At 43.9% G+C, this 144,179-nt stretch overlaps 1 protein-coding gene and 1 pseudogene across 2 annotated transcripts; both read right to left on the reverse strand.

Annotated features, from left to right (window-relative positions):
• Positions 1-24,347: 24,347 nt before the first annotated feature.
• Positions 24,348-114,890, reverse strand: FAM81A (family with sequence similarity 81 member A). 2 transcript variants are annotated; one of them, XM_070421681.1, is made up of 9 exons: positions 114,690-114,890; positions 77,944-78,042; positions 76,209-76,479; positions 51,507-51,625; positions 41,031-41,160; positions 38,895-39,001; positions 31,925-32,060; positions 30,222-30,417; positions 24,348-24,878 (listed from the first exon to the last, which is right to left on the reverse strand). In XM_070421681.1, the coding sequence occupies exons 2-9, from the start codon at positions 77,961-77,963 to the stop codon at positions 24,754-24,756; spliced, it is 1,104 nt and encodes a 367-aa protein (XP_070277782.1). In that variant the 5' UTR covers positions 77,964-78,042; positions 114,690-114,890; the 3' UTR covers positions 24,348-24,753. The 2 variants fall into 2 exon arrangements, with proteins under 2 accessions (XP_070277782.1, XP_070277792.1); XM_070421691.1 differs by lacking the exon at positions 114,690-114,890 and adding an exon at positions 92,259-92,355.
• Positions 114,891-135,432: 20,542 nt separating this feature from the next.
• On the reverse strand, positions 135,433-135,533 carry LOC139000553 (U6 spliceosomal RNA; annotated as a pseudogene).
• Positions 135,534-144,179: the final 8,646 nt, after the last annotated feature.

A 144,179-nucleotide genomic window follows, 5' to 3' on the forward strand; every position in this document is an offset into this window, starting at 1 on the left:
AGTGTTATCGCAATGCAAATTTACAAACATACACACATACCTTTAACCTATTGCACAAGCCACAGAACAGGCATTGGGTTATATGAATTCCCAACTCTGCCCTCAACTTCCAGGACTGCACAGCCTTCTGATCAAGTCAAATCTAAATTCCTTTGCTTGACACTCAAGATCCTACTACCACCAATCTGCCTTTCTAATTTTATCACCAACTCACCTGAACCTCTTAGCCCACTGTGCTCCTCACTGTTCCCAAATATTCCTGCCACCTTCCCATCTGTCTGTGCTTTTGTCAATGCTGTTTTGGAAGTTGCCATTCTTTCCCCGTTATTATCAACACCCTGCCTGTCTTTGGGGTGGGAGGATGGTGGGAAGGATCCCATTCTTCCAGCCTACCCCGTGCACATGCCACGTCACCAGGAGTGAGCCGCTGTAGGGGACAAGGTACAGGATCTGCTTTCTCTGTGTCACCACAGTGCTGAGATGTGACCTCTGTAAACTCAGCAAGGGCTCCCCCACCAATGCTTCTACTTCTGAGTATATTTTAAAGTTGTTTGTTTGTTTGTTTTTATGGTTGGGAAAAAAGGGTCCAGAGATGAAGGGCTTTGCTAACACCTCACAGAGGAGCAAGAACACATCTAAGACAGCAGAGCTAGAAAGCAAGCCTGGCTCCCCTGACTTCTAGCCCTTGCCTCCCACAATTGATGAGTTGAATAATTGGGCATTTGTAAAGTGTGCAGGTGTGTTTACTGGGATTCTATTTTTAAGAGTGAAAAATTGAAAACCACCAAAATAACCATGAATGCATTAGGATACTTCCAGACTATGAAAGATTATGAAGTCATTAAAGTATTTTAATGGAGTCCTTTGGAGTCTTTAAAGAGCGGGGCATCATGGGAAAATAGCCATGACAACTGTCAACCAACGAAGACAGGTGTATGGGAATATGAATGACATAATTCATCTTTATAAAAAGGAAGCACACACATACAAAGCTAGCAAAGACAGACCTAAACCATTAATAGTGCTTCACTGCACTGGGAGAATTATGTGGAAAACTTTCTTTCATTTTCTGTTTTATACACAGGTATTGTGTATGCATGGATGTGCTATGGACATGCACTATTTTTATAATTAGAAAAAAGTTAGGATTCAATATTCAACTAGGGTAGTGTTTTAAAGTTAAATAAAGAATAAACTCAAATATAAAAGCTCTAGGGAAAAAGGGGGTTAAGATCCATCCATTTGAAGACATAAAACATCAAAAAAGAAAGACCTTCTTTGTCAGGTACTCCCTCTGCTTCTACGAAGGACGGAAGGCCACCTGGGCCAGCACATGGCACCTGCCTGAAGTCATGACACAAATGCAAACAGGTGAGTGGCTCAGGGTTGTGACTGTTGCAATCACTGCGCTGGGTGGGATCAGACCTACAACTTATTTGCTTCCCTGGTTTAAGAGTTTCTAGGATTAGACCTTGAGCAAGTGCTTAAGATAGGACATTGTTTACTTACAGAAACCAGACGAGACTTTCCTGCCTGGCCCTTGGATGGTCTGAGGGCGTCTCCCACACCACTTTACACAGGTGAACTGCTTCCTGTCCCTGTCCCTCCTAATGCATTCTTGGTTACGACAGAAATTATAAGGAACCAGGCGTCCAAAGTCCTGGGCTGTAAATCTTTCACCAATGGCAAAACATGGAGCCAGTTACTTTCTCTCTGAACCAGAGTTACCGCATGTATAAAATGACACTAACTCAGCCTACCTCCCAAGATTTTCATGCCATGTTTAGAATATTATACAGCCGTGCCTTGGAATTATACGCAGGAATTAAAAGGACTGGGGATAGGGTCTCTGTATGAATATGGAAAGAGCACCAACATGGATTAGTAAGTGTGAAAACACCGGGCACAGAATAGAATGTACTGAGTGATCTCGTCTGAGTGGGCCTAGAACTTACAGGTTTTAGGTGCTGGATGATTCATCCCTGGACTCTTGAGAAACCTAAATGGTCTCGGAGTGAGATAGGGATGAGAGGAGGAAGCAGTTTTCTAGCTTTCATTTTGGTACCATTTGGTCTATCTTGTGTGTACTCCTTTTCTTAAAACATAATTTAAATAAAAATGGATAATGCTCCCTACCTCATGGACAGGTTGAAAAGGCTCAGGGAAGCATTCTGCATAAGAAGCATCTCTGTAAAGGGTAACACAGTTCACCAATATTACTTCATCCTCCTAAACAGAATCAAATATCTGTTTCTTGAACTCTGTTCTAAAACAGCTAAGAACCACCCAGTTGAAAACTTCCATCTTTAAAATTCTTAATGGCTTGAAACATGAGACGAGTGATTACCTGAGGATGCTGTGCAAGCCCCCCGAGAGCTTTGCCCACCCCTCCACATCACTGGTGTGAGGCCATGCCACCATCTAACTGTACTCCCTGCTCCTTTCTGGCCGTGTCCCTGGCAGTTCTCTACACAGTAGCTACAGGGAACAAGTAAAAATATAAGCCAGATTATGTCACTGCTCATGACCTTCCAATGGCTCTCAACTCAGGCAAAGTGAAATTCCTTATACAGCCCTAGCTAACCTTTGCCCCTGCCAATTCTCAACCTCTCCTCCTTCCCCCTCTCCATGGCTCCTGCCATGGTTCTCTTGGCTGTTCCTGGCATACCAGCTCCTACTTCCTCAGGGCCTCTGTACTCCACCATGTTCATTACTCAAATGTCACCTTCTCAGAAGAACCTTCTCCGATCATCTTTTTCCCCCTCACCTGAGGATATGTTTTTATTGATTTGAGGGGAGAGAGAGAGAGAGAGAGAGAGATACATCAATTTGAGAGAAACATCAATTGGTTGCCTCCCGTATGTGCCCCAACCAGAGATGAAACCCTCAACCTAGGTATGTGCCCTGACCTGAAATCGAACCCACAACCTTTTGGTGTATGGGACAATGCTCCAACCCATTGAGTCACCCAGCCAGGGCTGATCACCTACTTTCAAATTACAGCCCTTGACACATATGCTCATCCTGTTCCCTTTTCCTGGTTTATTTACCTCCATAGCACTTATCACCATATATTTTTCTTATTGACTAGAGGCCCAGTGCACAAAATTCATGCATGGGGGGTGGGGGGCTCTCAGCCCAACCTGCACCTTTTCTAATGCTTCTCACAATCTAGGGCTGCTGGCTCCTAACTGCTCGCCTGCCTGCCTCCCTGCCTGATTGTCCCTAGCTACTCGCCTGCCTGCCTGGTTGTCCCTCAACTACCCCCCCTGCCAGCCTGATCACCCCCAACTGTCCCCCCCACCACCACCGCTGGCCTGATCACCTCCAACTGCCCTCCCCTGCCAGCCCGATCTCCCTAACTGCTCTTCCCTGTTGGCCTGATTGCCCCTAAACACCTCTGCCTCGACCCCGCCACCATGGCTTTGTCCAGAAGGACGTCCGGAAGGTCTCCAGAACGTCTCCTGGTCTAATTAGCATATTACTCTTTTATTAGTATAAATTCTGTTTGTTGCCCATCTTCCCCACTGTCGAGTGTGCTCATGAGAGTGGGGAGAGTTGGTTTTGTTGATTGCTACATCCCTAGTCCCTAGGATGGTGCATGATAGCAGGCGCTTGACCCATATGGTTTTGACTGAATTCCATAGGGAGATGGAATAACAAGTTGAATTAGTTTACTTAGCTACCTGGCAAAAGAAAAGACAAGAAAAACTTGAGTAGGTAGGTGGGCCACCCACCTTTTTGGGGTGCAGTGTTAAAATGGGAAGGGTGTGTGCTGAAAGCAGGAAAGAAACCAGAGCAAAGAGACCATTTGGACAAGAGTTATGGGTAGACATGAATCATGCAGCTATCGATTGTCATAAAGGGCTTCCAGCTGTCAGGCAATGTTCATGCTAAAGCCTTCCGGAGCACAGGGGGAACATTCTTGCAACAAGGGAACACAGAATCAATACAGCTATTAGAATAAATACAAATATTAATGGTGATAAAGCAGGCAGATTAAATATTTACTCCATGCTTGGGATAAATGAATTAGCCAATCCTGGAGCCTGGGGAGCACGGGGCGTTTCCTGGGCAGATGGAGTCAGATCAGAGGAACAATTTCCTCCTCCCATAATCCCGTGACCCCGCTGGGGCTGGAACCCTGGTGATGGGGCACTGTCAGTTTTCCAGCTATGCTTCCCCAACTCATATGGCTCAGGCATGTGGCTGACTCTTTACCACAAATCTGAAGTCCTTAAGAATGAATCATGGGAGGGCTTATAAGAACAAACAATGAGTGACTGTCCTACTCGTCAGTCCACTGGGTGGACTCCCATTCTCGTCTGTGCGTCATGAGGAAACCAGAACCTGTACGTGAGAAAGGCCTATGTAGACACTCCCAGTCCACCCAGTGAGAGGTACTCTATTTCCTTCAACACACCTATCCATAGCTCCGATGGCTAGCCAGGCTACTGGAGCATGTTCTTTGAATTGTCTGAGGTCTGATCTTCCACAATAAGAGGGTGTATCTAATTCTTGGAGAAGAGCAATGTCATTCTGCTTTGGGGAAAGCTCTGCCCCTCTCTCACCAACTATTTCCACCTTCCTGTTCAGCCTCATCCCTCTCCTTTCCTTCTGTCTGTCCCTCTTAGATCCCACTTCTATTTCTCTCACCATTTCCAGCGACTATCACAGTGCATTGAGTTAGAGGGTGTTAGTGGGCGGGGGGGGTGGGAAGGCACACACACTATTTCTTCTGGATGTTTTTCATTCCTGGAAGTCTGGGCAAGTTAGTATTTGGTTCACTTATTTCCTTACACCCATGCTTAACCTTAAAAAAAAAGATTTAATTAAAATATAAAGAAATATGAAGAAATAAAAAATTAGGAATCAGAAAGATAAGGCAAAGGGACAAGACATAAAATGGAATTAGGAACAGAATACGGCTAATATAAAATGCATGCCAGCAAGTCTTATGCCTTTAATTAGAAGGACTGCAAATTCAATTCTAAATTTTCTAGCTGGGAAAAGTACATCAGTAACATGAATCCTAGGGTCTATCTGATTCAAAGAAATAAAACGGTTTGAGAAACACACACCTGACCCAATACCAACAGGACAAAGAAGTTTCTTCTGTTGAGGCAATGTAATGAATGATGACTCAACAATGTCTTTAGAATGGGCACAGTGACAGTGTCATAGATCTAGTTCTTAGAAACCACCCCCCCCCCCCCAGGAAAATCCTGGGCATCTCTGCACAGCACCATTTAGTGAAAGCAATTCTAGGGAAGTCCAGGCCACAGACATCTGCTGGTCTGACACACCCAGTCCCAAACTGCAGCTCACAGGTGGGCTTGGGTAGGTGGGACTGTCTTGTGATAGTCACTGCTGTGGTTGCAAAGTTAATGCCTCTAGGAGGAGCATGCGTGTTCCACTTCTCCACCCTAGTGCTTTAATCCAGTCACTTCATACATTCATGTTGCTTTGGAGACCCCATTGATTTATCTACTCATTCGGCAGGTGTTTCTAAGCACTTTTTATTGCCAAGCACTGTTCTCTGCAAGCAAGCAAACAAAACACATTCTTCCTCAGGAAACTTAAACCCTAGTGGAAAACAACAGGCAATAGACAATTAAGTGAAAATATGTGGTATATCAGATAGCTAAGTTTTATAGAAAACAATAAATAAGAAAGGGAGAGGGAGTGCTAGAGGGAGAAACATTTTATAGAGCAGCCTCACCGCCAAGGCTGCTTTTGAGTAATGACCGTAAAGAAGTGGGGCACCTCTGTGGATACCAGAAGGAGCAGCAAGTGCAAAGGCCCTGAGGTAGGAAGGGGCTTGCGTTGTTGGAGGAACAGCCCACAAGCTACTGTGATCAGATCAAACAGCAAAGGTGGGCCACAAAAATTAAAGGGAAGAAGAAACGGTAGACGGGCAGGTAGCAAAAGACCTAGTAGATCATTGTGGGTGCTTCAGGGAAGCCATTGGAAGGTTTTGAGTGGAGAATTGACATCATCTTACTTAGGATTAGGACTGCTCTGATTTCGGGATGCAGTAGGAGATCAGCTGACAGGTTATTCCAATCATCCAGATTTAGAAAAACGGAGTGATGTACATTCTTCAAGTTCCCCATAAGTATGGTTTCTGGCAGACTTTCAGTGGTGTCCCTGGCAAGAAGCAGGCATGTAGCCCATTCTAGGGAGAGCTACAGGTTTTAACTGTCAGCAGAGTTGAGAGCATGAACCAAAGAGCGAGACTAAGACCAGCACCTGAGGAGACAACCCCTCCTCCCCTTTGCAGAGGTGAGCTGAGAGAGTCCTCAGACCTCCATCTTCCGCTCTAAGACACAGGTGGCTCACACCCCCGGAGCAGGGCTACACCTTCGGCCTGGAGAATAGTCAAGCAGCAGGAACAAAGGGACTTTCATCTCAGCCACTACAGAAAAGGGGGCCTATGGAAAGCTTTGGTTTGAGAAAGTCCCTTTGTGAGGCCTCTAAGTCAAACCAATGGGAAAACAAACAGAAAGGTAACAAATCAAAGACTGGCTTCCTGGGATTATAATAATCAGCTGAAAAGTAATTAAAACCCCGGGGGGGGGGGGGGCCTGATCCTGGCTGATGGCCTCGTTATAGAGAACAATAGCCCTTTCTTCTGGTCTGAAGGTCAGTGTTTCCATGTGTCCTAGCAGTTAAGGCACCTGAGCAGGAAGTGCCCTCCATGGTGGCCCAAGCCTCCGAGACAGCAGCCACGTGGAGTGGGAGAGGGTGCCCAGGGCCCTCTGCAGCTCACTGCGTGGTAACAAGTCATGCCTCCTCTGCGAGCCAGTTTCTCATCTGGAGATGAGAGTTTTGTGAGGACTAAATGGGATTATAAACATAAGAACATGGCACAGTTCATAACAGGGACTTGTTCTGTTCCTATTGCTTCCCTCTGCCTTTCCCCTGCCCCCACCCAGGCTGACCAAGGCCAGGCCTCAGGCAAGTCCCCCACCATTGCTCCAGCACATTTGACTGCTTTTCCATCCCACTGGCCTTTCCCGGGTGCAGGCTAAGGAAGTCTGAAGCTCCCTGTCCTCGAGGAAGGCCCGTGAAACCCACCCTGAGACTTGAGCAGTTTGTTCCTAAGGAAGGCCAGCAGGTCCCTGGCACATTCCTCCAGCTCTCTCAGACCCCACACTCATCCATGCACTGCCCTGGCCCATGCACACCCGCCCTAGGGAAGACTCCACGAGGGAAGCAGGAAAAGTTCCAGAGAGGCCCCGTGAGATCCCATGAGGACTCGGGCTCCTGCAAACTTGGTGCGTATTTCCCTGACTTTCTCTTTCTACCAAATAAAGAAAATGCAAGGTTGCAAACAGGGCTTCATGTTTCAAGGCAGACAGAAAAGAGGATGTTCCTTTGTGGAAGAGAAGAATTTTTCTGGGTTTTAATGTGTAAGCAAACTCTGTTCAGGTTGAAAGAACATGACCCGCCTAGGGTCTCCATCTAGTCTAGGAGAACCAGGGATTAGGCCACAGAGGATCCCAACTCTCTGTGGCCAGGTGTCCTTGCCAGCTCCCCAGCCTCTGTCCCGGCCACCTCCCGGGACTGTGGAAGCTGCAAAGAGGCTGGGAGCCAAGTGGCAGACACAAGAGTTACACAGAGGTAAAGAGGGGGACTGAGCCGTGCAAAAGATGAAGCCCAAGAGGGTAGATGTCGAAAGTCACGTTGCCAACATCTGGAGCCACTGGAGGCCCAGACCTCTCCATCACAGCCCTTCCCTGGGAGAGGGTGCTCAGCTTCTCCTCATCCACGGGCACGTGTCCTCACGGTGACTCATAGCGCTTGAAATAATTTAACTCCAGTCCTTCCACCCAAGGAAGCCACGGTGCTACTGCTCCCCGCCCTTCCTAGAGTTGCTTCCGTCTGAAGACACTAGGCCGCCCGAATCCGAGCCCCTCTTCTCTGGCCAGATTTGGGGGCTTCCAGATTTCCTCCCGCACATGCTCGTGTCAGATACCTGTCTCCCTCTGTGGGCACCTTTCCACGGGAGGTTGGTTTTCATCAGCCTCAATCCAAGACTCTCCACTCATCCTGACTTCCAATCCAAGTTTCCGCATGTCTCACCTCAGCTCCATAGGCGTGGACTGTTCCCAGGTGATGGGACGATCTTGCCACTTCAACCGTATAGACCAGCGGTTCTCTACCTGTGGGTCTCGACCCCTTCGGCGGTCGAACGACCCTTTCACAGGAGTCGCCTAAGACCATCCTGCATATCAGATATTTACATTATAATTCATAACAGTAGCAACATTACAGTTATGAAGTAGCAACGAAAATAATTTTATGGTTGGGTCACAACATGAGGGACTGTATTTAAAGGGCCAGAAGGTTGAGAACCACTGGTATAGACTCAGAACTTCAGAGTAGCCAGGGAGCTTAAAAGTCATCCCGTCCTTACAATGCTTGAATCCCTTTTGCCCTGATTAGTGGGGAGTGTCCTCCTTGATGAGATAAGAACTGTCACCCTCACAGCCCCAGGGAACCAGCCACCACTGCTGGACAGATGCCCTCCTGACCTCCTAGTGCACATAAAATCCCCTTCCTCCTTGCAGGCCAAGGCACTGACCTACCTTCTTTGGTTCTTTCTTTTCTCCTGGCTAAACATCTTCTATTCCTTCTGCGCCTGCCCAGACGCTTCCGTCCTGCATTTCCTCACCAGCCCAACTGCTCTTCTTTAAATACGCTCTGGGCCCACCATAAGGGCTTCTCTCACCTTAATGTGCATACAAATCACCTGGGCTCTTCTGTCGCCGTTCCCTATGGATTCCAGGTCTAGGTGGGGACAGGGACGCTGAGTTTCCCACGAGCTCCAGGCAATGCCGATGCCAGTGGTCACCACTTTGAGTAGGAGGACTTCCACTCAGGGTGTTGTTTCTATTTGGAATCACCTGGATTTTGTTAGAAAGCGACTCTGGGGCTTTCCCCATCCAAACCTCCTGAATCAGAATCTGTAGTTTAAGAAGATCCACAGGTGTATACATAGCATGCCCTTTAAAGCAGTGGTTCTCAACCTTGGCTGCACATTAGAATCACCTGGGAATCTTGTTAAAATCCTGATTTCTGGGCCTCATCCTCCGGAAATTCTGTTTCTTTGTTATGGGGTGGGGCCACAACATTAGTAACAAAGAAACAGAATTTCCGGAGGATGAGGCCCAGAAATCAGGATTTTAAAAAGATTCCCAGGTGATTCTAATGTGCAGCCAAGGTTGAGAACCACTGCTTTAAAGTTTGAGAAAACAGAGGTTGACAACCATGGCTGCTTATTAGAATCACCTGGGAAAGTGGAAAACAACCCCATGGCCCAGACCCATTACATCAGAGGGTGGGATCCAGGCTTCAGTGGTTTTAAAACTCCCCGGTGATTCCAATGTGCAGGGTTGGGAACTGGGTCTCAGAGCACCTTAAAGTGCATGCCCTGTGTCTGAGACCACAGCCCAGGAAGGGCAGGACATGCTGTGTTACCTTGAACTTCTCAGGTCACAGCTTGAGGTCCCATGAGCTCCTGGCAGCCATCCACAATGCCGAGTTTTGAGGCAGTACAGAGCTGTGGTTAGGAGCTCTCTCCCAAAGTCAGGTAGACCTAGATTCCCATCCTGACTCCAGCATTTATCGGCTGCATGACCTCAGAAAATGTACCTAATTTCCCTGTGTTCATTCCCTCGTGTGTAAAATACAAGCAAGATAGTACCTACCTCTTACAGCCACTTTGAGGGTTGAATTGAATGAGAAAAGCAGATACAGTTCTCCACACCAGCCCCACAGAAATGCTTAATATTGGTTAGTTGCCGCTAGGAACACTGATGCTAAAATTCCTGGATGTTTTGCAAGTGCTCCTACAATTAAGTCATTGTGTCAGCTGAGGTTTCCCTTTGCAAGCAACTCCTGCTTAACCGATTCTCGCTAACCTGTGCAGAACAGAAGACTGTTAGAAGTATTAGAAGACTGTGCCCAAAACTTAGCGCAGGAAGGGGCCAGCTCCAGCGATGTCAGTCAGCTGGAAACTTTCGAGTGCTATCCTGGGAATGACTCGGTCCTAATAGCTTCCACTCAGCTTAACATTCAAGTTTCCAAGCAGAGTCTGACATTGCTCAGCTAGGACCACTCACCCCCTTTGTGGAGTGGGAAGGGGTCCCATGAATAATGCTTCCAACAGGACCACTGGAAGGAAGCTAGTTCTCCAGAGAAACCAGAGGCTGTCACCTAAAAAAAGGTGGAGCCAAACTGGTTTGGCTCAATGGATAGAGCATTGGCCTGCGGACTGAAATGTCCCAGGTTCGATTCTGGTCAAGGGCATGTACCTTGGTTGCAGGCACATCCCCAGTAGGAGGTGTGCAGGAGGCAGCTGATGGATGTTTCTCTCTCATCGATGTTTCTAACTCTCTATCCCTCTCCCTTCCTCTCTGTAAAAAATCAATTAAAAAAATATATTTTTTAAAAAAAGGTGGAGGCTGGCCAGACGAAAGGAGATATCCACCTCTACCCTATTGTATTTAAACTCAAAGGCACACACACACACACACAGAAAAGGCAGGAACATGCATTTATTCTTACTAATTTTTTAATGGAGGTTGTTATTTTTTCAAGTGTTATTTTTAAAAATATGGTTTTATTGATTTTTAGAGAGAGAGGAAGGGAAAGGGACAGAGAGCTAAAAACATCAATCACTGCCTCCTGCACACCTAGTGGGGATCAAACCAACAACCCTGGCATGTGCCCTGGCTGGGAATCGAACTTGCAACCTCTTGGTTCATGAGTTGATGCTCAACCACTGAGCCACACTGGCCAGCTTCGAGTGTTTTTTTTAATGACAGCTTTATTGAGATATAAAGCACATACCAAAAAAGTTCACCTTTTTAAAATAATTCAGTGGGTTTTAACATATTTACAGAGTATCACTATCATCTAATTCTAGGACATTAAAAAAAATTTTTTAATTGATTTCAGAGAGAAAGGGAAAGGGAGAAAGAGATAGAAACATAATGATGAGAGAGAATCATTGATTGGCTGCCTCCTGCACGCCCCCCACTGGAGATTAAGCCCGCAACCAGAGTATGTGTCCTCTACCAGAATCGAACCTGGGACAGTCTGTAGGGCCGATGCTCTATCCACTGAGCCAAACTGGCTAGGGCTGTTATAGCACTTTCTTAATAGTAGAATTCAGGTACTAATGATTGACAAGACAAAGGGACAAAGAATGTAGTACTCACACATCTGGACCCTGCTCTTATCTTTACAATTCTTTCAGTTCATGGTCAACTGCAAATATCAGACCACATCCATGGAGCAGAAACCATGTCTGGTTTCTCAAGAAATACTCAACACCTCCCTTCTGTTTGGTTGGCTTACTCCTTCCTAGGTTCATTCTTCCCACCGAGGTACAATGCTCAGGAAAGCGAGAAGACCCATCCTGACTCCAGTCTGGTGTTTGCTCCTAAGTAGCCTGGGCTCCCAAAGATGTAGTCTCCTGCACCCTATAGTGTGGCCATGGTCTGACTGAGCATCCAGAAGGAGGCCTATCAACCAGGATGGATTTCTCTCCTGTTTTTAGTTCCTTCATCCAGAGCAGGGATTTTCAAGATGTGGTCCACGGACTGCCTGAGCCAGATTCACCTGGCGGGAGTGGGTGGGGGGTTACAACCCCTGAACTACTAAAGCAGAATCTCCGGAGGGTGGATCCTGAAAAGCCTACATTTGGAACAAGCTCCTTAAGGATTCTTACATGCACTCAGGTATGAGAAACAGACATCGGAAAGTATTAATGTTTTAGGTAAAAGTGATTTGTGAATGGCAAAGTGCTATACTTGTATCAGGTCATCATTATTTAAGAAAGTTGAAAGTTGGGGTGAGGTGGGGTGTAGGATTTTCTTCATTGTTTCTTTTTTTAAAAATATATTTTATTGATTTTTTACAGAGAGGAAGGGAGAGGGATAGAGTGTTAGAAACATCGATGAGAGAGAAACATCAATTCAGCTGCATCCTGCACACTCCCTACTGGGGATGTGCCCGCAACCAAGGTACATGCCCTTGATCGAAGTCGAATCTGGGACCTTTCAGTCCGCAGGCTGAAGCTCTATCCACTGAGCCAAACTGGTTAGGGCTTCTTCATTGTTTCTTAACAAATCTAGCTTATTGCTCCATCTAGGGATAGACTTGATAGTCCCATAGTTTCTATAGTTTAGAAAAAGCCCAAATGAGGTTAAGCTGAAATGATTTCTTCTTGCTGAATCTTACAAAGCCAGAGAAATCTACATTGCCCAGCTCTCAGAACACTTGTTAAGAGAGGTCTTCAATAAAACTTATTTCTCACACTGTCCAGAAATAACATGGAAATGAGACAATGTGCATAAAAGCACCTGGCATGGATAGTCGCAATATTTTTAGTCCCCTTCCTTTAGGAATTTCCCCCAAACACAGGCCCTTTAGAAAGATTTGTTTTTTAAAATGCATTAACTAAACAACAACTAATTCATTTTACTGTTCATTAATCCAGGCCGAAACCCACCTGGAACGATGGACTGGCGCTTCTCATTAGTATGTGGCAGGAAGCTGCCCTACCAGGAGCTGTTATCCGCGAGTCCACGTAAGGAAACCAGAAACTTGAGTCCATCTGCAAGTCTCTTCATGACGAACACCTCACTTCTCTCAGATTTGAACTGTCTGGGGAAGTGTGACTCTCCCTCCGGGGGAGAGTGCATGCGCGTGTGTGTAACCGGACAGTGTCACTGAAACACACTAATTTTCTCGTGCTGTTTGCATGTCCTTGCCCCACCGCCTGCCCCTTCTGCAGAAGCACCCATTTGTCCCAGAGGGAACTCGGAGGGTGACAGCAGGAATGCAAAGAGTTCAAACTCAGTTTTGACCCTCAGAAGAGATCACTTGAAAGCACAGGAAGACACATTTTAAAAGCCAGGTTTTGTCATGAGACCAAATTTTCTAAATCCCTTCAACTCCTAGTACTGGCAAGGGCCATGGACTCCGGGCCAAGTCCTAAGCAAAGCTGCCTCCGTGGTGCCAGGAACACCCCTTCCACCATCAGGGGCCAAGGCTCCCCCACCAGGAATGAGGAGGGTGTGGCTGAGGGGAAGGAGCCCAGGTCTCTCTTTCACCCCAGGGCGGTGTGAGGAGGAGAGAGGAAAGCTGACAGGCATGTCCTCCCTTTCCTTCCTCTTGGGATGAAAACTGGTGAAAATGCACAGGGCGGTTTGAGGCAGCTGAGAACAGAGTGGGCAGAGGGAGAGGGCTGCTGTCTTCCTTATGAAACTTAGCATGTGGTCCTGCCCAGCGTGCTCTGGGCAGCGGCACAGCCTCTGGCAGACAGGTGAGTTCCTGACCAGGTTGGAGGCCTGGGGTTGGTGCACCCGCAGGGGCCTGGGGCGAGGGCAGGGGCCTGCTCTGTCCTGGACTTCTGGGCCAATACAGAGATGCCCACCCTCTGCCCCTGCTTTCCTTTCCTTGAAAGCCCTGACCATCAACTAACATCGTGGTATTTATTTGCTTGTTTCTTTTCTCTCACTAGAATTTAAACTTCAGACTTTTAAATATATATATATATATATATATATATATATATATATATTGATTTCAGAGAGGAAGGGAGAGGGAGAGAGAGAGAGAGAAACATCAGTGATGAGAGAGAACCATTGATTGGCTGCCTCTTGCACACTCTCTACTGGAAATAAGCCTGCAACCCGGGCATGTGCCCCTGACTGGAATCAAACCCGGGACCCTTCAGTCCGCAGGCCGATGTTCTATCCACTCAGCCAAACCGGCTAGAACAAGGCAGACATGCTGGTCTGTTTTGTTCACTGCCACATCCCAGCCAATGCAAGGATAATAACTCACTATTATGGGTACAACTGGTCTATGGTACTCACCTGCAAAGCCCCCCTTGAACTTCTCTGGGACTCTGTTTCCTGTTCTAGAAAAATGGTAAAGTTGGGTTCAGTGATCTCCAAGGGACCTTCCATTCCTTGGTTCTGGGAAACAGATTCCCTAGGCGTTTCGATTCCCTCCACGTGGGGGCAGCAAGGGACAGTGAATGGCAGAGGGCTGGCAGGTAGCGCGCAGCTCACACTTCCGTGTTGACAAGTGAGGGGACCTTGCCAAGGTCTTCACTGCTTCCATTCCACTCCCCCTGCCCTCCCTTTCCCTCACCCCCGCCCCTCACCCCTGCCCTCTCTCCAGTCTCAGAGAGGAGTCTGAGCTCTGCTTTCTGTGTGTGCCAACCCAGTTCCAAGCATTAAGTCACAAGCTTGAAAATTAAACAAGGCATGTCAATTGGGGCTAAAAACAGACCAGAGACCAAAGCAATCAGACACGCCTGGGATAGGCAAATTACTACAATAGCTGAGCCCTGAACTTAGCTCCAAATTCCTGGACATTGAGCAGGGCCAGCATCAGGGTGAGGTGAGTGAGGCATCGCTCAAATATGAATGTAAGATGGGGAACGGCCCAGATCCTGTCATCAAGGTAAAATAATATTTTACTGCAATATTTCCAAAAATCCAAATTAAATATATATATATAGTGAATGAAATGTCAAAAATTTGAATGAAATTACATAAAAAATTGTATATAGGGCAGCGGTTCTCAACCTGTGGGTCTCGACCCCTTTGGCGGTTGAACGACCCTTTCACAGGGGTCGCCTAAGACCATCCTGCATATCAGATATTTACATTATGATTCATAACAGTAGCAACATTACAGTTATGAAGTAGCAACGAAAATAATTTTATGGTTGGGTCGCAACATGAGGAACTGTATTTAAAGGGCCAGAAGGTTGAGAACCACTGATGGGGGCACACTTTTTTGTTTGTTTGTTTTAGTAACAATATGGCTACGCACAGCACAGTCGGGTCTTATTTAGGGTTTGGTATTTTGTTCATTGTGTTTTATTGCTTCTTAAAAATTGCATTATTGCATCCAAATATTATTTATCTTACAGAGATTTCAGTTTTCCAAAGTGAGTGTTTCCCTTCACACACCCCGCCCCACCTAGTCCCAGGCCTGCCAGGTCCCTCTTACCAGGAAACATCGGATTCACTCAAGAGTCTCCTGGCCAACAACCCCTGGCCAGGCAGCCTACAGGCCTGAATGTCCTCGGGTGAACCTGACAGACACACAGCACGCAGGCAGCCCAACCTTGGCTGATACACTTCTCCCACACCAGCACCAGCATCCCCAGCCTTCTCAATACAGTGCTCCAGGTAGCAGTATCTCCTGATCAGAGCTGGCAGATGAGACAAAATCTTATAAATAAGGAGCTGGGAACTCATCTCGAATAGGAACAACTGGCATAACGTTGTAGAGATGAGGCTGAAGAAAGTTACAGGCCCAAAGCTCCGTCTAGGCCGACAGATGGAAGCACAAAACTGGGGACAGAGCTGCAAGGGTGAGGACACTGCTGCTCCTGGCCAGCGCTGTCCAACAGGACTTCCTGCAATCACAGAAAAGCTCTACGTTTGGCCATATGTAGCCACCAGACACATGGGGCTATTGGGCACTTGAAATGTGCCCAAGGAACTGAATTTTTAAATTTATTTAATTCAGGTTAATGTATATTTAAATTTAAGTGGCCACCTGTGAGTACTGGCCACGGTATGACAGTGCAGCTCCAGGTCAGCGGTTCTCGGGTTTAACTTGCATTAGAATCATGTGCAGGGTGTACTAAAGCAGAATGCTGAGCTCACCTCAGTTTCTGGTTCAGTGAGTCTGGCCTGGGACCTGAGAATCCACATTTCTAACAACTTCCCAGGTGAGGCTGCTGCTGGCTGGGGACCCTGAGAGCCATTGATCCCGACGGTGTCCTGATTCCGAACAGCTGTGGGATATTGAACACATCACTGTCTTGGGCGTTGGCTGCTTGAAGCAAAGCGGCAGCCTGGGCTTTGGAGATAGATATGGATTCAATCCCTGCTCCTCCATTACTTAGCAACATGACCATCCATAATCTATTCCATCACAAAATGGAAATAATAGTACATACTAAGCAGGGTAATTACAAAGATAAAATGTGATAAAGTATATATATATATATATATATATATATATATATATATGCCATTAAATATATATATAATTATCAATGTGTTGGTCATTATTTATTCATGCAACAAAAATTTAATGAGGACCTACTATGTGCCACACATGATATGGCTTCAACAATAACTTACATTGCAGCAGTTGCCTCCCCAAGGGAAACTGGGCAATGTCTGAAGACATGTATGGTTGCCACGGCTCAGGGATGGTCCTGGCATTGAGTGGGTGGAGCCAGGGATGCTACTCAGCACCCAAAGTGTCCAGGATGGCCCCCACAGAGAATGACCGGACCCCAATGTCAGCAGTGCCAAGGTAGTGAGACCCTGTGTTACAGTAACTTTCCCTTCTGGATGCTGGTGTCATTATCTTGTCCTTGGACCCCAGATCTTATTTCCTTTTTAATCCCTCAGGAGTAGGTCCTTAAGAGGTTTGTTTGGCTTGGCTTTAGTGATCCAGTCATAACATTTCCTCAGCCTTCCCTGTGCTGGCGCTGCACCGGGAAAGTCATGGCAGGTCTACCAGGAGCTGTGCCCGGGCAGTCATGGCAGGTGAACCAGGTGGGTGAAATCTGACTTCCAGGCTTCTCTCTGCCTCCCTTGCACCACCATTCATGACTCTCAGGAGCCCCGGTTCCCTTGAGATAGAATTCTTCTTCCTCCTCGTATGAAATCCTTGAGAGAGAAATCTGCACATACCCATCTGATCTTGCCAAGCCAAGGAGATTTTCAGTTGCCCCTACTCAAGCTCTTCACCCCACTGCTGCTTTCTCACCTTGCCTTCACCTGCACCCCCACCGCTCCACACTACCCAGCACCCCCTCCATATACATTTTAAGATCATTTTCTGCTCAGAAAATATGTATGTTAAATGAGATTATATATGGTGTATACTAGTGACCCAGTGCACAGATTCATGCACATTGAAAGGAAATTAATTAGAAGGTGGCCGGTGGGGCGGGACTGGGTGAAACGGGCTGGACACATCTTGGAACCAACCTTCCATGGTCCCTCCCCTGCCAGCCGCACCTGGGGTGGTGCCGTGGCTCAAAGGGCATCTGTGGAGTGAGCAGGGTCCCTCCAGCAGGTGGGGTCCCTCAGCCTGGCCTGTGGGGATTGGCCAAAATCGGCTCTCCAACATCCCCTGAGGGGTCCCAGAGTGCGAGAGGGCACTCTGCAATGTTGCTGTCATATAGGGTGTGGAACGCAAACACAAGTGTTCAGTAAACCAGATTCGGGGCCGACAGTGCCCCAGCAATAATATAACCCATGGTCAAAGGTGGAATCATGCGGCCCTGCAAGGAATCAGGCTCCCTCCTCTCTGGTTTTGGGGTGTGTCATCCAAGAATCACCACTGCCAAGTCACTACAGCTAGGCAGCTCCTGCATTGAGTGTCTGTCCCCTGGTGGTCACTGCACATCATAGCTACCAGTCAGACAAACACTTAGCATATTAGCCTTTTATATAGAGAGACTAGAGGCCCGGTGCACAAAAATTTGTGCACTCTAGGGGGAGGGGGATCCCCTCAGCCCGGCCTGTGCCCTCTCGCAGTCTGGGACCCCTCAGCAGATGACCACCTGCTGGCTTAGGCCCGCTCCCCGGGGGACTGGGCCTAAGATGGCAATCAGACATCCCTCTGGCAGCCCGGCAGCCCTCGGGGGATGTCCACTTGCCAGCGGGGAGCAGACCTAAGCTGTAGTTGGACATCCTTAGTGCTGCTGAGGAGGCAGGAGAGGCTCCCACCACCACCGCTGTACTGGCAGCCATCAGCCTGGCTTGTGGCTGAGCAGAGCTCCTCCCATGTGAGAGCGCCCTGACCACCAGAGGGCAGTTCCTGCATTGAGCGTCTGCCCCCTGGTGGTCAGTGTGTGTCATAGTGACCAGTCATTCCCAGTCATTCTGCTGTTAGGGTCAGTTTGCATATTACCCTTTTACTATATAGGATAGAGGCCCGGTGCACGGGTGGGGGCCGGCTGGTTTGCCCTGAAGGGTGTCCCAGATCAGGGTGGGGGTCCCGCTTGGGTGCCTGGCCAGCCTGAATGAGGGGATAATGGCTGTTTGCAGCTGGTCACACCCCCTTCAGGGTGGGGGTCCCCACTGGGGTGCCTGGCCAGTCTGGGTGAGGGGCTGAGGGCCGTTTTCAAGCTGGCAGGTGACTGAAGCTCCAACCTCTCCTTTTTTTCTTCTTTTTTTTTTTATTCTGGGATTTATTTATCTTCTATTGCTGTCACTGGAGCTGAGAGCCGGCTTTAGCTCTGAGGCTTGGCTCCAGCTCTGAGGCCTCGGCTGCTGAAAGCAGGTATCTGGGTTTGTTTGGGTTCTATAATCGAAACACTGTTTCAGCTCCAGCTCTGAGGCCCGGCTGGCTGAAAGCAGGTTTCTGGGGTTTGTTTAGCTTCTATAATTGCAACATTGTTTCTTAGAGTGCAGCTCAGAGGCCAGCAGCGTCAGGCGGGGAACCTTGGCTTCCTCCATCACTGGAGCAAGCAAGCCTCCTGTTCGCTTCAGCTGCCTGGCTGCCGGCCGCCATCTTGGTTGGCAGTTAATTTGCATATCGCCCTGATTTGCCAATGGGAAGCATGTCGGAGGTACGGTTAATTACCATGTTTGTCTATTATTAGATAGGACTAGAGGCCCAGTGCACGAATTCGTGCATGGGTGGGGACTCTCAGCCTGGCCGGCAATCGGGGCTGATCAGGGCTGTCTTGCCCAGTCCCGACTGGGGCCGATCAGGGCCAGCTGGTCAGGGGGGAGGGACCATGGAAGGTTGGCCGGCTACAGAAGGTTGGCTGTGGGAGTGCACTGACCATCAGGGGGCAGCTCCTGCATTGAGCATCTGCCCCCTGGTAGTCAGTGTGCATCATAGCTACCAGCCAGTTGTCCAGTCGTCTGGTCGTAATGGTCACTTAGGCTTTTATATATAGAGAGGCCCGGTGCACAAATTAGTGCATGGGTGGGGTCCCTCGGCCTGGCTGGTGATTGAGGCCTATTCGGGGGGCTGGCCAGCTGGGGGGAGGGACTGCAGGACGTTGGCCATTGGGGGGGGGCAGGAGAGGCCACGGGAGGTTGGCCGATCCCAGGGGGTGAGGGAGCCGCTGGGGGGAGGGGTCACGGGAGATTGGCTGTGGGAGTGCACTGACCATCAGGGGGCAGCTCCTGCATTGTGTGTCTGCCCCCTGGTGGTCAGTGCGCGTCATAGTGACGGGTCGACTGGTTGTTCCAGTCGTTCAGTCATAACGGTCACTTAGGCTTTTATATATATAGATGTATGAACATGTAATTTGTAGCACAACAAAAAATAAGCATTTCCACAAAAGAATTCTGTCAAGATTCCCCAGGGCCAGTGTATTAGTTATCTACTGCTGCACATAACAAACCAACGCAAAATGCAGTGATTTGAAACCACACATATCCATGATCTCAGTTTCTGTGGATCAGGTGTGGGCGTGGCTGAGCTGGTGTCTCTGACTCTCTCGTGATGTTACAGTGAAGCACCAGACTGCAGTCTCCTACAAAAACTTGACTTTGCGGTCAGGGAACCCACTTTTTTTGCTCCTTTTTCGTGTGTGTGTGGTAAGATATACATAAAATTTACCATCGTAACCATTTCTAAGTGTACACTTCAGTGGCATTATGTGCATTCCCCTTGTTGTGCAACCATCACCAGAAAGCTTTCATCTTCCCAGCTGCAACCATACCTGTTAAACACTAACTCCTGTCCTGCCCCTCCCCGCTATCCTCCCCTTACCGCCCCCCCTCCCCAGTCCCAGGCAGCCATCACACTCCTATCTCTGTGGATTTGATTATTCTCATTACCTCATGCAAGTGGAATTATACAGTATTTGTCCTTTGGTGATCGGCTTATTTCACTTAGCATAATGTTCATGCTATAGCATGTGTCAGAGCTTCCTTCGTTTTTATGGCTGAAGAGTCTTCCACTGTAGGCATATTCCACACTTCTTATCCGTGCTTCCACAAATGGACACTGAGAGGCTTCCACCTTTGGCTGTTGTAATGAACATGGGTATATGTGTGTGTCAGTTCGTTTCAGGCTACTGGACTGAGGGTCTCAATTCCTTGCCACACCACATGGTCCCTCCATAACACTGCTTCCATGGCAGCTTGCCTCCCCAGCATGAGAGAGGGAGGGGGAGAGAGAGAGAGAGAGAGAGAGGGAGAGAGAGAGAGACCAAGACCTAGAAGGAAGCCAGTCCTTTTATACATAATCTCAGAAGTAACAAGCCATTACTCCTGTCATTCTGTTAATAAGAAGCCCATTATTAAACCCGGCCCACACTCCAGGGAGGGGAGTGCACAGTGAGGTGAATACCAGGAGATGGGAAGGGTTGGGAAACACTGTTAAAACTGCCTATCATAACCAGGTAAGTGCATGTCTATCAACTGAATCTAAAAATCAAAATAAATGAACAAGGAGTCTAATGATCAAATTACACTGATGAATAAAGTAGAACCAGAGGCATAGACACATGGAACAGACTGATGAATCTCAGAGGGAATGGGGTCGGGATGGGGGTGGGTGGGAAGAGATTAACCAAAGAACTTATATGCATACTAGAGGCCCGGTGAACAAATTCATGTAAGGGTGTGGTCCAGCCAGCCCACACTGATGGGGGCCAGACCAGCGGGAGGGGGGGAGGGGGGGCCTGATCGGGACCCGGATCAGGCTGGTTGGCTGCCCCAGTGCTCATCATAGCCACCGGTCATTCTGGTCGTTCCACCATTCTGGTTGCTGGGCTTTTATATAGAGAGCTATGTATTACCTATGGACACAGACAACAGGGTGGTGAAGGCCTGGGGCAGGGCAGGAACTGGGTAGAGGAGGACAATGGGGGGAGGAAAGGGAGCAGCTGTAATACTCTCAACAATACAGGTTTAAAGAAAAAAAAAAAAGCAAAGGGACTCAGATGTTGGAACGGTAAGGTCATACAGAGAGGGGCTAGAGTCAGTGGCCCAGCAGTCAGTTATGTGGGAAGCAAGGATGCATCTTAGAGGTAGAGTATGCCCTGGTTAAGAGCCCAGGCTTGGGAAGCAGGCTGCCTGGTTGAATCCTGGCTCCCACTTACTAGCTGCAGGATTCGGGGCAAGTTGCTTAACCTTTAGGTGACCCAGTTTTCTCATCTGTAAAATGGGGAACGAATAGTACCCAACTCACTGTTATTATCAAAAGTGAGTTAACGCACACCAAGGTGCAGCATGAGCTCACAGCTCACACCGGGACCTGCTGGCTGGCATTATTCCAGAGGCGTGGCGCCTGCAAGACCCACAGATGGAGCAGCTCCCGTGACTTTCCAGCTCCCGACAGGTCTGCCAGGACTCACGGCGCTTTATATCCATCATCACATGGTTTTCACAGGAAGGTAGGAGGAGCACTTCCTTTTTCAAAAAGAAAAAAATGTTTTTATTGATTTTTAGAGAGAGGACGGGAGAGAGATAGAGAGATAGAAACATCAATGAGAGAGGAACATCATAGATCGGCTGCCTCCTGCACGCCCCTTACTGGGGATCGAGCCCACAACCCGGGAATGTGCCCTGACCAGCAATAGAACCCGCGACCTCTTGGTTTCTGGGTCAATGCTCAATCCCTGAGCTACACCAGCCGGGCTAGAAGGAGCACGTCTATGGCATTTTGACCGTATTAAATGTTTACCTCCCACTGAAAGACTTTTAAAAATCATACACCACATTTATTTGGGTTTTTTTTTATTGCAAATTTCTGGTAAAGGAAAGAACACAGAAGCTGATTCTCTTTTAAACTTTGGTGATAAGAGTAGGCTCACAACCTCCCCAGCGCATGAGTCACTGGGGGCCTTTGATACAGACTGATGCCTGCGCCCACCTCCCAGAGGCTCTGACGTCATGGGTCAGGGCAGCCCAGGCACCAGTAGCTTTGCGGACTCCCCAGGTGATCACAACATACAGCCACGGACAAGAACCACTGCCCGAGCTCAGGACATGTAACGGCAGCATCAGAAGCACCTGAGCAACTCAGCGGACAGCCAAGCATCACCCGCTCACCGCACCCTTCTCCCTGTTCCAGCTGGAATCCCGTGCCCCTCTCCCCAGGGGTCACTGGGCTGATCTTACTTTTCAGAGACCCCAGAGGAGACAGATGAGGAGGGGCCGTGACTCTCTGTGCTGAGGCTTGTGCTTAAAACTCGGAGAACTGAACTAAACAAGGTTACTCTGCCACAGAAAGAAATCTACTTTCTGATTGCAAAAGAGCATTAAACGTTTTCATTGTCACATGGAAATGGTCTGTCTATACTGAGAGGCAGAAATTGTTGTCAAAATAAGGAAATATGTGTTGGATGACATATTTTTTATATGACTTCTCTGGTCCGAATTAAAAATTTCTTTTTGTCAAGCCATTGAGGGGAGAATATTATATACTTTAGCAGCATATTTTATATGAATAAACAGTAATAGACAGATGTTTCATTTATGATTTATCCTAAAAATAGAAAACACTTTGATTTTCCTGAGTCCTCAGCAAAAAAAAAGATTTAAAATTTTTTAAAGTATTCCTGTTTCCTTTCTCCTGGGCACCCTCACAGTTTAGGACGGTGTGTGTCTTATGACCAATTTTTACATCCACAGGTGAACAGACAGCACTGAGCCAATATTCAACAACTGAGCCAATATGGCAGCTGAAAAGAAATACCCATCATCTATAAAGTTGCTCAAACTTAAAGTTTCCTGACAGTGTTATAAATGCAATATCAATTTGATTCTCTGTTCATACAAAAGTATGAATTTCTATTTCATTAATAATATTGATTGGTTAATGTCATGACAGTGATAAAATTCAGAATTTAAAAAATACATAGGATCCCATTTTTACATCATAATTCTGATATATTATCATGCCTTCTACTTTGTCTGCAAAACTTTTGTGGGGTACAGTGCATTGACATGATAAAACCAAGGCACAGAATACAGTAAGTGTTTATAAACAGAAGCACTTTGTGCCAATTTTGGAAACATTTAGAGAGGAGATCATAAAGCCTGAAAAATGCTCACATCCTATTATAATTAATGAACAATTAATTGTGCAATAAACAGACTATTAACCACCATTTCATTATTAAATATATGGCTATCACTATACAGACTGTGGATAATTGAAAAACATTTTTCAATATTAAAACCTGGTATAACTGTGTGGTCAATGTAGATATTGTGTCTTGCATTATCTACATAATTGTCTCAAGTTTCCATTTTAATTTGCAATCTATATGGCAGTTATCAATTTTTAAACTGTTCTCATTATGTAAGTGGTGTTTTTTTCCCAAATGTTAAGTCCCTTCCCCCTACAAAAGACAGAAGATTTACAAGAAGTGTGGTGAAGGCTTGAGTGGGGGATGGGTGTGGGGTGGAGGGGATCAACAATGGGGGGTAGGGAAGGGGATACCTGTAATACTTTCAACAATAAAGATAAATTTTTAAAAAAGAAATGCATAGACAACAATAATAAAATCCAAATATGGACTACAAGGTTAAATTCTAATCTATCAGGACATTCTCTTAATTTAGGGTGAGGAGCAATACATTTCTGTGACAATTCATTCGTTTTTTAATTTTAAAAAATCACCATGACATTTTTAAAATAGCAAGGTCTTGGCCAGAGCATCAAGCATTGAAGGAAAATTAAATCTTTTCACTCATAAAATGAAGGGGATAACGCCTTTCCAAATCAGGGAGGGAGGGAAGGATATCCTATTGAATTTAGAGAAGTGAAATAAAGTGGTAAAAATTATATTTAATACTAGAGGCCCGGTGCATGAAATTTGTGCATGGGGGGGGGGGGGTCCCCTCAGCCCAGCCTGCACCCTTTCCAATCCGGGACCCCTCGGGGGATGTCCAACTGCCGGTTTAGGCCCAGGATTGGGCCTAAACCGGCAGTTGGACATCCCTCTCAAAATCTGGGACAGCTAGCTCCTAACTGCTCACCTGCCTGCCTGCCTGATGCCCCTAACTGCCCCCCCTGCCAGCCTTATCACCCTTAACTGCCCCCCCCTGCCAGCCTGGTCACCTCCAACTGTCCCCCCCTGCCAGCCTGGTTGCCCCTAACTGCTTCTCCTGCCAGCCTGGTCTCCCCTTACTGCACCCCTGTCAGCCTGGTCGCTCCCAACTGCCCCCTCTGCTGACCTGGTAGCCCCTAACTGCCCCCCCACCAACCTGGTCACCCCTTACTGCCCCCCTGCTGGCCTGGTCCCCCCCCCCCAATTCCCCCCCTGCTGGCCTGGTTGCTGGCCTGGTTGCCCCCAACTGCCCTCCCCTGCCGGCCTGGTTGCCCCTAACTTCCCCCATGCCGGCCTAGGGCCCCCAACTTCCCTCCCTGCCGGCCTGGTCACCCCACGCAGCCTGCTGTTCAGTTGTTTGGTCGTCCCTCACTAACCCTGCTGCTGGCCTTGTCGCCCTAAGCAGCCTGCTGTTCAGTCGTTACTATGATGGAGTCCCGGATAATTTGCATATTCCTCTATTATTAGTATAGGTTTTTAAAGATAGAGTGTTTTCAAGACTCAAGGTAAACATTTAGACCCATGAAAACACATTTCTTGGCACATGCACGCCATGAATAGAACAATCCCAAATGCCACAACACCCTGACAGAGGTCTTGAGCTCCCAGACCCACTGGCAAAACCACCTTTGAGGTCCTTGTCCCAACTCCCTTCACATGGGAGCTTCCGGCTTCTGCATCTGTTGGATTTGCTTCTGTAGCTGGTCCTTGTCCAGTTTCATCTTGGCTTCAAGAACTTGCCTGAGGGATCCTATGCTTTCATAGATGGCTGTAAACCCTTTAGGAGGTAAATTCACAAGAGTTAATATTTAAAAACAATGCTGTATCAAATTCTATAGCATACTAGTATAGTCATAGTTGATTTGGGCAAAAATTATCAGTAGATGCTAAAACTACTGGAGTAAAACTTGGATGGGAAACAGGATAGTTACATAGTTTCACAGTATCTCCCTACAGATTACTTTTTAAAAATATATTTTTATTGATTTTAGAGCAGGAGAGATAGAAACATCAATGATGAGAGAGAATCACTGATTGGCTGCCTCTTGCACACCCCACACCAGGGATCGAGCCCGCAACCAGATCATGTGACCTGACTGGAATCAAACCGTATCCTCCTGGTTCATAGGATGACACTCAACTACTGTGCCACACCAGCCAGGACAGATTACTTTTTAATTATCAAGGGGGAAGGAATTATTACAATGGAGAAATCTGGCAGCTAGACTTTAACCAAGTGATCAAAGCTAACTTCACTGATACTGGGAGAAACCAACATCTTGTACCCCTGGTAAGGTACCCTGGGAAGGACACATCCCTTCTGTGACACTTCTCTCCAAAACCTACAACCTGAATATAATTGAGAGGAAGAAAACAGACCCAAACTGTGGGACATTCCACAAAATATTGGCCTGTGCCCTTTAATGTCAGCATCACCGAGGAAGTGATCCATATCAAATGAGAGTAAATAAAGAAGCATGATAACTAAATGTGATGTGTGATTCTGAATTAGAACCAAGACCAGGGAAGGTTTGCTATAAAGCCAACAATGGTTAAAGTTGAAAACATATTTAATCAATATTATGTTGTACTATAGTTATTTAAGAGAATGTCTTTGTTCTTATGGTATATAGCTTAACATAATAAAGGAATAACAAAGCATCATAACTTCTGCAATGTACTCCCAAATAATTTAGAAAAAAATTATGTTCACACACACACATACACACACCCAGAAAGATATTAAGCAAATTTCCAAAATATTAACAATTGGTTAATCCAGATGAAAGGTATATAGAGGTTTTTTAACAGTTCTTACAGTTTTTCTAAATTTGAAATTATTTCAAAACAAAAAGATAGAAAATGAAAAATTTCCCCATTGAAAGAGCATTTCATATTATTCTGTATTCCTATTGATTTTTAAAATAAATGTTTTAAAGATCTTGTCTTCATTACTAAATTTAGAATTTTCTCTCAGAACATTTTCTTTATATAGCAATTCATGAAAGGTAAAAATATTACTTATTAAAAATTCTGTTCTTATTGACTGGAAAGAATACATTACAAATTAAAAGAGTAGGTTATAAATCAGCATGTATAGCATGAGCTTTCATATGAAACAGTACATTTATGTATATCCTATATATATAGAAAAATATTCATAAAATGACCTCTGTGTAAAAGAAGGTAAAGTATTTTTAAAAATGTTTTGTGCTTTATGAGTTTCCATTAAGAAATGTATTGATTTTGTAAGAAAAAATTTAAATATTTTTAATCTTAAAAAGGTTCATATGCATTTCTTATTAGGTACTAAATATTAAAAACCTCAATGGTATGTTGATTAAATTATAATAAATTTACTCAGGAAATGACGCAAAGTTAAACACAGATGAAAAATTCAAATACCATATTCTAATAGCCCAAAAGACCAAGAGAGAAACTTCATTTTTATATTTATAAGTTCCTCGGCTCATAAATTTAATTGTGGCTTCTACTTAAATAAAACAATATACTTTGGTGGTAACAACAAACTTTTTCTTGGGGTATCTAAGTACTTTTATCTCCTTGTGGCCAAAATACAACAATTCCATAGAAGGAAATTATAGAATCATGGAATTGGAAGGAGCTAGAAGAAAACTTAGTCCGCCTTCTCACATTACAAGGCTGTTTTCTCTTTGCTGACCAGATCAGCAGCTTCCACTTGAATACCTTCAGTGACAAAGAGCCTTCAAGCTCACCAAGCCACCAGTGTCATTTTAGGACCCGTTAACTGAGGGTATAGTTGGTCCTCACTTAAACAATAGGTTCTGTGACTTTAAGCAGAATGACAATAATGAAACTGACTTTTCCATAGGCTAATTGACATAAACGGGAGTTAACTTCCTAGGGTATCTCATGAACGTTTTAACAAAATGACATTGAACAAAATGACCTTATTCCAGGACCTGCTGTACTTCTGTCTCAGGTTGAGTTAAAATCTGTCTTCAGGGAGAACCAAGATGGCAGCGTAGGTAACCGCCTATATTCGCCACCTCCCACAACCACATCGAAATCACAACTAAAATACGGAACAACCATCACCCAGAACCACCTAAAAGCTGGCTGAATGGAAGTCCTACAACTAGAGAAGTAAAGAAGAAAGCACATTGAGACTGGCAGGAGGGGCAGAGGCGCAGAACTGGCTGGACCAGTACCCACGTGTGCTGCTTTTTTAATTGGGAGGGAGATCGTCTCTGCAGAGGCCACCCATGAGGAGTAAGGGGTCCCAGCCCCACACCGGACCCCCAGCCCAGTCTCCCAGAGCTTGGAAATGAAGTCCCCATAACTATGGGCTGTAAAAACCAGTGGGGATTGGGGCTCAGTGGCATGGAGGCTGCTGGAGACCCAGCTGTTCCTCTTAAAGGGCTGGCCACATGGAGGAATTTAGAAAGTCCACTTTCTCTGAGCTCTAGGGTGAGGCTCTGGGGGACACAGACACATACAAGAAGAAACTGGATTGTCTGGCATCGGAGCTGGAACTCAGGGCGACTTTCTCCCAGACGGAGGTGCTTGCAAGGGTCATTGTTCCTACACTGGGACCTCCCTGGTGGCAGGGCTGACTGGCAGCCATTTCTGTTTGCTCCACCCAGGTGATTCCCTGAGACCCTGCTCCATCCAATTTGCAGCCTCACTCAACCTGTGGGAAGTGGCTTTTGCTATGAATGGCCTGTCCTTGCTCAGACTTCAGACTTCACTAAAATCTCTCAAAAAAGCTGCAGCTGGGTCAGGGAGCCCCAAACCTATCAATAAGAGGCCCAAGACCCACACTAGCACCAGCCTGCCTTGTTTCATAGCTGGGCCTTGCTTGGACACGTCTAAACCCGATACAAATAGGAGGAATTTGCAGATCTCTCTGTAGCTCCTGCTGGGTGGCCCCAGGCAGTGGCTGACTTTGTACCTTCCTGGAGACCCAAGAGCCAGTACACCCAGTGGTTAGTGTCAGACCATACTAGATTACAACTCTACACATCCATAAGTGACACACTCAAGGGGCAGACTCAGTGAACACCAAAGCCCCACTGAAGCAAGCCCTGCTCCATAGGGGTGTCTCTTGCATAGCAGCTCTCCCCCTGTAGTTGCAGCTGGTCCCCACAGCCAATTTGGACTGAAGATCAACTCCTTCCAATGATACCAACAGCAATCAAGTCTGAACTACAACATGACTGTGCACACAGCTCACAAAAGGGCGCACCTAAAGTGCCCAGCTCAGGTGACTGGGGAGGCTAAGCCAGTGGGTCCTATAGGACACCTACCACACAAGTCCACTCTACCAACTCAAGGATACATAGAAGCTCTACCCAATACATAGAAACAAACACAGGGAAGTAGTCAAAATGCAGAGACAAAGAAACATTCCACAAATGAAAGAAATGGAAGAAAGCAAGCTCCTGGATATAGAGTTAAACCACAGTTATAGGTTACTCAAGAATCTTCTTGAGGCCTCCAAGGGACTTAGTGAGACCTTCAAGGATCTTAGTGAGAATGCCAAAATAATGGAAAAGGATCAGTCAGAAATTAAGCATACATTGATGAAATAAAGAATAATATACAGGATTCAAGAGTAGAATAGAAGATGCTGAGAATCAAATCAAGTATTTGAAATATGAGGAAGCAAAAAGAATAAAAAAGTATGAAGATAGTGTAAGGAGCCTCTGGGACAACTTCAAGTGTACCAACATTCTCATTATGGGTTGCCAGAAGAAGAGAGAGAGAAAGATACTAAAAACCTATTTGAAAAAATAATGACAGAAAACTTCCCCTACCCGGTGAAAGAAATAGACTTACAAGTATGGGAAGCACAAAGTCTCAAAGAAGAGGAACCCAAAGAGGACCACACCAAGAAACATCATAATTAAAATGCCAAGGGCTAAAGACAAAGAGAATATCTTAAAGCAGCAAGAGAAAAGCAGTTAGTTACCTACAAGGGAGTGCCAATATGACTGTCAGCTGATTTCTCAACAGAAACTATGCAGGTCAGAAGGAAGTGGCAAGAAATATTCAACATGATAAATAGCAAGGACCTACAACCAAGATTATTCTACCCAGCAAAGTCATCATTTAGAATTAAATGTCATATAAAGAGCTTCACAGACAAAAAAAAAAAGCTAAAGGAGTTCATCACCACCAAACCAGTATTACATGAAATGTTGAAGGGTATTCTTTAAGAAGAGGAAGAAGAAGAAAAATATAAAAAAAGATAAATAATAAAAAGGCAATAAACACATATCTATCAACAATTGAACCTAAAAACCAAAATAAATGAATAAGAAATCTAATGAACACAATAAACTGGCGAATAAAATGGAATCAGAGGCATGGAAATGGAACAGACTGATGATTCTCAGAGGGAAGGGTAGTGGAAGGACGGGAAGAGATTAATCAAAGATCTTATATGCATGTATGCATTACCTAAGGACACAGACAATAGGGTGGTGAAGGCCTGGGACAGGGCGGGAACTGAGTGGAGGGAGGCGACAGAGGGGGAAAGAAGAGGGACATGCTCTCAACAGTAAAGATTTTAAAAATAAAATAAATAAATAAAATCTGTCTTCGGGTCACTTCCACTTTACTGGTTCCAGTTCTGTATTCCTGACTCAGCATGTAAATCTAATTCCTCCTTTTATGACAGACCAAACTTGAAATCAGCTCTAACATTTTCTCCTAAACAAGTGTGAATTAATGGGCCCTGTTGACTTCCGAGTAGAGGAAAACCACTCGTTACCATGATGGTCCTACTAGCAGTATACAATAAAGCCTTCAAAAACCCCTCACAGACATGTGCTTATCTATGAGACCTAGTCACCTTGGCTCTGAACAGAAAGGAATCTGTACACAGCACTAAAGAAAGCACACATCAATTGCAAGCTAAACAATTTTCATTTTGTTTGCTTGTCCGTTATGGTGGCTCTTGGAATTAAAATGTTTTAGTTGAATACAGCATAGCTACTTAGAAAATCACCTAAGGCCATTTCACTGTTCTTGCCATTAGCCAGGTTCATGGGCAGTTGTAGGGAATACTAATTAATTGGTTTCTAGATCAAATAAAAAATAAAACATAGGAGCTGCTTTCTTTTCAGCCTACCAGCATCAACTTCTGCTTTCATTTCCTTCATGTCCTCCGTCATCTGCAACTCCAGCTTGCTGATTCGCCCATGCACCTTCTCTTCTTCTTGTTTTGTTCTCTGCCCTTCCATATGCTTCTTCTGACTCTCTTCTATTTTGTCGAGTCTGGCTGACATCTGGCTGAGCTTCTTCTCCATGTCCCTTTCACTGGCTCCCTGAGATCCATAAGAATTGCACCTCATTACTCCAAAAAGAAAGTCTGTATGGCATTTGCATCAGCTATAATGTCTTTTAACAACAGTCTGCAGGGAACGGAATCGCAAAGGTTGCTCGTTGCTCACCCTAATATCCATGATCCTTTCCTCTTTAACAGATCCCCAATCTACAGCTGGGTATAAGGTCACCCAGAATAAAGATGACATTTTCTACTGTCTCCTGAGTTTTGGGTAGCCATACGATTAAGTTGTGGCCAATGAGATGCAAGTTCAAGTGTATATGGCAGTTTCCAGGAAAGGTTAAAAGACAGCTGAGGCATGTCCTTCTTTCCCCTCTTCCTGGAATTCAGACAATGACTGGAGCTCCAGCAACCTTCCTGAACTACGAGGGAAGAGGTCACTCTCTAGGATTGGCAATTATGCCAGGAGGATCCTGAGACTCTGAAGACTGACAAGCTACCACATCAGCCCAGACATCTTCTATGTGAAAGAGAAATAAGCATCTATCTTATTAAACCTCATTATCCTGGGGTTTACTGTTAGTTATTCGACCAATCTTCATGTAAAAATAAGAGATATGGTAAATATATTCCTCCCTACCCTTCTCTTTCCTTCCCTTCCCTTCCCTACCTTTTTCTTCCCTTTCCACCATGCTTCATTTTTATGGGAATCTGTGTCTGCAGGCAAGCTCTGGAGGCCAGAACCACAAACTCCAAGCTAAAAGTGGGTGGGCTATGGCATGACAAAGCTCTCACAATGCTGTCTGGTGCAGAGTCTGCAATTCAACAGCTGGGCTTTCAGAGAGCAGAGCTAGAGATGCAAACTGCACCAATCACTTCTGCTCCATCAAAGTTCGACAGGAGGAAGCAGTGCAAGAAAAGAGAAGGGAGAGGGAGGTGCTTGGGCTGAATGACCAAACCCAAAAAGCTGCCTGCCAAGCACCGGTTTCAGAGGTCACTGGTTTTGAATCCTATCTATGCAAGGCTTTCTCAATACGGTGTTGAGCAGTTCTGCACACCTCAGTCCTCTGAAAGAGTGGGGTAAAAGGGCAAGGAAGCTGGAAAAGAAGACAGTGGATTCTCTTTACATGTTGCACCATGACATCTCATACTGTGGTTACAGTGTGACAGAGGGGCCTGGAAGGAGAAGTCGAGTTAAGACTGGTTATACCAGGTCATGAAATTAAAACAAACTCGGTTGAAGTCTGTAATTGTTTGATCTAGAAAAGCAGATGGACAACTTGGTTCATTAAGGTCTTCACTTAAATTCATCTTAGCTGAAGCTATTAAAATTTTCTACTGAGCCTTTGTTAACCAAAACAAATCAGAGTGCTCCATCTCTTTATGACAAGGAACCAGTATGAACCATGGAAATGGATTCTAAGGCAAGCAATGGAACCGCTTAATATGGTTGGTGCTAAATAAAGCGATGATAAATTACTAGGTATTACTCAAACATTGCAGACCCTCACCAAATGACCATGTTATTGCTAAACATCAATACCTACACTGTTTTCCTTAACAACCAAGGAGAGCTGATCGATTTTCTGTAAAAGTTCTTTTTCTATCCGTTCCTGTTCCTGCTGCAACCATTTCCGAGCAGATAAAATCTGGTTACTGAGTTCCTCAATTGTACCTTTAAATCTAAAATAAAAGAGCCAGCGAGTTAGAGGTAAAACAATTCAAAAATCACCATCAAACAATCTCAGTCTCCAATTATCAAATTTCTCATAAATATGTCAGCATTAAACTGAGCCCGCTCAGAATTACATGCTTACCTTCTCTTAGACTTGCATTTCGCACTATTTTGGGGAGGGGGTTGAGGAAGATGATATAACAGAAAAGCACCTGCAATACTTCCTACTCATGACGAGCTGACAGTGTGGGCACGGAGGTGTCAGTCACACAAAGCCACACCAGCTGCTAATCTTTGCAGTTCAGAGGGTCCCCTAGGGCTCCCGGCTCAGAGGACACTGCCCTAGAACCCCTTCTGGCTCCCCTATTTTTCTGGGCTTTCCTCCTTCTCCCTTTTATCTCCCAGAACTGGAGCCTGGCTCCCTTTTTCTTTAATATTCTCCAAATTTCTCTTGCCCCCACACAGATATTTTCTAATTTAAATAAAAAAGAAAACTGAAATAAAAACCATAACCCAATCCTCTATTCCTCTAGTCCTCCCCCTTTCCAAATACCTTAAAATAACACTTCATACTTGCTGCTTTCCTTAATTACTTTTTTATTATTTTTATTATGAAATGTAATGAAAATATAAAAGAATATATGTGACAAAAGAATATAAATGATAACAACAAAATAAACACCCATTGTGATAAAAAAAAACAAACACCCTAATTATATGCAGTCTGTTTGCTGCTTCTTCCCTATTAAGAAACCCTCAAATGTAAACTGGTTACATGGCTGCCTAGCCAGAGACTACATTTCCCAGCCTTCTTTGCAGTTAGGTATGGTCATATGACTAAGGTGGACAATTGGACACATGTAGAAGTGATAAGTACAACTTCCTGGTCATTAAAAACAAAGCTCTTTGGCCTTATCTGGGCAGGAAGCCAAGCCAGCAGCTCCACCTAACTGACCAGGAAGACTGACCAAAGAACATAGCAGCTTTACAGAATTTATTTATTCTAACAGTTTTCTGGTGTAGTCTTTAGACTTTTCTATATATAAGATCATGTCATCTGTAAATAGGGATAACTTTACTTCTTTTTCTCTAATTTGAATGTCTTTTGTTTCTTTTTCTTGCCTAATTTCTCTGGCTAGGACTTCCAGTACCATGATAAACAGAAGTGGTGAGAGTGGGCACCTGTGTCTTGTTTTTGATCTTAGAGGAAACACTTTCAGATTTTCATCATTGAGTATGATGTTAGCTGTGGCCTTGGGATATATGGCCTTTATTATGTTGAAGTACATTCCTTCTATACCCCATCTGTTAAGAGTCTTTATTATGAAAAGATGTTGAAATGCTTCTTCTGCATCTATTGAGATGATCATGATTTTTATCCAACATAATGTGGTATATCATGTTGATTGATTAGTGTATATTGAACCATCCTTGCATACCAGGGATACATCCTATTTAATCATAGTATATGATCCTTTTTATGTACTCTTGAATTTGGTTTGCTAGTATTTTGTTGAGAATTTTTGCATTTATGTTTATCAGAGATATTTTATATGTGGCTTTGGCATCAGGGTAATGCTGGCCTCATAAAATGAGTTTGGAAGTGTTCCCTCCTCTTCAATTTTTTGAATGAGTTTGAAAATGGTTGCCATTAATCATTCTTTAAATATTTGGCAGAGTTTACCCATGAAGCCATTTGGTTCTAGGCTTTTATTTGTAAGGAGGTTTTTGATTACTGATTCAATTTTCTTCCTTATTACTGGTCTGTTCAGATTTTCTATTTCTTCATAATTCTGTCTTGGTAGGTTGTATGCTTCCAGAAATTCAGATTCCTCCCCCCGCCCCTAGGATATCCAGTTTGTTGGCATATAATATTTCATAGTAGTTTCTTATGATCCTTTGCATTTCTGTGGTATCAGCTGTAATGACTCCTCTTTCATTTATAATTTTATTTGAGTCCTCTTTCTTTTTTTCTTGGTTAGCCTAGCTAAAGTTTTATCTATTTGGTTTATCTTTCAAACAAACCAACTATTAATTTTGCTTATTTTTCCCATTGTTTTTCTGTTCTATATTTCATTTATTTCTAGTTTAAGCTTTATTATTCCTTTCCTTCTACTATCTTTGAGATTAGTTTGTTATTCTAATTCCTTGAAGTGTAAAGTATGGTTGTTTATTTGAGATCTTTCCTTTCTCACAATGCAGACATTTACCTCTGTAAATTTTCCTCACAGAATTGCTTTTGCTGCACCCCTACATTTTAGTATGTTGTGTTTCTATTTTTATCTTTTTCAAGATTTTAAAATTTCCCTTTTGATCTTCTTTGATACATTGATTTTTCAGGAATGGGTAGTTTAACTTCCAATGTTCCTCCTATTATTGATGTCTAATTTTACACTATTATGGTAAAAAAAAATAGATACTTGGTTTTATTTCAATATTTAATTTAAAGCTTCTTTTGTGGCCTAATATATGCCTCTATCCTAGAGAATGTTGTATGCACTTAAGAAGAACGTGTATTCTGCAGCTGTTGGATAGAATGTTCTGTATGTCTATTAGGTCTCTAGTTGGGCAGAACTGCTGTCCATGCTCTGAAGAAGTGGGGACCACTGGCTGGGCTCCCTGTCCAGGTAGGGCTACTTGATGGGCTGCATAGTCCTGTGGAGCCACTAACTGAGCTCTGCAGTTACCTCTGGTTGGGTGGGGTTGCAGGCTGTGTTCCCTGTCAGGGTGGTGCTGCTGGCTGGACTCTATGATCGGGCAGAGCTGCAGGCTGGGCTCCACAACTATACCTGATCAGGTGGGGCACCAAGCTGTGCTCCCCAGCTCCACGTTCAGGCACGGCTACAGGCTGAGATACATGCTCAGACAGGGCCTCAGGCTACGCTCCACAATTTAGCAGGCTGCTGGCTGTGCCCCACAGTTGACTGAGGTCACTAGCCAGGCTCCCTGGTCAGGCGCGGCCACCAGCTGTACCTAGCAGTTGTGTAGAGCTGGAAACTGTGCTCTGGGGTCAGGAGGAGTTGTTGTCTGGGCTCCCCAGTCAGGTAGAGCCGCAGGCCATGTTCTGCTTTTGGGAAGGACTGTTGACTGGGTTCCCGGCCTGGGCAAGGCTGTGCTCAACAATCAGGTGGGGCCATAAGCTGGGTTCCAAAGCTGCCTAGGGTCACTGTTCAGGCTCCCTGGTCAGGTGTGGTTCCAGGTTATAGCAATTATTATATTTTGTAGAAGTTCTAATTGGTTGTTTAAATTCTGATTGATCAGTTTTGATCATCTCTCATCCCTTAATCATACTTTCAAAATATGTGTGTGAAACTCACATATACACATATACACATGAATTCTTATTCTATCCAATAATCACTGTACATGCAGTATTCAGAAGCCTGATTCTGGTTCTTTTGTTGTTTCTTCTGATTCAATCAGTTGTGTGGCTTTTCCCTTGTGTTGTTCCACAATATTTGATTGTAAATTCATGTTTCTTGGGACTTCCTTTGTCTGTGGGAAGATTTGAAGACTGAAGATTTGCATTTGCTTCTGCCAGGAACCTCAGGGTCATTCTAAGACAGTTACAGAGGCATATGTGATGATACCACAGTTCCTGTGGTTTTCTTCAAGCCCTCTGGGTAATGGCAACTACCGTTCTAAGTCTATATAAAGCTTGTGTTAGGATCCTGATACTCAAGACTAGCTTTTACTCCTCTATCCAGAGGCAAGATTAGACAGTAAGTTTCCTTGTGATCTCTGTGGCTTTTTCCTAGTTCATCCAGCAGGGGTTCACCGTTTGGGTCTCCAATACATCCCCCACCCCACAGAGGCCCCAGGCTGTGCCTGCTGGCCTCCGTGACCAGCCTTGTGTGTACACTTCTAGACTGCAAGCTGTAGGAAGAAAAATAAAGATGTTCATGTCTGCTGACTAGTAAAATACTAAAAGGTTTCTTTTGTTCCTGTGTGATCAAAGAAAGAGGATTGGAGAGATCTTTCTGTGCCTGGACAGCTTCTAGGATCTATGAGAAATGCTGACATAACTCAACAATTATATAAATACAGGCAATGAGAGGAAAGAAAATGTGTTTTTCACAGGTAAATTCCTGTTAAATTGGCAACAATCCTGAAATAGCATTAACCGTTTGCGCTGCTTGGTATTTCTCGACATAAAATAAAACAAGCGCTATCAAGCTGTTTGGGTCTTTTCGTACTCATTTAGAGAAAGCGCGGTTGCGCTGTTTGGGATTCTTCGACAGTGTTTTTTCAAAACCCCCTGGGACTCAAACGAATCGTATGTTTTCTCGACATAAAATCTCAGCAGCGAGATCTTGCTGCTTGGGACTCAAACGGTTAAACATGGAGGCACTGAGATGTAAAGATCCAGAGAATGTTTGATTTAAATTTCCATAAGCCTCTAACCAAGTTCTATACTGCAGTCATCTTTTAAAAATGTATTGTCAAATATACACATATGTACACACACACACACGGACACACACATGCATATACAGTCAATGCTGGCTCTGCTTTGGCAGGAAAATGGGAGGTCATGAAGCTTCATGATGGGAGAAGGTGTATGGTTTTGTGATTGAGAAAATGAGCTTCGCTGCAGACAAGTGCAGTTGAAAGGGTCACTATAACTAAAGGGTCACTATAACTAAAGGGCCACTATAACTAAAGGGCCACTATAACTAAAGGGTCACTATAACTAAAGGGCCACTATAACTAAAGGGTCACTATAACTAAAGGGTGACTATAACTAAAGGGTCACTATAACTAAAGGGCCACTATAACTAAAGGGTCACTATAACTAAAGGGTCACTATAACTAAAGGGCCACTATAACTAAAGGGCCACTATAACTAAAGGGCCACTATAACTAAAGGGCCACTATAGTGACCCTTTAGTTATAGTGACCCTTTCAACTGCACTTGTCTGCAGCGAAGCTCATTTTCTCAATCACAAAACCATACACCTTCTCCCATCATGAAGCTTCATGACCTCCCATTTTCCTGCCAAAGCAGAGCCAAGCAGCAAGCAGCAAGATCTCTATAACTAAAGGGCCACTGTAACTAAAGGGTCACTATAACAAAATGTGGAAGTGTAACAAATCACAGGACACCAACTAGATAGCTCAGGATCACCCTGGTGCAGGCCTCTCCCACCTGGACTGCCGAAACGGTGCCCCTAACTGATGTCTCCATCTCTGCTTTGGCCCCTTGTGATCCATTTCCAACTGCAATCAAGGCCATTGAAAAAATTATGTATGTATCACTTTATCTGCTTAAAATCTTCCAGTGGCTCCTTGTTGCTCGCGATGGAAAGTGCCGGCCAAGGTCTACACGGCCCGGCCAGCTGGCCCGCCTCCTCTCCAGCCTCGAGTCTCTGTTCCAGCCACCTTGGCCATCTTGCAGTTTCTATATGCCACACTTCTCCCAAGATAGGCTCTCCCATCCTGTATGTTCTCACCTCTCTTTACCCAGTGAATTCCACTCATTCTTCATCTCTTACTCCAAACATCGCCTCCTCAGGAAGGCTCACACCCAGGCCTCTGCCTTGCACTCTCACAGCACCACTGTATTAGCTCGCGGCGGCTGCTGTGACAAGTGCCCACAAACCTGGTGGCTAAAAACAACACATTCATTTTCTTATAGTTCTGAAGGCCAGAGGTCTGAAATCAGCTTCACCGGACTGAGGTCGAGGTGTGAGCAGAGGTGGTTCCTTCTGGAGGCTCTGGGCGGGGGAGAATCATTTTCTTGCCTTTTTCAGCTTCCATTGCGTGTGGCCCCTTCCTCCACCGTCAAGGCACATAACTCCAATCTTGGCTTCCATATCACGTGGTCTTCTCTCTGACTCTGACCTTCCTGCCCCCTCTCATAGGGACTCTAAGGGTGACATCGGGTTCACCCAAATAGTTTTCCCATTTTAAAATCTTAATCGCATATCAAAGTCCCTTTTTGCCATGCAAGGTGCCCTATTCACAAGGGTTACGTACGTGGTGACATTTGGGGGACCATTAGTCAGCCTACCACACCGTGCCCCTTTCCTCCAAAGCACTCATCACTGTTAGTAATGACATAGCAAGTGCTTGCTGCAGTCATTATGTAATCCATGCTCATCAACACCCTAGACCAGGGGTGGGCAAACTTTTTGACTCGAGGGCCACAATGGGTTCTGAAACTGGACCGGAGGGCCGGAACAAAAGCATGGATGGAGTGTTTGTGTGAACTAATATAAATTCAAACTAAACATCATTACATGAAAGGGTACGGTCTTTTTTTTTTTTAGTTTTATTCATTTCAAACGGGCCGGATCCGGCCTGCGGGCCATAGTTTGCCCACAGCTGCCCTAGACCAATGGTCGGCAAACTGCGGCTCGGCAAACTGCGGCTTGCGAGCCACATGTGGCTCTTTGGCCCCTTGAGTGTGGCTCTTCCACAAAATACCGACTTCTGTGCATGGGCCACGAAGTTTCAATCATATTTTGTGGAAGAGCCACCCTCAAGGGGCCAAAGAGCCGCATGCGGCTCGCGAGCCGCAGTTTGCTGACCACGGCCCTAGACTATCAGCTACACAAGGACTAGAACAGTCTGTTTCTCTTCATTACTGATCCTCAGCACCTTGGCCAGTGCTCAACTATTTATCGAATGAATGGATGGATGATTATCCAACCAAGAAAAACAAAAATGAGGAAGGTGAAGCGACAGCATGCTGCACAGATACTTTTCCTTTCAACTTCCAGTACAGTTGTCACTTTGTTTATGCAATAAATAAATAAGAGGGGGAAATTGTAGTACTGAATAAGTTCATAAAGAACTCCTACCATTAGAAATAAAATGTTTATAAGTTGATGACTTACTTAGTATCCAAGAGCTGAAGCTGGTGGTTACTATCTCTGTGGGACATCTTCAGTTTGGTGCTTTGCTCGGATATTGACAAGTCCACTCTGTTCAAAAGCTGAGAAATCTGGAAAAGAGACTTTGTGTGGAATATCACATTGAACCTTTTCAGAGGTCATTTAAGAAAACATTTTGTAAGTTATATTCTAGACAAATGGCATGAAGATTCAGTCTAATTTAACACAATCATTTAAGGCTTCACCTCATCCCTCCACTTCCATTTTCTTTCACAGGCCCCATCAAAAACCAAGACCAGCAGCGCTGCCAAAATGTTCCCTGTGCGCTGAGCACTGAGCTACCGATCTCTGATGAGTAAGCCCAGTTTCTGCCCAGGTACACTACTGCCACCTGCTGGCACAAAATATAGTCACTTTTATCCTGAAATTTCTACCAGGAATGTAGCTGCTAGTCACAGAGAATGGAATTCTTATCACTTACAAAATCCATTAAGGTCCCCAGATTTACCTCTGTATTGTTTAGTTCCCAGAAAACATAATTTGTAACTATGCTTCCCTCCTATTCCTTTCTCCCTCCCACTGCCTACCCATTTCCCTTGTCTTTTTACTACCATGTAACATAAAACTAGTGCTATATGAAATGTCTTAATTTTCTGCAATGTTCCTTAAAGATTCATGAAACAAGTATTTTTCAGATCCAGAACAAAGAAAAAATATATCTCCTTTTATGGATTTTTATATGTATTACACTTGGCTTGGCTATCAGAAAGCTTAATATTTCCTTCGCATTTATTTTCTGATGTAATAATTTTATCCTCACTCATTCTGTGATAAAAAGTATTGGACTTGTCATTTTATTCTTCTTTTCATGGTTTTATAATGTCTGTGCTTTTCACATAAGCAGATTTACCTACTTATTGGATGTAGTTAGGACACAACTCTTTTTATTCCAGTGGTTCTCAACCTTCCTAATGCCGAGACCCTTTAATACAGTTCCTCATGTTGTGGTGACCCCCAACCATAAAATTATTTTTGTTGCTACTTCATAACTGTAATTTTGCTACTGTTATGAATCGTAATGTAAATATCTGATATGCAGGATTTATTTTCATTGTTACAAATTGAACAAAATTAAAGCATAGTGATTAATCACAAAAACAATAGGTAATTATATATGTGTTTTCCAATGGTCTTAGGCGACCCCTGTAAAAGGGTCATTTGACCCCCAAAGGGGTCACGACCCACAGGTTGAGAACCGCTGTTTTATTCCAGTAAGTTGACCAGATGCCCCACTTTCCTGGCATAATCCCCCTTAAAGTGAAGAAGAGCAAGCAGAGCACACACTGTGGGGAAATCCCAGAAAGACAGGCCCCGTTATGGCAAAGGGAAAGTTGTAAGTGACCAAAAAGCAAACGTTAAATGCCAAGAATTTTGCTTTTTGAAATTAACCTGTGAATTTCAAGGTGGAATACTGAAAATCCACTAGCCGGCCTATCCTCCAGCTTTGCCCTAATTTCTTCCCACATACAGACTAGTCCCGGTGAATATAGCAACCTTTTCCCAAACCCCAAACTGGGATGACTGGCGTGTGAAAGAATGCTGCTCGCTTACCTGTGCGAGGGGTAGTTTTGGAGTTACAATTTGGAATGTCGTAATTGTTTTCAGAATGAAGGGAAAGGATCTTTGGAATTAGGACTGTACCGAAAAATCTCGGTGATGTGGTTGCCTTATTAATGAAGCGCCACTCCAGTGACGCAAAGGAAGGAAGAAGCAGAGAAAAGAGATAGTGCTTATGCCGGGTGCCTGAACTAGTCTCCCCTGTAAAAGATGGGCCGCACCATGGTACTCTTAGCTGAGAACAATGACCACTTTTATTTTTATTTTTTTAGAAGGAAAAAGCTGGGGCCGGGTGGGACAGCTGTCCTCTGATGGAGAGACAGTGATTCAGAGCCCATACAGCACGTTTATTGTTGGGATCCAGCCCCAGCAGGTCCAGGGGTTCCCGAAGGTGTGGACGGAGTCGGTGAGGAAGGAATGACACGGAGGCAGCAGTGTTCAGATCATCAGCATAGGTGGGTTCTCTAACCAGGTTCGGTCTACAATGACCACTTTTAAACAGCTCCCTGAAACGGGTCATACCTGGCCCTCTGCGTCCTTGATCTTCGTTTCCAAGATAAGTTTGGCAGCTTGCTGTTCTTTGTTCAAGTGCTGAAGGCCCTCGTAGGTGGATTTGTGCTCCGCGGAGAGTCTGGCTATGCTGGCGTCACACCTGTCCAGGCAAACAACAAAGCTCATTCTCATTCACGTTTCCAAACAAGTGCCCGGCTCCCTTGCGTGCTCTACAGTGCATGACCCCCCTCAAAGAAACTGCGTGACCAGCCACTCTTTTTAACAGAGGCTCAGATGAATTCAGAGAGCTGCCCTCACTATGGTTTTTACGTTAAACCACAGGGGTGTGCTTAAAAAGACTCGAGATGTAACCATCAAAGGGCCTCAGACTTACAATGATCATGACTACAAAACCGTATCTGCAGTGAGGGCCCAGTTACAAAACACTACAGAGTGTGCGGATGTGGTCTGTCGTCTTCAGAATCACCTCCGCCTTTTCATGGGTGTGTGTGGGGGGCGGAGGGAGGGGGGATGTTGCATTTTGGAGGCAATTTCCACCACATTAGAAATGCTCCTCTTAACCTCTTACCAAACCACCTAGCAGGCTGTCTGCTCTGAGGGGTCCAGGGCCAGGGAAGGCCCTGCAGCTGGCCCACGCTGCCAGGGAAGTGGCTCTGCCCCTTGGGCCTTACACCCCTTGGCGGTTCCGGTGGTGCTCCAAGTATCGGTGGCAGATACGCTGTGTACCAGCCTCTGTCCACGGGTGACAGACCTAACAGGAGGGTCACAGGATAGATCCCGAGGGGTTTAGAGCAAAGTCATCCCGTCCCAACACGATCGGTCCTGCCTGGAGAAGTAGCTGCTGGCTTGCCACTGGGCGCTGGGGGAGACTGCATACAGGTGGGCGTGAGCAGCACCCCATCCTCGAGGGGAGGGGTACATACAGACCTTAAGCCCGAACAGATCGCCAAGGCTACGCAAACTGCATGAGCCCAGACTCCCGTGGCATCCCGCTCTGCTACTGGACCAACTTCCTTCAACTCACACCTGTGGCCTCTTAAGGAGTTGCTTTTTTTTTTTTTTAAATATATTTTATTGATTTTTTACAGAGAGAAAGAGAGAGGGATAGAGAGTTAGAAACATCGATCAGCTGCCTCCTGCACACTCCCCACTGGGGATGTGCCCGCAACCAAGGTATATGCCCTTGACTGGAATCGAACCCGGGACCTTGAGTCTGTAGGCCGACGCTCTATCCACTGAACCAAACCGGTCAGGGTGTCTTGAGGAGTTTTTTGATGCCCAAGTGGACTGAGGGAGAAAAGGTCAGGCCTGATTTACAGATGGTCACACCCAATAGGCCGGCACCTTCTAGAAGGCTGCTGACACTGAAAAGCCCGCTCAGGAGTGGTCCTAAGGCTATTACAGAAGGGAAACCCTCACAGTGGGCAGAGCTTCAAACAGTATATCTGGGGGTTCACTTTGCCTAGAATAAGAGGTGGCCAGACATTCACGGAAATAACTCCTGGTGAGAGACTTAGAAAACAGAATTTGGAAGACTACTGACAAGAGAAAGCAATCACATGAGGGGGCCACTCAGAGCCGCCACAGCCTGTTTGCTCCTTGGGAAAGCTCTCTGTATCTCCTCGGGGCAGGAGCCCCCAAACTGCACTTCCCGGATTCCCTCACTGGCGTGGTCTGATTTAGATGCACCAGTGGGAGGCACTTCTGCAGGAGGTGGAAGGTGGAGGAGAAGGGGAAGCCCTATTCCGCTCTGCAGCAGTGGGCGGGCAGGCGCCTGGGGACCCTGCCGGGTGGGTGTGCAGCCGCTTCCAGGCACACTCCTGAAACCCCTGACTTCGTGCTGGGGCAGCCGAGTCCCTTTCTGTGATTCTCGTGCTGCCTATTTTCCCGAAAGCCAGTTAAGTTTCCTACCCTTTGCCTCCCCACAGCTCCCACTGCTTTTGCAAGCTGTGATTTTCTATGTGAAAGCCCTTCCTGCTAAAATGGAGTGTTTTCTGTTTGCTTGCGTGAACCTTGATGCAGATAATCATTAAGCTATCACATGAAAGCTTACAAAATACTAACCAACTATCTCTGGATCGTGTGTGGTTATTGTATTTTTCATTCTTTTCTGACGTGCAGAACTTTCCTGCAATAAGTACATATAATTTCTATAATCAAAAAACAATTCCATAAGGAAAATGTTTTGATCAATAGCCATGTACAAAGAATATGTTATAATTTTATGGAATAAGCACGATCCCACCATCGTTGCCTGGGCCCCCATGAAGCAGAAATGGGGCTGGAGTATAAGGAAGCCAGAGCCAGAGACATGTGGGCTTAGGTCCCTGTCATGAAAGGCAGGTCAGGTTCAAGGTAACATACAGTCAAGTGAAGAGGCTGTGGTTGGAACCCCAGGCCACAATCCATTCATTCACTCAGGATGTAGCTGTAGAATGTCTGCTATACCAAACACAGTATCGTGAGAACTACATCTCTCCAGCACACACACTATAACAATCTAGATTTTTAAACTATTATGCCACTACTCCCAAATGCGATGCAGTCTATACCTCTATTTTCCTATTATTGATGGGGATTACATTTGACATCTGCTCACTATCCCCCTGATTCAGACAAATAAGCTCAGAAGATTGGGAACTTGCCGAATAAGTCATAAATACTCATGAAGAACAACCTATGGCCAGTCACACGTTCAGTAAGTCAGCCGTCTACAATCATCCTACAAGCGTTGAGGATGTGTTCTTTAAGATGTACATCCGCACTGAGGCCTGAACAAGGTTTATGGACTATTCCCTAAAAGATGTAGATACCGAAAAGAGTCTCACGTTCTAAATCACATCGAGTATTTGCAATCAACAGCAAACTAATTAACAAAAGTTAAATTATATCCCTCCAGAAGCCGGAGAAAATAAAATATTACAGGTTTATGCTTTATAAGCCATAAATGAAAATTAGAGAGCATGCCAGTGCTTGGTAGGCTTTCTAATAAGCTATAATATTTAACCAATTTACTAATCACTTTGTATTAAAATGTTGCAAACAGGAACTACTACCTGGTATTTCAGTTAAACGTGGTGGACAACACACATGCCCTCATCTTGGCTCCCTCCTGAATATCTATCAAGATGACACCAAATGAATGTTATAAAAAAGGTTTAAAGCCAAAGGGTAAAAGGAATGGGAGAAAGTGGAAAGCAGAGAGATGGTGCAGAAGATAGAGCACAGCAAATGCTTTGCTGGTGTCAGAGGCTTGCTGGGGCTCTGTGTCTGAAAACCAATAGTAGTAAGAAGAAAGTTTAGTTCCTACAGGGCAAGAAGGACAAGAACTGGCTCCACTTGTGGCCAGGGTAACTGAAACCAGAGACTTGAGTGGGGCTCCACCAGCTATGGAAAGCACAACTGGGATCAAATAAATATATTTGATATATTTATTAAAATAAATTTATTAAAATAAATATATTTAAGATACTACAAAATAACAAAGATAGATTAACACCCATCAAGAGCAGTGGTTCTCAACCTGTGGGTCGCGACCCCTTTGGTGGCTGAACGTCCCTTTCACAGGGGTCGCCTAAGACCATCCTGCATATCAGATATTTACATTATGATTCATAACAGTAGCAACATTACAGTTATGAAGTAGCAACGAAAATAATTTTATGGTTGGGTCACAACATGAGGAACTGTATCTAAAGGACCAGAAGGTTGAGAATCACTGATCAAGAGGATGCTAAAGTAGTAAACAAAAACAGGCAGAGATGAAAGGAGAACGAGTATGTAAGGGAAAAAATTAGAAATCCTGGGAATAGACTACAGAGTTGTCTTGATAGACCAGTCAAACTCTAGATTAGACATGATTGAGGATAAAATCAGTGAATTAGAAGACAGTGGCAAGGAGCTCACTCAGAATGCAGTAAAGGTAGACAGAGATTCAAAACATGAAAAATAGTTATAAAACAAGGAGGATGGATAAAGAAATGCTAACATAAGTCCAGGAGAAGTTGAGTTTCAAAAGAAGGAAATGGCCCTGGTCAGTGTGGCTCAGCTGGCCACATTGTTCCATGAGCAGAGAGGTCACCAAGTCAATTCGGGCAGGGCACATGCAGGTGGCAGGCTCTGACCCCAGTAGGGGGCGTACAGGAGGCAGCCAATGATGTTTCTCTCTCCATCTCCCTTCCTTTCTCTCTAAAATAAAAAACATATTTAACAAAGAAGAAGAAGAAGGAGGAGGAGGAGAAGATGTAGAGAATGACAGATATGCAATATTTGAGGTGTGAGTGCTGGCAATTTCATTAAACTGAAGACAGACATGAATTTTAAAGTATTTAATGAATACAAAGTGGGATAAGTAAAAATAAATGGAGCATGGTGAGATTCAGATAGCCCACAGTAAAGATAAAATCTTAAAAGCTACCAGAGACTAAAGACTGGTAAACTGCCAAAGACTGAGTGTAAGAGCACACAACACATATCAGAAGACAAGAGATATCACAAGATGGTGGAGAAATACCTTTAAGAATTTAAGAAAAATAAACTATCATCCAAGAATAAGTGCAAAATAAAGATAAAGACAGTTTCAGACATACAAAGATTAAGAAATGTATCGCCCACAGCCTATATGGAAGGAGTCTCTAAAAATCTACTTCAGTAAAATTAAAATCACACTGTTAGGTAATTGCTTTGCTGCAAATCATTATATTACTACAATGATAATTATTTTACAACAATGTATAAGAAAAGTCTAAGAGGACAGACACCAGATTGTTAACATTAGTTACCTCTAAGGAGTAAAACAGAGATGGAGGTGGTGAGCCTTCATTCTCCATTTCATATATTTCATAGTATGCCTGATTATTTATTACCAGCATAAATCACTTATGTACTTTTATAAATAAAGGGGTAGGGAGGGCAGGGAAAGTAGAGAGACTCACAGTGAGTGATACCAAAGCCTCTCATCAGAAAACATACACAGTGAAATCAACTTGTGTTTCTAATGTCAAAAACAATGTTATTCTTACTCTCAGATGTTTCAGAAATAAATTTTATATATGAAAGAATAATAGAGTAAATGGGACAAAATGTTAACAAATGATGAATCTTGCATATTTTTATGTTTGAAATTATATACATAAATATGTATTTATATATATAAAAATTATTATCCTAAATAATAAAAGCCTAATATGCTAAGTGTCTGGTCATCCAGTCGACCATTCAACCAATCAAAGCATAATATGCTAATGATATGCTAAGGCAACTCAACCTCTCACAATGACATGCACTGACCACCAGGGGGCAGACGCTCCTACCGGTAGGTTAGCTTGCTGCTGGGGTCAGGCTGATCCGGACTGAGTGAGATGGGCTGGACAAGCCTCGGAGCCCTCCCACGGCCCCTCCCTGGCTGGCCAACTTGCCACGTCTCTCCTGGCCCTGATCATGCACCGGTGGGGTCCCTTGGCCTGGTGTGCATCTTCTCGCCATCAGAGCTGAGGGACCTACGCCCCCACGAGTGCACAAATTTCATGCACCGGGCCTCTAGTGTGTGTGTGTGTGTGTGTGTGTGTTAGGGGGAAAGCAATATTGCTATTTCAGCTAGTATTGAAGCAAAGACATCATTCTTGTCTTGTCTTTTCAAAAAAACACTCATAAAAGACAGCTTCAGCACTCTAACATAGCTGTGTGCATGCTCAATAACTTTAGCTAAACAAGAATTCGCAATGAATCTGATCAGTTGTCCTATTTCATCCTTGATGTTTTCTATTACAGATTCCAAATTTTCCTTTTCCAGTCTTTTGGCAGCTATCTCCCGGCTACACTTCCTAATTGTGGCCATCAGGTGGCAGAATGACTCTACCATTTGGCCAACAGGGTCCCAAAGTCTAGCAACAGGTATGACGGACAACATGCTTACGCAGAACTTCTCTTATAGCTTGTGACATGGTGGCACAGCAACCAAAAGCAATGACATTTAAAACATTTTCTCATCTTCCATATTATAATAATATATATGTATGTATGTGTAATAATTAACATATATGTATGTAACTAGTGTATATATACATCATTAAACCTGTAAGTGCTGGCAATAATTTAATTGAGTCAGATCACAGAGCAATGTATGTTCTAGGGCACTTCAAAAACAGTAGAGCAATATGCCAGCAATTAGAGCTAAAATTTGGGTGTGGTTCCAACAGAGGCAGACGGCTTAATACCGATCAGGGAAAGAGACAGAGAGCCTTGCTGAAACCACTATAACTGCAAGGTGACTTTGTACCTTCTGAGGGGTGACATCTGAGGCTCCATACTGTAGGGGAGATAGACATCACTAACACAGTCCAGCCAAGTCATTGAACAAACAACAACAGACCCAAGGGTGTGTGTCAGTATACCAGATTGCAACAACATATTACCTGAAACGCCCAGTTGTTAACAAAAAGCCTGAGCCATGCAAAGAACCAGGAAAATGTGACCTATACATGGGGAAGGAGCAGACAGAAGCTGCCTGTGAAAGAGCAGACGTCAAATTTAAAAGACAAAACTCAAGGCAGCCATTATAAATGTAGTCAAAGAAACATGCTTTAAAAAGTGAAGTCTAATGACAATGTCTCATTAAATAGAGAATAGCAATAAAGAGGCAGAATTTTTTTTTAAAAAATAGACCCAAATGGACCCCATTAAGGAAATGAAAAGAAAACAGAATGGGGAAACTTTTTTCAAATATCTGATCAGAGAATTGTATCTGGAATACACAAAGTGCTCCTACAATAATAAAGAGACAAATAACCGAATTTAAAAATGGGCACAGGATCTGAGTAAGTTCTACAAAGCAGAGAAATCACCAATGAGCACATTAAGTGATGTTCAATACCATTAGTCATTAAGGGAAATGAAAACCAAAACCACAGAATGCCACTTCACACCCCCTAGGTTGGCTGTAACAAAAAAGACAGATAAGTGTTGAATGTAGAGAAATGGGAGCCCTCATACACTGCTGCTGGCAGTAAAATGGTGTGGCCACTTTGGAAAACAGTCTGACTGTTCTGTTCTTCAAAAGTTAGAGCTACCACATTACTCAACAATTACACTCGTAGGTATATATATGCAAGAGAAATGAAAACATATGACCACACAAAAACTATGTGAATGTTCAAAACAGCATTACACATCATCCCCAAAAGTCTTTAACCTGATGATGTCCAATTTATCTGTTTTCTTCTTTGCACCCGGGCTTGTGTACCTTGCGGGAATTTGCACATCTGACTTAGTATACCGATAATTCTCTAAGGCTCTAACATCATGCAAACAGACTTCATAGAGGAAAGTGGATGTGGCCGTTGAGTCTTGGAAAAATGAAGTAGACAGGGCAAAAATGGACCAAATATTCCATTAAGAACAGGAAAGCCCTGAGCTCTGCTTTAGAGAGAAATGGGAACCTCTGAGAAAGTCTTTTTTAGGGTGTGCTATGCTTAGTGGGGGTAAGTGTCTCTCACCTCCATGGCAAATTTGCCTTTGTCCCTCCCAGCTGGATCTACGTGGGAGGTATCAGGGTCTGTTTCCTATCAATTACATCACCAATGGATCCAAAACACTATGAAATAAATCTGAAATAATATAGCAGCCCAGCCCAACTGGTGTGGCTCAGTGGTTGAGCATCAACCTATGAACCAGGAGGTCATGATTCAATTCCCGTTCAGGGCTCATCCCCCGGTTTCGGGCTCAATCCCTGGAGTGGGGCGTGCAGGAGGCAGGCGATCAATCATTCTCATTCTCATATTCTCTCTCTCTCTCTCTCTCTCTCTCTCTCTCTCTCCCCCTTTCTCTCTGAAATCAATAAAAATATTTTTAAAAATATATATATAGCAGCCCAGTAATTTAAAAATATCATTTTAAAAGTTCATTCAGATTCCTTCAATACAATAACATAACCAATTCAGGAAAGCCAAAACTCTGCCAAGGAATTTTTACTTCACATGAGTTTATTTCAACAATTAAAGGCTCATTAACATTATACGGGAAAGACAAATATAAAAGCAAAGACATGTGGTATTCCTAATACACTTCCAATTGTTGCAGGATGAAAGTATTTGTTACAGAGAAGGAACAAGCTGGGTAGGGCAGCTAATAAGAAATTGCAGGGGGGGAAAACGTAAAATTTCTGAAAGTATTTCAAAATAACTTCTCCATTTTATAATTAGAACCAGGATAATTTCACATGCCATCCCATGCACTGCACTAGGCCTCTTACATATATTGCTTCGCTTACTCTTCATCTGCCTAAAAGTGAGCAAGAAAATCCTCAAAGTTCTCCTGAGGTCTCTACTCTGTCCTGCCACTCTGAAGCTCTTCTAACTTCTCACTGTTCTGAGAGCTATAACAGAGCTGTAGTTTCCTTTAAGCCAATCTCCACAAAAAGAATTCAAGTTTTCTGTCCTATTACAGTGATTTTCTAGATCTACTGTTTTCCAGGGACTATTCCCAGATGCTTGAGCTACAAAAATAAAAGATGGTACTCCACTCCAAGACAGTGAAGACAATAGAGATACTCAATAGAACAAAGAATGCTAGGGGAGCGCAGGAGCATGTGCTATCTGGGAAGACTTCCTGGAGGAGGTGACATTTGAGCAGTATTTTAAAGGCTGACCAGAAGTTAGAAAAAGAGGAAAGGCATGCTGGGTATAAGAACAGCATATGCAAAGGCTCTGAAATGGGAAGCATGGCTCATTCAGGACATAACAAGCAGTTAGTTGATCACTGCTAAAAGGTATAGTGCTAAGATAAAGAGAGGTGAGGAAGTCAGCAAGGTCATACTAAGGAGATTGGAGTTCACTCAGATGTGGATAGAAAACCACACAAGAGGAGTCAACGAGTCCTCCATTCAATCTCTGCTCTTAGACTGCTGTTCACCCAGCAGATGCAAATGCACATGCCCAGCATGCAAGGCCCTTCAGGTGTTGTCTGCAAAAACACCTCCCGCCACTAGTGCTCTCTGCTCCAAAGAATCCTTGGTTCCTGAGTCCCTTTTTGTCCTTTGCAAACCACTCTCAACTTCACCTCAGGCTGACTCAAATTGCCTATGAGCTCCACAACTCCTGTGCATGACTCTTTTTTTTAATTAATATATTTTATTGATTTTTTACAGATAGGAAGGGAGAGGGATAGAGAGGGAAACATCGATGAGAGAGAAACATTGATCAGCTGCCTCCTACACACCCCCAACTGGGGATGTGCCTGCAACCAAGGTACATGCCCTTAATCGGAATCGAACCTGGGACCCTTGAGTCCGCAGGCCTACGCTCTATCCACTGAGCCAAACCGGTCACGGCCTGTGCGTGACTCTTAACAGCAGCAGAGGGCAGAAGAGGCCCGGGAATACTTAGGGACTGCTGGCGTTTCTAACAGGGTCCCAGGTGATGTGATGCTGCGGGTCCAGCGAGAGGTGAAGGGCTAGAACACTTTCCAACTATCTGAGATGAAAGAGCTCTTTTAAAAATTTTCAATCTACCATGGACCCATACTTTCAGAAAATAAAATAAAAATACAGTCAATAATATTGTAATAACTGTATATAGTTTCAGGTGGGTACTAAACTTATTGGGGTATATAAATGTCTAATCACTATATTGTACAGATGAAACTAATATAATATTGTATGTTGACTGTAATTGAAAAATAATTTACTAATAAGTGAATTATAAGAAAAAATGAAATTAAAAAAAAGACATGGAAGAATGTCGAATCTCAGAGGGAATGGGGGGTGGGGTGGGAAGAAATTAACCAAAGAACTTGTATGCATATATGCATAACCCATGGACACAGACCAGTGTGGTGAAGGCCTGTGAGCGGGGGGGAGGGGGACGGGGGTGGGGAGGGAAGGGGATTGTCTATAAGAGGACAATGGGGAGAAAAAAGGAGATGTCTGTAATACTTTCAACAATAAAGATTTAAAAAATATTCTGAAGAAGTTAATTCTAATGCTAGACATCAGCACTTGACAAGGACCCAATGGTGCAAGAGTTGGCAAAATGTTATGCTATAATAATTAAAAAGATTCTTTTCCATGTTAAACACAGATCATTTTCAGAAAAGGCGGAGAAGTATTTGTTTAGAATTCTAATAAAAATTAAAGAAAATAGAATTATAGTTTATAAATAAATAAATAAGACGTGGAAAGATGTAAGTCCCAACTTTGTATATTATTGGATTCAATAAACAAAATAATCTTCATCTGCCAGATGGCACTGGCCAGCTGAGCTCTCCCCCCACTTGCTCCCACGCACCAATTCCCGTTGCAGACGCACAAGAAGTCATGGCACGCTCATACCCAGGTCAATGTCCACTGTTAAATTTTGTGGGCAAAGGAGGTGATGTACGAGAAGAAGGCCAACACTTTGCTTTGGGGCTTCATGAATATACCCCCCACTAAAACGAAGCGTATGAAAAACAGCTTTGGAGGAGTGGAGGCCCAGACATCTGACCACCTACCTTGCCACTCTCCCTCGAAGATCCCCCAAGCCGGACAGCTGACGCATCTCCAGAGTCTTTAAGGCAGAATTAGTTCCGTAGCTAATGTTGTCCCGGGCACGGATCTGCTCCTGGAGTACCTGGGCAACACAGAAGACCACAGGAGAGTCATTGGAGAATTTGCATGATTCCACAAAACCATTTTAAGCAAGGATGTTGAACTCTTTTCAGAAGAGGCTCCTTTTTAACAGACACCTGGTATGTACAGAGAGCCAGGGGCTTAGACAGAGAGAAAGAGAGAGACCTTAGCGATCACACCCACACCAAGTCCCTTACTTTACCGATAAAAACACCGAGGCTCTGGTGTCAGGTGACATGATAGAGGTCCAGACCGGGACCCTGGCCCCTTGGTGTGTATTTCTATCACTCCATGATGTTTTGTGTTTTTATTTGTTGTTGTTGTTTTTTTTTTATGTTTTTTGATAGTCACTGTTTTAGGTGAACAATCCTTACATTTATTAAAAAGTAATAAATCAAGAGCAAGGAGGGGAACAGGGCATCGGACAAGGGCTCCAAATTTTGGTTCCTCCAGATTCTGGGCAAATGTGTAAGGTTCTCTGAGCTTCCTTTCTCTCATCTGTTAACAGGAGTGGTGACTATACTTTTAAAAAAATATTTTTTTTTTATTGATTTCAGAGAGAGATAGAAATATCAATGATGGAATCATTGGTTGGCTGCCTCTTGCACGCCCCCTACTGGGGATCGAGCCTACAACCTGGGCATGTGCCCTGACCGGGAATCAAACTGTGACCTCCTGGTCATAAGCCGAGGCCAAACCATTGCGCCACACCAGCCAGGCTGGTGACTAGACTTTTAAGGCCACTGTGACTATTACATAAGATGCACATAAAGCACTTAGCACAATGCCTGGTACACAGTAAACACAGCAAATATTCTCTTGAGTATTCGGTGACAATACTTCTACTGGAACGGCCGAATGGTGTCCCATAGGAAAGACATGAAATGAAAGCAGAACTGCCTGAAGGGTAAGTGACCCCACCTAAGAGCATGGTCTCATGGAGCGTCCACCCTGGGAATCCCTCAGAGGAATGACGGAGGCGATGAGGACATCATCTGAGCATGTACTGGGAAGTGCTGACATGCACCAAATCCTCACAGGTCCTCGGTGAGGGGGCACTCAGGATGCCCATGTTCCCCTCCAGGACATGAGGCACAGACAGTGGCTCACCAGGACTGCCGTGCTGCCTGCCACAAACAGGCAGGAAAGAAGCTGAGGCTGAGGCGCTCTGACAGAGACAGACAGACTAGAAATCCTGAGTGCTGAGTAGTGGGAGCAAAAGGTTACATCTGATGTTTCTTTTGAGCATTTCCTCATTCTTTGGCACATCTTTCCTCCCACCCGCCTTCCTCTACTATATTCTGTTCTTCACACTCCCCCTCACCACACCACCTTCTCGCTCCTTTCAAAGAGAAAGCTTTTGGTTTCTTGGATCCTTTCCCTTTTAACCACTTTTTAAAAGCATTTTCTATTTGCTTGATGTCAGCTTAAATATTTGTTAATTCTTTCTTTTGCTTTATCCCCTTTTTTTGGTAATTTTAAAAGATGAATACTCTGTTGCTTTATTTTTATTATTTCTTTCTTAATAATGAAGACTTTTTTCAGTGCCATATTTTCTGTGTCCATAAGTTGGGCGTGACGTGTTTTCTTTTTCACTGTTTTAATTTCAGTTTTGAATTCCTCTTTGTTCTAAGGATTACTTAAAATTGTGTTTCTTCATTTTCAAGCTAAGTGGTTTTCATCATTTTTATTATCTATTTCTAACTGTATTGGATTATGATTAAAATATGGTCTGTAATATGCTTCATGTTTTGAAGGTATTATGGCTTGTTTTCTGGCACATGATTGATTTTTTAAAAATATATTTTTATTGGTTTCAGAGAGGAAGGGAGAGGGAAAGAGAGATAGAAACATCAATGGTGAGAGAATCATTGATTGGCTGCCTCCTGCACACCCCCTACTGGGGATCGAGCCCGCAACCCAGGCATGTGCCCTTGACTGGAATTGAACCCAGGACCCTTCGGTCCACAGGCCAACACTCTATCCACTCAGCCAAACCAGCTAGGGCCAAATGTTCCATGCAAAAAACTATTTGAGGAACAAAAGGTTCAAAATTGTCTATTAGATTGAGTTTTCTGATTCTATTATTCATTTTTGTCTAGATTTTATTTATTTTGGTCTATTGGATCTCTCAGCTTAAAAGAGATATGATGAATTATCCCACTTTAAAGTATTTTCATTAAGTCCTTACACTTTTCATACTTTTTAATATATATTTAGCTGCCATCAGGCACATATAGATTTACAAAAAGTGGCCATAACCATTACTTAATAACCTTTTTAATATGATTTAGTGCTTTTAGTAATAAGTGTCATCTTACTAAATATTAACATTGCTACTATGCTTTCTAAAAAATAAGGCAAACACTGGCTTGATCTAACTGTTCACCAGACACTGATCTAAGTGCTTTGGGTACGTTAACTCACTTAACCCTCACCGCATCCCATGAAGGAGGCACTGTCATCATCCCCATTTCCCAGGAACTGTTAAGTAACTTGCCCAAAGCCACAGTCATAAAGTGACAGAGATGGGAGAAAAGAAAGCTGGGGTGGCAATACTCATATCTGATAAAATAAACTTCAAAATGAAAGCTATCACAACAGACAATAAAGGTCATTACATAATACTAAAGAGATGGATCCAACAAGAGGATATAACCTTGGTAAACATATATGTGGGAAACTGATATAGGGTTAAGCCTCGGACTGACCTGTTGGCAAAGTCACAAACAAGTCCCAGCTTAGAGGGCACAGTCCTCTTAGCATAATTAGGCTTGACCTTATGACACTCCCTAGATCTTATCTGGGAAGCTAATGGGCTGAGGAAGTGCAGGAAGTGTAACCATGGTCAAAACAAGTGAAACTCACAAGAACTGTGTAACTATCGTAACCACTACCTTGTTTACCTCTCACTATAAAAAGCTTGGTGAGGCCTGAGCACAGTGGAAGTCCTTCTCCTTGAGTTGGACTTGCCCGCCTGGTCCCCTAATATTCCCAAATTATCTCGTGTCTTTTCTTTTTCATTTGTGTGCGGCTCCTCTTCCAGACCTGAACCCTGAACCACGCAGGACGTGGAGGGAAACACTTACGACACACATATGCACCCAATATAGGAGCACCTAAATATATATGAAAAAAACTTCTGGAGGATTTTAAAGGAGAGATCAACAGCAATACAGTCATAGTAAGGGACTTTAACACCCCACTGACTTCACCAGATAGATCTTCCAGAAAAAAAAAATTAACAAGGAAACAGTGACTCTAAATGACACACTTGATCAGATAGATTTAATTGACATTTACAGAACCTTTCACCCCAAAAGCTGCAGAATATACATTCTTCTCAAGTGCACATGGGTCATTTTTAAAGATAGACCACGTTAGGATACAAAACAAGTCTCTACAAATTTAAGAAGATTGAAATCATATCAAGCATCTTCTCAGATCATAATGGAATGAAATTAGAAATCAACTACAGTAAAAACACTCAAAAATATTCAAACATTTGGAGGCTAAACACATGTTATTAAACAATGAATGGGTTATCAATGAGGTAAAAAAAAAAAAAAAAAAAGAAGTAAAAAACTTCCTGGAAACAAATGAAAATGAATGCACAACAACCCAAAATCTCTGGGACACAGAAAAAGCAGTCCTGAGAGGGAAGTTCATAGCATTACAGGCCTACCTCAAAAAACAAGAAAAATGAATAATAAACTATTTAACCCTACAACTTAAAGAATTAGAAAGAGAACAACAAGAAAAGCCCAGAATAAGTAGAAGGAAGGAAATAATGAAGATGAGAGCAAAAATAACTTACATAGAGACTAAAAAAACAATATAAAAAAAAGATCAATGAAACCAACAGATAGTTCTTTGAAAAGATAAGCAAGACTGATGAACCTTTAGTCAGACTCATCAAGAAACAAAGAGAGAGAGGACCCAAATAATTAAAATCAGAAATGAAAGTGGTAAAGTAACAACTGACATCACAGAAATACAAAAGAGTGTAAGAAAATGCAATGAGAAACTACATGCCAACAAGCTGGACAAGGTGGATAAAATGGACAAATTTCTAGAAAAATACAATCTTCCAAAACTGAATCAGAAAGAATCAGAAACCCTGAATAGACCAATAATAATTGAGGAAATTGAAGCAGTAACAAAACAAAAAAAAACTCCCAGCAAACAAAAACCCTGGTCCAGACAGCTTCACAGGAGAGTTTCAATAAATATTCAAAGAAGAACGAACACCTATCCTCCTCAAACTATTCCCAAAAATCCAAGAGGAAGGAACATTTTTTATGAGGCCAGCATTATCCTAATTCCAAAACCAGATAAAGACACTACAAAGAAAGAGGATTATAGGCCCATATCCCTGATGAACATAGATGCTAAAAATCCTCAACAAAATATTAGCAAATCGCATCCAGCAATATATTAAAAAGATCATACACCATGACCAAATAGGATTTATTTCAGGGATGCAAGGCTGGTACAATATTCAAAAACCAATAAATGTGATACATCATATAAACAAATTGAAAGACAAAAATCACATGATCATATCAGTAGATGCAGAAAAAGCATTCGACAAAATCCAACACCCTTTTTTGATAAAAACTCTGAGCAGAGTGAAAATAGAGAGATCATACTTCAACATAATAAAAGCCATATATGACAAACCTCCAGCCAACATCAAACTTAGTGGGAAAAAATTAAAATCATTTCCCTTAAGTACAGGAACAAGATAAGGATGTCCGTTTTCACCACTCTTATTCAACATAGTACTGGAAGTCCTAGCCACAGCAACCAGACAAGAAGAAATAAAAGGTATCCAAATTGGAAAGGAGGAAGAAAAACTTTCATTATTCATTCATCCAAACAAATATTAAGTATTTACTGTTTGACATGATATTGTACATAGAAAACCCTAAAGACTCCACCAAAAAACTATTAGAGTTAATAAAGGAATTCAGCAATATAGCAGGATACAAAATTAACACCCAGAAATTGAAGGCATTTTTATATACCAATAATGAATTCTCAGAAAGAGAAACTAAACAAACAATCCTATTTACCACTGCAACAAAAAATTTAAGATACCTAAGAATAAACTTAACCAAGGAGGTAAAAGACTTGTACTCAGAAAACTACAGGACATTGAAAAAAGAGACAGAGGAAGATATAAACAAGTGGAAGAATATACCATGTTCATGGATTGGTAGAATTAACATCATTAAAATGTCCATACTATCCAAAGCAATCTATAGATTCAATGCAATCCCTATTAAATTACCAACGGTATATTTCACAGATCTAGAACAAATACTCCAAAAATTTATATGGAATAAAAAAAAAAAAAAACCCAAATAGCTGCAGCAATTTTGAGAAAGAAGAAAAAAGTTGGAGGAATCACAATACCAGATATCAAGTTATACTACAAAGCCACTGTAATCAAAATAGCCTGGTACTGGCACAAGAACAGACATTAGATCAATGGAACATAACAGAGACCCCAGAAATCAACCCACGCCATTATGCTCAATTAATATTTGACTAAGGAGGCAAGAGCATACAATGGAGTCAAGACAGTCTCTTTAATAAATGGTGTAGGGAAAATTGGACAGATATATGCAAAAAATGAAACTAGACCACCAACTTACACCATACACAGGAATAAACTCAAAATGGATAAAAGACTTAAATGTAAGTCATAAAAATCCTAGAAGAAACCATAGGCAGCAAAATCTCAGGCATCTCTCATAGCAATCTGTTTACAGAACCTCTCTTAGGGGAAAGGAAACTAAGGAGAAAATAAATAAATGGGACTACATGAAAATAAAAAACACTTCTGCACAGCAAACGAAACCATCAACAAAATGAAAAGGGAGCCCACTGTATGGGAGAACATATTTGGCAATGATACATCTGATAAAAGGTTACTATCCAAAAAGTATAAGAAACTCATACAATTTAACAAAAGGAAGACAAACAATCCAATTAAAAAATGAGCAAAGGACCTAAATAGACACTTCTCCAAAGTGGGCATACAGTTGACCAAGAGACATATGAAAATGCTTAAAGTCACTGATCATCAGAGAGATGCAAATTAAAACAACAATGAAGTATCACCTCACACCTGTGAGAATGGCTACCATCAACAAATCAAGTGACAAGATGTGGAGAAAGGGAATCCTAGTACAGTGCTGGTGGGAATGCAGACTGGTGCAGCCATTATGGAAAACAGTATGGAGTTTCCTCAAAAAAGTAAATATGGAACTGCCATTTAACCCAGTGATCCTAAGAGACCTGAAACACCAATCAGAAGGAATATATGCACCCCTATGTTAACAGTAGCACAATTTACAATAGTTAAGATCTGGAAACAGCCCAAAGGCCCATTAGTAGTGAGAGGATAAAAAAGCTGTGGTACATTTACACTATGGAATACTATGCAGCTGTAAAGAAGGCTTTCTTACCCTTTGAAACAGCATGGAGGGACCTGGAGAGTATTATGCTAAGCAAAATAAGCCAGTCAGAGAAAGACAAGTATCACATGATCTCGCTCATACATGGAATATACTGAACAAAATAAATTGATGAGTAAAATAGATCCAGAGACATAGAAGCATAGAACACATTGTCAAATCTCAGAGGGAAGGTGCGGGTGGGTGGGAAGAGATCAACCAAAGACCTTATATGCATACATGCATAACCCATGGACACAGACAACAGGGTGGTGGTGGACAGGGGCAGGCTATAAGGGGTCAATGGGAGGGGAAAAAAGAGACATATGTAATACTTTCAAGAATAAAGATTTTTTTAAGAGATTTTTAAAGAAAGAACTTGTCTTCTTCCCTATTACTAAAACAATAGATATTCATATTTAAAAAAAAGTAACAGATCTGGGATTTGAACGAAGAAGTCTGGCTCCATGAACTATACTCTCCATGACCCCAGGCTGCTTTGTTTGTGTTTTCATTCGTCCCTTCATCTCACTTTGTTACAATTTATGTTGTTTTTAGTTCTTGTTGCCTTTCTCCTTTTCCTTACTTTGATTGGTTTAATCAGGTCACCACTGATGGCCTTTCCTCCCCTTGTTAACTAGGAAATATCCCCGATTCCAACACGAGACACTCGGCATACCTTCACGTCCACCATCCTTCGGCCTCTGTCACCCACTATCTCAGCTGGCTTATTTAGAAGGATTTTCCCTTTTCCCCCCTCTTGCCCTTCCCCCACCCCAACCAGGCTTTGTTAGAAAAACCCGATACTTCCAGTTGGGCTATAATTAGGATTTTGCCTATAGAGTACAGTGTCTCTTCTATTTCAAACATTTTTTACCACTTCTGTTCCCCAGTCCCAGGCATTTCTCAATATCCATTTACATGGAATGATGTAGGGATCACTAGCTACCTTTGTGCTTCTCCTCTCCATTTTCCCGTCTTAGGGTCTCTGTGCAGAATCACAATGTTTGGGTTAGAGTCCTTTCTCCAGCATTTTCCTCAGATCAGACCCTTGGACAAAAGATTCTGAATCCCTGCCATGTCAAGAACCATCCTTCTCTCACCCTAAAGAATGAGTGATAAGTTGAAAGGGTATATTGCCGAAGCCGGTTTGGCTCAGTGGATGGAGCGTCGGCCTGCAGACTGAAGGGTCCCAGGTTCGATTCCGGTCAAGGGCATGTACCTGGGTTGCGGGCACATCCCCAGTAGGAGATGTGCAGGAGGCAGCTGGTCGATGTTTCTCTCTCATCAATGTTTCTAACTATCTATCTCTCTCTCCCTTCCTCTCTGTAAAAAATCAATAAAATATATTTAAAAAAAAAAAGTTGAAAGGGTATAGAATTCTTCACTTAAAGGCCTTTCCTCCCAGGGAATGTCAAGGCTACAAAAAATCTGATGCTTCAACCTCTGTAAGTACCTTGGCTCCTTATACCTAGAAGTTTGTAAGATTTTTTTCTTCATCTTTGGAGTTCGGGAGTTTTATCAGAATGTACCTAATTGTGGCTCGCTCTCTCTCTCTCTCTCTCTCTCTTTTTAATCAATTCTACCCAGAATTCAGTGAACTTTTCAATCTGTAGTCACAGATATTTTTTTCAATTTTGGTAAATTTTCTTCTGTGTAACTATTGCTTCTTCTCCATCTATTTCTTTGTCTCCTTCTGAAGCTCCCCTTATCCATAGGTATCCTGGGTCTGTCCTCCAAGTCTTGTATCTTTTCCCTTCTGGTTTCTCTCTCTTTGTGTTTGGCTCTGATGTTTCACCATTTATCCTACTTTGTTTCGTGGGCAACTAATTCAATTCTTAGAAGTAACTATACTTGTTTCTAGTTCATCTACAGACTGTTAAAAGTTTAAGTTTGCAGAAGAAATTTAATTCTGTACCCGGATGTACTTGCCTTAGTCCCCTGGAGATGCTTGAGCAAAATACCAGACTAGGTGGTTATAAACAACACACATTTACTTCTCGTAGTTCTGAAGGCTGGGGGGCCGAGATCAGGAAGCCAGCACTGTGGCCTTCTAAAGGAGGGCCCTCTTCCTGACTTGCAGACAGCTGCTTCCTGCTGTGTCCTCACGTGGTAGAGACTGAAACTCTGGTCTCTCTTCCTCTTCTTATAAGAGCACTAATCTCATCACGGGAGCTCCACCCTTATGACCTCATCTACACCTAATTACCACCCAAGGCCCCACCTCCAGACGCCATTGCATTGGGGGTGAGGGTTTCAACATGCAAACTGGGGGAGGGACACATTCAGCCCATAACATGCCCTAATTAGCTCTCATTCAAGGCCCACCTGTTTCCTATTTTATTCGGGCTTGTTCTAAGGCAGTGGTTCTCAACCTTGGCTGCACATTAGAATCACTTGGGAATCTTGTTAAAATCCTGATTTCTGGGCCTCATCCTCCGGAAATTCTGTTTCTTTGTTATGGGGTGGGGCCACAACATTAGTAACAAAGTAGCAGAATTTCCAGAGGATGAGACCCAGAAATCAGGATTTTAAGAAGATTCCCAGGTGATTCTAATGTGCAGCCAAGGTTGAGAACCACTGCTCTAAGGGCTGTGCTTACACATCCTCCCTCTGGCTGGTGGGCTCCCTCAGGGTTGATGTTTCTTTTTGTTCTACAATCAGTGGAGTGAGACCAAGTAGGTGGTCCTCCATGCGGTGGAAGGAACTTATGAACTAGAGGTGTAGCCAGTGAGAGCACAGAGCCTGTTCCAGGTGAGGTGCCAGGAGGAAGCCTCTCCGTTTCCTGCCCTCCGCAGCCCTCCCAGGCTGGAGGCACGGGGACACAGCCCACCTCTGCATCCCTCCTCCTCTTCACCTCCACCTCCAGGGAAGTGCAGAAGACTGGCTCGGTCACCCGGTGCAAAGCAGTGAGACTGGCCTACCTCTCTGACTCCTAAAGCACAGTGTCCAGAACCTCACTTCCAGGCTTTCCCCGGCCATGTCTCTGCTGGCTCCCCCAGGCCGTCCCCCCTGTTTGGCCCAGCTGTTGGGGAAGGTGGCCCTGAGAACAGTGGAGGAAGGCACACTAAGTCACCGCCTTCCCATTACCTCCTACACCAGCCTAGGGGTTTCTTCAGGCTACAGTCGTGTGTATATACTTGTGACTATTTATTTCTAGGAATTTGATGATTTCTCATATACTGGCAGTCCAATTTGCAAATGAGCAGGAAGGCCCTGTTAGACGATATAATTATGCTTGTGTAAACTGTGTTTGTGCTCCCTTTTAAGTATAACGGATACGCAGAAAAATGCACATACCGTACCTACATCTTTAGAAATTTCAAACTTCCTGGTAAAAAGCAGAAATTAAGAATGTGAGGATTCTGTGTTTTCCTTATTGGAAACTTGCGTTGAGCCACTTTCGATGGAGTGACAGTGATAGTGACAATAAAGAAAATATTCCACTGAAAAGAATTTGGAACTGCTAGACCTATCTACTTGCTGTAGTTTCCAGCTTTTTCTGAATGAACCTGCTCTATTAAGAAGAATGCAAGCCAGTTACAATCACCTGTGAATGACTAAACGTTAGTCATCCCAACATATTCTTACAAAAAATCCTTCAGATGTGACTAATCTGGTCCTGACGCTCTCCCACTGAGGAAAAGGCGCTATTGTGCACTCTCTTTTAATAGGAAGCAACACTCATTAACTATAGTTGATAAAAAGGAATCCTTATTTTTTTCGTTTGTAATGCTTCCAACCTTTGTTTATAATAAGGCTTAAGACCAGTGGTTCTCAGAAGGATCCCTAGGTGGCTTGTTAAACACACAAATTCCCAGGCCCGACTCCCAGAGAACCACAGCTAGGAAATGGGCCCAGACATGAAGTTAGGGTCCACGGACCACTCCTGGAGAAACGCTGCATTAGACACTGTAGAGATGGCAAAGGCTCGAACCAATCATTTCATTTGAGTTGTTTCTCAATCAAAAAAATCACTAAGCAAAGAAAACAAACAGCACTTTCCAAAACAAAAGCAAAAAGCCATGAAACAACACATTTTTTTTTTTTAAGTTCTACCTTTTTAATAAGCAAAGAAACAGGAAATAAAAACCAGGCCACAGAATGCACCTCTGCGGTGTGATGTTGCTGGGGGCAGGCTGCATATGTGGGGACAGGGGGCTCGTGCGACTCTGCTTTCTGCTCAGTTCTGCTGTGAACCTAACACTGTTCTAAAAATAAAGTCTATTTAAAATTTTAAAATCATACCATTTTCATCTATTAAAGAAGCAAATATTTTAAACCTATAATACCAAAATGTCTATCAAAAATTAAAAATGCACTTCCGATACAACTTTTCCACAGTGTGACCCATTAAAAAATATTCATAATGTTCATAACCTTTGACCCAGCAATACTAGTTCTTGGAATCTTAAAAGAAATAATAAAAATGACAAAATATAGGCACAAAAAATGCCTGCAGAGTGTGCTCCACATACCAAGCATTTTACAAGGTTATCTACACAACACATTATTATGCAATTGGTCCGTGGAGGGCTTTTAAAAACAAGAGAAACATGTACCATTTAATATTAAGCAAAAAGATGCAGCAACTGGTTTGGCTCACTGGATAGAGTGTTGCCCTCGGACTGAAAGGTCCTGGGTTCAATTCTGGTCATCGATGTTTTTCCCTCCTTTCCACTCTCTCTAAAAATCAATGGGAAAATATCCTCAGGTGAGGATTAACTATATATATATATAGTTATATATATATATATATGTAACTATAGGATTAGATATATATATATATATCTCCCCTATCTAATAAAAGACAAAAAGGGTAATTGACCATACCTTCGCTACGCTTCCCATTGTCTAATCAGGGCGATATGCAAATTAACCGGCAACCAAGATGGTGGCCAGCAGCAACACAGCTGAAGCGAGCAGGAAGCATGCTTGCTCCGTGATGGAGGAAGCCAAGGTCCCCCGCCTGCTGTGACCCGGCTCTGAGCTCCTAAAGCAACAGCTCCAAAAGCAACAAAGTTTCAATTATAGAAGGTAAATAAATCCCAGAATAAAAAAAAAAAAAGAAAAAAAGGAGAGGCTGAGAGCTTCATTTGCCAGCCAGCCTGAAAACGGCCCTCAGCCCCTCACCCAGACTGGCCAAGCATCCCAGTGGGGACCCCCACCCTAAAGGGGGTGTGGCCAGCCTGAAAACAGCCATCAGCCTCTCATCCAGGCTGGCCAGGCACCCCAGTGGGGACCCCCACCCTGAAGGGGGTGCGACCAGATGCAAACAGCCATCAGCCCCTCACCCAGGCTGGCCAGGCACCCAAGTGGGACCCCCACCCTGATCCAGGACACCCTTCAGGGCAAATCAGCCAGCCCACACCCGTGCACCAGGCCTCTATCCTATATAATAAAAGGATAATATGCAAATTGACCCTAACAGCAGAAAGACTGGGAATGACTGGTCACTATGACACACACTGACCACCAGGGGGCAGATGCTCAATGCAGGAGCTGCCCTCTGGTGGTCAGTGCTCTCCCACATGGGGGAGCTCTGCTCAGCCACAAGCCAGGCTGATGGCTGCCAGTACAGCAGTGGTGGTGGGAGCCTCTCCACCTCCTCAGCAGCGCTAAGGATGTCTGACTGCAGCTTAGGTCTGCTCCCCGCTGGCAAGTGGACATCCCCCAAGGGCTGCTGGGCTGCCAGAGGGATGTCTGATTGCCAGCTTAGGCCCAATCCCCCGGGGAGCAGGCCTAAGCCAGCAGGTGGTCATCCCCCGAGGGGTCCCAGACTGTGAGAGGGCACAGGCCGGGCTGAGGGACCCCCCCCCCCCAAGTGCATAAATTTTTGTGCACTTAGCCTCTAATATATATATCAAAAAGAAAGGATACAAAATAAATATACAGCATGTTCCAGCTGTTATCCCATATAATAAAAGGGTAATATGCAAATTGACCCTAACAGCAGAACGACTGGAAATGACTGGTCACTATAACACACAATGAACACCAGGGGGCAGATGCTCAATGCAGGAGCTGTCCCCTGGTGGTCAGTGTGCTTCCACAGGGGGAGCTCTGCACAGCCACAAGCCAGGCTGACGGCTGCCAGCACAGTGGTGGTGGCGGGAGCCTCTCTCACCTCCTCAGCAGCACTAAGGATATCCGACTGCAGCTTAGGTCTGCTCCATGCTGGTAAGTGGACATCCCCCGAGGGCTGCCGGGCTGCCAGAGGGATGTCTGACTGTCAGCTTGGGCCCGATTACCCAGGGAGCGGGCCTAAGCCAGCAGGTGAACATCATCTGAGGGGTCCCAGACTGCAAGAGGCATAGGCCAGACTGAGGGACACCCCGCCCCCCCGAGTGTACAAATTTTTGTGCACCGGGCCTCTAGTAAGATATATAAAAAATAATACCAGCATATTAACATTTTGCTTATCTCCAGAGTGGGGTTATGGTTAATTCCTCCTTTTTGTATTTTCTATAAAGAGCTTACATTACTTTTATAACCAGATAAAAAAAGTGTGTGTGTGTGTGTGTGTGTGTGTGTGTTTTAATGCTCAGAAATAAGAAAAGCCTATTTAACTTTCAGATGAATAACATATTGTATTAGAAGTGCTTTCTTTGAATAATACGAAAAGGGATTATATCTGACCTTAGCACAATATTCACATTACCGAAAACTGTGGAAATAGAAGGCATTTAAGAGTTTACTATTTAAAGGAATTCTATGATGAAGTCTTACAAAGCAACCCTCTGTACAGCCAGTAAGTTCCCTAATCTTTCATTTAGGAACAATGTATCATCATGATGTTTACTTTAAAAAGGTTACAGCCCTCAGTGTATCAACTCTCCATCATTTTCAATTCAAGAATCTGTTTTCTGCATGCCTACCACGTGCTGTGCACCAGGCCTGCCCTCAGGGAGCTCAGCTGCAGCAAGAAAGACTCCGGATGGTAAGTGGGTGGCCTGAACCCCTACAACAGCCTAAACCCTCACACAGGCAGGGAGAAGAGGCCAGCCACCTCCAAAAAGCAAAGTCCCACGTCTTCATTTATTTTCTCTAAGACATGGCCTGTCTTTAAAGAAGCTCCCTTCCCAAAGGCAGTAAAGAACAACACCTCCTGGGAGCCCCACAGCACTACATCCCGTTCATGCGAAAGGCCCAGGCCTCATGCCAGGGCCTCACTCACCCACCCAGGCGAGCGTTGCCTAGGAATGACCAGGAAAGACACAGCTCTCGTGTTTCTCCTTCTCCAACGCCTCCCAGACGTGAGGATTTAGAGATGAAAGTGTAACTCCAGTGTTACCCGGAGAAAGGCCCAACTCCCACAGGGAAGGGCCTCAGAGGACAGTATCTCCCTTGGGTCCCAGCCCATAGACCGAACTGCCTTCCTGGCATTTTTACTGGGACATTCAACGGGCCCTGGAACCTGCCCAGTCCTAAACACAAGTCTCCTACCTGCAGCATGGGGAAGTCCAGGCAGCTCCATCTCCAAAACAGGTCCAGGCCACCCACCTCCCTCCCTCTCCAAGGCATCTCCCTCAATCCAAACTGCAGTCTTCTCACCCTGAACAGCCCAACCCAACCCCCTGCCTCCATTCTTGCTCCCCTACAATCCCTTCTCATGCTGTAGCCAGATGATCTTTTCAAAACATAAATCAGTCTGTAAGCAACACAACGGCAAGAGATTTTACTAGTATCTCTTTTATCCACAACTATACCCCCAGCACCAAGAGTGTGAATGCATTCAATTCCTTTGCTTAATAATAAATCATGGCTTCCTATTTCCAACTGCCTAACTTCCCATCACAGCCTTCGAGGCTAACGATCCGGTCATATTCCCGGCTCATGACACAGTCCCACTGGTTCCCTTTCCGCTCCTCAAACCTGCCAAGCTTCTGCCTGTGTATGGCCTTGGAACCTGCAGTTCCCTCTTTCTGGAACGTTCTCGTCCCTGTGTGTCTCCTCCCCCAAAACCTTGGCTTGGCTGGCCCCTTCTATCATTCCAGCCTCAGTTCATATCACCTTACATTCCCACTACCCTTCCTAAAATTGTTGCACAATCATTCTCCATCATATTACCAGAGCCCCGACCTAGGCTGAAATCACCTTGGTTACTTAGAGTTCACGCCTGTAAACCCTGCTAGGATGTACAGCAGCGGCCTTGAATGTGTGGGTCCCTACTGTAGCCGCAGGGCCTCTAACAATTGTAGGTTCCCAGTGGGTAGCTGAATAATACATCGGTTCATTTAACTCCATGTTCCAGGATTTGGTTTTCTACATTGAAGGCTCAGAGACTATAGCTAGCTGGTGCTGGAGGTGATCAGGTCCTCAAAAATGAACTTGGACTAGTGAAAATGTACAGAGACAAAGGCTGACACCAGAACACCAATTAGTTAATGTACACTGAAACAACTATCAACAGAACTGAACAAATACTCAAATTCCACTCAATTCGCTGGCATCCCCTGGAGCCACACCACATGACAAACCAAGTTGAGTGGGTAGAGTTAAAACAAAATGAACTTGGATAATGTGATGGCTAATTATATGTCAACGTGGCTGAGCCATGGCATGCCCAGGGAATTGGGTAAACAGTAGTCTGGATGTGTCTGTGAGGATGTTTCTGGAAAGGATTAGCATTTGAATAGGTGAACTGAGTAAAGTAAAGGGCCTTCCTCAAAGTGAATGGGCACCATGCAATCCTTGGAGATGAAGCTGGGATTTGATTTCTGCCTGACTGAGCTGGGACATGGATTTTCTCCTGCTCTCAGCCCTTCTGGTTCCCAACCCTTCAGACCTGGACTGGAATCTACACTATCAGCTTTCCAGTTCTCAGGCCTTCAAACTACATCACCAGCCCTAACTGGTTTGGCTCAGTGGATAGAACGTCGGTCTGTGGACTGAAGGGTCCCAGGTTCAATTCCAGTCAAGGGCATGTACCTTGGTTGGGGGCACATCCCCAGGAGGGGGTGTGCAGGAGGCAGCTGATCGGTTTCTCTCTCATCGATGTTTCTAACTCTCTCTCCCTCTCCCTCTGTGTAAAAATAAATAAAATATATTTTAAAAATATTTAAAAAATAAAAACTACATCACCAGCTTCTCAGGTCTCCCGCTTGCAGATGGCAGAACTTCTCAGTCTCCATAATCATGTGAGCCAATGCCTTATAATAAATAAAGTGTGTGTGTGTGTGTATATATATATATATATATCCTATTGGCTCTGTTTCTCTGGAAAAACCCTACTAACACAGATGATAATCACCAACGTCCCTCTGCTGGTATACCTGTTCCAACACGACATGATCGCTGAGCTAAAGGCCAAAATTCCCTTTTTAGGAAAAATACAGAAGTCCAGGAGCCAAGACACTCTCCTCACCAACAGTGCACGATGTACAAGTTCCCATCTATCCATCTTTGTCCACGCCTCTGCCTTAACATGTTCATAAAGCCCAACTTAGCATCCATCACTTGAGTTCAGCATGCTCCTGTGTAAGTTATTAAACTAACAAACTGTGTATAATCTAACCCAGTGGTTCTCAACCTTGGCTGCACATTAGAATCACCTGGGAATCTTGTTAAAATACTGATTTCTGGGCCTCATCCTCTGGAAATCCTGTTTCTTTGTTACTAATGTTGTGGCCCCACCCCATAACAAAGAAACAATTTCCAGAGAATGAGGCCCAGAAATCAGGATTTTAAAAAGATTCCCAGGTGATTCTAATGTGCAGCCAAGGTTGAGAACCACTGATCTTATCAATTAGATAAAGGCTTGATATGGTTTCCCATAACCCAACTAGGTCAAAGCCAACACCCCAACCAGTGGGATCTTATGAAGCATGGGCACCAGGAGCAGCTGCAGATTCTAGCCAGCCAGGTAGCAGACCCCACTGCCTACCTCTCCAAAGACACAGTAAAAGCTCTAAGTGGGCGTGAGGTCTCACCCACTTCCTCAACCATCCAACTGGCATGGAAAGAAAAGCTCACCACCAACAAAGGGCTATGGACTGCTCACTGGGATCTGGCTTCCAGGGATTGATAAGAGCTTAAGTAAAAGACAGTATGGATAATCCAGACATGCAAAATTCATAGTTGACTACATTACCTCTTCTAAATTTATAATGATGATAATTTGTGTACAGTTTCTGAGGGATAAATAATTGATGACATACTCCACATTGCAAGGCAAACTGCCAGTGAAGACAATGGGTGGGAATGTATTTAAACAATGTATTTTTTCATTCAACATTTACCAAGCACCTTCTGTGTATTAGGACATAAGAGTGATCTGCTTTGACAGTGGAATCTTCTGATAGAACATGGGCAATAATGACAGGGTTCTGGTAGGCCCAAGGACCCTGGAGACACTGCTTATGCAATATTTATTGAGCTCCTACTATATGTTAGACACTGGTAGATGCTAAAAATAGAAAAATGAAGACTTAGTTCTAGTTTCTGAGGATCACAAACTAGTGGTTTGACAATATTTTACTTTTCTTCCTGTGTAGAGCTGTTTTCAGAGCCATCTGATAGAGAATTAGAAAGACTTTTCTAGGTAAATTTACCAAGATTAGTATTCACATTAACTTAATCTGACTAGCTCTATCAGGAGCCTGGAATGAGCTCTATATGTTAAGACTGGTTTTAGTTTTAGTTTTTTTAATACAAAATCACCTGCATAGACACATTTTTATAAAACAAATACTCCATAAAATCATACTGAGTTAACTGAAAAATATGTGTAAACCAGTAATAAAAATAATTTTTGAACCACAAGCAATTTACAGAAGAAACTCATTAAAAATCTACAGACAAAAATGTATACACTTTTCACATCATTTAAATACAATCTGAACATCTTCACACCTCTTTACTTTAAACATGCAAATACTACATTTGCATGATACCCACCTCCCAATTTTATATCACTGATAAAGACTTCCTTTTAGTACTTTTAAAATTTTAATCTACACCATGATTTCATTTTTTTTTTTTAAGTTTGGCTACAATATGGCAATTTTGATGTTTCATCAAGCATCCTAATTTGGATTATGTTTGAGTAAACATACTCAGGCTTACAATATATATAAAACCACATAGTAAGTTTTTCGTATCTACTCAGCTTCCTAACTTCCTTCTGCTACTTTACAATGATGCCTAGTTTTTACCAGTCATAAAAGTAAATGTGCACATGTGCAAAGTTTTACCAGAGTTAGATTTTACTCAGTTTCCCTCTCTAGAATGGAAATAATCTTTTCAATTGCAAAACTGTACACTGCAAAAAGTATATGTAAATGGGAAAGAGTGTTGTCTGCTAAGGCAAGAGTAATCATTACATAAAATGTGTTTCAGATGGAAAAACAGCAGATTTAAAATTATTTAAAACTTGTAAATTGCTTTTAAAAATCATCTTAAACACATTCATGAAAAATTGTGTTAACAACAAAATTTTTAAAAAAATAATTAGCAAAAGCCTAAATGATTGATGACTAGAATTCTAGGTATGTTTGCTAATGACTCAAATTATCTAAGCTGTGCAATGACCTCGCATTAAAATAATGATGAGGCAAGGAAAGCTCAGTGAGATCTAAAGCTAGAATTACCTAGTTTCATGAAGAAATTCTTCCTGAAGGGGTAGAAATACATAGAAAGCAAAGACTGGCTGAAGAGCACTGCCCGTCGCATTTGGGAGTTGGTGACCTAAGATCAGGGATCTGGAAGAGCTTCCGGAAGGGAAAGCAGAAAAGCAAAAAGCGGAAGGAGCATATTGTTAGGGTTTAGTAACCTGGGTTTAGTCTCAGCACTGACACTTACTGACCTGGAGACCTCAGGCAACTCCCTTCAATTGCCTGGGCCTCTGATGCCTCATCTGAAAAGGAAGACAATTTGCACAGATGACCTCAGGGTCTGTCTCTTCTAGTCCTTTTTACTCCCAGCAAATCTGCAACTGGCCTCACTCTGAATTGGGCCTGTATTCACTTAATAAGCATTCATGGCACAGACAGGGGCTGTGGGTTGGGGGGGAGGGGGGGGAGGCGGGCGAGGGCATGTGGTAGCGGGTGGTGGCAGCAGGGGACAGGTCAATGGGGGGAAAAGGAGCCTTATGTAATACTTTAAACAATAAAGAATTTAAATTAAAATAAATAAATATGTCAAAAAGTGCTAAAAAAAAAAAAAAGAAAAGAAAGAAAGCATTCATGGCATTTACATTGTGCTGGACAATGCAAAGGTGAGTAAGACAAGGTCCCTTTCATTTTAAAGAGCTCAACAGACTCGTAAAAAAACAAACAAACCACAATGTCAGTCCTCTTCAGTAAGGGCTATGGTAACAGCGGCAAGTACACTGAGGGAAAGGAAGTGAGCAGGGGGGACCTGGCAGGGAGAGCTTCCTAGAGGAAGCAACTATTAAACAGCATTGAGGGCTCAGCTGAAGCTAGATATTATATATTTAAAATAGTTCTCAATCAATGATTCTCTCTCATCATTGATGTTTCTCTTTCTCTCTCTCCCTCTCCCTTCCTCACTGAAATCAATAATAAAAATTTTTTTGAAAAAAAATAAAATAGTTCTGACTGTTGGATTAGTACATTGTAGTTACCAAAAGGGTAATTATTCCCCAGTTCCATAGTTGCAGCTAAAACACTATCACCTCTTATGTTGACAGAAAAAATCAAGTCCAGGCTTTTCTAAGGGTACAAGGGTAGAGTCATACTCTGCTTTTACCTGTGGGCAGTAATGCAGGAATAGATCGGCTCCCATCTCTCATCTGCCTACCACCCACCTCAGCAGAGGGAACCCAGCTGAGTGCTCACAGCAAATGCTGGGCATGGAGAGAACGGGGAGGTCACACTCTTTTCTAAGGTGCAACATAGGGCGTTTGTATTTTTTAATGACACACTCCTTTGCCATTGGTTGAGGATGGGAACCTGAGAATCATTATTTATCCCTAATCACTTTGGTTTTATATATTTCCTTCTTTAGATTTGGGTGTGGAGGGCTATCGGCTCCCTAAACTATCTCTAACCCCTTTCAAAATTGAAATGTTTAACTTGGGGTTCTTCAATTTTGTGAAGGGGCCGAATTAGGGTTGACAAGTGACTCCGCCTCTGAGATAAAACTGCTTTAGCGCCCAAATATAAAACTGGAAAGATCGTCCTAAATACAGACACCACCTTCCAAAAACAAGTAAATTATCTCTGCCAATTTTAAATGTTCTATGCCCCCTTGGATGTCATTAGAGTTCTTTGTTTCAGGCAATTGGACCTGACTTTGCCTAACTTTGGAGGAGGGGGAAGTGGAATGTGTTGGAAGGATAGAGGGGGAAAGTACACACAATCAACAGGGCAGCTGGGGATCCGACTGAGAAAAAGACACAAAAGGCACCTCCTAGGGTCCAGGCAGCAAAAACCACTGGCCAGTATCCCGCACGCAGGCACAGCTGCTGCAGGGAAGATGCTCCGGCCCTTTCCAGTCTTGGATGGTTCTGCTCAGGTTTCAAGTTCCAGGAAGTGAGCATCTCAATGTTCTAGTCTGAGTCAGGAGCTCCAAGCCTCTTCGCCTCAACAGGTGGTAAGGCACCCTGACTAACAGCCATCCAGTTTGCAATCAATGAAAGGAAAACACATCCCTAAAGGAAATCAAATTGCTGTGACTAAAAGAAATCGCAATGGATGCCACCAGTCTCGGAAGCAAGGAAGATCGGCTAGGTCCCCTTCATAGCCCTTTAAACATAAGAAGTAGAGACCGGAAGTTTTAGAATCCTAAAGACCAATGAACTTCAATTAAGGTATAATTCTGAGTGAATCTCAGTCCTTACTAAAGATACATGAGAATCTCAAAGAAGAGTGAAAATTGGTAACTATTGGTAGACAAAGACCTTACTTAGGCAAAAGCTAAGTGAAAATTTTCAAAAAGGGAAATTATGCAAACAGTAGCCATAAAAAAGCTGGATAGCTATATTAATATCAAACAAAATAGACTTTAAGAAATATTACTCTGTAAAAAAATCAATAAAACATATTTAAAAAATAAATAAAATTCTGCAGCACACCATAAAATATATTATATAAAAAAAGAAATATTACTAAGACAAAGAGAGACATTTTATGATAAAATGGTGAATGTATCAGGAGGATATATACAACAAAAATGTAAGGGAGGGTCAAAAGTAGGTTTACAGTTGTGAGTAGGCAAAACACAGAGTTTATTCTTGTATTATTTATTAACTAGAGGCCCGATGCACGAAAATTCGTGCAAGGGTAGGCCTTCCTTACCCCGGCTGCCGGCACCAGCTTCCCTCTGGCACCCGGGACCCGGGCTTCCCTCCTCCGGCCACCAGCAGGCAACCAGGACCCGGGCTGGCTTCCCTCAAGCCACCAGCAGGCACCCGGGATCTGGGCTGGCTTCCCTTGGGCCGCCCGCAGGCACCCAGGACCTGAGCTGGCTTCCCACCGGCCCTGGCTTCATCAGGAAGGACATCCAGAATGACGTCCAGAAGACATCTGGTCTAATTAGCATATTATCCTTTTATTATTATAGATTATTGTATTATTTTCTATGAACAACTGTTGGGCACCTAACAACAGAGGCCCAAAATATTGAGAGAACTGAAAAGAGAAATAGACAATTTAACAATGAGAGTTGGAGATTTTGATATTTGATAGAACAAGAATCTTAATAAATTTAAAGGTATTAAAAAATATACAAAGTATATTCTCTGTTCACATGGAATTAAATTACAGATTCACAACAAAAATAAACCCCAAATATTTGAAAATTAAACAACAGATTTCTAAATAACACATAAGCCAAAAACAAAATCAAAAGGAAAGTTTTAGAATATTTTTAAATTAATGAAAACAAAACACAGCATACCAAAACTCATGGGGAGCAGCTAAAGCAAGGCTTAGAATACACTTTATAGCTTTAAACATCATTATCAGATAAAAAGATCTTGAACCAATTACCTAAGCTTCTACCTTAAGAAACCAGGGGGGAAAAAAGCAAACTTAATCAAAGCAAGCAGGAATAAAGGAAATAAGAGTTGTTGAAATCAATAGAGTAGAAAACAGAAAAGCAATAGAAAAAAATTAATAACACCAAGAATTGGTCTTTAAAATGATCAGACTCAATGTTACTTAGATGGCAATTTTCCCCAAATTGAATCTCTACATTCAAAATCTCAGCAGGTTTTTCTGTCAAAACTGACAAGCTGATCCTAAAATTTATATGAAAATGCGAAGGACTTAACATGGCCAAACAATATCGACAAGAAGAACAAAGTTGAAGGACTTATACTACCTGATTTCAAAAGTACTCTAAAGCTAGAAATTAAGGCAATGTGGTATTGGCATAGAAAAACCAGGCAGATCAATGGAACACAATATTAAGCCCTTTTATTTTACTCGAGGCCCAGTGCATGGATTCATGCATCCGTGGGGTCCCTCGGCCTGGCCTTCAGGGATTAGGCCAAAATGGTCTCTCCAACATCCCCCCAGGGGTCACGGATTCCAAGAAGGAGCAGGCCAGGCTGAGGGACCCTACTGGTGCACCATCGGGGCCAAGGAGGAGCCAGGGAAGGCTCCAGGGCGTGTCCGGTCCATCTCTCCCAGTCCCGATCGGCCAGACCCCAGCAGCAAGCTAACCTACCCATTGGAGCATCTGCCCCCTGGTGGTCAATGCACGTCATAGCAACTGGTTGAACGGTCGAACGAATGGTTGGACACTTAGTGTACTAGGCTTTTATTATATAAGATGCTCAATTGGCTTTCAACAAAAGACAAACAAAAAAGTGATAGATTCTCCTGGGCTACCCATATGTAAAAAAATTAACTAAGACCTTTACTCTACTTTATACATAAAAATTAACTCAAACTGGATCACTGAATGTAAAGAACTAAGACTAAAATTTTAGAAGAAAATAAGAGAATATCTTTGTGACTTTGTGTTAAGCAGTTCTTAAGACTTAGAACTAAAAGTATAAACTATAAAAGAAAAAACTGTAAGTTGAAATTTATTAAAATCTAAAAATTTTGCACTTCAAAAACCACCATTAGAAAATGAAAATATAATCCACAGAATGGGAGAAAATATTTGCAAATCACATATCTGATAAGGGACTTGTATCTATATATGAAACTTTTACAATTCAATAATAAGACAAATAATCCAATTTAAAAATGGGTTCTAACATGCTACAACATGGATGAAACTTGAACACATGCTAAGTGAAATTAACCACATACAAAAGGACAATACCATATGATTCCATTTACATGACATACTAGAATAGGCAAATTCACAGAAACAGAAAGTAACTTAGAGGTTACCAGGGGCTGAGGGAAGAGTGGAATGGCAATTTATTGTTTAATGGGTACAGCATTTCTATTTGGGATGACCAAAATGTTTTGGAAATGGATAGTGGTGATGACTGCATACAACACAGTGAATGCAACTAATGTCACTGAATTGTATACTGAAAATGGATGCAATGATAACTATCTTACCACAATAAAAAATTAACTTTTAAAAAATAGTCAGCAGACTTGAGTATGCACTTCCCCCAATAAAACACACAAATGACCAATAAGCATATGAAAAGGTGCTCAACGTCATTAGTCATTAGGAAAATTCAAATTAAAACTACCATGAAGTACTACTACACATGCCCTATAATGACTACAATTAAAAAGACAGATAATACCAAATGTTGGTGAGGATGTGGAAAAACTGGAAACCTCATATATTACTGGTATATATAAAATGATACAGCCACTTTGCAAAATTGTTTGGCTGTGTTTTAAAAAGTTAAGCAAAAGCTTACTATAAGACCTAGGGATTCCATTTCTAGTAATTTACCCAAGAGAAATGAAAACATATGCCCACACAAAGACTTGGACACAAGTGTTCACAGCAGCTTTAATTCATAATAGCTAAAAATTGGAAACAATCCAAATGTCCATCAAATAATGAAGGGACAAACAGAATGTGGTACATCCATACAATAGGATACTACTCAGACATAAAAAGAACATTCTAGAACATGGCTGAATCTCACAGAGATTATGCTAAGTGAAAGAAGCCAGATGCAGACGACTTCATAAGATTCCATTTACATGGAAAGTCTGGAAAAGACAAAGTTTATAGAGACAAAAAGCAGATTGGTGTTCACCTGGGGCTAGGTTAGAGGTAAGAATTGATTGCAAATAAGCTTATATAAATTTTGGAGTGTGATTTTATAAATTTACTAAAAATCATTGAGTTGTACACTTATAAAGGGTGACTCTTTGTGGCTTTTAAATTATACCTCAATAAGGCTGTTAAATATATACATACATACATACAAATCTGACACACACAAAAATGAGGCTTAATTTCCTAAGTATAATTAAGACACCAGCTCTATGACTTGAAACAAAGGTTTTCCTTAATCTAGTCAATATACTTTTTATTCATATAGTTAAAAATTACATGTGAAGGATATTAATATTGTTCAGCGATGGAACCCAGGCCCTAAATGATCTTAAGGTTTCTGAACTAAATTATGTGATCCTGTGGTTGAATAAATAGCGGTAAATTTACAAACTCTAAAAATAAACAACATTGGCCTTTTATTGGGCTCACTGCAGAGAAAAATAAAACAATAAAAGAGGAGTCAGAGAAGCAATTCAAATCTCTAGGTTGTTTGAGTAATAAACTATATTATATATACTCATCATGACCTAGAAATATTTAATCAGAAGAGCAAAGGCTGACCTAGTAATTGGTTTAATAGCTGTCTTCAGGGATATGAAGAATTTTTACAGGGAAACTATTTAACTAGTTTTCCTCTCCATTGAGAGCCAAAAAAAAAAAAAAAAAACCAACCGAAAAGTGATTTAATAATCAGCGAAGTAAATTTAGATTAAACAAAAATAACACTGGCACTAACTGCTCTCAAATACTGGAATAAATTTAACGAGGATATTTGCTCAAGCTATTTCCTGGGCGATCCGTCAGAACAGACAGGACAGGACAGACAGCGCTGGTCTGAAGGCAGTCCTGCCTGGCAGGGGGCACTGGACTTGCCCACCTCGGCGGTGGAACGCGTCTGTGGAGAGAAACACAGCCCGCCTGACGCACACACCTTACCTCGATGTCCCGATTCAGCTGCTTCACGATGGCAGTTATGTTTCTGATGTGCTCCTCCAAGAAAAGCCTGGCCAAGCGGTCGCCTCCCCCTTTGTTTTGCATTTTCTGCAAACTGTTGACGATGTCGTCCTTAATTCGGAAGGCGTGCTCCACGAGGGCGGCGGTGGTTTTCTCGTGGCACAGGATCCTGTCTTCTAGTTGCTCCATGAGGTTTACAGAGTAGGGTGCCATGCTCAGGGACTGGCTGTGTCGGGGCATGGTTCTGACGCGTCTGCGGGAAGGAGCCACGTTACTGGGGTTGTTAATCAGGGAAGAGGTCACGGTTAAAGCCAGATTCAAGGCTTCCCAGAGAAGACAATGCAAACTGTCTGTCCCTACAAGCTCAGGGAAGGGGGAGGCAGGCTTTCTGCCCCAAAGGCTTTCCTTCCTGAGCCAGGCAGCATCTTTGAACAATCGTACCCAGCGAGTCAAGTGTGCTGCTAGCGGGTTCCACAACCTCCAAAAGCAAGAGGCTGGCGGAACTGGGCACACTGACATGCCTTCCCAGTATAAGCTGTTATCAAGACCAAGCTTACTGCCCTGGCCAGTGTGGCTCAGTTGGTTGGGCATCATTCCCGTGCACCAAAAGTTACGGTTCGATGCCTGATCAGGACACATGCCCAGGTTGGGGGCTCAGTCCCTGATAGGGGGATGTGCAGGAGGCAGTCAACTGACGTTTCCCTCTCTCTTTCCCTCTCATTTCCTCTCTCTCTAAAAATCAATTTTTAAAAATCTTTTTAAAAAAATCAAGCTTTTAATAAAATCTCCTGACATGCCCACCTCCTTCCTCCCCGTAACGCAGTGGTTACAAACCCAAATGCCTGCAAAGGTCAGGCAGGTAACATAAATGAGTGAAGCACACCGTACGATGCAATAGGGAGTGTGTGTTTGGGGGGGGGGGCATTTTGGAGGACTGGAAAGGGCATTCCTCAACTAAAAGGAGCCACAATTCTGCTCCACCCCTGAGTGACCATCTGGGAATGCCAGGTCCACTTTTCCAGATCATCTGATATTCAAGAAGAGCCAGAAGATCCAGCCTTGTATGAGAAATCACCCGATTCTTAAGTGACAACAACTAATTTAAAAAGTATTGAAGGTGACGTAGCAGATCAAACCATGTATTTCCATGAGCCAATATTGGCCTATGGACACCCAATTTGCAACTTCTGATTTAAAAAATATATATTTTATTGATTTTTTACAGAGAGGAAGGGAGAGGGATAGAGAGTTAGAAACATCAGATGAGAGAGTAACATCAATCAGCTGCCTCCTGCACACTCCCCACTGGGGATGTGTCCACAACCAAGGTACATGCCCTTGACTGGAATCGAACCTGGGACCCCTCAGTCCACAGGCCAACACTCTATCCACTGAGCCAAACCAGCTAGGGCTGCAACTTCTGATTTAAAAGGGCTCCCAGAGACCTCAGTCCCCCACGTCTCCAGAATTATACATTACTGTTGACCAGAAGTACATCCATACTGCAGGGCTACTGTGAAGCCTGCACCTCCCGTGGTCACGGAGTGGCCCACAGTATCCGACAAACTGAAAGCTGGAGAGGCTACACAACACGACTGCCCTTGCCCTTGAACAAAATCCTTCTTGGATAATGCAACAGCTATAATAAAGTCTCATTCACAAAGGCCATCACACCCACTAGCAGCCTCTATGGGATTGGTGAAAAGAAAAAGTATACCTTAGATGCATGTTTTCCATATATTATACCTTTCCTTGGTGACAAGAGAAGGAAATACAGTGCTCCGTTGGGCCATTTTTCTTTTTTAATAATTCACATCTGTTGAAAAAACAAGCATTAAATTATTTAACAGTTTATACCTAGAACTTAAATGATCTCTAAAGCATATTAAGTTGCTAAGTGGACCATAAATTATGCTGACACACTGATCAATTATATTATTAAAGACCTTATGACTTAATAATATGTGTGCAATAAACAGAAAATGTTTCCAAATAAGGAGAAAAGAATCCAGCAAAGTCAAATGTTCCTGAAATTAATATCACTAAGCCTGGTGAGACAGACTAACAAGGACTGTTAAATGTAGTTTCCTGAAGTTTCTTCATCCCATATCTGTATTTCAAGCTTTAGAAATCACTTTTATAGAAACAAGACAGTTTCTGTACCAGGCTTATTCAAGTTTGTACTTCTCCCTAGAAATTACAGGAAGCTTCCTTAGTAAATTTGATCTCAGCAAACTTAGTAAATTATACAGCAAAATAAAAGCTCTTGTTTCTAAATGAATCTTAAGTGAAACAATTTATGAGCAGTGGGATCTGATTTGAGGAAACCTGTCAATCCACTAAGAGAATGAGGATAATATTCTTCATTAAAACTCTGTTGTAAGATATAATCATTCATATTACATCTTGCATATAAGGAACATTTGATCATCACAACGCATTAGAAATCTGAGCAAAACTGGAAGGTTTTAAAAATATTTCATTACTTAGGTTTCTCAAAACTGTTATTAATTGGCTTAAAACAATGAATGCCTACTAACCATGATCTGATTCAGTAATGAGTTCTCATTAGATGCTCAATTCAGAAAGCATTTCTGATTGAAACCACTGTTTTGGCATCATCTCCCCAGTATGTTATTTTTAGTTTTGCAATGTGAACACTTCACTTTCCTAGATACAGAACTTCAAGTTTAAACAAATTACATTAAAGAAAAAAAGGGATTCATGCTAAACAAGCTATGATGCGAAAGAAGTTCTTCAGTAAAGATAAATAATTTCTGCCCTGCCCATGTGACTCAGTTGGTTGAGCATCATCCCATGCACCAAGAGAGTGCTGGTTCAATTCCTGGTCAGGCCACATGCCCGGGGTTGCGGGCTCGATCCCCAGTAAAAGGCGTGCAGGAGGCAGCCGATCGATGTTTCTCTCTCTCCCTTCCTCTCTCTTTAAAATTAATAAAAAATAGCCCTGACCGGTTTGGCTCAGTGGATAGAGCGTTGGCCTGCAAACTGAAGGGTCCCAGGTTCGATTCCGGTCAAGGGAGTGTGCCTTGGTTGCGGGCACATACCCAGTGGGGGTTGTGCAGGTAGGTAGGTGGCAGCTGATTGATGTTCCTCTCTCATCGATGTTTCTAACTCTCTATCCCTCTCCCTTCCTCTCTGTAAAAAATCAATAAAATATATTTTAAAAATTAATAAAAAATATTTTTTAAAAGATAAATAATTTCTGCCATTTATTACTTAAAATTAGGACAGTGTAGAAGCTGTTTAGATAATCTTTATCATTTTAAAGCTGTAAAATACCTTAGTTGAGATATTAATCCACAGAATAACCCAACCTAAGAAATAGTTATTTGGTATCTATTATGCAGCCAATAATCTAATCATTTTTCTTGGGTAGCAGCAAGTCAAGGAAGCACTGATGAGAACGGGTAAGATTTTTTTCCAAAGTAGAGAATAGAGAGAAAGTTCCACACCTTTTCTCCTCCACACTCCAACACTATCCAACACACCCCCTGCCTCAAGGGCTTCACAGCCTACAGAGAAAGGTAGACATCTAAACCAACCAAGATGACTAATGGGGTAGTGGCTTAGGAACCATGTGAACAAAAACACATGGGAAGAAAACACTAACTGGAAAACATATGTGCAACCCACGTTTAGTGCAGCGTTATTTACAATATCCAAAATATGGAAGCAACCTAAGTGTCCATTGACTGATGAATGGATAAAGAAAATGTGCTATATACACAGAATAAAATTTTACTCAGCCATAAAAAAGAATGAAATCTTGCCACTTGCACCCTGGCTGACATTGCTCAGTGGTTAGAGCGTTGCCCACATACCAAAGGGTCGCAGGTTTGATTCCCCATCAAGGGCACATACCTGGGTTGCAGGTTGAGTGTAGGTCCCCAGCCCTACCACTTGTGACAACATGGATGGACCTCGAGAGCATTATGCTAAATGAAATAAGTCAGGCAGAGAAGGACACTTACTACACAATCTCTCTTATATGTGGGATCTAAAAAAAAAAATTAAAACAAAAAAAAACACAAGCTCATAGATACAGAGAACAGGTTGGTAGTTGCCAGGTTGATGGGTGCAAAATTGGTAAAGGTGGTCAAAAGGTACAGGCTTCCAGGTATAAAATAAGTCCTGGGGATATAATGTACAGCATGGTGACTATAGTTAACAATACTGTATTGCTTTCTGAACGTTGCTAAGAAAGTCAATCTTAAAAGTTCTCATCATACAGAAAATATTTTCATAATAATGCCAGATGTCAACTAGATTTATTGTGGTGATTTTGCAATACATATAACTATCAATTCATTATGTTGTACACCTGAAATTAATATAATGTTATATGTCAATTATACCTCAAATTAGAGTTTTTTAACATAAAAAGCTACATAGGGAGGAAAAAAAGAGAGGGCCTCATTTTTCTTGGGTAGCAGCGAGGTCAGGGAAGCACTGATGAGAATGGGTAAGATTTTCCAAAGTAGAGAACAGAAAGATAGATCCACATCTTTTCTCCTCCACACTCAACACTATCTCTACTTGCTTTACTCTCAGCACACTCTGGCCTAACCCACTCTTCCAGCCTCATTCGTGGCCACTCTTACCTATTCCCCTTCCCCAGTCGACTCTAATGGAGAGAGATGAGTACGCTCTCATGGTCCAATGACACTACCCAATAAGATAATCCGACTCACAACTCTTGCCCTGAGCCCACACTCACCAAGCACATCATTTAGCTTCCCATGTGGCTGTGCATCAAAAGGGAACATGGGGCAATCAGCAAACTCAAGACCCAGTCTACCTGCAGCTACTTTTCTCACCGTGAATTAACAACTGGAATTACACCTCAATGGGAACCGAGCTGGCATAAGTCAGTCTCCTGAAATCTGATCATCTCTAAGGGTCCTAACAGAGATGCATATCTAAACCCATGTCACTGAAATGTGATGATCACAACATGGTTTCCATCGTGGGGGACAGACTCTTACATAAAGTGGCCCCCATGATCCCCATGATCTGGAGTTCACACCTTGTGTGATCCTCTCCCCTTGACTTAGGTGTGACCTGTGACTTATTCTTAACCAACAGAATACAGCAGCGACCAGCCCGGTGCCAGTCATTGTACTCAGCTGGCGGTTGTTGTCAGCTGGGATTCTGACACCAAGTTACTTATATAGGGTATATATAGTGCAGCTTCCTAGGAGTATTTTTAATTTATTTTAAAATGTTTAATTATTTATTTTATGATCTAACTTTTAAGTCATTTAATAGACTTCTAAATAATTGTCTTGCTTAGAAAACATCTCAAAAGAATTTTTTTTTTGGTTAATCCTTACCCGAGGTTATTTTTCCATTGATTTTTAGAGAGAGTAGAAGGGAGAGGGAGAGACAGAGAGAAACATCCACATTGATTGGTTACCTCCTGCACACACCCCAACCAGGGCTGGGGAACCTGCAACTGAGGTATATGCCCTTGACCAGAATTGAACCCGGGACCCTTCAATCCTGGGCTGGTGCTCTATCCACTGGGCCAAGCTGGCTAGGGCTCAAAAGAATTTTTTAATTTACCTTTATTGTTGAAAGTAACACAAATGTCAAAAGAATACTGAAGATAGAGTAAGAACTATTTTTTTCCTAATAACAGTGGTTCTGTTCTAGCAGGGGAAGCAAATTATAAAATAAATCTAATTTGTCACAAGATACCATTTCATCCCATCAGGCTGGCCAAAATGCAGAGTGGCAAGACCACGAATTGACAGGAACGTATATGGAACAAGGGGAACACCAGGTGGGGATGGGAATCGGCACCACCACGTTGGAAAGCAATCTTCAACATCTAGAAAAGCGAAAGGTGCCCAAACCCCGTGACTCAATAATTCCAGTGCTGAGAAATTCCCCCCAAACTTCTCAAACATGTTCACAAGGAAACAAGAATACCTAAGGCAGCATTGTTTCCAAGAGCGAAAAAGTGGGCTAGGGAGGACTGAACACCCGTCATTAGGCAAATGGGTGAATAAACCATGAAATATTCACAAATGGCTATTGGTTAAAAGTCCAACAATGAAAGGGTAGTTAACAAAACATGGCACACCCACTTAGAAGAACGGCTATTTGAAGTAATGGTTACAGAAGCTATGAAGTTGCACAGAAAATATTTACATGCTAGCTTAATGCTAAGGTTTGTTAAAAAGAACAAGATCAGAACAGAGATTTACAGTACTAGATAGAACTATAATCAGAGCCTGGAAACCAGAACTTTGTGCCATGGGCAGCACAATTTAGGGAGTACAGACGTTTTAACGCAATGTATTTAAAAGAACCTGGCAAAATTTTAAGTTCCATCCTTGTCATGTCCTCTCTTCTTCCTCCTCCTCCTCCTCCCCAACGTAAGGAGCACTGGAACCTGAGCCAGCAGAGATAATGGTGCGGTCAAGGTCAAGGACAAGATGACCACGGCACCTCTGTACGCACAGGCTTCCCTTCCTCTCCTATATGACCCACCACCGGACCCCTCTCTCCATGAATGGATACTTCCTTGGATTTGTGGCGCTCTTTAACGCTGCTCCCCCACCACACCCTGTGCCAAATGGGTGGGATTGCTCTGCCGTGTGAATAGCTGCTGTCTGGGTACATCATTTGTTTTCAGTACAAGGAGGAGGAGGAGGGCTGCGCAAAGGAGGCCAGGGACTAATTCCAAAATCAAAGTATCTAGACTGATAAGAAAGTCAGAGCCCTGGTCAGTTTTGCTCAGTGGTTAGAATGTCAGACCTCGGACCAAAGGGTCTTGGGTTCGATTCCCGGTCAAGGGCGTGTACCTCAGCTGCAGTTTCCATCCCCCGCCCAGATGTTGGGGTACGTGTGGGAAGCAACCAATCGATGTGTCTCTCTCACATCAATGTTTCTCTCTTTCTCTTTCTCTTCTCTCTCTCTCTCTCTCTCTCTCTCTCTCTCTCTCTCTCTCTTCCAGCCAGCGCAGAGATTGCTGCATGACTGATGGGATCGGGTCAACCTGCAACAGACACATCAGGTCCAGATGGGGTCACAAATGGGCTAGAAGCATCCAGACTCCTAGAACCCATTGGCCACTGATGTTGTTGTTGCTTTGTTGTGTGTTTTTTGTTGTTGTTAATCCTCACCAGAGGATATTTTTTCCATTGATTTTTAGATAGAGTGGAAGGGATGGAGAGAGGGAGGGGGAGAGGGGGAGAGAGAGACAGACAGACAGACATCCATGTGAGAGAGATACATTGATTGGTTGCCTCCCACATACATCTGGGCCAGGACCAGATTGAACCTGCAACCCAGGTATGTGCCCTTGACCAGGAATTGAACCTACAACCCTTCGGTACTCGGGCCAATGCTCTAACCACTGAGAAACACTGCCAGGGCAATTGATGTTGTTTTAATCTATTCTACAGCTTAGAATAATGTTAATGTTTTTAAGAGAACCCCTGCAAAACACACACACACACACACACACACACACACACACACACAAAACAGAATGGGTTTTGTTCCCATCTATTAATAACAGCTATTTTGAAATGCTATTTAAGTCTTCTATTGTTACTTGAAGTTTTCATGGATTATGCCTCCCAACTGAGCTGCTTTGGGACAGCAGGGGCTGCATACCAGATGCATCTGTAACCCCTATGTAACCCCTGACAGCATCTCTTCACAGGCACCCCTAAATGTTGGTTCATTGGCTTGTTTTTCTGATTTGGTAAGGCCCGTTGTTTTAATTACTGAGGTGCTCTGCCCAAATGACATATCGATGGCTGACTCAAGGTCCCCTCCAGTTGTGAGCTTGGCAGACGGCTTCAGGTTGCCCTGCACGGGCGCTCACACACGCGTGCACGCGCACCAAAAGAGAAGTGTCTTAATACTACTGTTAGGGTGTTTTATTATGATCAACAGCTATATTTGGCAACTTTTCTTTCCAGCATTAGAGCAGACACATGACCAAATGTTGAAAAGGGAATCTGCAAATGCAACAGCTAGAACAGAAGGAATATTAAAAGCTGGTGCAAGCTACCTCCGAAACTACCAACACCCCCAGGTGCACCAAGGCTCACCCAGAAGGGAGGCATGACTTTGTATACTCACTCAGGTAGACTGCAAATTGTGACTTTGGGGTTCTCCCTATATGACTTTCTACCTGAAAAGTTCAGGATTTGGGCTTGGAAGAAAGACCCAGCCTCCAGCCCCCGCCCTTTTTCTCATACACAGTAGGAGGGGCCGGACTTCTCTGCTGAAAACCCGGGAGTCCGTGAGAGACTCCTTTATTTGTAATAACAGCTTGAGTCCAATGCATTAATTTTATAACAATTTTAGAGCAAGCAGGGGAGGCCTCCTTAGTTCTCCGAGAGATAATTAAAAATGGGGAGCAAAGAAACCTGAAATAAACAAAAACAAGCTGAAGGCACCAGGGGTTTCTGAATAACATCTTCCCGGTTAAATAATTTTAAGAATTCCAGAATGCGGCAGCAGCCCCCACACATTCCCGCCCACATAAACAGGCTTTTTATTTAAGCCTCACTCGGCTAAGCAGCAGACTCTCTTGCCTTCACTTCTGGCACTGCTCTACCCAGAGAAGATGTTATCGGCACAAAAGCACTCCTAAGAGGGAAAAAGCTGACCGCCAGCCAGCAAGGACAGGCACGTCTTCAGGAGGAGAACTGTCGTTCGAATAACCTCCACAACTCGCCACCCTCAAACCTGACTTCTGATTGCAAATGACAATTGCGCCTGAACACAGACTGAAAAATTCAGGCCAGCACATCTTGATGTTTGTCAGCCAGCACATTCCCAGTAACTCTCCTGGTGTGCCCGCAAGCGAATCAAATACACTTTTATTGTCACTGATAACTACGTTTTTAACATACCAAGAATCATGGACCCCGTGGAAGGGGGGGGGAAATCAACAAAAGACCACGGAGTAATGAAAAGCAACTGTTTTCTCTTCTTTCACCTGCTTTTATGTTAGAAACCCCTGGCTGTTATGGCTCAGTTGGTTGAGTGACGCCCGTGCACCCGAGAGGTTGCCAGTTCGATCCCCATCAGGGCATAAGCCTGGGTTGCGGGTTTGATCCCCAGTCGGCAACCAATCAATGTTTCTCACTCTGTGTTTCTCTCTTTCTCTCTCTCCCTCCCTCCCTTCCTTCCTCCTTCTCTCTAAGCATGTCCTTGGGTGAGGATTAAAAAAACAGAAAAGAAAAGAAAAAAACACCCATGGCACATAACCACAGCTAAAAAGTAAAAATAATAATAATAATAATGATAATAAAGTCATCAATATAAGGAGAGGGAGGAAAACAGAAGAGGCATTGAGAGAAAGGAACAGGCAGAAAGAGTGAAATAAAGAAGAGGAGAAAGCGTGAAGGAGGCTGGGGGAAGGAAGGTGGCTGCTGGCAGAGCAGAGAGTGGGCCAGACAATGAGAGAGACAGGTGGCTGGGGGCTCTGAAGGGAGGACGTGAGCCCGAGACACGGCTCCTCACACATTCAGCTGCTCATTTCGGGTGTGGAGAAATAGATGGGCCATTTTTAATACACTGTGTTAGATCTCTCTACTCTCTTTTTTAAACCAAACATGTGGTTTCTTTGTTTTGACACAATTACACAAATTAAAGTGTCACCAGGGGAAAATCCTTTGTTCCACTTACAACATGGAAATACTTTTTTGAATCACCCATCGTTTGGCTAAAAGGCCCTATTTTTGAATCACCATCCTCTCCTCCTCCTTCCTTCGGAGGAAGGCATGGGTCTCACACCCACCGTCACGCACCCGGTGCTAGCAGACCACTCTATGGTCATCCTGTGCATGTGCTCAATGATTTAATCAAGTAATTCCTGCACTCAACAAGTACTCACAGGGCCTCTGCAGTGCTGAGCAAGACACAGCCCCCACACTCAGGAGCTTCAGTTCAACAGGGAAATGATACAGACCACAATGCAAGCTGGAGAGGCTGGTACAGGCCACGTGAGCACTACACACCAGGCTTTGCCTCTGAACGGAAGGCAGGCTCAGTTTGAACTTGGCCATCAAGAAAAGCATTTGAGCAGCAGGTGTTTGAGCTGGATACTTAAAGGGGTGGGTTAGGTAAATGCAAGGCAGATGACAAAGGGTGCAGGGAGGACAAAAAAATATTTTTATGTGCTTTTGTTTTATTTTTTTTTTTAGTTTCAGAGAGAGGGAGAGAGAGAGAGAGAGAGAAACATCAATGATGAGAATCGTTGATGGGCTACCTCCTGCATGACCCCTACTGGGGACCATGCCCACAACCTGGACATGTTCCCTGACTGAGAATCCGACCGTGACCTCCTGGTTCACAGGTCGATGCTCAACCACTGAGCCACACTGGCCAGGCGGGAAGGGACATTTTGAGGGAGACGGTGCAAGGGCCGCAACACCTCAACACTCAATGACCAACTGGATGTGGGAGTGTGAAGAAGAGGAGAAAAGTCAGAATAACCCAAGTGATCGAGAGCAGGTTACAGAGAGAAGAACGCCAGCACAAAAACCATTAAGGAGGTACTGAGGACACAGTATCTCCCCTACAGGCCGCCTCCCTAATAATGGATAACCTGGATCTATCGAGAGAAAGCACCCAAAGACCCCTAGTTGAAGGGTACTCCACAAAATAACCCGCCTGTACCCTTCTAAAGTGTCAAGGTCATGAAAGACAAAGGACAAGTGAGGGACGCGCTAGATGGCGGGAAACTAAAGAGGCACAACTAACACAGCACAAGATCCTGGATTGGGTCCTGGGCCAGGAAGAGACTTTTAAAAAAATATTTACCCCCTTTTTGCTATAAAAGACATTCTTCTGTCTATTGGTGGCACCTGAGTAAATCTGTAAATTAGATAATTGTACAGAATCCATGTTAATTTCTTGATTTTGGATACGTGTTATGCAAGAAAATGCCCTTGTCTTTTTTTTTAGGACATATACACTGAAGTGCTAGAAGTGGGGAGGTAAAGAGGACCGTGTCTACAAGTAACTCTGAAATGGTTCAAGAAAAATTACAAGAACATACGCAGGTATGCATATGTCTAAACACGTGTGTGCAGAGGGAGACTGTGACAGAGCGGGAAGGATAAAGCAAGTGTGGTAAATAGTTAACACTGTAGAATTGGAGCAAAAGGTATCCGGGGAAAATGATTAAGGGAGCTAGGGTGAAGAGCTGTTTCGAGACAACTAGGCTTGTGGTATCCGATTCTGAATGGAATTTGGGGAGGGCAGAGCCAGACATGTAGCTTGGAAGGCGTCTGGGAGGCCCGAGTACAACCTGGTTAAAAGCAGGGCTCTGAGGTCATCTTGCCACTCTCAGGCCTGTTCCCTAACTGTGCCTTCCTTAAGCTGTTCTCATTTCCTCACCTACACAGCAGGAACGATAAGACTATCTGCCTCACAGACTTGGAGCAAGGGTTACAGGACATAATACAAGTGGACCATGGTGCCCAGTATGGCACCAGATAGCTGTCCATTAACAACGAATGCTGGCTGAGAGGAAAGGAAGAGAAAAAGGCGCCCAGGATCCCACATTATCCTACGTTCAGAAGTCAGGAGGGTGAAGGAGAGAAATGAGGGCTGGGTCACACCCGGAGAACCAGAGAAGAAGAGAGGCTTAACACATTGTATGCGGGCCGTTTTTGCTAATTTTTTGCGCAAATGGCAACGTTCAGTAAAATTACGATAACTTTAGTTTTACATTTTTTTTTCAATGAAACTTTTTGTGATTTACTATAAAATGTATACTGAATTCTTTTTCTGGAAAACTCACTGGAAATTGTGTTTACCAGTCAATGTAAAACGTATAAATACGTTTCCCGTATAAGAGGACAGCGACTGCCAGAGGCAGACACAGGGGCAGAAACCAAGGTGGGGAGGGCCTCAGCTCCGCAGCCAGGGCCCCACCCCAGGAGCAAGACAAGAAAGCAGTTTCAACAGAAAGGTGAGGGTGAGGGTGAGGCGAGGCCAGCAAAGAAGTGAGCAATCACAGGAAGGAGGCCGGGGGCAGTCAACACAGGGGCCTCATACAACACAGAACTGCTGCCTCATACAGGAGCCAACGGGGCTACTTAGATTGGATCTGAATTAATTTAAAATTGACAAAAATTAGAGATTCAATTCCTCAGTGACACTGGCCACATTTCACACGCTCAGCAGTTGCACGTGGCTAGGGATTCCCATGTTGGACAGGGCAGATAACAAATGTTTGCACCATCAAAGAAAGTCATACTGGACAGACCTGGGATGCCAGCACGGTGCCTTCCATTATTAGAATGATGACTCACTTGACTATATGGTGAGGGGAAGGTTGGGGCAGGGTAAGGAGGGATGGAAGAAACTGAAGGGAGTAACAAATGGAGCAAGTTTCCAAAAGAGGCGAGGAGGGAGGGAAGAACTCCAGGGACTGGAGAGTGTGGAGTGCATGTGGGTTAATTTGGGGAGGCGAATGAGAAGTATTTTCTTCCCTGGAGAAAGAAAACAAATCAGGACAAAAATGGGCAAAGGCAAAGGCTTAGGTGAGGAGGGTACTTTGGGAGCTTATACTGAGGGAGAGGGCACTCAACGGGGACATGGATATCCTTAATCTTATGAAGAAAGGCTATCTCCCGAAAGGAAACTGACTGGAAGTTTAAGGAATGGGAAAGTCTGGCATAACCTCTAAAACAGTGGTTCTCAACCTTCTGGCCCTTTAAATACAGTTCCTCATGCTGTGACCCAACCATAAAATTATTTTCGTTGCTACTTCATAACTGTAATGTTGCTACTGTTATGAATCGTAATGTAACTATCTGATATGCAGAATGGTCTTAGGCGACCCCTTGTGAAAGGGTCCTTCGACCGCCAAAGGGGCCGCGACCCACAGGTTGAGAACCACTGCTCTAAAAGAATGCAGTCCGGAACTAATTAACCAAGGATTTTTTTTTAATTAAAAAAAATTTTTTTTCACAGAAAAGCTAGACCTCGGTGAAATTAGAGTAGAGCCAGCTTCAATGTTGAATGGGATCAGTCTTCCCATCTTTGTGACTTTCTCCTGGATAACTTGGCAGGCTGGAGAAGATAAAGCTGGTAATGAGGGTGATTTTGGACTGAGGACTGCCATATGAGAAGTCCAACGTGTTAAGACAAAGGTTCTGGGATTCCAGACAGAACTGAAATGGCTGGCAACGTATAAGGTCCAAGTGGAGAAATGGCGTGAACAGCTAGCAACGAAAGACCAGAGTCCTCAGTGATGGCTGTAACCTGGTGCAGTGCGGGGGGGGGGGGGGGGGGGGGGGGGGGGGGGGAGGGTCAGATAACCAGGCTGAAGTCCAAGGTGAAGTCCAGATCTTAAAGGTGGAAAAAATTCCCAAGACTCAACAAGCCATGGGAGTTGATGTTGAGGACCTTGAGGAACTTCAAGGTCATCGAATTAATAGCACCTCAACATAACCCCCAAAGTCACTGGCAAGAGACAGGGTAGAAAAGAGAACCAAGCCAGTTGCTCGTGCCTGTTTGTTACTTTTTTGAAAAAAATAATTTTTATTGATTTCAGAGAGGAAGGGAGAGGGAGAGCGAGATAGAAACATCAATGATGAGAGAGAATCATCGACTGGCTGCCTCCTGCACACCCCCCACTGGGGATCGAGCCCACAACCAGGCATGTGCCCTGACCGGGAATTGAACCATGACCTCCTGGTTCACAGGTCGATGCTCAACCACTGAGCCACCCCCAACAGGGCTGTTACTTTTTTTGTAGCATCAAGGGAAGTGATTCCCAAACCTGTGTGCTCATCAGATTCACCGGGGGAGCTGTTTTCTCTCCCCATCTTCCTTTCTCCCCCTTCCTTTTTTTTGGGGGGGTGGAGAGGGGGGTTGTTTTTAAAATAAGGATTCATACATGTTGCTACCTTGATGATTCTCATGTGGAATGTTTGGGAGAGTCTAAAGCAGGGGTCCTCAGACTTTTTAAACAGGGGGCCAGTTCACTGTCCCTCAGACCGTTGGAGGGCCGGACTATAGTTTTAAAAAAAACTATGAACAAATTCCTATGCACACTGCACATATCTTATTTTGAAGTAAAAAAACAAAACAGGAACAAATACAATATTTGTATTTGCATGTGGCCCGTGGGCCGTAGTTTGAGGACCCCTGGTCTAAAGAGCCACATTTATTTTTCAAAATGATCCAGGTGATCCTGAGCCAGCAGGTTTGGCAAGTACTGATGAGTGATGAGAAGGAAGGTGTGAAGCACAAACAGGCAGCATGCTCTCTAAAGACTTTGTCAGTGGTGGGTTCATGGTTTGGAGGTGGCTCTGAGAAGCCAGGGGGAGGCCAATCCATGTTTTGGTGAAGTGGGAGAGGGCTCTGGTGCTGGGGGCAGGGGCGGGGGGGGCAGGGGGGGGACAGGAGATGGGCTCCGCCTCAGAAAAGTGAAAATACAGGAGTATGGCTGTAGGATGTAAGAAACGAGACTGAACAGTGGGTTGGAGACACACAGGTTAGTGGCCTACAGAGAGAGGTGGCTGAAGTTCATGAGGGTTCCTGGTGTGTGAGGTGTGATTTGTTAAGGGTTTATAGGCTTAGTGGCTGAATTCCTGGGGAGTAAGAATTTTTCTGTCTGGATGCTATCAGATTTCTAACATGTAAGCCATTAAAGATTATTAAGCCCTCAGGTAAACAAGCTTGCAGAAGCTTAATCATTAACACCGAGAATGCTGTCTTCCCAACCCACCTTTTTATACCGATGAAACCAGACTGGGATGAATACCAAGGACAGCCTCAGAGCAGAAATCGAGAAGGGTCAACCCCAGAGGCTGTGAGAAGGACCAGGGATTCCCTCCCTTCCCTCTCAGGGTATAAGCTGAGAATACAGAAAGGGGCCAGGGTGTCTTTTCAGCACCAGCCAATGCTAAAAATAGAAGCGGTGTCACAGCCTCCTGGGTCTCAGGAGCACCACACACACACACACACACACACACACACACTCACACACTCCATGCCAGGGTCCTGAAGGATGAGACATGTGCAAATCCTAGGGATGGTTCTCAGTAAAGAATATATTTACTGTCACAAACCCAACTCTTATTTAAGAGCAAGCTGCCCCTGCTCCAGAGAGAGCTGCACTTCTGTGGGTTCAAGTCATGCTAGCATTGTTTCTGGTGACTCCTGTGAAATAATTTCCAATACTGACATACACAGACAATAAGATGAAGGCGTGATCCCAGCCAGGCACTCCCGTGCACCACACACACACACACCCTCATGCATATTGAAGAAATGACTCATTTAATTTGCTGCTGCCTGCCACTATTGGGTCTTGATTCTACTTATTCAGATACAAAGTTTCCTATTAGATTGACTACAGGAACGAACTCAGGAGTATTAAGCCTGATTTCGTTCATGACTTTAGAGCACCCAAGGGGTGTTAACCTGGCCATCTTGAGAAGTCACTCTCTGGACCACCTACCGCTTTCTCTCCATAATCGTCTACAAAACTGTAACATTTCTCGCCACTTGAGAACCAATTCATAGGCGCCCTTGTACAATACACATGGTTAAGCCTTGTAGATGCTGTACCTGCAGAGCCAGTACTTTGGGGCCCTTTGTCGTCTCACAGTGCAATGGCACAACAGCACCGTGGAGCTGCGAAGAACCCGAGCCTCTCCTTTTAACGAAGCGGGGCGGGGGGTAGGTTGACCCGTCCAAGGTCACTCAGCTCCCTGGCAATGTGTGCACCACCCCAGCTCCTCCAAACAAGCCCTCGGCTCGGGGGGCTTCCGCGGGTTTGCTCGCATGCAGCCTCTCCCCAGCCCCCGCAAAAATGCAATGTCGGTTGCGCTTTGTGCCCAACTTCATTCCTGCGCGTCAGCAAGCAGTGAACCCTCTCGCCGGCAGCGGGTCACACGGGCCACGCGCGTCTCTCCGTGTCCCCCACGTATAGCTCCCCGGGGGCTGCCCCAAGGTCACCGGCCGCCCCGAACCGCGGGATGCCCAGTCGGGGGCCCGGGACGCGGCACTCACCCTCGCGGGGGGCGGGCGGGCGCGCCGCGGCTCCCCTGGTCCTCGCGGGCGCGGCTGGGTGCGGTGGCCACCGGCGCGGGCTGTGCGGGGAGCCCGGCTGCGGGCCCGCGCCGCGGGGAGCGCCGTCCAATCAGCGCGCGCCTGCCGCCTGGCCCGGCGCGCGGCCCGGCCCGGTTCGCGGCTCCCGGGGGACGCGAGCCGCCGCGCGCCGCCCGAGCGGCTTCCGGGCGCGTTGCCTGGACGCGGTTGCCGTGGCAGCCCGAGCTGGAGGCTTTCCCCGCGCGCCCGCGCCCAGCCCGGCGCCGCCCTCCGCCCGCCGCGCTCCCGCACCCAAAATAGCCTCTCCTCTCGCCGCCGTTGGCCCCCGGGCCCCCAGCCCCGCGCCCGCACTGGGCGGGCGGGGATTTCGCTGGTAGGAAAATAGATCCTGTCGTAGGGCTGGAGGGCTTGCAGGGAGAGGTGTTGAAATGGTGCCTGATTAAGATAGTAGCCGCGGTGGTTGCGCTGTAATTCTCTTCGGAGCTCTAATATCCCTATGGACGGAACCCCTCGCCCACAAAAGGCATTATTTACTTCCGCCCACCCTTGCACACTGGGGGGAGTTATTTTCTTAGGCCACTGTCTGGGAAACAGCTCGGCGCCGACGCCCCAACTGTGCAGGTGAACTTACCCTCGCGCCTGCCAGGTGTTGTCATTTGATGAAACACCTTGATACTCGCTGCAGGGACCAAGGATTGTGCCTGCCCGCAACAGACAGACCCTGCTCCCAGCCCTCTTTCTCACATCCTTTCCTTCTCCCTTCCGCCTCATCCCCACTCCCAGGGCGTCCTAACTCTTTGCACCTTCCTTTCTATTTGCATTCTCAGCGGGATGCACACGCCAATCCACTCATAATTTTACTTCCTCCCCTGCGAGCGGGATTTAATTTAAGCAGAGTTGGGGACGCCCACCTTTGCCGGCCTCACCGCCTCCGTTTCGTACCTCTGTCGTGTTGCTAGTATTCACCCAGGATAGGTTTTCCTGTCTCTCTTCCCGGCCAGCCTGAGCCCCTCCACCCAGGGGAAGGAGCGTGACGTGGTAGAAAGACCCTGGGTTGTGAAGCTAAACTGAGCTGTTTTGGAGTCCTCGCTCCAGCAGTTATTTCTGTGTGGCCTTGGGTATTCTGTGGCTGTTTCGACACCTATAAAACAGGATAATACTCCCCCCCCCACACACACACACACAAAAGATTCATGCATCCCTAACATTCTTTCAGCCAGCAATATTTATTGGATGCCTGCCAAATGCTAGAAACTGCCTCCCTCTAAGCTAAGACACAGTGGTGGAGAAAAAAAAGACACCTGCTCTCTTCTCTCATAGAGGCTACAGCCTGAGACACAGTAATCAAATAATCACAGGCACCTGTGAAACTGCCATTGTGCTAAGGAGAGTTCATGACCTTGAGACTTGTGATGCATCCCTTTAGCACAAGGATTATGCTTTCCTTTTCTCTCTTAGCTTCCCATGGCCTGTCACATGGTGCGCACTCAGTAAATATGCATGTATTGAATTGAATCCTACGTCATAGTGATAACAGTACCCCCAGTAACTTTTTGCCAATGGCAATATATCTGAAACATATGTAACTTGTGACGATGTCTGGAAGGGTATGCAGGTGTCACTGGAAAGTGCCCAGGCAAACACAGCCCTTCACCCAGTCCTGAGAAACGTTCCGATGCCTCTTGCCTGTCCCCAATCAGGTTGCCTTCCAGTGTGCAGGGTGTGCAACTCAGATGGGCTCATGAGAGACCCCTCTGCCTCATGTCCTCTCTCTGCTTCCTATTCCACCCTCTCCCCATGTCCCAGCTCCATCCTGCCACTCCTGGAGTCAGAACCTCAGGGCACCCATTCCTGGATTCCTAGAAGGGTAATAGTGGATCCTTACAGTTCTCAGAGTAACATCAGTTAAACAGGAAACTCCTTCCTGCTACTCTGCTGGCCGTCAGAGCATAACTTTGTTGCATTACTTGCCACAAGATTCCATCACTCTCCAGGGGAGAGAAGGAGAGGGGCTGGGAGGTGAGGGGGCCTTGTCACCTATATACACCCTTTTATTTACTGGTACGTTGACTAATCTCTTTCTCAAAAACCATACCAATAAACATAAGTAAAATCTAAAATTAAAAAAAAAAATTGTAGCTCTTTCAAACTGAATTCCTCAGTAAGAATCCTGAAGTTTCACAGTAGCCTTAAACCAGACCCATGACTTCCCACTTCTAACTTTTTTTTTCCTTTCCAGGTGATTGTTTTGAATCTGAGGGGATGAAATTTAGTGCACAGGGATTTAAACCTACCCTAGTTTCTCCAACTCTTACACTATTTCTGTAGAATAAATTTCAAAGAACTGTTTTTCCAGAATCGGTTGATGACTCATTACAGGAAATAGATTTTTCTGTTTTACTTTAACTTAAAAGCTATGATTTCTCACAAATTATTTTATACTGGCAAAGGTTACCAAAAATAGCTCTTCAAAGAGAGCAATTTTATAAACGTGTTAGCTGTCATACTATTCACTAACCAGTCATTAAATACCAATACCCTGTGCAGTATATGGTGCTAGATACTGTGGAGTTTTGTGGGGCTTTTTAAAAGTTATTTCTTGCATAACTGAGTTCTGGTCTCCCCTGTGTCTCAGCACCGCTACTAGTCATGAAGACATGATGTACAGGGCATCTATGAGACCAGCAAGCAGACTCATTAAGTAGAGGCCAAGGGCTTGTATAGGTCAAAAGTGGTATTTGTTAAGGGCTGGAAAGCAGGCCAAGAAGGTGGTGAGCCCTGCAGGCTGGATAAGGGTGAGCACTTTACCTTATAGTCAGCAATTCTCCATCAAGGCTTATAACTCAGTGGGGTGTCAAAATCCATTGTGAGGCCTGTCACATGGTGTCACACAGTGTTCCTCTCTAGTACTAAGGTGCCAAGGGGTTGACCTACAAAGAATGGTCACACATAGGGTCCAAAAAGAGCGAGAGGGATCCTACAAAGGGAACAATGAGGAAGAACCAGAGACATAAGAATAAGCACAATGTCAGACGCTCCAGGGGGAAAGGTTCAAGGTGACAGGTTCTACCAGCAGTCAGGAAAAATATTCTCCAGCTATCAGATTGCTGTGGGTTAAAAAAAAAAAAAAAAAAGATTGGCAACTGGATAAATGCAAGAGCAAGTGTAGGTCACTCTGTAGAGAAGTTGGTCAGTGTAGGGAAGGTGAAAAAATAAGACCCATAGAGAGGTTTCTAATGCCAAGTGGACATTTTCAAGATAGGAGCAAACAGCCTCTGTGTCTACCTGTGCTGTCACAGTCGTGAAGAAATGGAGAGCATTCCCTGTCGGTGTGGCTAAGCGCTTGAGCATTGACCCAGGAACCAAGAGGTTACTGGTTCGATTCCCAGTCAGGGCACATGGCCAGGTTGTGGGCTCGATTCCCAGTAGGGGACATGCAGGAGGCAGCCAATGTTTCTATCTCTCCCACTTCCTCTCTCTCTTAAAATCAATGAAAACATATTTTTTTTAAAAAAAAAGAAATGGAGAGCACAACATATCATTTTGCATTAACTCAATCTAAATCCTGCCATTAATTTCATCATCGCGATATCCATTTTCTTTTTAAAAATTCATCAAGAGAAATCTTACATTGAGCAAAGGTGGGGTTCAGACCTATGACATTATTGTCTTAATAACCAACTAAAACCTTGGGTTAACAATCAGTTAATACAATATATGTTATTCTTTATGGCTTTTCTTTGTTGATAGTAGTAACATCTTAGAATTAAGGAAAGCCCACTTTTCCCTTTTTTTTTGATGTAGAAAGAATGGATTTTTCATATGTTTTGAGTAAACTGTAATTGACTTACTTGTTTTTACTAATCATTTCCCTTCGTGTGCTGGCTAATTCTCTCAAATACTATGTTTTGCTTATGAACTTGTTGGTGTCTTGTCTATCTCACAAAGATGTTTAAAAGAAACTATAATTAAGGCACAACCAGGAGGAAAAGCATAAAATATTAAAAGATTCTTCCCTGCCCAGCCAGTGTGGCTCAGTGGTTGAGCGCTGACCTACGAACCAGGAGGTTGTGGTTCGATTCCAGTTCAGTGCACATCCCAGGTTGTGGACTCCATCCCCAGTGTGGGGCGTGCAGGAGGCAGCCAATCAATGATTCTCTCTCATTATTGATGTTTCTATCTTTTTCTCTCTCTCTCCCTTCCTCTCTGAAATAAAAAAAATATATACATATTTTTTTAAAATAAAAAGATTCTTCCTAGTAGTGTTAATTTGGGAAGTGTTACTTGTGTCTTAACTTACATAATTGCTGGTGAACATAAGAAGGCAGAGTCAGCCTGGGTTGTGCTGGCATAGCATATAAGTCATAACGCTACTCTCTAGAGGGTAAACTCTGGAATAAAGCAAGATTTGTCCAAAGAGTTTATGGGCAGAAATTCTAGACTAACCTTATAATAAAATGGATTCAACCAAAACCCAGCTTAGTGCAGGGGAGCATTATAGAAAATTCCATTGCACATTGATTTTGGAAAACATTTCTTTCCAACAATTTTCAGAAAAATAAGATCTATATAGGGTGGGGCAAATGTAGTTAACAGTTGTATGTGAAACAGAGTTTATTCTTGTATTATTTATTAATTATTGTATTATTTTCCATATGAACGCTATATACATATATGTCTTTCAGCTATTCTGAAACTTCATGCCACAATGGCCCAGTTCAATACTGTTCCGCAAGCATTTGTGTTTATTTACCTTGTTATGACACCACAGTTTAGACAATGAAGCCGCACATAAACAGATGCGCTTGTTTCAGCTTCTCGGCCAAGTCATACATTATTGGACAGTGACCCTCACAGGTAATAATATTAAAGGACAACTTTTACTTCTGTTCAACAACAAAAGAAATGACAATACCCATGCACAATAATACATGCAACATACATGTTACAGTGTACGGTGCCATGCCAAGCCACATTGAAGCTGGGAGAAGGAAAAATCAGAACTATCAGTCCTGTTCTTTAAAAAATTTTTGTTAATCATTGATTTTGAAAATACTGCATTAAAATATTACCTTCATGGCTGAGCTTTTGGGGAACCCCCTTAAATTTTGCACTTGTGACAAGTGCCTCACTCACCTCACCTTGACCCTGTCCCTATTGTCATAATAGCCAATGTTTATGGGTCAGACCCTGTGCAAAATGCTTTACCTACAGTATTTTATTTCTTTATGGCAACAATCTATGAGTGAAACTGAGGCTTGTTCAAGGTCCCAAAGCTGGTAAGTGCTAGAGCTTGAATTTGAACGTGGGAACCTCTGATGCCACAGCCTGTGCTTTAACCAGCGACCACATGAGACTGAAGTTCATTCACAAATTTCAATATGTAGGATGTGTGGCATAGTGAGACCTAAATAAATGTTGTTTCCTTTTCCCTTTCCTTCCCCAATGATAGCATATATCAAAGAATATGAATAGAAACATATTTAAAAATTATTTTGAGACAGCAAGCTAATTTTAACATGCTATCTGATTTCTAAACCTTTATCTCAGGTCGACACAAACAAAAGAGTGAGGATTTATTGTAATCTTCCAAATGAATCTGATAAAAGAATATTTATTTTGAAACATACAGAGCTAAAACTGTTTTGGGATTTGAGCATCTCCTTAAATAATGAAACTAAAGCAAGTTCTTGATTAGTGCATGCTTGCCAGCCAAAGGTATATAGAGTGATATATTAATAGACACTACATACCCTGCACTTAAAATAAATTAATATTATGCAGTTGCTCTTACATGATAGGAAGAATTTCTCTTTGTTTCCCCTCCAGCATTTGGATACATTCACCGTTTTCATGCACATATAACAGACTTCCCAAGACAAGGTGAATGGGTTGTAGGATTTTCTCTCAGGACCTGGAGCCCCACATTGTCATTTCGTAGGTTATCATTACTACATACTCAGGAAATAGCTTTCTCTTCCCTGTACAAATCATAAATTTAACACATTTTTTCCCTTAGAAGGATCCATGCTGTAAAGTTGCTGGAAACCATTGGTATGTGCTTAGGCAAGTCACCTAACCTCTCTTTGATTTAGTTTTATCTGTAAAAATGAGGCTAATGTAGCATTGACCTCATTGGGTTCTAATAAAGATCAAAAGCACCAGTTCATGTAAAAAGCTTAGAATACTATTTTAGTTACTATTTTAATGTCATTTATTATCTAATATCATATAAATTTCATTACTTTTTCCTGAAACCCAAAATTAATATTGGCTCAACTATCTTACTAGTCCTTATGGAACAAAATTACGTAATTAATCTGGTTGACTCATTCCTCACACAATTACTGATGTTGCTTATCTTGGAACAATCCTAAGTATCCTTCTGGTGTCAGCCACACCCCATAACCATCTCTTTCCTTTGCATGTAGCTATCAATGTCCTAGTCAATGTATGTATCCAGCTCCTAATATCCTGGATCATTTTTGGCTGCACCTAACACAAATGACAAGAGTTCTCCTCTCCAAGAACAATGAGTGAGATTGTCACAGGTTGGCTGCTGCCTTATTTATCTGAATCCTTCCTGCCCCACCTATATGATTCAACCAAATAAGTATCCACCAGGCCCTTAAAAGGGGAAGGCTTATGTGTCTGGTGCTCTGGGAGAGCTAGAAATGACATCACTGGCCCATCCTTCTTCCTCCCACTGCCAGTTGAAGTCATTCTTCTCACAATGAACATCTCTTATTCTGCAGCCAGCAATGCCAGGAATCAATGGCCACCACCATGTCCACCATCACCAGACAATGATCTGGCCCTTGCTGTTACTTGCTTCGTTTACTGTCATGAACTATAAAGTAAGATTTCAAAGCATCGCCAGAATAAGGAAGACTTCCACCTCCCTAGCCCCACTACACCTGACCTGGTTTCTCCCTAAGATTCTTTCCTCCACCCATCTACCCTGAGCTCAGCATCCAGAGTGGATGTGGCCCTGCTCCGGATGAGTATCTCCTCCTGTCTTTTACATCAGAAGTCAGGGAGTACTTTCTCCCAAATCTAGACAGAATGGTGAGCAACCAGTTAATATTCGCTCAACTATGTATTTTATACATGGAGATACACTTTAAGTCAGAACATCCCTTTTGGAGAGGTCCCAGTGACAAATACAAAATTGTTGCCAATTCATTTTAAGTTTAAAACTTTAACATAGTCAATTAGACATTTGTTTTTCCAAGGAAGAGCCCTAGCTGGTTTTGCTCAGTGGATAGAGCATTGGCCTGCAGACTGAAGGATCCCAGGTTTGATTCTGGTCAAGGGCACATGCCCGGGTTGCGGGATCGATTCCCAGTAGGGGGCATGCAGGAGGCAGCCAATCAATGATTCTCTCTCATCATTGATGTTTCTATCTCCCTCTCCCTCTCCCTCTCTCTTCCTCTCTGAAATCAACAAAATAATAATATTTTTCCAAAGAAGAGTCTACCTTTTTTCCAAGGGGAAAAAATAATAATGGTATTAGTAAAAAAAAAATTCCACAAAATCTATTAGCTTTTATGAAGTTTAAAGAGAGAAAATTATAAATAAAGCTTTTAAAAAATCTTCAACATAAGCATTTCTTCTGAGCAATATTGAAGGGCAGGACAACTAATAAAATGGCCCACAGTAAGCCCCCTAAAGTTGCAGAAATTATACCCAAAAAATGAGTATAACTCATTTTAACTGAGGAAACATGCATATCTAGATTGAACAGAACCACCAAGCACCTGGCATAGTAAATGAAAAAAAGACCCATACCAAAGCAAGTCATTTTAAAATTTCAGAACACTAAAGATAAAGAGAAGATCCTAAAATCTCCCCCCAAAAATGTACACACACTTGGAATGATTATAAAATCAGTGTTTATTAACATACAGCTCATTTTCAAAATTAAGTGAGTTATCAGCTGTTCAAGTGTCTATACAATTTTGGGACACCCTATATATCACGTATGAAGAGGTAGGAGTCAGAATGATGTCAGATTTCTCAATAGTCACACTGGAAGACATTTAAAATTCCGAGAGAAACTTATTTCAATTCCAGAACTCCACTCCCAATTAAACTACCCATTAAGTCTGAGGGCAAAATAAGGACATTTTCATATACACTAATTTTAAAAAATGTTCCCTATATGTACCCTTTTGAGGAATTTACTACAAAATGTAAACCATATGATAATATAAACCAAAAAGAAATAAACACAGGTCCAGAAAGTGAAAGATCCACTCCAAGGCAACAGCAAAGGGCATTCTTAGGAACCTGATCAAAGGAACCCAGGACTGATGTCCACGGGCCTCATGGAGCAGCCAGAGGAGACGAGAAAGAGAGAGAGAGAAACGGATAATCCATCTGTCTGACCACAGTGAGGGGAATTATAGTTCATTCAGAAAGTGTGTAGATGAATTGGGGAAAAGCACAAAAAGAACGAAACAATGGCCAAAAGAAGCAATTATTCATGCCAAGATTTAAAAAACACACACACACACATGCACACAAAACAAGCTGTACAATCATACTTGGCTCAGCTCTGAACAACAGACATTATGTAAACATTATTAGCTTAATCAAAAAGTGTTATGTCGCTATATTGAGAAGCCTGGGGGAGAAGAGGTGTATGTGGCAGAAGGTAGACGGAAGCATCGAGAAAGCTGAATGAATCATCATGCTTCCGGGTGAAGCCAATAGATGAAGTCTAACAGCAAGAGGCCAAGGGACATCAGTACCAGCACATTGGACTTTACAAACTAAGTACATGTCTTTCTTAGATGCAAAAAGTTAAAAAACAAAACAAAACAAAAAAACCTAGAGTTATGAGGGGGAAAAATCATACAGTAGTTTTTAAGTACATGTACCTATTATTTTGAAAATCCTCAGGTTATTTAAGAGTGTTATTACTGCTTTTCTTCCTAGAACAGCGGTTCTCAACCTGTGGGTCGAGACCCCTTTGGGGGTCGAACGACCCTTTCACAGGGGTCGCCTAAGACCATCGGAAATCACATATATAATTACATATTGTTTTTGTGATTAATCACTATGCTTTAATTATGTTCAATTTGTAACAATGAAATTAGGGGTCACCACAACATGAGGAACTGTATTAAAGGGTCATGGCATTAGGAAGGTTGAGAACCACTGTCCTAGAACATACATATTTCTGTATTTCTATTTCAGGCACATTCAAAATGTATGGTTAGCAAACCACAATTCCTCCATTTGAGAATGGCATTATGAAACCTTTTTTAAGAGAATTTAATACACTAATTTAAAAAACAATTTTGTTCAAGAGAATGTAAAAGGATTGACTGCAAGGTAAATTGTTCCAAATATATTTTAATAGCTTTCTGACCAAAAATAAAAAATAAATCAGTGTATAGCCCTGGCCTAGTAGTGCAGTTGGTTAGAGCATCTTCCTGATAAACCAAGGTTGCAGGTTTAATCCCCAGTCAGGGCACAAGACTCAACCAATGAATGCATTAACAACAAATCAATCTCTCTCTCTCTCTCTCTCTATCTCTCTCTCTCTCTGTCAATATATTTTTTAAAATCAGTAAATTGCTTTTTCTGACAGTTTTAGCTCGTTAAAAATAGAAAGTGGGCCCTAGTCAGTTTGGCTCAGTGGATAGGACGTCAGCCTGTGGACTGAAGGGCTCTAGGTTCAATTCCAGTCAAGGGCGCATGCCGGGTTGTGCCTGGACTCGATCTCCAGTGGGGGGCAGGGAGCGTGCAGAAGGCAGCAGATCAATGATTCTCTCTCATCATTGATGCTTCTATAGCTCTCTCCCTCTCTCTTCCTCTCTAACATCAATAAAAAAAATTTTTTTTTTAAATAGAAAGTGTGCCCTAGCTGGTTTGGCTCAGTGGATAGAGCATCGGCCTGCAGACTGAAGGGTCCTGGGATCAATTCCCATCAAGGGCATGTACCTCAGTTACAGGCTCAATCCTAGGCCCCAGGTCGGGGTGAGTACGGAAGGCAACAAATCCATTTGTCTCTCTCACATCGATGTTTCTTTCTCTCTGTCTCTCCCTCTCTCTTCAACTCTCTCTAAAAAAATAATTAACAGAAAAATATCTTCAGGAGAGGATTAACAACAATAAAAAGTGTATTACTACAAAAATATTTTCCAGATATATAGCATATTAATTTAAAGTGTGATGTGTGGCCCTAACCGGTTTGGCTCAGTGGATAGAGCATCGGCCTTCGGACTAAAAGGTCCCAGGTTCAATTCTGGTCAAGGGCATGTACCTTGGTTTCGGGCACATCCCCAGTAGGAGGTGTGCAGGAGGCAGCTGATCGATGTTTCTCTCTCATCGATGTTTCTAACTTTCTATCCCTCTCCCTTCTTCTCTGTAAAAATTGATAAAATATATTTAAAAAAATAAAGTGTGATGTGTGTATGCAACTATAATAACATTTTAGAGCAAGAAAAAACTTTCGAGCATTCTTGGGGGAGAATCGAAGATGGCGGCATAGGTAAACACCGGAGACTGCTGCCGCAAAAAACCACTTCAAAAATACAACTAAAAGACGGAACGGACATCAACCAGAACCACAGGAAGGCTGGCTGAGGAGAGACTCTTCAACTAGAAGGAAAAACAACAGCATTACAAGGCTCAAAGGAGGCACAGTGTGGAAAATTTAAAGGTACGGTGGTGCGCGCGCAAAGCGGGGTGGTGGCTGAGGGCGCGGTTGTCGTTTTCAATCAGGAGGGAGTCTCAGACTCTGGGCTACAGATCTGGGCGAGTCTCTAGGGACCCAGACTCAAACGGGAGAAGCGGGACTGTCTGGCTACGGTCCCTCCAAGGTTTGCAGCGGTTGCTGGGACAGAGAGGCGGAGCCCCTGGGGATGGACTGAGAGCAGCCATAGCTGCTCCCTCCACCCGCCCAGTTGATCCCGCCCCACCCAAGCCCTGCGCAGAGCCATTTGCCAGATCGCCTCAGGCAAAGGCTAGATTAGCACCTCCCCAGAGGACTGAAGTTTTCCCACAGCTGATTCTCACAGCCAGTCGGCCTGGTGGTCAAGTCCCTCTAGTATTAACTACAACAATTAAGGCTTAACTAGAACAAGACTGTGCACAAAGACCACAAGGGGGTGCACCAAGAAAGCATAAAAGATGCGGAGACAAAAAAACATGACAGAAATGGAGGATATGGAGCTAAAAATCGCAATTTTGAGGGCTTGCAATAAACTTGAGCAGAGCCTCACGAAAACTAATGAGACCCTCGATGCTACGATAAAGAAATTAGAAAGTAAGCATACACGGACTGAAATAAAGAATATTATACCCAATAGCAGACCAGAGGAGCACAAGAATCAAACCAAAGATTTGAATTTCGAAGAAGCAAAAAACACCCAACTGGAAAAGCAAAATGAAAAAAGAATCCTAAAGTGTGAAGATAGTGTAAGGAGCCTCTGGGACAGCTTCAAGAGGACTAATATCAGAATAATAGGAGTGCCAGAAGATGAGAGACAGCAAGATATTGAAAACCTATTTGAAGAAATAATGGCAGAAAACTTCCCCCACCTGGTGAAAGAAATGGACTTACAGGTCCAAGAAGCGCAGAGAACCCCAAACAAAAGGAATCCAAAGAGGACCACACCAAGACACATCATCATTAAAATGCCAAGAGCAAAAGACAAAGAGAGAATCTTAAAAGCAGCAAGAGAAAGAGACTCAATTACCTACAAGGGAATACCCATACGACTGTCAGCTGATTTCTCAACAGAAACTTTGCAGGCCAGAAGGGAATGGCAAGAAATATTCAAAGTGCTGAATACCAAGAACCTACAACCAAGATTACTTTATCCAGCAAAGCTATCATTCAGAATTGAAGGTCAGATAAAGAGCTTCACAGATAAGGAAAAGCTAAAGGAGTTCATCACCACTAAACCAGTATTATACGAAATGCTGAACAGTATCCTTTAAGAAGAGGAAGAAGAAAAAGGTAAAGATACAAATTGTGAACAACAAACATGCATCTATCAACAAGTGAATCTAAGAATCAAGTGAATAAATAATCTGATGTACAAAAAAAAAAAAAACTTTCATGTTAGTTAGTTTTTTTTATAAACATTATTGAATAAGGAAAAACTACCTAGTTTCCCCCTCCACCTGTGTTTTTCTTTCCTGTGAATCTTTCCTTTTTTATTCATGGGGAACACTCACTTCTGACACTTCCCATCACCAAATGTGTGGAGGTTTTTCCCTACATAGGCAATTCCTCCGTGACACCAGCTAGGTGCTGTACACTTTAACTCAGCTCTGACACTACCTACCTGGAGATAGTGTCAGATCCCACAGGTTAAGCTCAGTCCCACAAGACTGGCCCCACCCCACTTCAGATTTCAATCACAAGTCCAGGTTGTCCCCTGTCCTTCTGGCCAATCCACCATATAAATCAGAGGTTCCATGACCCCCTCCTGGGGTTTGATTAACTTCCTACAGCAGCTCACAGAAGTCAAGAAAAACAGTTTACTCATGTTTATTGGTTTATTACAAAAAGGATATGTTAAGAGACACAGATGAGCACCCAGGTGGAAGACCTGGCCTGTGGGAAGGTGCACGGAGGTCCATGTCCTCTTCACGGGCCCGGCCCTCCAGCACCTCCACTTGTTCACCAACCCGAAGCTCTCTGAACCCCGTCCTTTTGGGGGGTTTTTCTGGAGGCTTCATCATGTAGCCATGAGCGACCAACCACTAACTCCATTTTCAAACCTCCTCCCTTCTCGAGAATGGGAGTTGGGGCTGAAAATCCTGAGCTTCCAATCATGGTTTGGTCTACCCTGTGACCAGCCCGCATGCAAGACCCCACCCAGAGTCACCTCGTTAGAATAAAAGACACCTCTATCACCCAGGAAATCACAAGGGTTTCAGGAGCCCTGTGTTAGGAACAGGGATCAAAACCCAAATACACTAAAGCAAAAGCTGCCCCTAACATTTTTATCACTTCAGAAATCACAAGCGTTTTAGGAGCTCTGTGCCAGGAACCAAGGGCAGAGACCAATATATATTTTCTATTATTTCACAATTATGAATAATAAAAAGCCAGGTAACTTTTTTACATAAAATATATATTACATGAATTATCATGTAAAAAAAGAACTCCAGGATTTATAGTAAAAAGACCTGGGTTCAAATTTTGGATTCATCACTTACTAACTGGATGGTTTGGGGCAAGTTATTTTTTGAGCCTCAATTCCCTCATCTGCTGGGCACCTAAACTGTGTCAGGCACTGTTCTAGGCATGAGGGGTACAGTTGTTAGTGTGGTCTATGCCTTCATGGAGCTTATATCTTAAGAGATAATAAACAAGCAAGCAAAGCATTTTTAGATAGTGATGAGGATAATGGAGAAAACAAAAGAAGCCATGTGATAGTGAACGGTATGGAGCTTGGTGACTAGTTTGGAAAGGATAGTTAGCATGGACTTCTCCAGGAAGGGGTTATTGGACTGACACATGAATGATCTAAAGTCAGCTATGTAAAAATCTAAGAGAGCCCAGCCAGCGTGGCTCAGTGGTTGAGTGTCGATCTATGAACCAGGAGGTCACAGTTAGATTCCGGTGAGGGTACATGCCTGGGTTTCAGGCTCGATCCTCAGTGTAGGGTGTGCAGGAGGCAGCCGATCAGTGATTCTCTCTTATCATTGATGTTTCTATCTCTCTCTCTCCCTCTCCTTTCCTCTCTGAAATCAATAATAATATATAATTTTTTAAAATCTAGGCGAAATGAATTACAGGCAGAAGGACCAGCCAGGAAAGAAGGGGCTTGGCATATGTGGGAACTAGAAAGAAGACTGGTGTGGTAGAGCTTAGAAGGAGAGGGAGAGTAGGGAACTAGGTGAACTTAGAGGGCAGTGTATGTAGGAGCTTGAAAGCCGAAGCAAAGCGTTTCAGTTTTATTTGAGATAAGAACCAAAGGACAGGTTTAAGCAGTGGAGTCACCTGATCTGATTGGCTCTGGTGGCAGTTTTCAGAACGAATGAGTAGTAAGAACAAGCAGACAAATCAGAGGTAAGGCTATTGTAGTAGTGAGGGATGGTGATGGTTTGGATTACAATGGTTACAGGGGAGATGGGGATACATAGAAGTCAACTGATTTCTGATATGATGTAAAGGTAGAGTTAGGTAAGCCAACTTGTCATGAATGAGTTAGGGATGGAGGAAAGAGAAATCAAGGTGGTGGTTGTTATTGTTTTTTTAATCTGAGCAGCTGGGTAAACTATGATGCCATTTATGAGATGGAGAACTCTGTGGAAAGAGCAAGTTTAGGGGCTCAAATCAAGACCTCAGTCTTAGACGTGTTAAGTATGAAATGCCTATTAAACCTGAAGAAGAAATATCAAGGTGGCATCTTAAATTTGGGAGGAGTCTGAGCAGATGTCATGTCACAGCAGGAGCTATAAAAGGAGCACTGGGAGCCATGGGACTGGATGAGGTCACTGGGGGAAGACATGCGGATGGGGAATGGCCTGGGTCCCAGAACTAAGCCTTGGGCGGAGGAGGGGGAACCAGGTGCCTAGAATCAGAACCAAGAACCAGGGAAGGAGAGTGAGAAGGAGGAACCTGTGTAGTTGAAAGAGAACCAGGAGAGGATGATGACAGAAGGCATAAGAAGAGTTTCAAGAAGTGCTGACCCAATGGCCAACTGAGTCAAAGGCTGACGAAAAGTTTCACAAGTTAAGGCCTAAAAAGTAAGCAATGGATTTGATAACATGGAGGTCATTTGTGACCTTTATGAGGGCTGTGTCAGGGGAGAGGTGAGGACATGATCTCTATTGGAGCAGGTTGGGAAAGAAGGGAGATGAATGAAGAAGCAGTGAGCACAGTGTAGTGAAGGGGAGCAGGAAAATAGGAAGGCAGCCAGAAAGGCGTGATGTGGAATCAAGAGAGGTTTTGATGTTTGTTTTTAAAATGGACATTAGAGCAGGTTTCTTTTTTGCCAGTAGTGATCCACTAGAGGAAAAGAAATTGGTTATGCAAGAGAAAGGAGGTTATAGTTATAAACCATGATTTTAAAGGTTCTGGGAAGACTTCTGGTGTTTTGTTGGCTTCTCATTCCTTGTTCCCATGTTTCCAATCTTGATTGTACATGTAGCCAATATTTTGCTTGCTGAGAGCTTAACAAAATGCATGCCTGGCACAGATAACAAGTGCGTGTCCACACGAAGCATTATTTTACTGTGATTAAGAGATCAGGTCCTGGAGTTGGACAGCCTTGGATTAAGCCTCAGCTCTACGGCTTCATATCGGTGTGGCCTTGGGCAAGTTAATTGAATTCTCGGTGCTTCAGTGTTCTCTTCTGTCAAAAGTTAATAATAGCACTTATTTCATTAGCTTGTTCTGAGGCTTAAATAGGAAAATATATTTAAAGTGTCTGGCATATAGTAAAATAATATTCCATGAATAATAACTGGTATTATCATTATTTTCATTACTACATAGGCAAAACAAAGATAAAAAGTATTCATATAGTTAAGAGATTTACAATTGTTAGAGTCAATAAATTGCCTAGTGAATCCAATAAGTGGCAGAAATTTCTTCTGAATCACCCAAGTAATCTTTGCTTTCATAAGGTATGCATTAAGTGGGGTTTTTTTTTGGGGGGGGGTGGAATAGGTAGAGGTGGTAGTTATACAACAGTGTGACTTTACTAGATGCCACTGAATAGTACACTTTTAAACGGTTGATTTTATTTTATATAAGTCTTATGCAAAATTTTTAAAGTGCATTAACACCTACTATGTGCCTCTGCCTTATTTTGCTTATGAAGATATGGCCACAATGAACTTTCTTTCCCTTCCCTTGTCAAGAACATCAAATTAAAGCAGAGATGGCAGAGAGATGATAGATAGATACATGATAGATAGATAGATAGATGATAGATAGATAGATAGATAGATAGATAGATAAACAGACAGGGTTTAATGGTTTAGAAGATCTGTCCTCAAAGAAAGAGCTTAAAGACCTCACTACTTTTTCCAAAGCAAAACAAAAGGCTCCAAGTATTGGCCAGAAAAAAAATATGAAATATAATCAAGCAGAAAAGTCCAAGTAGGGCACATTTACAAGCCAGGAATTAGATGGATGCTTTTTAGACAAAAGAGCAGAAATTCAAGAGGTTTCTGTGGAGAAGCCTTAAGCAGCACCAGGGAGAGCTCCCAGGCACTAGTCATTTCCTAATACACACACCCTAAGACGCTACCGCCCTTCCAACTCCGAGGTCCTGGGGCTCCTCCTCTTGGAACCTAAAGCTCCTATTCTAAATGATTGCCAAGGTCTACAATGGCAGCTTGTCTTACATGATCTATCAGTGTCCACATGATCAAATGAATGACAAGTTCTTGAACAGGAAGGTGTCCCCACACTAAAGCATTCTGGGGGTCAAAGAAGCTCTGCCTCACAATGACATGGTTTGTAAGGACTGCTGGGGCTAAAGGCAGTGAAGTGCACGGGACCAGATGCCATGCAGATCGCGTGGAGTATATGTTCGTTGGTATTGCAGCATTTCCGGTGGTTTACCTACGGCCCCACAGCTAGGTAGTCACAGAGATAGTATTGATGGCAGAAGGGACAAGTATTAACACATTGATTCCCTGGTCTCTATCAGGCATGAAAAAGAAGGAAGAGGAGGAGGAGGGGAAGAAAGAGGAGGAATAGCTGCTAATCATTTTTTTTCTTCAAAAACTCAGGTCTTCCCCAGCTCGTCTTCCCTTTAAAGCAGGGACATCTAGAATTTAAAGACTTTTCTGACCTCCAGTTATGGGGACCACATTTGCTTCCACATAAGAATCTTTGGCCAAACTATCAGGGACCTGTCTTTCCACTGAGCCCCAATTCTCGAACATTGCTACCCAAAATGTGGTGTGTGGACCAGGAGTACAAGCACTACTTCTCTGTTAAAATGCAGATCTATGAAACAGAATTCCTAGTTGATTCCTATGCACCTCAAAGACTGAGGAGCATTCCCCTGGAGAACAGGACCCCCCAGAACTAGACAATCCTCAAGGGCCTTGTCATCTTCACTGTATGAGGAACAGTGGTCTAGGTCACCATGGTCGGCAAACTGCGGCTCGAGAGCCACATGCGGCTCTTTGGCCCCTTGAGTGTGGCTCTTCCTAAGCCATAGGAGTACCCTAATTAAGTTAATAACAATGTACCTACCTATATAGTTTAAGTTTAAAAAATTAAGTTTCTTTTGAAGTTCAAAAGAAAATTGAATCGTTGTACTGTTGATACTTGGCTCTGTTGACTAATGAATTTGCCGACCACTGTCCTAGACTCTAGGAGATAGGAATCCTGGTCATTAGAATCATTGGAAAAAAATCTGGAATTTTATGTTATAAAAGAACCCTAGTAATGCCTTGCCTTTTGGAATTTACAAGGAATATCTACTTGATTATATAATAAACCATATAAAAACAGGGAGAAAAGTGATAAAAGGGAAAATTCTCTGTAGGTTGATATTCAGTATGCAGCAATATGCAACTGATATGCAGTACAAAACATGTTTATTTTTCCATTAAACTCAGCTGTCCTAATTTAAGAGAGCCTCCAAAAATACCAGTTGATATTTAGCTTCCCTCAGTTAAGAGTTGTTTAATTTTTTAGACAATTCTCATCACTTCAGAAGGGAGAACAGAGTGTCATAAAGCCACAGAAGGATGTCCCCACCTACATAGGGTCACAGTGGCATGACTGGGGGACACTGTGACTAAAGGCATGTCCTGGTCACAGTTACAGGGGCACGGTAGGCATTGCCAGAATCAGTGCTACAAGCTGCATACAAGTGATGCGTTTCCTGCCCATGTTTGCTTTTTTGCATTTCAATTTTCCCAGGAACATTTTATTCTGCTTCTTAGATGACAGTCCCTAAGGAGCCAGTCTCCATTTTTATCCTGCCATGGATTTTCTAGGTCATCATTTCAGGTAAACCTTCTGGGAATCAATCCAGTTTACACCAGGCACTTACTCTGAGTCCAGTTCTGGGGTAGGGAGTATGAAGGGGAAAAGGGGCTGGGTAGTAAGACCCAAAATCTATTTAAGTTTCACGATCCTTAACCTTGAGAGGTTTCTTGTCTTGCTGGGCAGAGTTAAATTACATGTATATATTTTTTATATATATTGCACACACACACACACACACACACATACACACACACTTCATTGGAAAGAAATGAAGGACACAGTAATAAGGTGCTAAATTATATGGTTCACACTTCAAGTGCTATAGAAGGTCTAAGAAGAATGAGTTATTTTCCTCTGAAAAGAGAAGAGGAACGTTTATAATGGGCTCTGATGAGGATGTGTGATTTTAGTGCTTAGAAGAGGGATGAGGGTAGTACTAGAGAGGAAAAGGGAGAACAAAGGTGAGAGTTATTTAATATCCTCTAAACTCACTTTTCACTTCCCTAAATGGAAAGAAGGATAATACTCTTTGTTTTGGTTGACTCATAAGTTCTCATGAGAATTAAGTGAGATGGTGTTTGTAAATGTTTTATTATCTAAATAGTTAATCAAACGGATGAAATGGTTTCAGTAACCAAACTACCAGTAATGGTTTAAAGCCAGAATATCAATTTGTGATTTTACAACTGAAAAAATAACAGCCAAGAGACTTGTATCCGTCTTCTGCATACGATTTTTGCTGGCAGTCAGTCTATTCAGAAACCAAATTACAGATCAAAAGGATAATATTGGCCACCATGTATTGCAGACCGGGGACCTGGGCTCTCTGCACCATGGCCTTTGATTCCTCCCAGCAGTCCTGTGAGTAAGGCACATCACCCCCACTGTGCACCAGCCAAGCCTCACAACCAGTTACTGATAATCATTTTAACCGCATGCCCCTCTGGCTTCCAAGCCCAAGCTCTAATCCCTAGGTCACCAGGTTTCAAAAGGAACCAGAGCAAGACAACTCATTCACTAAGGATTTTTTCTACCACGCCACGTTTTAGCATGGACATTGAGAAGGAAAAATAGCCAAATAAGTGAACTCAAGTGAGCACTGTACCACCCTTAAGAAGCACTTCTGCAACTTCAGTTGAGCTATTGATCAGAGCAAATTCTAACAACATTTCTATACTTTCTGTATTTACTCTTGGAGAGGATAGATTCAAGAGACACCATAGAACCAGCGTACTTATTCCTGTAAGTTAGAGAATGCTGTTTTCTGACAGGTGAAAGGTGGGGTTACAGCTGATGAATTTGACTGGTGGCAACAATCAGTTTGAATAAATTACATTCAGGGCATCTCTTTTCTATGGTAGATTTCCCATTGCCTCTGCTTTCGGCCTCACCTCTGCACTAGTCTATTAGTCAATTAGTCAATTTTAGAACTACATCTCCACTCATTTTGGTTCCCCAATGCACCATGACATTTCTGCTATGACGTTCATTTGGTTCCCAAAAGAGGGAAAAAAAGTGTCTGCTTGCTTAATACATTCATGGTAAAATAGAATGAGTCCCCTCCCCCTCACGCACACACATTGCTATATAGATCATAGAGTAAGTTTAACACTTAGTGTTTGACGTTAAGGAGGGGACATCATTAAGAACATCAAGTAAATATGAAAGGGGAGAGGACGGGTTGGGATGGCGTTTGAGGGAGGGACCACATGCGATGCTGGAGAGCACAGCCTGGTTACTCAGTGCCCGTCCCTCTGGACCTCCCCTGAGCTGAACTCCTTTCTATTCATAGTCTCTCATTTTGATTTTCCTTTAAGCTATTTCCCAGGATTCTTTCAGGATAATGACTGGCGCTCCTCTAACTGATTCATCACATCTGTCCCCAACCCACCGCACCACCAACCTCTTTAGTGATCCCAGGCACATCACTTAGGGAAGACACACCTGTGAGAGTCTAGAATAGTCCTTTACAAACTCGAGCTACTTACCCGCAGAAAGAGTTCTGCAAAACTATGCACTCCCATGTACACTTTAAGGTTGACATCTAAAATTTCCACCGTAAGTTCAAATAATTGTAAAAGATGTCTTTTCTGGCGTAATGATATTTTTAAAATTGAACTGTTCCAACACATTTTGGAATAACTCCAATATCCAAGTACCGCAGCTCTTTGACACATACCCACAAGGGTCCTTTTGAAGACTCAAGGACTTCATAGTGCACAGTGCCCTGCACATGATATATGCTATGTATTTGCTGTGTGTGTGCAAGGGGCGGGGGAATGGAGACAGAGATGGAAAGTGATGGCAAGATGTTAGCAGTCAGTCTTTTTTTTTTTTTTTTTAAATATATTTTTACTGATTTCAGAGAAGAAAGGAGAGGGAGAGAGAAAAACATCAATGATGAGAGAATCATTGATCGGCTGCCTCCTGCACGCCCCACACTGGGGAAGGAGCCCGCAACCTGGGCATGTGCCTTGACTGGGAATCGAATCATGACCTCCTGGCTCATAGGTCGGTGCTCAACCACTGAGCCATACCGGCCGGGCCTCCCTCTTCCCCTTTTCAGGAATCCCATCTCAAGATCAGCTGACTAGCAACCTTGGTTGCATCTGCCGCCTTAATTCCCTTTTGCCATGGAAGCTAACATTCCCAAGGTCAGGGGTCGGGATGCGGCATCTTCGGGAGAGCCATCATTCTACTGACCAGAGCCTCCTGGCAGCTTGACCTGCACCTTCTCTCAGGATGATAGGAACCCCGGGGAGGAAACTATGGCTTCCAAGCTCAGAGGCTGCCAGGCCCTTTCCTGAGGATGGAGACAGCCATCTACCAAAGGCCTAGCTAACAACTCTCACATGCAAATAAGACAGGAGGTAATGGCTCCAACTCTGCAAATTTAGGCTTATGTGGGGAGACCTTTATGTCCTCTAAAACATGAAAATGAGGTATTCATCCCTCTGGTCACAGGTGTCACATAGTTTATTTACATGCCGTCCTGACTGCATGCGGAGGGCCTGGCGGAGGTCAGTCAGTTCCCCTTGCTTGAGCAGCCAAAGACATGCACACCCCACCACCTGCCTTACCAGCTCTCACATCTGGGCCACTGGAGACACACTGTAGCCCCCCCCAACCCCCCAGGGCAGGTACCAGACAGCCGGGACAGCCCCTGTGTCCCAGGGGCCTCTGAAATGACTCAAATTCATCACCTCTAAGCCTCTCACCTGCTCCCCTGTCCCTTCCCACAGACACCACAATAAGGTGCTGGCCCGCAGTTCCCCTTTCTCCTGCCTCCTGGCTGACCTTGGGGTTTCCCCTCGAGGCCCCCGTGGCTGCTGTCTCTCCCCAGGGAGCTGTGAGTGTGAACCACACTCTGACACTCCTTCGCTCCTTCCGGTTGCTCTCTCGGCCTGAACCTGGCCTCACCTTACCTCCCCTAAGGTAACACGGTTGTAAGTGTGTTTAATGAATTTTTCTCACTTTCAAATTTTTGATTGATTTTCTTCTCTGCAAAATGCTCAGGGAAGACCTTTCTCAATGGCTTCGAGAGTAATTTGAATGCCAACAGTGGAAAGTCCAGAAGGCCCCTCTGCCTTCCTACCTGATGCCCAGAACCCCCTGAGCCCCCCACAGCAGACAGGAGCACAGGAAGTGCAGGGAGGGGACCGACTCTACCACTGCGTCTTTGAGGCTTTTGATTGGTCAGGAAACCAGCCCCCAGGGTAGAAACATGAATTCTGAAGGTAAGAAACCCCCTCACAAATGACTGGAAACTTTCTCAGACCCACAGTGCCCCAGGGTCCTTCTGTTTCGGCAAGTTCTGAAATCTCCTTTACCAACACAACACTCCGTCTGCCCCAAACTCCACCGTACCTCTCACCTTATGGGTCCCAGTCCCCTTTCCACCCAGGAGCCCGGCTCTCTCCAGCATAACCCCACACCCGGGAGGAGCGAGAAGCAGAGGAGCGGCCCAGCTGGCTCCCAGGGCAGACCTGGACCAGCCCCTGCACTGGAGCCCTCTCCTCCCCTCGCCCAGCCGCCCCCTCTCCCTCTGTCCCAGTCTCCCTTCCCTCTTCATGGGGATTATCTCTCTTCCCCCCTTTGCCTCCTACCCACTCAAGCAAGGGCTGCAGGAGATTCCACCCAGAGGTGTGGGCCTGGGGGAGGTACAGGCAGAGCATCTTGCCCTCTCCCCCCCGCCCCCCCCCCCCCCACATGCAGGGAAGTGAATCCATTCCTCGGAGGGTGAGAGGAGGAAGCCGGTTCCACGGTTCCACGCATTGTCTCTCCTCTGCTCTGCAGAAGTGGTGCAGTGGTGCTGAGTCTGAGAACTGCTGGAGGAATTCCCCTCAGTGCTCTGAGTACCCTCCCGCCCCTTGTCAGATGCTGGCTGAACTGCTGGTAAGCTTTTCTTAGTGGGGACTCCAGCGGTCTGTCCTGGGAGACGTACACTTACTTACCACTTTGCTTCCGTTGCAGATCCAGGTTCTTCCAGTCCTTTCAGTCCAGCTCTGGGCTCCCCGCAGCCTCACAGGGAAGGAGCTCCTCCCCTCGTTGTCCTCTGTCCCAGGGACTGTTCCCAGAGCAAATCCTAGCCTGTGCTCTGTTCATGCCCCTTGACCTCTGGGGCGGAGATTTGGGCTCATTCATCGAGCAAAACTCTAGGAGAAAGTAATCACAAAGGTAACATAATTCAACATACTATCCAAAGCAAAATGAATGGCCTAGTGTAAAATCTACACTCAACAAACACCTGTTGCTTGAGCTCAGCTTAAATGCAGCATTGTTCCAACTCATTTCTAACTTTCAAAATGGTTTCTTTCTTTCAAAAATAGGATGTGGGAATATCTCCCAGGTTAATTGGTTACCCGTTTTCCTGTTGGACCTAAGTCACCAAAAGTACCTGGAGTTCTTTCTCGTTCTGTCCCTGTGACTTCCTCATAGTTCCTCGTCCTCCTCCCCACATTCCTCCCCTGCCCTGGGGGATGGCAGGGGATGGGGCGGAGAATGAGTATTGCTTAATGGCTAATGCCTGAGTGAACTCAGCTAGCTCCATGGAGAACTTTAGCCTTAGGTAACTTTGCTTAACCTCTCTAAGACTCAGTTTTCTGAAAAATGCGACCAGTAATAATGTTATGATACAATTTTTTGTACTAATAATTTTTATACTATAATAATAATATGGATATCATTTCACACTAATAATTTCTGTATCATAACAATAATAATGTATGCACTACATTAATGGTACTGATACTATTTTCTGTATTAGTAATTTCTGCACTATAATAATACTGATACTATTTCCTTTACTAGTAATTTCTACACTTTAATAATTTCTGTGCTAATAATATAGGTATAAAATATTTGTACTAGTAATAATTTAATAATGACAATAATTCTACACAATATCTATGCTAAGAATATCTGTACTAATAATACTAATAGTTTTCTGTAAAATGAGGCTAATAATATCACTGACTTTATAGTTATTCTGAGCATTATATGAGGAAAAAATAGATAAAACACACAGCATGACACGTAGCAGGTATTTAATAAATATTAGCTATTATTATTGTTGTTGTTGTTGGGCTTCTAGTCAGTCTCCCTCCCAGCTCTTGCACCAGGGAAACTTGTGAATAAAACTTAAAACTGCTTGCCCTAGCCGGTTTGGCTCAGTGGATAGAGCATCGGCCTTCAGACTGAAGGGTCACTGGTTCAATTCCCAGTCAGGACACATGCCTGGATTGTGGGCTCGATCCCCAGTAAGGGGCGTGTAGGAGGCAGCCGATCCATGATTCTCTCTCATCATGGATGTTTCTCTCTCTCTCTCTCTCTCTCTCTCTTCCTCTCTGAAATCAATTAAAATATTAAAAACAAAAAATTGTTTTCAGATCTGTCTGGGTAAAGAAAAGACGGCCCCTGAGAGTGACTGTGGGAGGGAGTGCATCACCTGCCCTGGGAGCCTCCTTCCGCCTGTGCAGGTAGCTGCTCCTGGTGAGAAGAGGAGCAGGTAGGAGAAGGGTGGGAATAGGCAGCTGGTCATGAAGTAGGGGCTTTTGATCTCTGGGTGGAAGAGGATTTTCATTCAGAGGAACTGGGATGCTGGAGGAAGGAAGGGGTTCGGTTCCCTCCACCCTGCGGAGCTAACTTGGACCTTGCCCCAGAGAAAGGAATCACAGAAGTGATGGGGGGGGGGGGGGGGGCGGGCGGAGCAGGGCGGGGCGGTCCAGAGGCAGGAGAAGAGGGTCCTTAGGGAGACCTGGGTCTGGAGCAGAAAGGAACATCACATTGTCATGCCCTAACGGGTGGTATTTAGGGAAGGGAATGAAAGTGGACCTTTTGCTACTGTCTTCCTCACTTCCCCTCGCAGGTGGAGCCCCTTTCCTGGGCAGGAGCAGGCTCACAGGTGATGCAGCGTCAGGTGGGCCCTTTAGAGTACGTTTTTAAATTGGCGGTGTAGGGCTTTATTTTACTTTCTGTTTTATTTTAAATGGAGCCATTCCTGAAACTAATTGGACTGGAAGCCCATAAATTAAGATCCATTATTTTACATGTTTTAAGAGGCAAAAGAACAGAACAATCAACATGTACGATTTCCCACCCCCACCCCCATTCTCCACTTCCAGCCGGCAGTGCTCAGGTGTGTGTCCTCAGAAGCCTGGAGCAGTTAACAGACAAACCAACCAACAAAACCTTTCCCTGCAGGCCTCCTGAGCCGCGGAGGCACAATGCCCTCCTTCTGGTGTTCACCCAAAGCACACGGCAGAAGTGAGAGTTAAGAGCTGACTTACCGGTCTCCACAAAACAAGTGCAGCTTTTCATAAAATGAAAGGTGATGTGGGCTGACTTCACTTACAGAGACAGGAACAGAGCAGCGTTGCCTCAGACCCCGGGTAGGCGTGGCGTGAAGAAGCATTCTGGGGTAGCGGACATGCTCTAACCCTGGACTGTGGTGATGGGTGCACAATTGCGTAAGTTTACCGAAGTCATTGAATTGCACACTTATGGTGGGTGAATTTTATGATCTGTAAATTTTGCCTCGATAAAGCTGTGTGTTTTTTTAAGTTATATAGGTAACTGGTTTCAATTGGCCAAATAATGTAGTGTTAGTACCTACATTGTCGTCCGTCCTGACCACTTGCAAACCATGTGAGTTGGAGAAAGTGAGTTCCCAGCCTCAGCCTCAATCTCCTGGTGTGTCAAGTGGGAGGTGATGATGCGCATCTCAAAGCAGAATGACAATTTAATGAGACAACGTGCGGAAAGCACTTAGCTCGCGGTTTGCCTGAAGCCGCTGCTTCTGATGTGTTACACTTCCTCCTGGTCCCAGCAGTGTGAGGATGCCTGCAGGGAGGGCTGGGTGTTGATCATTTCCTGACATGGGAAGGGAAGGGAAGCTCATTCTGGATTTGTCACTGAGAAGGCTCTGGAAAGATCACGTGGTGGCGCTGTTTCCAGCCTCTCAGGCCCACCAATGCCCTTGCGACTAGAGGTATGAAATTCCACTCTCCCTTTCAGGGGTCCCTGGATATTGACTTTCACCTCCTCCTGGGTCAAGTTGTGAGGATAAAGGAAGTGAGATGTGTGGTGAGGCACGGGCTGCAGGTGCTCCAGGCCTCTTGGTGACGGTCCCAGTTGGCTGCCCTGGGGGATGCTCTCAGGTAGATAGGATTTGGGCAACTGGATGAGGACACAGGTCCCTGTCTCCTGAGAGTCACCCGGGTGAGCTCAGAAATGTCAAGTCTGATGGTTAGGAACCAAACAGGATCACTGGCGCTTGTCAAGCATGTCAAACCCGCGGCTGTTAGGCCGCATGTCGGCCGTGAGTTTGACATGCTTGCTAGGGGCTGGTCCTAAGACCAGTTGGGACAGCTTGTTCTCTCCTTGTGTGTGGAGGACACTTTATTCTGAAGTTTTTAGGGACAGTGATGGACAGAATGAAGTATCAGTCATTCTTGGGGGGGAAAAAGCATGCATCCCCATCCTTACCCTTCCATACCCCATTCCCTGTCTGTCCCTGGCAGGTTTACCTGCTTATTCATTCATTCATTACATATATACTGAACTTCTGCTATATGCCTGAGGCTGTTCTAGACAAGGTCCTTGCCCTCACAGACCTTATATTCTAGCAAGAAACGCACACAGTGAGCAAGGAATCAAGTGAATCTATGCTAACATAAATGCTAACAAGGATAGTTTATACAGGTGGCCGGTTTAGATTGGGTGGTCAGGGAAGACCTCTCTGAGAAAGGGACAATTTAGCAGATCCTTGAGGGATCTAAAGCAGCAAAGGTCTGGAAGAAGGGCATTCCTGGCAGAGGGAAGAGAATTTGCAAAGGCTCTGTCTTTTCAAAGAGCAGAAAGAAACCGATGTAGCTGGAGCAGAGTGGGAGGTAGGCATGGTTGAAGGACAGTAGTCCAGGGTGGTGGTCAGGGCCCAGACCTGTTGTCCTCCTGGCCACAGGAAACATGAATTTCATTCTAGGTGTGATGGGAAGCTGTTTGGAGCATTTGGGACAGGGAATCAAAATTATTATTTTGCCTGTTTGGAGAATAGACTTCTGGGTATAGACACTTTCTCATCAAACTATGCTGGGGTCCAACCCCAGCAGGTCCAGGGGTCCCCAAGGGTGTGGATGGAGTAGGCGAAGAAGGAATGACACGGAGGCAGCATTCAGGTGATCATCATAGTTGGGTTCCTCAGCCAGGTTCTGTCGCCAGGATCTTTAGCTAGGATCTCCAATCAAGTTCTGGTTCGGATCTCCAACCAAGTTCTGGTGCCATGTTCTCTTGCTAGGTTCTCCAGCTAGGTTCTCCAGGTTCTCCAGCCAGGTTCAGTCACCAAGTTCTTTAGCCAGGTTCTATGCAGGTTCTTTTGCCATGTTCTGTCTAGGTTCTCCAGTGAAGTTCTGTAGCCAGGTTCTGTCCAGGATCTTTTGCCATGTTCTCTGGCGAGGTTCTGGTTAGGATCTGATCAGGAGCTGATGAGGATCTGATGAGGATCTGATGATTATTGTCTTGTTACATCTGTATTTATACCAGCCGATTTTAATCCTATCAATTTCTATTACAAAGGTTGGGGCGTTTCTTATCTCCATTCCAGGAAGTAAAGATTATGTAGCTTAACTACCCGCCTGGCACTTAATTAAGGGGTTGTATCCCCTCCCTAACCTCAGGGAAAAATCCCCACCTGGGGAAACAACCTTTCTTGGAGAGGTGACCTTGGTTAAAACACATAGCGCCAAGAAGGTGAGCAAACATATTAAGAACAGTATGCCATATATGCCAGGTCCCTTGAAACAGCAAGGATGGACCGGCTCCCAGCAAAACTAGTTGTACAGAATCTCAAAGCGAACAGCCCCTTCCACCTGAGCAACCCTGTCCTCTCTAAGGCGAGAAGAAATAAGGACTGTGGACCTCACACCACCAGCATGAGGAGAGGGTCTCTCCTCCATTTTCTCTTCCCTGTGGGCCTTCTGTGTCTCTCTTTCCTCTGTAGCCCAAGAGTAAATGGGTTTGCTTGTTTATTTGTGGAGGTTTACCTTTATTTATTTATTTATTTTTAATATATTTTATTGACTTTAGAGAGAGGAAGGGTGAGGAACAGAGAGCTAGAAACATCAACGAGAGAGAAACATCAATCGGCTGCCTCCTGCACACCTCCCACCAGGGATGTGCCCGCAACCAAGGCACACGCCCCTGACTGGAATCGAACCCAGGACTCTTGAGTCCACAGGCCGATGCTCTATCCACTGAGCCAAATCGATCAGGGCAGGTTTACCTTTAGAAATCATTCAATCTGCATTAATTCTCTGACATTGATTCTTCAAGACATTGAAGAAAACATTTATTAAGATCTGGAGGAAATTTACTACATAAAATGTTTATACATGAAAAGTGTTAATTGCCTCCCTGTGTGCCTCCCATGCTCATCCTTTCTTTTTTTGACACATCTCTGCAGCTTTAGCCAGGTCTCCGTGGCCTGGACTGAAAGATGACCCCAAATGAGGCTTTCTAGCCAGAGAAATCTTTTCATAAAATAACCCTGAGACACCAGGGTGGAGAAAGGCAGTATCAGTCTGCTCAGGCTGCCATAACAAATACCACAGACTGGGGGGCTTAAACAACAGACATGTATTTCTCACAGTTCTGGAGGCTGATGTCAAGATCAAGGTGCCAGCCAACAAGGTTGGCTTCTGGCAAGGCCTCTCTCCTCCGCTTAGATCTCTGCTGTGTCCCCACCGGCCTTTCCTCTCTCCTCTGTCTCCCATGGAAACAGTGTGCATGGAAACAGAGCTCTGGCCCAGCCATGGCTCAGGAGGTCACGATTCGAGTCCCAGTCAGGGCGCATGCCGGGATTGTGGGCTTGATCCCTGGTGTGGGGCATGTGGGAGGCAGCCGATCAGTGATTCTCTCTCATCACTGATGTTTCTATCTCTCTCTCCCTCTCCCCTCCTCTCTGAAATCAATAAAATATATAGATATAGATATAGATATAGATATAGATATAGATATAGATATAAATAAATATATGTATATATATATATATATATTTTTTTTTTTAAAGAAACAGAGCTCTGGTGTCTCAGCCGGGGGCCCTGTGTCTGTGACCTCTAATTTTCATCCATTTAATTTAATGTCAGCATTCATTTAATCCAAGATCCATTAACTCAGTGCCCCACACTTAAGAAGCCTCCAGGTAGTCCGTGCCCCTCCCTAAGGCACAGCCATGTGGGGGTCTCCACCTTAATGTTCTCCGTCAACCAGGCAGATAATATGCATTTCAACAGAAGCAGACATTGTCTGCCAAAAGGCATTCAAATACATTTCAGTTTCATATGGTAAAAAACAAATCTAAACATCCATCTAGCTAAGCAAAATCCAGCTAAAGGACTCATTTGGCCTACAGGCCAACAGTGTGTAACCTCTGGTGAGTGTAGTGGGTGTGACATTTGTTTCTAAGTGTGGGAGCATGGGAGACAGAGGAATGCAAGCAGCCCCTTCTCCCCACAGGTGCCTCTCCATGAGTCCCCAGACAGGCAGGGACATGAAGATAACACCACCCTGTTTTCCACTCATGGAGAGAAATGTGGGGTTATTACTTTATATCAGTACAAAGCAATAGCAAAGTTAATATCTATAATAATAAAAGCATAATATGCTAATTAGACCAGATGTCCTTCTGGGGCTGCTGCTGCAAGGGCCAGGGCAGCAGCGGGTGCTACCACCTCGGCCCTAGGAGCCCCTTGCACAAATTTCATGCATTGGGCCTCTAGTAAAATGATAACCTTTTTGGATCCCTATCTATGCAAAGAGGAAATGTTTCCAGAATTAATCTGAAACCTTTGTAGCCCTTTGGCTGGAAGGATCACCTAGTAAAAATTCCTTTGTTACGTCTTGACACTGTGGACCTTAAACCCAGAACTGGAGGCCAGAGACCGGCCAGAAGAACAGCAGGCCAGTATCTGAGCCCACCCCTGATAGCAGCATCCAGTGGCCCAAGAGACCCAAGCACAGAAGCCTGCATTGTTCAGTTAGCAATAAGAGTTGAGATGGAAACCAGGTCCAAAGTCCTTTCTTGTATGTCTTCCTTAAAAGAAGCTTTCTTTTTTAGGTTTTGTTTTATTTTTAATATATTTTTATTTATTTCAGAGAGGAAAGGAGAGGGAGAGAAAGATAGAAACATCAATGATGTGAGAGAATCATTGATCAGCTTCCTCCTGCACGCCCCACACTGGGGATCGAGCTGGCAACCCAGAAATGTGTCCTGACTGGGAATCAAACTGTGACCTCCTGGTTCATAGGTCGACGTTCAACCACTGAGCCATGCTGGCCAGCCTTCTTTAGGTTTTAGAGGTTTATCTCTGTCTTTAAAATATTAAATTCCCACTGGTGCCTCCCAAGTATTTTGATTGTTTCACTGTGACTACAAATTGGGAGACAGTAAATTATTCCATGAAAAGGTCAACTTAGAGGAAGTTTTCTCAGTTCTAGGGTCCCCAACTAAAAGGAGTCAGATGCTTTATCACATTATATTTGACCAGGAATACAGAGCACAGTTCTGAGTCCCACTGTCCTTGTCCTGAGTTTATGATCGTGCTTCTAGAGCATGGGGCCCCCGAGTCCCAGTGGTGACCCAGCAAGGGAGATGTTGACCAGCCAGCCAGTGGATGTGCAATCCCAAGGCAGCGTGGGTCCTAAAGAAAAGAAACATGGGGCATGTGAGAGGAGGATTCTTAGCAGGCTGGAGTTTAGGAGCTACTTCCCCACGAAAGCAAAGGGAGCTGAGAACAGAAAGAGGGGGAAAAGGGAGGTGCAGGGTGGCTCACGGGGAAAGCCCTCCGCAGAAGGGAGTGCAGTGTTGGTGGCGCTGAAAGCTGACCGCAGTGCTGGACTGGAGGGAGGCCGGAAGGGAAGGACACCTGAGGAAGCAGGGGTGGTGTGGACCTGATGGCTCAGCGCTGTGCAGGCCACAGTGAGAAACCCCTGTAGGGTTGTATGTGGCAAGTGAGGGGGACCACGATCATCGTATGCTGTGAAATGATGACACTGGCTGTGGCATGAGTAGATAGCAGAGGGGTCTGAGCGGGTGCAGGGCAGACGGACAACCACTGCTACAAGTCAGAGAGGAGGTGGAAACTTAGACTAGCATGGGGCCGCGGAGATGGAGAGGAGGAGGCAGACGTGAGAGCTACTGAGGCAGGTGAGGAGTTGGATATGAGGGGGGAGGGAGAAGGAGACGCTCAGCTAGCTTCGTTTTCTCACTTGACACTGAGATGTATGGAGGTGCATCCACGGAGGCAGGGGACGTTAGAGGAGGAACAAATCTGGGGCCCGAGGGGAGGGTGAGAGCATGACTTAGTCTTGGGCAAGTTGACTTGGATATCCCAGGTCACAGATCCCCACCTGTAACTGTTGCCATAGTAATGGAAGAAGTTTAGACAGAAGGAGCCACTTGGTCATGTTCTCCCTCCACCTCGCCCGCCCTGGAGCCTCTGCAAGGAGTCCACTTAAGATGCTTTGTTTTTCATTCTAGTTGAAGAAGCAACTCAATTCTCCTATTTTGAGAAAAAAGTAGAGACCTTCCTCACATGGCTGTGGTGTTCTATCTGCTCGTCCCCTTCCTGCCCTGGAGGGTCTGGCCACTCACCTTAGGCATGGAGAATCAGATGGAGCAGAAGACAAGGGAGAGAGCCAGACCTGGGAATGTCACTGGAGAATGAGGACTGGCCCAAGCCTGGTCTGGGGCGTGAATTCTCCTGCCACCTCGCTATAATCCAGCCACAAGGAGCCTCTCCCAGTTCCTCCAATGCCATCCTTCTCTCCCTTATGTCCTCACACAGGCTGATCCCTCCCCTTCCTTCTCTCCCATGTCCCTCTCATCTGGACCAGTCCCTAGTCATACTTCATTCTGTGCCCAGACAGCACCTCCTTCAGGAGGCCTTTTCTCATGTCCACCGCCAATGATGTTCAGTGTTTACAGCAGAGACTGCTAATAGCAGACACCCAATACCCATTCTCTCCTTTTTCCCCTTGTACCAGAACCCCTGATTTTTTTTTTTCATTGATTTCAGAGAGGAAGGGAGAGGGAGAGAGAGATAGAAACATCAATGATGAGATAGAATCATTGATTGGCTGCCTCTTGCACGCCCCACACTGGAGATCGAGCCTGCAACCCGGGCATGTGCCCTGACCAGGAATAGAACCATGACCTCCTGGTTCACATGTTGACGCTCAACCACTGAGCTATGTCAGTTGGGCCAGAACACCTAATTTTTAAGCTGAGCATAAAGGCTACATTTCCCAGCATCTTTTGTAGCTAAATGTGGCCATTTGGCTAAGTTCTGGCCAATGACATGATAGTGGAAACGTTTGCAACTTCTAGGATATGATCTTTTATGGAGGGGACATGCTTTTCCTCTCCTTCCTTCACTTGAATATGATGGCTGGTTCTCTAGCCTCCAACTTGGACCATCAAGCACAGGCAACATTCCAGGGATGGGAGAGCTTTGAACTGGAGAGACTTGGTTCGTTTCCTCATGACTTCATAAAGCTACTCTACATTTGGCACTGCCTACCTCCTAGTTTTATTTATGTAAGAGAGACATAAACTTCCATCTTGGGTAAAGCACTGTCATTTTGGAGTTTAGGTAACTTGAAGCCAAACTTAATCCTAACATATCCCGTGCCCCTCCCACCCATGTGTCTTTTTCCCCATGAAAACATTTACATTCTAGATTATCATTGCACAGTTACTTAAGTGAGTGAAACAAAATCTGCCCTGCTCAAGTCGACACTCTTTTTCAGATGCAGATGGTGATATAAATTGCCCCCGCCCCACAGAACCCATCACTCAGGTATCTGCAGGTGTCCAGGAAGTAACTGCAAAGCCAGGCCCAATCATGCAAAGGCCGTGCTGTGGAGTCACTTCACATGCTGCTTTCCTGCCTCAGGGTTTCAAGCTCTAGGCGATGCCATGGTTATGACTGTATCCACTTCAATATAATAACTATGAATGGTGCCGGGTGGGTACTAGACTTATTGTGGGGATCACCTTGTAAATTACATAAATGTCTAAACACTATGCTATACACCTAAAACTAATATAAAATAACACTGAATGTCAACAGTAATTGACAAATAAAAATAAATAAATAAATGAAATTACATTGTATGGAGTCAGTGTGGGGGGGGTGGGGGAGGAGAGGGGTTAAGATGTGTGTTCCACAGTCAAAGGACCATCTTGCTCACTGCCGTATCCACATCACCTAGACCATGTGCCCGAAATAGAGTGAAAAGGAAAAAGACTGTGTCCATTCCCCTCTAGGGCAACTTCTCTCTCTTGGACTGAACAGTGGAGTAAAACCACCAGTCGACCCACAGAAAACAACAAGGCAAAAAAGCGCACACAAAAATGTCTTCAACTGGCATCCTCCAGCCTACATGTTCTAATGTGGTGGTATTTGGCAAATCAAAAGTAATTTTAAAAACTCTGACGGTCTGGCATTTGGAATGTTGAAAGCAATCTGGAAAGTCCGGACGCCCGGCATTTGTGCCTCCGCCATTCGCTGCAGAAACAGATTGTCAGGATGGATTTTGCAGGAAGACCAGAGTGAGCGTATCTGGGGAGATCCACTCGTCTGCAGCGGCATTAATGAGTTTTGGAGTCACACTCTTTAGCAGACTCCGGCAGTGAGTCTATGCTGATTAACTCACCTTTTTTTTTTTAAATGGTAGACACATACTTCTTTATATATATATTTCAAAGAGGAAGGGAGAGGGAGAGAGGGATAGAAACATCAATGATGAGAGAGAATCATTGATTGGCTGCCTCCTGCATGCCCCCTACTGGGGATCAAGCCCGCAACCCAGGCATGTGCCCTTGACTAGAATCGAACCTGGGACCCTTCATTCCGCAGGCAGATGCTCTATCCACTGAGCCAAACCAGCTAGGGCTTAACTCACCTTTTAGGCCCCAGAACCTTTCAGAGGTCAAATACAGTGTGATGGTGCTTCATACGCTTACACCAAGGGTTTCTGCTTTAATTGGTTCACCTGCAATTGATAAAGATTTCCAAGTGTAAGCGAAAATCACAATGGCCAAGAGCTAGGTATGAGCACAAAGCCTGGGCAGTATCTGCACGATCTGAAGTAGAAAGAATGACACAACGGGAACAGAATAACGGCCAAATGTCTGGGCAAACCGGATCCGCTTCCTGGGTGGAGGTCCCAGTTATGCCGGCTTTCTAGACCTTCGCCGTCCTAGGCCAGCAGGAGCTACAACAACAACTCTTATTCGATGCAGAATGTTTACTCACTAAAATGACTAGTTAATTTACTATGTAATATTCCATTGGAGTCTTCTTTTCCGGCTCCAAAACCACAGCCGCATGCCACAGCTTGGAACAAGAAAAGACTCTCTTGTCTAGGGCTCCTGCCAAAGGACTCCACAAAGAAGCTTCGCTCCCCTAAGGATGCCCACGAGGGTTTGTGCATGTCTAGTCTCTACCACGGGGGTCAGAAACCCCAACTTGGCAAGGTCTGTTTATGTGCAGTCCCCGGAGAATTCATGGAGAATAAACGAATGTCAAAACTCTGCTGCCGCAGGAGCCCAAGTGAAAATGGCTTCTCTCCCTTATGGTCTGGACGCTTTCTTGTCCCCTTGCCACGGCTTGTGCACGCATCGCTCTGGGTAGCGGCCTTCGACCCACCTGGCTCCGGGGTCACATTGTAGCCACTGTGGCAGGGCTGTCCTTTCACACAGGGTCCAGGCAGGGGAGGGTGGTACTTGTAGGAGGACCCCAGCAAGGACTCTTGGCGCTCAAGTTACCGCTCACATATTCAGTTAACACTGACCAGATATTTTGGGGGTGCTTGTTATGTGCCAGACTCTGTGGTGGGTACTGGGGGTAAATGAGATATTTAGGAATGGGGTCCCTGCTGTCAGGAAGTTAAAGCCCACCAGACGACAACAGCTAATGCCTATTGACCAGCTGCTTTCCATGTGATATGCACTACCTCACTTCACCTTCAGCCCTATAAGGCAGAAGGCTACTATCATCCCATTTTACAGATGAGGAAGTTGAGGCAGAGAAAGGGCTAAGTGCCAAAGTGTTCATGCAAAAACATAGTAGAGCTGGGATGGACCCCAGGCAGCCTGAGTCTGGAGCCTGCACTAGCTACTATTGTGCTCAGGCTCCTCTCCACTCCTTCCAATGTGCCCGCTCTGGAAGCAGTGGGGCAGAGGGTGTGCGGTGGCTCAGGCAGAGCAGAACCATCTAGAAGAATGAGGCGAGAGAAATGTCTAGGAGAAGAAGTCAAAAGGGGATGTTTGAGATTTTATTCCCTTTTTGGGGGGAAATGATATTGCATAGTCTAAAGAGAATGTAGGAGGGTGGAGGTTTTGTGCTCATTCCTCCATTTTTCTTTTCATCCTTGATCTTGCATCTGAGGCAATGGGGCAAGCACAGCCTCTAAACCAGAGGTGGGGAACCTTTTTACTGCCAAGGGCCATTGGATATTTATAACATCATTCGAGGGCGATACAAATTATCAACTTAAAAATTAGCCTGTTATATTTGGAAAAACATTTAATTAACTCACCCCTAATGCCTTGGCAGGGCCAGACCAAATGATTTCTTGGGCTTTATAATAACCAAATGATAATAACCAAATGAGGGCCGGACATCCCCCACCCCAGCTCTAAATAGTATCTGTGGCATCAGCACCAGCTACTATTGGACAGAAGCCAGACTTGTCATATTGGTGTGAGGCCAGATGTGTCTATTTGACTGGCTGGAAGTTTCTCTAAGATTGAGGTCAGCAAAAACCAAGTGCTTCCTGGAGGCAAGATTGAGAAAGTTTTTGCTGAGGCTGTTTTTCTGGCTGTGTCCGCTTCTGGGAATAAGAAGTGTTACTTTTCAAGGCCTGGAAACATAAAACTTGCCAGATTTAAGGCAGGGACTCTGGTTGACCAACATTTGTCAGCTAAAAGCTTGCCCTGCATCAACTTCCAAGAACCAATAGGTCAGGTCCAAGGTTAACATTTTATGAAGTGGCTGGGTCTACACATGTGTTCAGCAACCCACCATAGGAGGAGTGGAAGTGGGATGTCAGGACCCAGTAGGAGGAGAGGCAAGAGCTCCAGCAGCACTGGCTAACAGTAGAGTCAGTGCTTTGAGTCAGCAAGCCAAGAATGAATGAGTTTCCGGGAGTCGACCAAGATGGCGGCGTAGGTAAACACCGGAGACCGCTGCCGCAAACAACCATTTCAAAAATACAACTAAAAGACTGAACGGACATCACCCAGAACCACAGGAAGGCTGGCTGAAGAGAGACTCTACAACTAGAAGGAAAGAGAACAGCAAATCGAGGCTCAGAGGCGGCGCAGTGTGGAAAATACAAAGGTACCGAGGTGCGCGCGAAAGCGGGCTGGTGGCTGAGGGCGCGGTTGTCGTTTTCTGTCGGGAGTGAGTCTCAGACTCTGGGCTCCAGATCCGGGCGAGTCTCTAGGGACCCAGACTCAAACGGGAGAAGCGGGATTACCCGGCATCAGTTGGAACCTGAGGGCAGCTTTCTCTCCGAGGTTTGCAGCGGCTGCCGGGGTTCTGAGAAGCAGAGCCTCTGGGAACGGGACTGAGCGTGGCCATAACTGCTCCCTCCGCCCGCCCTGTTGATCCCGCCCCGCCCAAAGCCTGCGCACAGCCATTTGCCGATCGCCTCAGGCAAAGGCTGGATTAGCGCCTCCCCAGAAGACAGACGTTTTCCGCACAGCTGATTCCTATAGCCAGTCGGCCTGAGGGTCAAATCCCTCTAGTGTTAACTACAACAATTAAGGCTTGGCTAGAACAAGACTGCGCACAGAGACCACAAGGGGGTGCACCAAGAAAGCATAAAAGATGCGGAGACAAAGAAACATGACAGAAATGGAGGATATGGAGCTAAGAATCGCAATTTTGAGGGCTTGCCATAAATTTGTGCAGAACCTCACGAAAACTAATGAGACCCTCGATGCTACGATAAAGAAATTAGAAAGTAAGCATACACGGACTGAAATAAAGAATATTATACCCAATAGCAGACCAGAGGAGTACAATAATCAAACCAAAGATTCGACAAAAAACACCCAATTGGAAAAGCAAAATGAAAAAAGAATCCTAAAGTGTGAAGATAGTGTAAGGAGCCTCTGGGACAGCTTTAAGCGGTCTAATATCAGAGTCATTGGAGCGCCAGAAGATGAGAGACAGCAAGATATTGAAAACCTATTTCAAGAAATAATGGCAGAAAACTTCCCCCACCTGGTGAAAGAAATGGACTTACAGGTCCAAGAAGCGCAGAGAACCCCAAACAAAAGGAATCCAAAGAGGACCACACCAAGACACATCATCATTAAAATGCCAAGAGCAAAAGACAAAGAGAAAATCTTAAAAGCAGCAAGAGAAAGAGGCTCAATTACCTACAAGGGAATACCCATACGACTGTCAGCTGATTTCTCAACAGAAACTTTGCAGGCCAGAAGGGAATGGCAAGAAATATTCAAAGTGCTGAATACCAAGAACCTACAACCAAGATTACTTTATCCAGCAAAGCTATCATTCAGAATTGAAGGTCAGATAAAGAGCTTCACAGATAAGGAAAAGCTAAAGGAGTTCATCACCGCCAAACCAGTATTATATGAAATGCTGAAAGGTATCCTTTAAGAAGAGGAAGAAGAAGAAAAAGGTAAAGATACAAATTATGAACAACAAACATGCATCTATCAACAAATGAATCTAAGAATCAAGTGAATAAATAACCTGATGTACAGAATGAACTGGTGATTATAATAGAATCAGGGACATAGAAAGGGAATAGACTGACTATTCTTGGGGGAAAAAGGGGTGTGGGAGATGCGGGAAGTGACTGGACAAAAATCATGCACCTATGGATGAACACAGTGGGTGGGGAGTGAGGGTGGAGGGTGGGGTGGGAGCTGGAAGGAGGGGAGTTATGGGGGGAAAAAAGAGGAACAAATGTAATAATCTGAACAATAAAGATTTAATTTAAAAAAAAAAATTATAGCAAAAAAAAAAAAAAAAAAAAAAAAAAAAAAGAATGAATGAGTTTCCTTCTCTTTAAAATGGAGTTACTGAGAGCACCAATCCGAAAATACGGCTGTGATAATAACCAAATGAGTAAATAAGTATCGCACACTGCACACGGACTGGCACATAACATATTCTTTAAAAAAAAAATTTTTTTTTATTTTTAGAGAGAGAGGAAGGGAGAGGGAGAAACATCCATGTGAGAGCAAAACATTGATTGGCTGCCTCCTGCATGCCCCCTACTGGGAATTGAGACTGAAACCTAGGCCTGTGCCCTGACCAGGAATTGAACTGGCAACCTTTTGGTGTCCAGGACAACACCCAACCAACGGAGCAACACTGGCCAAGGCAACACATGATCTATTCTTGATAAATGCTAGCTGTCTTCATCATTACCACCACTATCATCATCCTGGCCCTTCCACTTACCATGCATGTGACCTGGAACAAGTTTTATAATATCTCTAAGTTTCAGATGCCTCTTTACATTTAAGATAAAAAAGTAGCTGTCTTTAAGGATATAGTGAAGATGAAGCAAGATGATACATATAAACACCTAACACCATGCTTAGCGAGTAGTAGGTGCTCATTGAGGGGGTGTTATTACCTGTTGGTTTTAAGAGCTTTCTGTTTTTGATGCGTAGTCATAGCAGGTATTCTGACACAGGCATACATGACTATGAAGGAAGACACAAAGTCTGCCCAATGAGAAGCATCTATAGCAAGAGACACTTTACTTTTCCATGGGAGTTTTTCTTTTCATTTTCTGTGTAGCCCCATGTGACATCTCTCTAAGACCTCGTATGTCCTACATTCTAAGGAGCTTTTATTTTTTAAGAAATCAGAGAAGACTGACAATCTGGGGACTCATGGTTGCCAGATTTAGCAAATAAAAACAAAAGTGTCCTGTAATTTATCTGGCAATCCTTCATGATGTCAACTTATCTTCTTGTAAAATCCAAGTTAGGGGTCGACTTGTGTTTTGTGGCTTTCTGTGATGTCACAGAACTCAAGTTTGAGGCCGTCTCAGGAAGATCCTTCAGCGCTTGCCTTTGACTCCTCAGGGTGGCTGGTTATCCAGGGGATCTCCTCCCATAAGTCATGTTGGACACACACAGAAGCAACGGAGATCTTGAAGGTTAAACTCCGGCATAAAGGCCCTAGGATAACTTCTTCAAGGCCTCTCTTCATCATCACTTCCTGTCACTGTCAATGGAATGCTGCCCATGCCCTCCCTCCGCCCTTCCCTAGCCCTACAGTGTCCTGTCTGTCACCAATGGAAACCCGGCAGGAGTTCCACAGGGTAAGTGATAGGGAACCCTGGCTTCCTAAGGATGATGTTATGACAACCCATTGCCAGCCTGGCTCCTGGGCTCCACTTTGTTCAACCCAAGCTATTCAGGAGTTAGCATTTCTCTTCCCAAAATCCAGGGGCATATCCCAGTGACTTTAACTTCTAAAGTGAAAATGTGAGTAGCAGAGCAAGTATCAAGTTAATAACATTTAACTCAAAACCAAGACTGTGAGCTTCCTTCTAAGTGCATTTTTTTTTTTTTTTGATGGGGATGAAAGGAATCTACTTCACAGAAAGGTCAGATGTTATGGATTCTCCGTGGCTTCTCACCAACTGCCCTACCCTAAATCATCATCTCCTGCAAGGCAGGCCTGAGATAAGGCCCTATGTGTGTATGAACCCCACTCTGGAACGTTCATGTCCGCTCCTTACGCCATTCCTGGCCGAGATCACATGGAACTAGCAGCCTTCAAGGCAGAGACTTTCCGACCCTGGGAGCTGAGATGGGGGTGAGGGGGGCGGTGAGAGGCTTGGCACCGGCTTCCCCCAGCCTGAGTCAGGGGAGAGAAGAGATGCAGGAGCACATGGACTCCAAGGCATCTGCCCAGCTTCTGGGCCCCACCCACATTCCTTGCGGTTCTGAAGTTTTGAACTGTGGCTGCAGAACTGCCCTGCCTGCTTTTGGATTGGGCTCATGCCATCTGACGAGGGTCAGAAGGTTTTGGGGTGATACAGGTCGTCTCCCAGCCTCCCAACCTAACTGACTGCACCTGAGCTACAGGTGCGGAGATGGAACGCACGGTGGCCCTTCTCCAGTCCTCAGCCATCTTCAATGACCCTCCTCATGCTCCTGCTCTGCCCCCAGCCTAGGTACCAGGAAAGGTTATCTAATCAGGGAAACTCAAGTTTTCTGCTCACATGCTCTGCCTTTAAAGATCTCCCCTTTGGTCCTCACCCTGATAGTGCAGGAAGCTTCGAGGAGCAGAGGGACCCTGTGCTTCATGTCCAAATCTGGCCTCAGGGCACCGAGGGGTGAGAGGTGGACCGTGGACCACTGAGTGCCACCATCACCTTGTTTAGCGGGGAGACTGGGGTGGCATGACAACCTTTACAAGTCAGGAACTCCACCCTTCCCCCTGCCTCCCAGCCGTGCTGGCAGTTAATAAACTGATCTTGACTAAAGCATCTGGGGGAGGACCTGCAAAGATTATGAGTTAGAAGCAAACAACATGGCATCCCTTTTTTTTTGAACAATGCATGTGACCCTAGAATTCTCTGCCCAGACATCCCCACACTTGCTCCCCGGCCCAGAGCAGGCCTTGTCCAGGCCATGCCTTCCAAGGGTGACTCCGGTGTTGGTATGTTGCACCCCAGGCTTAACACGTCAACCAAGAGTAGGTGTTGGGGGGCAGGGACTTGGATGTGTGAGCTGAGGGTTCCATATGGATATACAGGGGATCCCTGCTGAAAGGGGGAAGAGAAAGAGGAGTTGCAGGGCCCATGCTGCCATGTTCTGGCAAGAAACTCCAAGGAATCCAAGAATCCCCCATTTAAACCTGGACTTCCAGGTTGTTCTGAAGGTAATTTTGTCAAGGTAGGAGGACAGAACATATTTTATTTAATTATTTGTTAGCCTGATGTATAACTTTATAATATAGAGACATACAGTGTATGGGTCTCCATTTGTGCTCTTGTCTTGGGGCCAGTGACACTCCACACCCAAGCCTGCCACCTCCTGGGGGAGAAGGCTTCAAGCTTCCTGGCTCAGGGGTCCAGGTGAGCCCACACAATGAACAGCATTCGTGCCACTCTCCAAACTGCCCTACTTTGGCTGAGAGTGGTTACCAGGCACTGAGTAAAGAATTCATCCTTATGGCCATGTTTTGCACAAACCCCATACTAGATTTCTCCGTCGGTATTGCTTCGGGTATTAAAGGGAATGTAATTTTTATCTAGCTTCCAGGAGCCATTAAACGTAATTCAACTGAACTATAGGCCTTGGCTCATGCCTCAAAAAGATGGGGTGGCTCACATTTGGTTGACAAACAGCTTCTTTTCACTGGGTGGCGTGAGCAACTGAGGAAGAAGGAACAGTGTCAGGCACAAGAGTTCCCAGGAGGCAATTTGGGCAAAAAAGGGGATGAAGCAGCTGGTAGGAGAGGGATTTTGAAAAAAAGCAAAGCATATACAGGTATGCTGGGAGAAGTTTCACTATGTCTTATGAGGAACTTGCCTAACTTTATATATATAATTGATTTCAGAGAGGAAGGGAGAGGGAAAGAGAAGCATCAATGATGAGAATCACTGCGTGCCCCCACTAGGGACTGAACCCACAACCCGTGCATGTGCCTTGAACGGGAATCAAATTGTAACCTCCTGGTTCACAGGTCAACACTCAAACCACCGAGCCACACAGGCGAGGCAGAACTTGCCTAACTTTCTCAAAGAAAAGTCGACATTATTTGAGACTGCTTATAGATTTGGATCTGTTCATTTGTTTTGGAGGAGGGAGTCTGAGGGATGGGACCAAGTGCTGAGTCTGGCCGGAAGAGGACCTTGGAGTGACAGAAGAGCTGCAAAGGGCCCGGGTGCATCTGGGTAACTAAAGTAAGAGGACCGTGGGGCATCCTCATCTCTCTCCCAGAGCTGACTATGTGAAGGCTTCAGAACAGATGACCACATGTCTGAGCCCGAGACAGGGGCGCGGCAGCAGCTCGTGCAGGCTTCCTGGAAGATGAACTGAGGGATGAGCTGCATGCTTGGCCTTGGTTCACCAACCTCGGCTTTGGTTGTTTTGCTTTTCTGTTTTTACTATCAAAGTAGTTCGTGCTCATTAAGTAGAACTTGGGAAATAAAGGGAAAAGGAAAGGAAAAGAAAAATCATTCATTGCCCTATCATAGTAAACATCTGTTATATTTCCCTCAAGGCTTTTTTTGTTCTTTGCATAGATGAGGGGTGAGTGTGTGTGTGTGTGTGTGTGTGTGTGTGTGAGTGTCAGAGAGAAAGAGAGAAATTGATTTTAACATAATTGGATCCACTTCCCTGAAGCATACTTTTCAAGATGATAGGATTAATGTGATTTTTTTTTTAAGTGCTAAAATGAGTCATTTTAGGATTATTGAGCAATTTCATGGGATTTGGTAAAAAACAAATTGACTTTTCTTTATCTTGTCACCAGGAATCATCCAATATTCAGCTGCTCTTCTCATGTTCAGTGGAAAGGATTGCAAGATATAAATCTAGAGACGTAGAGACAGGAACTATAACTAAGGCACATACTATGATGACTTCAATACTTAAATAAACAATTTCACAAACCTGAGTCCATAGTCACAATAGACCTATTTCTGACTAAGGTTAAAGAGGTAAAAATCAGCCCTAGTTGGTTTGGCTTAGTAGATAGAGCATTGGCCTATAAACTGAAGGGCCCTGGGTTCAATTCCAGGCTAGGGCACATGCCTAGGTTGCAGGCTTGATCCCCATGGGTGGTGGGGAGGGGGGGCGTGCAAGAAGCAGCCAGTCAATGATTCTCTCTCATCATGGATGTTTCTATCTCTTTCTTCCTCTCCCTTCCTCTCTGAAATCAATATATATATATATATATATATATATATATATATATATTAAAGATTTAAAAAATCGGGTTTAGTTGAATGAATTTTCTGATAAGTCCTGCCCTAAAATGGATTAGGATTCCATTTTCCTGGAATAAGAACCTTCACATTTACTTGGTGACTTTTCTCGAAGATGAGCCATGGATGAAATCTGACATATCTAAGGATAGAATATCAACAGTATATCCGATGCATGGTAAATTACATTTTACATTGAGCAAAGACCGAGGAACCAAATTCACTTTGCTGTAGTCCCAAAGACACAGAAGTGGAATCTGAGCTCATTCTCTTCTCAGTGAGTTTGAGAAAGTGTCCGGGGAGAGGCCTTTCCGGTCAGCTCAATAAGCTCTCAGACCCCTGGGCCTTTGTTTTGGCAGACCCTAATGTCCATGCTAATTCTGCGCCTCTCTAACGTGATCTTTAAGGCCGGCACAATATTTTTTAATGTTCTGAGTAATGTGTTTACAATGGTTCAAAAAATCTAGCTGGATAAAACATACCCAGCCCCTGTTCCCACATCTCACAAACACTACTTGTGTTTGAGTTTCTTTGTGTCTTTTCCAAAACGTCTTCATGTAAACATAAACACTAATCTATTATTCCCCTGGCCCTATTTTCCTATACAGATAGCTTGATCTACGTACTATTGCCTCACATATATGCTACTGTTTGATATATATACTAGTATGTACTTTGCTTTTTTATTTTTTTAATATGGAACCTTCATAAGTTTTCATGTTAACCTTTCACAGGAGTCATGCTAATCTGTTCTGTATTGTCCAATTTTAGTATATGTGCTGCCAGAACATCTGTACTTTGTTTTTGTTTGTTTGTTTTGTTTTTATTGATTTTAGAGAGAGGAAGGGAGAGAGAGAGAAACATTGATGTGACAGACAAACATCAATTGGTTGCCTTCTGTACTCACCCCAACCAGGAATTGAACCCACAGCCTTTTGGTGTACGGGACGACGCTCCAACCAACTGAGTAAAACTGGCCAGGGCTGTACTTTTAATTTTAACTTATCACACACCACAAAAATCTTTCCACATCAGTTCAGAGAGAAATTCCTCACTCTGTTTTAAAAGCTCTTTAAAATTTAAAATTAAACAATTTCATGTTGTCTCCTAATATGTTTAACCAGTTCCACTAATGATAAACACTTGGGTTGTTGCCAATCTTTTGCTACGCCAATGACGCTTTGTAGACATATGCCAATTCACCGTGTGCATGTACATCTTTGGATACAGTCCCAGCAGCAGAATGGCTGGGCCAGAGACAGCACAATGCTGCAATGTTGCTAGAAGGTGTCAAATTCCTTTCCATAGAGCTTTTACCTATTTATACTCCCACCAAAGATACAGAAGAAACCTGTTTTCCCACAGCCTTGCCAACAGAGCGATAAGGAGGGAGAGAAATTTAGGAAGGAATCATGTGGCATCAAAAGCAACAACAGGACAACTAGATGAAAACTGCCAAAGGCACAGACAATATCAGTCAGCCTGACATCTCCCCTGAGGTTCAACCAGTCTCTCGCAGCGATGCCTGGGCACCCCTGCTAGCTCCAACGCCGAACGCCGAACGCACTGCAGCGGGAGCCTCCTCTTGGTTTCTCCTTTTCTGCCAGTGGAAACCACCATCTCCTCACGTTTAAAATCTTGCAGGTAGACTTCCACTTTTTATCTTACAAACTCTAAATCTGTATGCTTTATTTTATAACAATGAGTGCATATTTCTTTAGTGATTGTAAACCAATGGTAATGCACTTTAAAAAAAAAGTCTAATCACTTTTCTTTGGGCTTTTATTTATCCGTTCAACCACTTTTTATTCTGATAGTTTTTGTGTGTGTGTGTTTTTTTTCCTGCCAGATGCCTAGGGAAATGGTTTTAAATAACTTAAATGTATAGGAAAATTTATCAAGGAAAAAAATTCTATTTCTTTATAAATTACTAGAGGCCCGGTGCACAGTTTCGTGCACCAGTGGGGTCCCTCGGCCTGGCCTGCACCCTCTCGCAATCCGGGACCCCTCAGGGGATGTCAGACTGCTGGTTTCGGCCCAATCCCCACAGGCCACGCCGGGGGACCTCACTGGTGCATGAATCCATGCACCAGGCCTCTAGTATGCATATAAGATCTTTGGTTAATCTCTTTCCACCCACCCTCCTCCCCTCTTCTTTCTGAGATTCATTAGTTTGTTCCATGCCTGTGCATTGAGCGTCTGCCCCCTGGTGGTCAGTGTGCATCATAGCTACAGGTCGAACGGTTGAACAGTCGAAGGTTTCGTTCGGTCGCTTAGGCTTTTATATATATAGATTCCTAAGCATCGGGCCTCCCCCCAGCTACCACTCTCATACCCATGCCCAGTTTTTAAACTTAATAGAAATTAAGAAAAAAATCTCTTAAAATATTTAAGTAATAGTAATTGGAAAAACAGTTATTGGAGCTGGGATACTATTTTAGGGCAAATTTATATATCTAGGACTTGTGATAACTGTGTGGTGGTATTTTTATGTGCTATAATATACTATTTGATCCACCAATGTCCTTTATTTAAATGCACATTTATATCCATTTCATTCCATTTGGAGAGAAATTGTACTTAAGTTAGAGAAGCTTATAAATGGCATAGCTGATTTTAGAATCACATTCTTGGTCAAATATAGAATTCCTTTGTCACCAGTGCCTTATCAAAGTACCCTCCTGTGGGAAAGTATCACAACTTTGTCCCATTTGGCTGTATTTTGGGATTTCCAGAAACTTCACATAGTAAAAGGGAGGGGCCATCTCCTGGTGCCCTTGACCTTTGTCCGTTCACTTTGTGCAGATAAGGACATTACACACTAATGCACCTGAGCCACCTTTCTGATTCAGCATCAGGCCAAAAGCCAGGTAAACATTTCATTGACCTCATGGACATGCTTCCTACCAGCTCAGCTCACAGTTCCATTCCATCTTTGTCAACCTACCAGCATTTGTTCAACTATGTTCCAACTAAGTTGCATTTAGCCTTGTTGTTTTATCAAAATTAGTGAAATATGGGGAAAATATAAATGCAAACACCAGGAAGCAAAAGTGTAGTTCTCATATACTTAGAACAATAGAGACAAAGAAGGAGGTCATTAGGTATACAGAAGGTGGTGAAACTCAGGAGGACAACTCATTCGGAGAAGTGCAGCAGTCACTATTCTACTCACTTTATAGGACTTAATTTAACAAATCCTCACAGTGCTGTGTGAGAAGCGGTGGAGGTTTATCATTATCTCTGTTTTTACAGATAAGGAAAACGATTCGCAATTCATAGAGAGGTAAATAGACTGAGCCAAATCAGAAGGCTGCCTTTTAGACGTTAGATGGTCACCTCTGCTCAGCTGGGATGGAGAAGCCCAAATTTAAAGAACATCTATTAAATTCTGGAATTATAACTTAATCTAAGAGACAAGGCACTTTTTATACTATATTTTTATAGGAATTTTGTATTTTAGCTCTCTGAAAATAAAAATTTCTCCTCAAAGCCTGGCTGGTGTGGCTCAGTGGTTGAGCATTGACCCAGGAACCAAGAGGTCACCGGTTCCTGGTTAGGGCACAAGCCCGGGTTGCAGGCTCGATCCCTGTAGGGGGCTTGCAGGAGGTAGCCAATTGCTGGTATTTCTCTATCATCGATGTTTCTATCTCGCTACCCCTCTCCCTTCCTCTCTCTCTAAAAATAAACAAAAACATATTTTAAAAAACACACAAATCCGTTTTTGAATTTAATATATCTGACATTGGTGTGTATTTTCAGGAACATGTGTATGAAAGTAGGAAGCCCTTGTGTTGTGTATGCTTTTGACATGCATGGGACGATGTGAGAACCTACTACAGTGCCCTGCGAATGTTTGTAGTGGTGAGTGAAACAGTGATGCTCTGAAAACCATGCTGCCAACATGCAGGGCACCACCACCAAGAAACACTCTATTCAAATAAGTCCCTCTGTTGATAATGGGGGAGGCTGTGCACGTGTGGGAGCAGGAGATACATGGGAAATCTCTGTACTTTTCCATCAGTTTTGCTGTGAATCTAAAACTGCTCTAAAAAATAAAAATTTCTCCCCAAGTGTTTGTTACAGTATCTTGAAAAAGATGTCATCTTAAACACACACACACCTATGTGTATATACAAATATTTATAGGCATATATAAACACACATTTATAAGTGCATGATAATAAAGGCAAAACATATGTCAGATCTTAAAATATATACATATATACATGTATGGTGATAAAGTTGAAATGACAATGATTGCTGCAAAGCCCATACGTTTTTTCTGTTGAAGAGGTGAATGGAACTGCCCTCAAGGTCTCACCAAGAAATTATGCATAAAAGAAGGCACTACACAGATGCAGCTGGCAAACTGCTGAGTGCCCCAATTTGGAGTGCCGACCATGGTCCTTCCTCAGAGATTCTGTCCCTATTCACCCTCTCCCTCTGAAAAAAGAAAAAAAAGTATTGATTGATGAGAGAGAGAGAGAGAGAAAGGGAGACATCCATTTGTTGTTCCACTGATTTATGCACTCATTGATTGATTCCTGTATGTGCCCTGACTCACAACCTTGGTGTATTGGGATGACACTCCAGGGTCCTATTCACCATCTCTTTTCAATGAGGCGGTAGCTTTAAGACACCAACCCTGTGACAACATTTGCTTGGAATGCAACTGTACATACACCTTGTTCAAGCAGAGCCTTCTATAGACTTGCTAGCAACTTGTGACCTGGCGTGGTTTGAAAGCTTGAGCTGGATGAGTCAGATTCTCTCTTTCTTTCTCTCCCTCCCTCCCTTTCTCTCTTAAACTTGAATCAAGAAACTCAGGCAAGTTTCCAGTGAGCTGTGGAATTCCTGTATGGGGGCCTGAGTCAGGATCATGACAAACTAAAGACACTCTGTAAACTGAAATTATGGGAGGAGGGGCCACTATGAGTAAGTGGGAAAAGCTGGACGAGACAGACAACATCCATCCATGCAGAGAAGCCAGGAAGCAGAAAAGGACCGAGAGCTTGCACAATCCTACCTTCCTTTGTGTTATTTTCCCTGGCCCCTGGGCATATATCCTTTCAAAATTTTTTTCTCATGAAGCAACCCAGGTGTCTTTTGTTTTGTTTTTTGTTGTTGTTGTTGTTGTTTCTCGATACTAAAAGAGACTAAATTGCAACAGCAGATAGCAGGAGAAAAAAAAGCCTCTGACAGTGGAGGATATCAATTAAAACAAAACAAACAAAACACCCTACCAAAAACACAAAAAGACAGAACTATTCAGGGCCATGAAGTACAGTGGCAAACAGATGTTCCATTCAATAGTCGCCAGGACCTCAGCTCAGGACAACCCAGTGAGATGATCAATACTTGTTCAGATGACCTTGAGTCTTCAGGTACAAGCTTGCATGAGGTTCAGCATATTTTCAAAAGGCAATGAAGCATGTAGTTTACTTCCGAAAAGATTTTAAGTTAAAAAAGTTTGGTTTTTTAATAAGGTAAAGCTCATGCAGTTATTTGTTATTTTCCAGGTTTTCTTTAAGTGCAAATATTTATTTATGCATGCCTTGCCTTGTTCCAGTAGAGATTAAGGATGACTTACAAGAACACACAAAATCCAATCAGCTAGCATACTGACAGGGAGAAGAAGAAAGAAATCTAGTGTGTGGACATAGAAATGAGCCAGGAGATTCAGATGTCCACAAAGCTCACTTCTGTGGAAAACTTCACTCCTGGATACATCAGAGAACACTAACTAGCATTACTCTTGATTTAATCATTTCTCAAAATATTATTTTTTTTTTTATTTTTTATTTTTTTTATTTTTATTTTTTTTAAAAATACATTCCATTGATTTTTGACAGAGAGGAAGGGAGAGAGATAGAGAGCCAGAAACATCGATGAGAGAGAAACATCGATCAGCTGCCTCCTGCACACTCCCCACTGGGGATGTGCCCACAGCCCAGGCACATGCCCCTGACCGGAATCGAACCCGGGACCCCTCAGTCCGCAGGCCGACGCTCCATCCACTGAGTCAAACCGGTTTCGGCTCAAAATATTATTTTTATTGATTTCAGAGAGGAAGGGAGAGAGAAAGAGAGAAGAAACATCAATGATGAGAGAGAATCATTGATTGGCTGCCCCCCCGCATACCTGCTACTGGGGAACAAGCCTGCAACCTGGGCATGTGCCCTGACCTGGAGTTGAACCGTGACCTCCTGGTTCATAGGTTGATGCTCAACCATTAGCCACACCAGCTGGGCATTATTTAATCACTAGAGGCCTGGTGCACGAATTTGTGCGGGGGGGCGGGGGGGGAGGCAGGGAGGAGGGAGGGACCGCCTGAGGTTGTCCCACCACCACGCAGTTCCCCGCCTGCCTCCCCACCTCCTCCGTCCCTGCCACCACACCGCCACTGTGGCGGGAAGGCAGCTCCCAGCCCCCGGGGAAGGAAGAGGATGGGAGTGAGACAAACCCTTGTGCTGAGGGCTGGCTTTCAATAGATCACAGTGAGGGAGCTGCTCTGCTATCTAGGAAACCCTGACCCAGAAGCATGTCTCTACAAATGGTTTATCACGAGGGGTGGATGGGGGCCAGCCAGGGGAAGGGGCTGTGGGAGGTTGTCTGTGAGGATGCACTGACTACCAGGGGACAGCTCCCGCGTTGAGCACCTGCCCCCTGGTGGTCAGTGTGCGTCATAGCGACTGGTCGTTCTGTCATAACAGTCACTTAGGCTTTTAGATAAAGAGGTTTTTAAAACTGGAGAACAGTCAGGGCTTATCTTCTGGATGTAAAAAGTCAAATTAAAACTGGAAGAAAATATTGGCTTAAATAAGAGAAAATATATTAGTAAATGTATATAAACATGCATTTAATAAGCTGAATATTTTCTTTTTGGTAAAATAATTCCGTTATTTCAGTAAAATAATTGTTACAGTGTAGCAAAAAATTTTTATATTAATCAGCATCATATGACATTACCTAACCCTTAAAAATTCTCTGTAATATCCTTTTTTCAAATCAACATTAACACATTAGGGTCCTGGCCAGTGTGGCTCAGTTGGTTGAGTGTCATCCCATGCATCCAGAGGTCCCTGGTTGGATTCCTGTCAGGGCACATGGGCTCGTTCCCCAGTAGGGGGCATGCAGGAGGCAGCCAATCAATGTTTCTCTCATCAATGTTTGTCTCTCTCCCTCTCCCTTCCTCTGTCTCTAAAATCAGTAAAAAAAAACATACTAGTATATTAAAAAAAGATATTAGGTGAAGAACAAAGATGTTTAAAGTTGAGTTACACTCTCTACACAAATGTAATTCTTATGTCCCACAAAAAAGCAAGAATTTTTCCAGGAGCCCTGGTTTGGAGAGGCTTTTGGGTTTTAATAAGTGTGTTCCTGTTCGTACTGGGTCTGCAGGAAGGAAAATTTCTTCTGATATGCATTCCTACTAGAGAGCCACTGCTCAGAGGGTAAGTTTGGGCTTCAGAGTCAGGCAAATAGATTTGATGCCTGGTAGCTGAGTGATAGCTTGGGCAAGTTACTTTAAGCTCTCTATTCAGTTTCTTAACTATAAATAAAGTTAGTAGGGTTGTATGGAAAATTAAGTAAGATATTGTACAGTAAGCATTTAGCTAAGTAGCTGATACCTACTGAACCGAATACACGATGCCTGTTCTAGTAGAAACTGATTACCTGGGATATTTCTCTTTTTAAAAAATTTAAATTCTTTATTGTTAACAGTATTACATATGTATCCTTTTCCCCCATTGACCTCTCCCTGGCCACCCCCATCCCCCAGCACATGTCCCACCCCCCTAGTGTCTGTGTCCAATGCTTATGCTTATATGCATCCATACAAGTCCTTTGGTTGATCTCTTATCTCCCCCTCCCCCCACCCCCTTACCTGGGACATTTCACATTGATGTGATACAGGTCTATTTTTCCTCAATGTCTTTTTTTTTTTTTTTTTTTTAAATATATTTTATTGATTTTTTACAGAGAGGAAGGGGGAGAGATAGAGAGTTAGAAACATCGATGAGAGAGAAACATCGATCAGCTGCCTCCTGCACACTCCCCACTGGGGATGTGCCCGCAACCCAGGTACATGCCCTTGACCGGAATCGAACCTGGGACCTTTCAGTCCGCAGGCCGACGCTCTATCCACTGAGCCAAACCGGTTTCGGCAATTTTTCCTCAATGTCTTGTTAAAGATTTCTGATCTCATTTTCTCAATAACAAACTTTTCTTTAATTGGGGTGTTGTGAATGCATCTGATGTTCTTTTATGGCACTGACATGGAAACTAGTTTCATTGCTTCACATAATCCTCTTACTGTTTGTTTTCCAAAATGTATAAACAGTGATATTTTTTTATTTTTTTTGCTGACAGATTCATATGGGAAATTGTGTTTTGTATCCATCTTGATTTGTTTCTATTTTCCTTTTCATTCAGTTCCAGATAAATGCAGTTGATCATGCCAACAGATGTATAAAGTCTCATCTGACTAGCTCCATCATGTGTCTAGAATGAGTTTTACAATTTTAAAAGCTAATTTCACTTCATTGCTATTATAAATATCTGGTGATATATTAAAGTCCTCTGAAAAATAAGTGTAAATCAAGAAAATTGGAGGAAAATTAAAATAAGGATTTGGGCAGGGGATGAATTTGGTAAAAAAAAAAAAAATCTAGGATGACCATAATTTATTATTCAAACTAGGTCTTTTTAGGGATGCAAAAAGGGTATAGTTAATTATTTCACTGAGATAAAGGCATAGACCAGGACTCTCCCAGATAAACCAGAACATACCATCACTCTCACCAAAACTGACAATGTACCTCCCTAAGATGGGAATGGAATAAGGTAGGCTTAAAGGGATTCTCCATGAAATTATAGGCTCTTACCAAATGATCGCACACTATATTCTATGTTCAGACTGAATTAGTGGGTTCTGCTTTGAGAAGCCAAGGTGAACTTCTGCCCTTATACTATCAGACTTAATTCTAATCCTTATATCTGAAGAAAAACACAGTGATGGATACAAGGTCCAGAGAGGCATAATGAATCTGATCCAGAGCTATGGATCCTAATGTTTTGACATTTATGGAATCTTTGAGAATTTGGTGCAATCTATTAACTCTCCCTGAAAAAAAGGCACACACAAACAGCCCCTCCCCCTCTTGGCATGCATTTCAGAGGGCCACGGTTGGTCTGATCTCACCCAGGGGCCCAGGTCTGAATCTCTAACCTAGATATAGTACAAGTGAAGGGAAAGAGGAACCAACATTCATTAACCATCTTTACACAACTTTCATTTCATATTGACGGCAATCTATTTTATAGATAAGGGAACTGAGGTTCAGAAAATTAAGATCTCACAGCTAGTTAGATGGGAAGGCAAACTTCAATGTCAGGATTATGTGTCGCTAAATCCCACAATCTAAGTACTC

The sequence above is a fragment of the Myotis yumanensis genome, unplaced genomic scaffold, assembly GCF_028538775.1.
Source record: "Myotis yumanensis isolate MYYU_CA2020_CCGP unplaced genomic scaffold, mMyoYum1.0.hap1 SCAF_1, whole genome shotgun sequence".
NCBI lineage: Eukaryota > Metazoa > Chordata > Mammalia > Chiroptera > Vespertilionidae > Myotis > Myotis yumanensis.

What these genes read in the sequence shown, in the direction of transcription:
- FAM81A (XM_070421681.1), bottom strand. Translation starts at nt 77,963, where the DNA reads ATGGAAAACATGCATCTAAG. An exon ending in CTTCAGCTCTTGGATACTAA is followed by an intron (nt 32,061 to 38,894) that starts GTAAGTCATCAA and finishes CTTTTATTTTAG; the next exon opens with ATTTAAAGGTACAATTGAGG. An exon ending in GAAAGCAGAAGTTGATGCTG is followed by an intron (nt 24,879 to 30,221) that starts GTAGGCTGAAAA and finishes TACCTCCTAAAG; the next exon opens with GGTTTACAGCCATCTATGAA.